This window comes from Rhinolophus hipposideros (assembly GCF_964194185.1).
Source record: "Rhinolophus hipposideros genome assembly, chromosome: 2".
NCBI lineage: Eukaryota > Metazoa > Chordata > Mammalia > Chiroptera > Rhinolophidae > Rhinolophus > Rhinolophus hipposideros.
Window position 1 is genome coordinate 99663741 of NC_138048.1, and position 144179 is coordinate 99807919.

At 40.6% G+C, this 144179-nt stretch overlaps 2 protein-coding genes and 1 pseudogene across 8 annotated transcripts; 2 read left to right on the forward strand and 1 right to left on the reverse strand.

Moving 5' to 3' along the window:
* The first annotated feature begins 3730 nt into the window (after window positions 1-3730).
* LOC308510322 (homeodomain-interacting protein kinase 2-like) lies at window positions 3731-7491 on the forward strand (annotated as a pseudogene). Its single transcript has 2 exons — window positions 3731-6123; window positions 6693-7491. The product of its transcript is annotated as a homeodomain-interacting protein kinase 2-like (transcript).
* A 9114-nt stretch (window positions 7492-16605) lies between these two features.
* On the forward strand, window positions 16606-24113 carry SOD1 (superoxide dismutase 1). Its single transcript, XM_081073943.1, has 5 exons — window positions 16606-16800; window positions 20189-20282; window positions 21705-21774; window positions 22545-22662; window positions 23909-24113. The coding sequence occupies exons 1-5, from the start codon at window positions 16729-16731 to the stop codon at window positions 24014-24016; spliced, it is 462 nt and encodes a 153-aa protein (XP_080930069.1). The 5' UTR covers window positions 16606-16728; the 3' UTR covers window positions 24017-24113.
* Window positions 24114-26512: 2399 nt separating this feature from the next.
* SCAF4 (SR-related CTD associated factor 4) lies at window positions 26513-87555 on the reverse strand. 6 transcript variants are annotated; one of them, XM_081073853.1, is made up of 20 exons: window positions 87110-87555; window positions 63210-63293; window positions 62275-62319; window positions 60616-60777; window positions 59434-59569; window positions 58942-59084; window positions 58166-58315; window positions 54057-54208; window positions 53594-53702; window positions 52076-52240; window positions 51496-51569; window positions 50394-50584; window positions 49478-49578; window positions 48663-48776; window positions 47734-47890; window positions 46391-46548; window positions 44388-44553; window positions 44214-44300; window positions 43863-43988; window positions 26513-27788 (listed from the first exon to the last, which is right to left on the reverse strand). In XM_081073853.1, the coding sequence occupies exons 1-20, from the start codon at window positions 87137-87139 to the stop codon at window positions 26872-26874; spliced, it is 3267 nt and encodes a 1088-aa protein (XP_080929979.1). In that variant the 5' UTR covers window positions 87140-87555; the 3' UTR covers window positions 26513-26871. The 6 variants fall into 6 exon arrangements, with proteins under 6 accessions (XP_080929979.1, XP_080929977.1, XP_080929978.1 ...); XM_081073851.1 differs by having other exon boundaries at window positions 43863-44054; window positions 87110-87550; XM_081073852.1 differs by having other exon boundaries at window positions 51484-51569; window positions 87110-87550.
* Between the last annotated feature and the right edge of the window lie 56624 nt (window positions 87556-144179).

The window sequence follows — 144179 nt, forward strand, 5'->3', positions numbered from 1 at the left end:
AGAAACCAACAAGGATCCTGTTAATGCTACACAGACAGGAAGTGCCCTCCTCCACTGCCACCTGACCTCTGCCAACCAGATGCCCAGAGTCCACTCTGCAACAGCAGGAAAGGGAAGAACTTAGCATTTACCAGTGAGACATAAAACTGTCCACAATCTGAGGAAGGGGGTCTGGAGAAGAACTGTGGGGCTTGGGAAAATTAGCAACCTCCTCTGGGAAGTGTCTGGCATTTATGATAACATAAGTGAGCGATCTTCTCATAAATGTTGATGAGATTAAGAGCTACTGTGGGCAGTTAGATCTACCTGCACTGTACCACTGTGAATCACCTGAATTGCTGATCATTGGCTGGTGCTGAACCAGTAACCTTTTGTTCAGCACCCGCTGAACAGCTCTTTTTCTTAACCTGACAGCTCTTTTTTTGAACCTGACGTTAGCAATTTTATCTAGTCACCTTTACCTCTATCAAAAGTTTCTACTAAAAGGGAATGTCTGAACTGGCTTTATTAGATTCCTTCCTCCTCCTGCAGCAAATTTAAAATAAAACTTTGTGTGCTCATAATGAATTCATATCTGAGAAAGTTGTTTTAACATCTAAAAGTGACTGAGTTAACCTAAGTAAAGGGTTTTCAAAGTGTGGTTCCTGGACGAGCAGCATTAGTATTACCTGCGAACTTATTAAAATCGAAGTTCTCTGGCTACACCCCAGGTCTAATGAATCAGAAACACGGGGGAAGGAAGCAGACTTCTAGCTATGGCCAAGTGAAAAGGTCAGCAAATCCTTTCCACGGAGCAACTGGACAAAACCAATAACAACAACCAATTCAGTGCTCTGGAAATTGACCAAAGGCATTCGACAATCTCAGAAGTGTTTATGCTTAAAAAACTGCTGACCTTTGGGTAAGAACAGTGGATGTGGGAGGCATTCCAGCCTGGGACTGTTTCCATCGCCTCCAGCCCAGTGGGTGTAGAGATTCTACCAGGGCAAGACAGGCCATGAGAACTGACAGATATGCTGCTGTGGTCTGAGGGGGCTCATTGATTTGCTGTAGTGGGTAATGTCCATGTCCAGGGGCACTCTCAATAAAAGCAATGACAGCCCTGCCTTTCAAAAAATACTATAGAAAGCCCTTCAGACTGAAAAGAAGTGACATCAATTTAAATGCACAGGAAGAAATGAAAAGCACTGGAAATGTGTAGGTTAATGTAAAAGACTCTCTAATTGTATTTTTCTCATTTCTTCTCTTAAATTCTTTTAAAAAGACATAAGACTTGTAAAGCAATAATTATAACACCGTATTGTTGGATTTATACCACATATAAATGTAATACATATAACAATAATAATACAAAAGAGAGGGGGAGAGAATTGAGCTATGTTGGAGCAACGTCTCTACGTCTTACTAGAATTAAATTAGTATTAATCTCAACTAGATTTTGATAAGTTAAGAAGTCATCTGTAGAAGGATGTTTCATAATGATAAGAGTCACTACAGTATCAGTAATATATAACAATTATAAAAATATATTCATCTAATACAGAGCCTCAAAAATAGGAAACCAATAGATTAAAAAGAAACATAGACAATACAACAATAATAGCTGGAGATTTCAATATCCCATAATTGATAGAAGATCTAGACAGAAAATTAGCAAGGATATAGAGAAATTTTAAAAAAAGGGGGCCAGCCTGGTGGCTCAGGCGGTTAGAGCTCCATGCTCTTAACTCCGAAGGCTGCCGGTTCGATTCCCACATGGGCCAGTGGGCTCTCAACCACAAGGTTGCTGGTTCAACTCCTCGAGTCCCCCAAGGGATTGTGGGTTCCACCCCCTGCAACTAAGATTGAACACAGGACCTTGAGCTGAGCTGCCGCTGAGCTGCCGCTGAGCTGCCGCTGAGCTCCCGGATGGCTGTTGGTTGGAGTGAGTCCTCTCAACCACAATGTTGCCATTTCCATTCCTCGACTCCCGCCAGGGATGGTGGGCTGCGCCCCCTGCAACTAGAAACAGCAACTAGGAACGGCAACTAGGAACGGCAACTGGACCTGGAGCTGAGCTGCGCCCTCCACAACTAAGACTGAAAGGACAACAACTTGAAGCTGAACGGTACCCTCCGCAACTAAGATTGAAAGGACAACTTGACTTGGAAAAAACTCCTGGAAGTACACACTGTTCCCTAATAAAGCCCCGTTCCTCTTCCCCAATAAAATATTTAAAAAAAAAAACCAGACACTAGCAACCTGTGCAACCTAGTTGACACATGTAGAATGTTTCACCAAACAACTGCAGACTACACATTCATTTCAAGTGCAGATTTCTTCAGAACAGATCAAATGCTAGACCATAAAATAAGTCTCAATACATTTAAAAGGAATGTAATCATACAAAGTGTATTCTTTTAATTTACCATGGAATTAAATTGGGAATTATAAACAGAAGAAAATTTGGGAAATCCCCAAATATTTGGAAGTTAAGCACTACACTTCAAAGTAACCCATGAGTCAAAAAAGAAATCATGAAAGAAAATAGAGAATATTTCTAACTAAATTAAAATGAGAATGCTATATATGGGTTATGGGTACAGCTAATGCAATGCTTAGAGGGAAATTTTACAGTTTTAAATATAAGGAAATACTATAAACTCTATACCAACAAATTAGACATTTTCAGTGAAAGGGACAAATTCCTTGAAAGACATAGATTACTAAACTGATTCAAGAAGAAATAAAAAATCTCAATAGACTTCTAAAAAGAAATTGAATTAGTAATTAACAATCTTTCCAGAAAGAGAAGCCAAAGTCTAGAAGTCATCACTGGTGAATTCTATCAAATTTTTAAAGACAAATAACACTCATCCTTCACAAACTTTTTCAGAAAGTAGAGGAGGAAGGAATGCTTCTCCACTCATCAATAAGACTAATATTATCCTGACGCCAAATAAAAACATCATAAGAAAATAAAATTACGGAACAATATACTCTGTTCAAATGGGATTTATCACAGGAATGCAAGGTTGGTTAAACATCTGAAACTCTATCAATGTAAGGCACTATATAAATAGAACAGAGGACAAAAAACATATGATCATCTCAATAGATGCAGAAACAGCATTTGACAAACTCTAACACCCTTTCATGTCAAAAACTCTCAACAAACTAGGAATAGAGGAATTTCCTCAATCTGGATAAAGGTTATCTATGAAATTTCTACAGCTAAGAACATACTTAATGGTAAAAGACTGAATGCTTACCCCAGCTACTGGGAACAATGCAAGGATGTCAGCTTTACCACTTATATTCAACATGGCATTGGAGATTCCAACCAGTGTTATAAGGCCAAAAAGTGGGGAAACACTTGAATAGACGTTTCATCAAAGAAGACATTTCATCAAAGAAGATACACAAAACACACAGTCATGCTGAGCTGAGCTCTGGCCGGGGGCTAGCGGCGTGCTCTGGCTCCCACCTGATAGCAGACCCAATCCAGGACCTCGGCCACTGCACCTGCTGGGCCACCCCAGAGTCCCCATGCAATGCCAGGGCCCCAGCTAGGGAACCTGGTCCACAGCCCCTTCCCCTGGCACTGGTGGTTGATGTGGGCATTGGTGGCTGTGGCTGCATGGAGTGGAGACAGAGGTTCAAGATGGCAGATTCCAGCCGAGGCCAGGGGGCCAAGCTGGTCCCCATGTTCCCTTTTCTGTTGCCATAAATTGCAGACAACTCAGCCCCAATGAGCCCTGTGTATGAAGGTATGGCTTCATATGTGCAAGTTTTCTCCCCTCACACCCTCAGTCAAATGCCTTCTGTAGTGTAAAGAAACTGAAAGGGCAGCCGAGTTCCACCTGGGACATGACTGCATATGGCCCCCACAGCAGTGTATAACCAGAGAAAGAACATGCCACCTTCTCAGCCAGCTACCACAATCATCAGCATCTCCTTTCCCATCCGAAACCCAAGCTTACCTTACATGCAGACCATCATCTACCCAGGAAGCACCGGGAACATAGTCGTAACATCAGCAAGTAGCATTTCTGACTCTGAGCAAGTCCTCCGCAGACCACATAACCTAATGAGTCGAAGCACTACGAGCTTTCTTGATACTTACCAAATATGGGGACTCGAGCGTAACAGTGAGCATATTGAGAACATAAGCGGTGTCCAGATCACCAATGAGTATCCACCTAAGAATACTGCAAGGGGGGCCAATGTAGCCACTGCCACCACAGCAACTGCCACCTCCAAAAACAGTAGTTCCTACTGCCAAGTGATTATCAGCTGGTCCAGCATGAGGGACTGTGCTCCTTGACCAACAAGTATGAAGTGCTAGAGTTCTCGGGCCGAGAGACGTTTGGGCAACTGTTCAATTGCTAGAAACGGGGCACCAATGAGATCGCGGCCATCAAGATCCTGAAGAACCACCTGTCATATGCTCAGCAAGGTCAGATTGAACCCGCCTGAGCACAAACAGTGCTGACAGCTACAACTTTGTGCAGGCCTCTGAGCGCTTCCAGCACAAAAATCACACATGCCTGGTCTTTGAGATGCTGGAGCAGAACCTCTCTGGCTTCCTGAAGCAGAACAAGTGCAGTCCCTTGCCCTTCAAGTACATTTGCCTAGTCTTCCAGCAGGTAGCCACAGCCTGATGAAGATCCAGAGCCTGGGTGTTATCCATGCTGACCTCAAACCAGAAAACATCATGGTGGTGGAACCATCTAGATAACCATACAGAGTAAAGGTCATCAGCTTTGGTTCAGCAAGCCACGTATCCAAGGCTGTGTGTTCCACCTACTTGCAGTCCAGATATTACAGGGCCCCAGAGATTACCCCCGGTTTAGCATTTTGTGAGACAATTGAAATGTGGTCCCTGGGCTGTGTCACTGCAGAGCTGTTCCTGGGCTGGCTGCTATATTCAGGCGCTTCCGAGTATGATCAGATTTGGTATATTTCACAAACGTGGGCTTTGCCAGCTAAATATTTAAGCACAGGGACAAAGACAACTAGGTTTTTCAGCCATAACACAGATTCGCTGCATCCTTGTGGATGGAGGCTGAAGACACCAGATGACCACAAAAGCAAACATGGGGACTAAGTCCAAAGAAGCAAAAGGTACATTTTCAGTTGTTTAGATGATATGGCCCAGGTGAACATGACAACAGATTTGGAAGGGAGTGACACATTGGTAGGAAAGGCAGACAGGTGAGAGTTCATTGAACCGTTAAACATGCAGACCATAGATGCCGGTAAGAGCATCACTCTGATAGAAACCGTGAACCACCCCGTTGTCACACTTACTCGATTGTCCCCATAGCACACATGTCAAATCATGTTTCTAGAACATGGAGATTTGCAAGTGCCTGGTGAATATGACACCGTGAACCCAAACAAAACCCCTTTATCACCTACATGGCCCCCAGCTAGTGCACCAACCTGATGATGACCGTCAACAACCAGCTGAACACTGTACATAACCAGCCTCCAGCGGCATCCATTGCTGCAGTGGCCCAGCGGAGCATGTGCCAGGCCTGACCCCTGGTAGCAAGCTCTTATCATGTGTGTGCCTGACTTCCCAGGATTACAGGCCTCTCCCTCTAAGCATGCTGGCTATTCTGAGCGAATGGAAAATGCAGTTCCCGTCCTCACTCAAGCCCCAGGAGCTCAGCCTCTTCAGATCCAACCAGGTCGGCTTGCCCAGCCGGCCTGCCCAAGTGGGACCCAGCAGACCCTGCTTCCCTGCTGTGTGGCAGCAGCTGACTGAAGTGGCCACTCGCAAGTCGGTGCAGCATGCAGCTGTGATTCCTGAGACCACGGCAGTCACCCAACAGTTGGCGGGCTGGAGGAACACGGATGCTCATGTCAGCCATTGCAATCCCATCGGGCAGCAGCCTGTGCTATTGACGGGTCATGTGAGCTTTCCAGACTCTCAGCACTTAAACGCGGGCGTGGCCAACCAGCACCACCTCCTCCCAGAAGAGTAAGCAGCGCCAGTCCTCTGCGAGAACCATCTCCACCTGTGAGGTGTCCTCTTCTCAGCCCTTCAGCTCCCGTCAGCGGTGCGAGCGCATCAAGGACAGCCAGACACCCACTGTACCCTGGTGCCCAGCAGCCCGGCCTACAGCTCCTACCGTGTTTCCCCCAAAATAAGACCACGCCGGACAATCAGCTCTAATGTGTCTGTGGGGACAGAGCCCCACAGAGCAGTTTCCAGGCTGTCGGCCTCATGTGGAGAGGTGCTGGCTTGGGTAGTGGATGGCCGTCAGCTGTGGCTGGTTGGCCGTCAGCTGTAACTGTTGAGCCATTGGTCACTGATGTAACTGCCGCGGCTACGGAGGGGAGTCGAGGAGAGTTGGTCGGTTGGCAGCAAAGCGGACAGCAGGTCGCAAGTCATGTAAACCCAGCCGCCAGCGAGAATATAGTGATATGACTCCCCTACCTATGGGTCCCTGGGTGTTCCTTTCTGGCCTCATCATGTCCTGCGTTCTTATGTGGGGAGCGGGAGCTGAGACCCCGCAGGCTGCCCACACGACAGTGTCTTTTGGAGCAAAAATTAATATAAGACCTGATCTTGTTTTACTATCATATAAGACCAGGTCTTATCTAACAGTATAAGACCAGGTCTTATATTAATTTTTGCTCCAAAAGACGCATTAGAGCTGATTGTCCGGCCAGGTCTTATTTTCGGGGAAACACGGTAGGTCCTGTGCGGCTGGGGCGATGTGACAGGGCCTCCAGCACCACCAAAGTGTCGCAGAGGCAGATGATGGTCATTCCCAACACCTCCGGGCCCACAGGCATCATCCTTACCACCAGCAGCAGCGATACGGACGAGCAGGAACAGAAGCCGGCCCCCACCAGCACTGTCCCGAGGGAAAACGGGACTCAGCTGTGCCCGTCCACGACTCCCCCTAGTCTGACTCCTGCGGCATCACCAGCCCCTACTCCGTGCAGCGCCATGCCGCTCACGACACCTTTGACACTAAGGTGAGCCTGGAGCGTCACTGCGCTGGGAACCCCCGAACCATCATCGTGCCGTCCCGGAAGTGTTAGTGGAACGCGACAACCTGGTCGCGGCCCACACCAGTCACCACTCTTCCTCCCACAAGTCCGAGTCCTCCAGCAACGTGACCTCCACCAGCGGTCGCTCTTCAGGGAGCTCCTGTGGAGCCGTGGCCTACTGGAGGCAGCGGCCAGAGCCACATTTGCAGAGGCCGCAGCAGCACCTCTCGGCCTCGGCCAGGCTCGGCGACACATCACGGACCCCGAAGGCGGCACACCAGGTCCCTCTCACGATGACGGCCCCCCCCCCACAACAGCCGCAGCGCCGACACTGTGCACCTCTACCTGGCCGCTGCTGCCACCCACCTTCCCAGCCAGCCCGGCCCCACCTGTACACCTACACAGGCACCCGGCCCACTTGGGGGCCTCTCAAAGCCGGTGCTCCACCCCGTACAGCACGCTGCCTGCCCAGCTAGCACCGCCCGACACGTCCTGTGAGCATGGAACCCTAGGTCCTGGCTTCGGCCACCCTCCACCCCAATCAGTATTCAGCCACCAGACCTACACGAGCACCTCTCCAGCTTCCACTGTCTATACTGGGTACCCGCTGACATGCACCCAAGTCAACCACCCTCACAGACCCTCCACTGGAGGAGAGAGAAGGGAGGAGGGGAGGAGGAGGGGCCTCCATGGGAAATGGGCTTTTTTATACTGAAGGTGCTGCACAGAAACGCTGAAATGGGGGGGGGGGGGCAGGGAGGAAACACAAATGAAACTTGAACTAGGAAGTAGGAGGACTTAGAGCACAGAAGAGAACATTTTTAAAAGGTAGGGATTCAGGAGGGGGGACTCTGTGCTTTTTATTTTTATAAAGAAAAACGAGGGGGCCAGCCCTTTGGCTCAGGCGGTTGGGGCTCCGTGCTCCTAACTCCAAAGGCTGCAGGCTGGATTCCCACATGGGCCGGTGGGCTCTCAACCACAAGGTTGCTGGTTGGATTCCTGGACTCCTGCAAGGGATGGTGGGCTCTGCCCCCCGCAACTAACAAACTAACAACGGGCAACTGGACCTGGAGCTGAACTGCGACCCCACAACTAAGACTGAAAGAACAACTTGACTTGGAAAAAGTCCTGGAAGTACACACTGTTCCCCAATAAAGTCTTGTTAAAAAAAAAAAAAAGAAAAAATGAAAAAGAAAGAGAACGCCAGTAACAAAGCACAGAGCTCAGGAACCCATTCTGCAACAAACCAGCAAGGAGAAGAAGAGAGATACCCAAAATTCCAGAAGTGGGGGTAGGGAGGGGCAGTGGCAGTTTTTTAAAAATAATTCTATCTATGATCTTTTCAAAGATTATTTTCATATGGCAGCAAGTGATATTTAAGAATTTGCTGTCAAGGGACACTTGATAGGGAACTCCAATAGATTTTTAATTATTGAACATAAGAATTGAGGATTTTTCTACAACTCTAAAGGGTCAACAGCCCTCTAGAAGTTCAGGAGGGGGCCTGAGGAGGCTACCTGGGGGTTGATCTGGGGTCAGCAAAGCCCGGTTCTAGCTCACTGGTCACAACTGACTGGGGGGCGGAGGTGGCAAGGCTGAAGGAAAACCTCTTGGGAAATGGTACATTTTATCTTTCTGAGCACTCTGGATAAATCCCTAAGTAATGTTATTCCTCAAATAGCATTAAGCATATGTGATGTGTGTTGCAAAAAAGAAAAGAAGAAGAAATACAAATAGCTAATAAACAAATGAAAAGATGCTCAAAATCATTAGTCATTAGGGAAATGCAAATTAAAACCACAATGAAATAACACTACACACTCACTAGAATTGCTATCATAAAAAATAATACCAAGTGTTGGCAAGGATAAGGAGAAAGTAGAACCTTCATATGTTGCTGATGGGACTGCAAAATGATATAGGCACTATGAATAACCATTTGGCAATTGTTTTAGAAAGTCTAAAGTTGAAGAAGTAAACCGAAGAGAAATGAAACTGCATGTCCACACAGACATGTACATCAAGGTTCTTGGCACCATTATTCATAATATTCCAAAACTGGAAATAATCCTGTCTTTGTTTGCGACAGCTACGGTATCAAAGTACTACCAAGGGGGCTAAATAACGGAAATTGATTGTCTCTCAGTTTTGGTGGCTAGAAGTCTGAGATGAAGGTGTCAGCAGGGTTAGTTCTGTTCCAGGTCTCTCTCCTAGCTTCTGGTGATTGCTGGCAATCTTTGGTGTTCCTTGGCTTATAGAAGCATCACCCTGATTTCTTCCTTCACTGTCACCATGGCTTTCTCCCTGTATGCATATCCATGTCAAAGTTCTGTTAATAAGGACACTAACCATGTTGGATTAGGGGTCCATCCTACTCCAGTATAGCCTTATCTTAATTAAGACGTAATCTTAATTACATCTACAAAACCCTATTTCCAAACGAGGTCACACTCTGCAGTACGAGGGGTTAGGACTTCAACATGTTAATTTTGGAGGAGACACAACTCAACCCATAACAAATCCAAATGTCCATCAACTTAAGAGTGGAAAAACTATTTGTAGTCTATCCATGCAATGGAATACTACTGAAATTTAAAATGGAACAAACTACTGATACCCTACAACATAGATTAAGCTCTAACACTTTATGCTAAATGAAGGAAGCCAGATGCAAAAGGCTACTATTGTATGATTCCATTTATAAGAAATGTGCAGAAAAGGCAAATGTAGAGAGACAAAAGCAGGTCAGTGGTTGCCTAGTGCTAGAGACGGGAGAAGGGATTAAGCAAAAACCAACATGAGGAAAATAGTTAGACTGACAGAAATGTTCTAAAACTGCATTTTGGTAGTGGTTGCCAACGACATAAATTTACTAAAAAGAATCACTGAAGTGTTCACTTACAACAGGTGAATTCTTTTGGGTTTTTTTTTTTTTAACTTTATTGGGGAACACTATGTACTTCCAGGACTTTTTTCCAAGTCAAGTTGTCCTTTCAGTCTTAGTTGTGGAGCATGCCATTCAGCTTCAAGTTGTTGTCCTTTCAGTCTTAGTTGCAGGAGCCTCAGACCAACACCCCTTGAGGGAGTCACCGGCACACCTGTGGTTGAGAGGATGCACTCCAACCAACTGAGCCATCCGGGAGGCAGCTCAGCTCAAGGTTCTGTGTTCAACCTTAGTTGCAGGGGGTGCTGCCCACCATCCCTTGGGGGCCTTGAGTTGTTGAACCAGCAACCTTGTGGTTGAGAGCCCACTGGCCCATGTGGGAATCGAACCGGCAGCCTTCGGAGTTAGGAGCATGGAGCTCCAACTGCCTGAGCCACCGGGCCGGCCCATAACAGGTGAATTTTTTAATGGTAAATTATATATTAGTAAAGCTGGTTTTTCTTTTTTAGAAAAAAAACTTCTGGGGGTGGGGACCAGCAATCTGTGTTTTAACAAGCCTTCCAGCTGATTCTAGTGTACACTAAAGGTGTAAATCACTCCTCTAAAGAGACTTTTTAAACCAGATGAACTTGACATGACATCATTGGCACATCTAAGTCTCACACGATTCCTACCCACCCAGAGTGGTAGAGAATTATGAAGACAATTATAATCCCCTAAAGGGAATAAAAGACTACATTTTCTTTACAAATCTGAATAGCATGTGTGTTAACTCTGATACAGAGCCCAGACTTAGAAGTGGCCCTGAGGTTCAGACCCATGTCCAAGTGGACACTCCCAGCTTGACACTTCGAGGTTCCTCAGGCACCCCAGATGCACCCTGTCCTGAATTAAGCTCTTTATCCCTCAACTTGCTTTCCTTGGTAAATGGGGCCACCAGCCACCCAGTCTCGCAAGCCCGAAACCTGGGCGCTGCCTTTGCCTCCCCACCCTCTCTCCCTGCACTCCAGTTAGTCACGGATGCTCAAGGCTCCATGTCCATTATGTCTCTCCCCCATTTTTTCCAGTAATGGCTTTAGGCCAGGACCTTATCACATCTCGCAAATGGCCTCTCTGCCTTTAGTCTCAGCCCACCCCATTCAATCCACCCACTCAAATATCCTAAGGATCATTCTTATATATGAACATAATTACGCCATTCCCTCCTCAGACCTCTTTGGTGGCTTATCATCGCTATCAGTTAGAAATTGCTTTTGATCACATGTAACAGAAACCTGGTTATGCTTGTTTAATGAAATAAGGAAGATTATTAAATACACAGCTAACTCCCAATTATAGTTTGCAAACTTCTAATCCCAGACTGTTCACTTCTGTTTACTAACAATATAATTTTTACACTTTTCCCTTTCCACCTTTCAAAATTGCCTCAGATACTTCATGATTCTGGGGTATAAATTTTTTTATAGGGTTTCTTTATTGGTAACAGCTTTCGTGATTTTTTTCTTTTGTGTGTGTGTGATTCACTAACATGAAATTACAGATAAGACTAGTTTATACAACGTTCAACTGTTTCTAATTTGTTTCCTAGTTACTAGTGTATTTGTTTCACAGCATTACAAAAACCTCTCTTTTTATACTTTGCTTCTTATGGATTTCTCCGAGTTCTGATATTTTTCTACAATTAATATAAAATACAGAGGGTGCCCAAAAATGTATACACATTTTAAGAAAGAAAAACTGTATTAAAATTGTAATAATATATACCGATAATAAAAGATGAATACAAGTCACGTTTGACTTCTGCAATTACAAGAGGTGCTCAAAGTGGTTACCATCAGCATCCAGACACTTCTGATTACAACGAACTACTGTTTGAGCAATGCTGACCAATGTGTCCACTTGTATACATTTTTTGGCAACCCTGGTATGTTTTTCATATCAAAGGCCTTGGTGATAATCCCTTTGTGATGTGTGATGTGAAGGAAATCAATATAAAACTACGTATGTTCTGAGAATGATGAAGGTGTAAAGGGGAAATCACTTGGGGTCATGGAAGAAAAAATGATTTAGGGAAAGAGAGAGATGAGATAAAGGAGAAAAGAGAAGAAGGAGTCCTAAGAAAGGAAGCAGAAAAGAATAGCAGTGCGAGACTGAATTTCTGGTCTTCCTTCTTGCTCACCTCTTACTACAGAAGTCCCCAAGCGTCCATGTTCATGGGCAGGAATGCTGAATGACAGGCTGTAAAAGCACTGTAGTCATCTGCCCAGGCCTGATCTGAGGCACCTCGCCCTCCTCCTCATTCCTGACAAAATCAGATGGTCTCTGAGTTACAGTTACCAGGCCACTCCAGGGACAGGGGACTGGTTCTCATTCTATGCTACCTTCCTACACAGAACTCAGAGAAATCCAACAATTCCAAACTTGAACTTGCTTTTCAGGTCTTTGTGAAGCTATATTTGTTAAGGTAGGATAGGTTATATTTTATTTAGCTGTATTATTTTGATTTTCATTTAAATGTTTAGCATATGGTGTGAGGGCTTCCATTTGTGTTCTTGCCCTAGTTTTGTAAAGATTAGGGAGGCCTATTCATTTAGACCTTGTGATTCTGTAATTGAAAGGTTTTGGGGCGCTCCTACCTGATAATCTACTCACAGAGTTTATGTGTTTCAAACTGGGGTGTGACCAGCGGACTCAGGTAATTTGGAAAAGATCACTGTTGTACCAAGCCAATTGCATTGAGAGTCATTATCTCCAAGAAATCAAGAGGATCCTAAAGTAGCTTAGGTTGTCTTGAGCCTGGGAATATCTCTGTCTCTCTGTCTGTCTCTCTGTCTTTTTGTCTCTCTCTCTCTCACACACAAATATTATTCAGCCATAAAAAAAAAAAAGGAAATCTTACCTGTTGTGATAACATGGATGAACTCTGAGGGCATCATGTTAAGAGAAATAAGTAAGAAAAAGACATACACCGTATGATATAACTTATATGTGGAATCTGGAAAAAAAGAGAGAGAATTTATAGTTACAGAGAAATAATTGGTGGTTGTCAGAGGTGTTGGGTAGGAGGTGGGGGAATAAGATGGGGGATGTAAAAAACAAATAAAAAAAAGAATAAATTCTGTTGACAAAAGAACGTTCAGCCTATAGGAAAAGTCTTGTAAGAGTTTATTTGAGGCAAATTTTGAGGACATGCCCGGAAGCAAAATCTCAATGGATTGAGAAAATGCTCCAGAGAAGGGCAGTTTGGCAGCTTATTTTAGACATTAAAGTGAAAAGAGAAGATGTACAGAGGGTTATAAAAAATCCATCGGTAGTAGAATAAGCAGGTAGGAGAAACACGGGGAAATCTATGGGATTGGATAAAAAGCAAAATGGAGAAACATGCTGCTTCTACATGGTGGGTACAGGATATCAATAATTAACATTAAAGCACATAGAGACGGTTTTGGGAAACAAGATAACAATGAGGGGTTCTATGATCTCGTGCTCTGGTGGCGACAGTTGTGCATTTGAGGGGTCTGGAAAAGAAAATTACTCAGACATTTCAAAGGCATGTTATGCTAGGTGCACAAAGACAGGCTCCCTTTTGGTAAAGACTGACCTTCGTCAAGGGAGCTGCCATCCTAAGATGTGACTACCCGCCACAACCCGCTCTAGTTAGGAATTTTTATGTTAAGACCATCCTGTGTTTGAGTTTGTAAGGCCTGCTGTGCACGACACCCACCCACCCAGCTTGTCAGGCTTAACATGTGCCCCCTTTTTATTCACAATTCATTAACCTTGCTCTAGAAGGATGGGTAAAGTTTTTGTCTCCACAGATTCTTTCCCCCTTGGGGGATATGACCTGAGGAGGGACAGAACAGGGCTCTCTAAATGGTGTGGCCCAGGGCCAGGGATCCCTTGCCCAGGTGTGAGGGCATTACTAGGAATAAACCTCAGGGGTCCTCTAATCCTGCATGACACAAGCCCCTCGTTGCACCCAAACAAGGGGGCTGTCTGGGTCTCACTTGAATATCCTTAAAGAGGAGCAACTTCCTGGCCCAGGGCAGCTCTTTGCATGTGGGCTGCTTCTTGGCAAGAATTCATCATAAACTGAAATCTGATTCTACCTTCCTGAAATCTAAAGAAACTTTGGCCTTGGGCAAAGGCCCTTTGGCTGGTATTTGCATATTGGTGCAACAGTCTGGCACAAGTCAGTTCTCTGGAAAACGCTAGTGAGTACAACACTAAGCAAAATCACAAATAGGTACATTTTCAAGAGGGTGATAAAAAACGTGGATTGTATATCTCTGACAGAGGATGCCTTAGATTCCAAGGGAAGGAAAAGAAGGAAAGAAGGAAGGAGAGAAAGGAATAAAGAAAGAAAAAAAAAAGAAAAGAAGAAAAAGAAAGTGTAGCCTGAACAGCAGCCTTTTGTTCTTTTTTCACTCTGGCCTTGAATTAGCTTCAGTATTTCGCCATCCGCACAGCTCAGTCCTCTCCACTGAGCATTAGAGGGAAATGTGGATTGTGTTGAAGAGTTCTCAGGGAGATGGGGAGGATTTAAATTCCACAAAGCAAGTGGAATAAATCCCTAGCAGAGAGAACTCTTCTTCCTAAGGTCTGTTCCTGTCCATGTCTACTGGTCTCCATATTTCTTTTTAGGACACTTTCCCCTTTTCCTCTTTTGAGTCAAGTAGCCCCAGCTCTTGTCCCGAACTTGCTTATTTCACTGGGTATGAAAAACACCTGCAAGTCAGAGATTCTCAAAGTGAGATCCCAGACCTGGAAACAAGTTAGGAATGCAAATTCTGAGTTCCCACCCCAAACCCACTGAGTAAGAAACATGGCAACCTGAGGCTTAATAAGCCCTCTAGGAGTGTCTGATGCATTTTCCAGATTAAATTAACCTCACTTCTGGAAACAGTTCAGCCACCTTTGTTATTTAGACACACCCTGTGGGCACAGCAGATGAAGATTCTTCTCCCCTTTCATGTTCCCTCTCCCTTCAAGGTTTATCAAACTATTCTTCCAATAAAAATGTGTGTGTGTGTGTGTGTCTGTGTGTGTATTCTCATTATAAACCATGTTGTTGCAGACAAATGCATGGTTCTCTGTAAAAAAATTCTAAGGGGAGAACATTAGTAAAAGTTTGATTCACAATTCCCCAAAGGTATCCATAGTATTCTGCATATCTTTCTAGAGATTTCTGAGCACCCAACTAAATGTATATTTTTACTTAAAAAAAAACATAAAACAAAAAACACCCATAAAGTAGTTTGTTCATTTCTTAATATGTTTTTGGAATATCTTTCTGAAAGAAGTAATGTTCTGGTGTATGGAGGTGTCAACCAGAGTAAATGAAATCAGGAGGCTTTGGCTAGAAATAAATGCTAAAGACTTTTTCAAGGGTCTTATGGTTTGCAAACGGAAAATACAACTACCGCGTTTCCCTGAAAATAAGACCTAGCTGGACCATCAGCTCTACTGCGTCTTTCGGAGCAAAAATTAATATAAGAACGGTCTTATTTTAATATAAGACCAGGGCTTATATATTATAATGTAGTATAAGACCAGATCTATAATAATATAATATAATATAAAATATAATATAAAGACCGGGTCTTACATTAATTTTTGCTCCAAAAGACACATTAGAGCTGGTGGTCCGGCTAGGTCTTATTTTCGGGGAAACACGAACGGCAGCACCCAGAGTGTTCTGAAGAAGAAAGAAACGCTGAGGGTTCTTATAGTAAAAAGTACATTCTTGAGAAGAATCAGTCCTGCATTCTCAGCCTCTGGTGCAAGATGATAATCCTATATATGACTGGTAGTCTGGATACTGGATGTCAAGTGGTCTGGATATGTGGACATTGTCTCCTTAGTCCTTCAGGGGGTAACCAGAGGGTTATCTGGAGGTCTGACATACCCACCCAAGCATTGAGCAGGACTGGAAAGTTAGCAGTTTAAGTTCCCAGGCTACTAGTTAAAAGAACAACAGAATCAAGTCCTCATGCCTCGACCTACTCGACTTTAGTAACTGAGCAGCTTCACTACAGTGACTGCGTTTTGTTTCTTCCCTCTATTCCTCGGAGGTATCATAAACTATTTACCCATCCTACCTTTCTCCTTGACGGTGGCGGCAGTAGAGTTACACAAAATGAGAGATGGGTAGAAGTCAGTCAGCTGACGTTTTGGTATTGTCACCTGTGGCCTGCCTCGTCAAACAGGAAAAGTTCGAAAAGAACACGGAGTTATGGTAACCAAATCAGTAACTCTTATGTGCTGAGAACTAAGGAAACTGCAGGGAAGAAAATGGGAGGCCGGGGATGGAGACGTATGGCTTTTACACACCCTCAGAGACCCCCACACCAAGACAATTGAAACAATAAAAACCACAAAATCGCCCAGCTCCATGCGTCTCCATTTCTGAATAACAAATCAGAAAACGTTATGACCAAAGTCAGTTATTACTAATGACATTTCCAGAGAAAGTGCCTTCCGATCTCCAAGGCGTGCCACGTCTACCTCATTTTCCCAGGGTCGCGTACAGTCATCCACGATTACAATCTTTGGAAGAAAAAGGGTGTTTTTTTTTTCCCCCCCGTTTCAGGTTTCTGGGCGTTTTACAGCCACAGGAAGGAGGGAGCCCGCGGAGCGCAGGACGAAGTTCGGGACGATGGCTGCGGCCCCGCCCCCTCCAAGCCCTCCGCCGCGGAGGACCGTGCACGCGGGCGGCGATTGGCTCTGGGCGCGGGGAGGGCGGGGCGCGGAGGTCTATAAAAATCCCGCAGCGCACTTCTCTGCGTCGGCGTTTCCTGCGGCGTCTCCGGTCGCTCCCGCATCGCAGACGACAGCGTCACCCGCGAGTCATGGCGACCAAGGCTGTGTGCGTGCTGAAGGGCGACGGCCCGGTGCAGGGCACCATCCACTTCGAGGAGAAGGCAAGGGCCGGGGCCGAGGCCGACGGCGACACCGTGCCGCGCACCTGTGCTCGGGAGCGGGTGGCGGGCCGGGCCTCGGGCCGCCCTCGCCACGCCCCCGCCGCGCCCGGCCCGCTGGTCCGCGCCGCGCGGGGCCTGTGCCCTGCGGCTGTGCTGCGCCTCCGCGCGGCTCCTCGCCGGCGGCCGCGGAGTGCTGAGTCACGGGGTGAGCCCGGCGGCGGCGCCGTGCGTGGCGAGGCTGCCGCGGGCCTGGGTGCAGGGCGGGGTGCAGGGCGGGCCGCCCCCAGGGCGCCCACAGCACGGGCCCGGGAGGGAGGGGAGGAAGCGGGGGAGCGCCGGCCGCCCTCGGGGCCTCGCCTACCGCCGCGGCGCCTGTAGGCCGGAGCGGGGAACGCACGCTTTTGGAAAGGCTTTGGCCCGTCTCTGCGGGGTCATTTTCTGCGTCCGGAGGGTCCTGCGACTCCCGCTTGCGCAGTCCAGTGCTCGGCCCGCCCTGAGCGCGGGTGGCGGTTGCGCCGGGCCGCAGGTGCTCGTCGCGTCCGTTACCCCTGTAGGGCTTAGCCCACCGGAGCTCTGGTTCGTGGGTTTGCAAACTGTGGCGCACGGGCCTCCTCCTTTCAGGACCGGAGTTTGTCCAGCCCTGGAGCTAAGAGTGTTTCTTAGGTGTTTGTTTTGAATATGTTTATGTTTAAAGGGTCGTGAGAAACAAGACTGTGCGACAGAAACCGTTTGTGGCCGTTTGCAGAACAGTTTGCCGACCCTTACTCTGGGTCACGGCCAGGCTCCAAGGGCAAAGAAGATGGCCCTAGACAAAGCTCCAAAAGCCAGAGAGCTCTAACCAAGTCCCTTGTCGCGGGGGGGTTTCCAGAGCAGCGATTTTTAACCTTGGGTGCAAAGTCGGCTCATTTGGGGAGCTTTTAAAAAATACAGATGCCAGGGCCCAGCTCCAGACCAATTATATCAGAATCTGTCAGGTTGCAATCTGAGCGTTGCAGTTTTCAAGTTTCCCAAGATGGAGAATTAACTGTTGGTGGAGGGTAGTGGATGGGGTGGGGAGTTGGAAGTTAGACCCGGAGTGTTTCTGTTGCATGGTATTTGTCACTTAATTCTGGTCTTGGAGCATGTGTTTAACCAAATTCTCTGGAAAGTGACTGAAATTGCTCTTATCAATAGGCCTGTTACTGAGATGGTAGAAAACAAACTTTGGAACAGATGTTATAAAGTATACAGAAATCCTCATTAGTGATATCCCACACGTGTTGTAAGGAAGGTGCTTGTGATGAGACTGTCCCCCAAATCTTAGTAAGGGTACCAACTGGTGGAAATTGTTTATGTTGTACTTGGTTTATTATTCGGAGAGATTATTTAATGTGTGAGTGAGATTTAGTCTCTAAAGTGGTTTACAGAAATGTGAGGACAGGAAACGTAATCTAGATAAGTGGTCCATCTATGAAGTTTTCACAAAGGAGAACTTATATTTGAGCTTCATTTTTTCCTTTAAGTGGCTTCCAAATTTTCTAGAAAAGGCCCTTTGCGTTTTATTAAATTTTATTGTTTTCATTTGCCAGACTTTGTTTTGTCCCTCTTTCCTCCGCACATAATTCACCGCTACTAGAGAATCTAAGAAGCCTCTCTGAGGTCTCTTCCTCTGGCCACTGAGACACGGCTCCTGGTGTTATATTCAGAAACCGAGCTGTGCATGTATACAGAACTGTGGTTCCCGGAGTTTTTCCATGTTCCCTGAGAAGCTTAAATGTCTCCCCCTTTTAAGTTCCAAACTTCACTTTGGTAGTGCTTGTTGTACCTGACAAAGACCCTTGAATTGTTAAGCATTACAGCTCTACAGATACGCAGATGTATTAAATTGGCAACAAACTGTATTTGTTAGGCCTATTGAGTGTTTAAAAATTTGGATGATTTTCCAGTTTTTTTAAATTAGAAATTTTCACCTGTAAGTCCAAATTCCTAGTTTCTCTTGGTAATTTTGGAGACCTGCCCATACGAAGCCTTCATTAGCCCAGGGCAACACTGTGCTGGACCAGGTTATGCCCGCTTTGCTTCCCTGACCTGTTTGACTCACCTAACAGCCTGGACCCTGTAGAGTTGTACCCAGGAAGCTTACTGTTGAACTAACAGGTGCTCTACGCATTACCGTTAAATGGAGGTGTGGAAGAACCTGCCCTGTTTGTCTCGGTGCTTTGAATAACAGCCTGTTCTGGGGGATAGATACCATTCACGTTTTGGTTTTTCCAAAATTAATGGTTGTACTCAGAAGAATCATAGTATATCTATTTTCAAAAAGAAAAGCAAAAAAAGGCAGGAGTTGCCACACTATTTGATTTTGCAGTGCTATTTCCAATGGGAAGTCAGTCTTCAAGGCTAACACCTCTTGTAACTGTGGGCTCTGACTGTTTAAAAGCACAGACAGCATTGTGTGTGTTGCTGTGTGGTGTGGACGCTTGTGTGTATTTTTAGTTCCTGAGATCCCCCTGTGCCTGTAACAGTAATTGCCTTGATTTATGTGTGTAGCCTTGCAACCAATACCGGTATCATCACCATTGCCTGTATGGTGATACTTCTGTTACGGTTACCTGCTTTTGTGTTGTCCTTTCTTTTTAGTCTCAGTAGTTAGAGCACAAAGGTTATTGAGGTTTCAAATCCCTAAGAAGACTTCAGAAAAAGTATGTCTGGTTAGATTAGAATCAGTCCCCCAGGGGCAGTGGCATAGAATATTTTCTGGCTACGTATCAAAATTACCAATGCTGGAATTATAATGTACACTGAAATATGTATGAGCTGTGTACCGTAACACACACACACACCCATAGGGATCCGAGGGTAGGCAGTTGGACGTTTCCCGGTGTGTGTGTCTGTGTCTGTCTCTCTCTCTTTCTGGCAGATCTCTCTCTGGTTTGCTGTATGGAAAAGTGTCTGCATGAAGAAAGCAAGGTGCTAAAATGTATGATGTGCTAACATCTGGGTTAAAAAGTTTGATGTGTATACATATACTCACCATGTGCAAATATAACCTATTGAAGAGTATTTACAAAATAAAGAATTGACTTACGTTCATTGTAGGTGAGTCAGACTCGACCACTGAAGTGCTGACCGCTCGCCATGCCGCTAGGTGCCTTTTGTGTGCCGTTTGATTTCATCTTGCTGCCTGGCCACAGGGCCCGAGTGTTAGAACAAGGTTACCAGCTCTAGTTAAGCAGCTGCTGAAAGTTCCCAGCTAGGAAGTGGTGGGCCTGGGATTTGGACATGGGTTTTTCGACTCCCAAGTCCGTGGTCTTTCCACTTTCCTGTGAGTGTTAAAGATAATTCAGCTGTTTTCTTTGTTCAGAGGCACTTGCTCTCTCAAACATGTTGCCCTTTTCTCTGAATGCAGGGGAACGGGCTGGTCGTGGTTTCGGGATCCATCACAGGGTTGACTGAAGGTGATCACGGGTTCCACGTCCATCAGTTTGGAGATAATACACAAGGTAGGTGTGCTGATGTGGGGACCCACCGTGCTTAACCGAGTAAGCTAAGCGCCTGAACATGAAAACCCCTCAACGTTCAAAAACTCAAGTTAATACGGATATTAAGGTTACCTTAGGGAGATCAGCCACAAAACTAAGTTTTTACTTTTAAGTGTGGAAAGGAAGGGGTGGAGGGCAGGAGTTGATGTTTTTTAATCGTGATTGTGGCTTATTATATAAGAGTCTCAGGTGTTTTTTAAGAAAAATGAAAACTTCAGCCACTTTACCTTCCCTGTGATCCCAGGTGTTTGTGAGCTGGGGTTGGGTGGGTGCTGAAAGCACAGGGTCTGCACGGAGGCGCGTTGCCCTATGTGAGGAGCGCCACACCTCCCGCTCTAGACAGAAGTAAGATACAAACTAGAGTGTAAACTATTGGTGCTTTGGATTCACTTTCATTTTCTCTAGGATTAGAAGCAATTTAACAAAAGTTTATGGGTTAAAAATGCATTTAATGATCTTTTGGCATATTTGAGTAATCTGCCCTTAGTGTTTAGACTTTTTATGGTGAGAACTTGATTCATTTCACTGGAACTTGTTTTTAATGTTGCATAATTTGGTTCCTACAAGTAGTGATTTAATGACCAGATTGGTCCATTTTCAACAGTTACAAAATTTCTCAAGTTGCTTCTTGGTTTTACTGCCTCTGCTTTGAAAGGCCATTGCTCTGTGGCTTTGACTTACTGTGCTGCTTCCTGTAACTTGCTGTCTGCTCCCGGGAGTGCTGAGGGTGGGGATGGGAGGAGGGCAGGGAGAAGGTGTACACAGTGGAAACTTTCCAACCAACCGAATGAAGGACAATGCCGTGTCTTGAAAAAACTCCGGCATTGTTGTGGTTGTGTTCTGTGGGAATGGCGGTTCTTGGAGCGCAGGAGTGCCATTGTTACAGAATACGATCTGAGTGCTGCCCCCTGGAGTTGTCCCAGGCAACAGCCTTGGCCCTTGGATGAAGGTGCTGTTTCCTTTCCTGCGCACACCAAGTAGAGGCCTTGGACGGGAGAGCTGCTTGCTGGTGTGTTGCTGGGGAGATAAGTGTTTCGTAGTTACGGTATTCTACCTTCTTACAAAGCAGGGTCATAAGCATGGGATTTTCACAGAAGAACCATTGGAGGTCAAGTCTCGGCCCTCTTATTTTACAAGGCAGTGAAGAAACCAAAGCCCAGAGAATCGCATTCACTTGGCCAGTGGCACCGTCTTTAGCACTTGTCTCTATTCCCTGCCCATTTTGTTTACACTAACGTGTCGCTTCCTGTTTTTATTAGCCTAGAAGTCATGATGTGCATCAGTACTTTCTCCATTTGAGGTTTTAGCAATGACCAGTTTCTTTTTAGAATTTATCTTAGAATTTTGATTCATAATTTAACTACCCTTTTTTTTGGTAACTAGGCTGTATCAGTGCAGGCCCTCACTTTAATCCTCTGTCCAAAACACATGGTGGGCCAAAGGACCAAGAGAGGTGAGTGACAGAATGCTTAACACTTAATGGAAATGGCTTTTGGGGGCCAATATAGGTATACTGCTTGCAAATTGTGTGCTAAAATAATTGAGTGGTCTTCCCCGTGGACCCCCCTGCCCCCAAATGCTAGAATGGCTTCCTCCCTGGGCTAAGGAATTGACAAATGGGGACACTTAAAACAATTTGGTTTTGTAGCATTTATTGAGTATAGAATACAAGTGCCAAAGGGAACTAATACAGGAAATGTCATGAATAACAGTACTGTCAACCTCTAGCAAAAAAACCATCATTGTGAAACATAGAAGCTTTGTAGGTAAAAATTTGAAAATTCGGTGAGACTCCATGTGTATGTATTTGATTTCTGAGAGCCTTTCAGGAAAATATTAAATTTAAGGAGGAGGATTATTTTTATAACAGAGGCCTAGGGGCATATTTCTTAGCCATGCCAAGAATTAACAGGCAGAACTCAGTAACTGAGAGTTGTACCCTTTAGTATTTTATCTCTGAAATTAGAGGTGCACCCCCATCCCATGACTCCTTCCAGAGTGTTACTTGTTTAGAGAGCTGTGCATCTGGACTAATTACTTTTTAAATTTGTATGTTTGCCAAATTTTGTCAGTCTGGAAAAAGTGGGTTCTGTTTGATATATACTATATCCACATCCTAGCCCATCCTGATACATCTTGACTCAGTTAATTTTTTGGTTCTCGAACTATTCTGATGTTAAATGGAAATCAGTCCTGACGCCTCTGATGCTATGTTAATGTCAGGCATGTTGGAGACCTGGGCAACGTGACCGCTGGCAAAGATGGTGTGGCCCACGTGTCCATTGAAGATTCCGTGATCGCACTCTCCGGGGCCCATTCCATCATTGGCCGCACAATGGTGGTAAGTTGCATATACTGAGGACATGCATCAGATTTCTTCTAATACGGTCGTGTATCTTTTCATGATTTCACGATTATTCATCCTGGTTTCTGAGGATCCACATAAATTGTACCTTTAGTTCAGATTAGAAAAAACAATTCTTCTATGGGGATTACAGTGAAGATGAATTAATTATCTAGGTTAGTTGACACCGTCCTAAACTGCAGTGGTAAAGCAGATTATGTAATTTGACCATATTAGATCTGCATCGCAGAAACAGAAGTAGTCATGATCTAGTTTTAGAACAGCCAGATTTTCTTGCCACGACTGGGTTTCCCTCCTGTAGTTATACGGAACATTTTGTTAAGCCTAAGTCTTGGATGGACCTCAGTATTACTGTTCCTTCAGGGCTATAGGTTATCATCAGTTGATTAACATGTGGGAAGCGATTGCCTCCAGTCACCCTTGTGAGCTGCATCTGCTTTATGCAAAACACCAAGTAGTATCAACTACCCCAGAGGACAGTTAATTCAGTAGTCACATCCTTTCAATTCACCCTTTATCCTGAGAATTTTCAGCCATAGGTAAGCAGAAAAATCATTTATAAATGTTTGATGAGCAAAATTTACAGTACTATTTTTAAATAGTTCAAGATATTTTTAGGATTACCTCTTATCTATATGCTAGTCATTAAGCATGATTTTGATAGTGTTTTTTTTTTGGGGGGGGGGAGGGTTCACTTTCCTTTTTTTTTTTCCCCTAAGTAATTTATACTGTAAAAGAATGACTACTGTGGGGCAGCTCAGTTGGTTAGAGCGTGAGCTTTTAACAACAAGGTTGCTGGCTCGATGCCCACATGGGCCAGTCAGCTGCGCCCTTCACAACTCGATTGAAACTACTCCTTGGAGCTGATGGGACCTGGAGAAACACACTTAAAAAACAAAAATGACGACTGTAACGGAGGTTACTAAAATTTCTCATAGAGGATTAAGGCCAGCATGTGGTGGACTGTAACAGTTGTTTAGTATTTCATTTAGAGATAACAACTCTTACCTAGTGTTTAAAGGTAAGTTTTATCTTTGCATCAAGGAAAAGCTTTTAGTAGTTTCTACTTTTTACTGTTAGATTAGATATTAGCATATTTCCCTACTAGGATTATTTTAACATTTTTTAATATTAAGCAGTTCTTAGAAATCTTTTGGGTATTGTTGGGAAGAGATGTTAATTACTTGATAGTTCTAAGTTATGTTCTTAAAATTTTTTCAAGGTCCATGAAAAAGCAGATGACTTGGGCAGAGGTGGAAATGATGAAAGTAAAAAGACGGGAAATGCTGGAAGTCGTTTGGCTTGTGGTGTAATTGGGATCGCCCAATAAACATTCCCTAGGACGAGGTCTGAGTCCTAGTAACTCCTGTTATCTTGCTAGTTGTAGAAGTTTAACCTGATAAACATTAAACACTGTAACCTTAAAAGTGTAATTTGTGTCTTTTTTTAAATTGCTTTAAGTACCTACAGTGAGAACTGATTTACGATCACTTGGAAGATTTGTACTTTATAAAACTCATATTCAATTAAAATGTGTTTCAATGACCTTTGTATTTTGCCAGACTTAATCTCATACAGGTATTAAACTTAGTTGTCTACATTTGTTCAGTTCTCATTTAAACCTGCAATAAACAAATACCTGCGATGGCACTGTATTTTGAACCTAGTAAAGTATCCAAATTGGAATCTAAATTAGCTGATACTCATACATAGAGTTTGAATGGAAAAGATTTAGTAATAGGTTGACAGGCATATCATAGTGTTCTCTTTTAGAAGTTTTAAATGAGATAATCAGAATGTTTAAATTTTTAGCAGCTAGTCTTTTAGCTAAGAATAACTTGAACTTTAATATTGGATATAGAGGCTATCCTTTGTGAGCTTTAGGAAAATTAAGGTGGTTTCCCTACTTAGCCACTTTGCATTTGATTCAAAAAGTACACAGGTTTCTTTTAAAATGTAGATGTTATGATTTAAATCAAGAACCCTTTGATAACTTGTAGTGAAATTGCGAATGGGCAGTTATGTGTAGTCTGTTAGCTGAGAATAATTTCCCCACCTCTCAAAATGGCACATATTCCACTTTTGTAGACCTGTGAACATTTAGTTTATAGTAAAAGTAGAAGTTGGCATAATCTACTTTCAGATAAGCCCTTTAAAGAAATACACTAGATAGCACTGTAAGCTAGAACCAACGAAATGTTTGTGGGTACTGGCTGTTTTTTAAGAATTGACCCATCCAATTAGTGAATTCAAGTCTATTTCTCTTAATGTAAGTACTTAAGTACCTATACAAAATGCTTTTAAATGAAATGTTAATCTAACTCAGGGTTGATTAACAGTTGTGGATTACAGTTGTCTATTAATTGAAAATTATAAAATATTTCTGGTAGTGAAACCAGAAATAAGCTGCAATTCTGATTGACCATAACTATGACGTACTTTATCAAACGTACATCATTTAGGAGAGGAAAAGCTAATTTGGAGGACAAATCGTGGTTTCAAAGTTCAAGGTGAGAAAACAGTATGCTCACAGTAAGTGGTTCAAACCGCTGTCAAGTAGAGAAAAACAGTAATAAGACTTCACTAATACAGAATCTTACATCTATGGGATGAAACTCAAAACAGGGACTCCCTTGGGACCTTTAAGGCAAGTGGAACTGCTACCCCTTAGTACTTCAGGGGTTTTGTCACGTGCAAACAAGGTGGTTTAATACTTTCAACTGGAAATACAGGCTGCAAATCCTTGAAATCTGAACACTAAGTAATCAGATGTTTCCTTCTTTCCAAAAGCAGTTTGTTAGGACTTTTAATCTTTTCTGTGGGCCGACAAAACTACGGACACATTTTGTCCTTCACATCTACAGATAGGAAACGGGATTTTCTCTCATTTTCTAAAGGCAGGAACACAAGAACATTGCCCTAGATACAGTCTCCCCATCGACGATCTTGCCGCAGAGTACTCTAAATATTTGAAAACCAAATAAAGCAGCTTTGCCCAAGGATGAGAGCAAAGAAAATGTTAACTGCTCAGCACACTGAAAGTAGGACAGCTGAAAAATGTAACAAGAAAAACGTTTCAACAAGGCCATGAATACTGGGATCTTATACCTGGAGGTCTTTCCTCTGCTGGGTGAGCAGTTTGACAGAACTGCTCTTCTGTACCACACCTAGGATTGACGACTTTGGATGTCTTCATGTAAACGTCCTTGGATAACTTACAACTATTTTTTCTAGTTAATTTTAAACAAAGAGATGAAGTACTTCATGGATGGCAAAAAGTCCAGTCTACTTCTGCCCAGCAGGGGAGTTTAAAAAAGCAGTCAAGAAAGGCAACAGGCAAGGCTTATAAGTAACAATAGGTTGCATTTAAGTCCTTAAACATACAAAATAAGACAAAAATGTTAATCTTGATTTCCCTCACCCTTTTGAAAAATTTAATAGGACGGTAAGAAAAACACCCAACCTTCTAAGTAATACCCAGGCAATCAGGTAATTTATAGTACAATGGGTAATGCTGGGATCCAGTTTTTCCCTCAGCAAAATTTCTCTTTACAAATTAATTAGGGCGACAATTACCACAAAGCCAATGGCTAAAAAAAACTTGATCGAATTGCAAAGCTAACATTAAAACCACTTTTACCTTATGATTGAAACGCTAAAAATCAAAAGTATTACAAAAGAAAGTGTTTGCAAACTACATAAAGAAGCCTATTTCCACCAAATAAGTCTAATTTAGACTCCAACACAGTAGTAACAGCTCAAACTTTGATGGTGAACAATCCTTTTCCACCTTAATGCAGTGTACGAAGAATAGCACACATTAAAGTTTGTTACGAAAATAGAGTTTATTAAAAACATCCCTATTGTTTTGAGGAGCTTTCACCGTTACCTTGTCTTAAATTAAAAAAAAAAAATAGAGAGCACTTCTAATTACGATTTGTAAACTTTTTAAAGTCAAAACTTTTAAAAAGTTACAGCAAAAAGGGTAATATTTATTCATATTTTCAGTATTTTTTGTTATTTTGTGGCTATTTTTAAATAGAAGGGAAGCAATCAAATTGCTTACAGTTCCCCACAAACTACCGCGGGGCTGATATAGCAGGAGCAAGTATAATACAGCATCTGTACACCTCCAGCGCTACACTCCAGGAAGTGTCACTGTCACATTTTAACAAATTCCAGTCTCTAACGAGGAGCCTCTGCTGCTGAGCCAGAATCCTTTTCGGGTTCAACGGATGAGGTAGCCTCAGCAGGCAACTCTTCAGAAGGTTTTACGGCTGCAGACTCAGACTCCCCCTTATCAAGTTCTGAAACAGTGTCTACATTTCCCACTTGGCTAATGGAAGATTCGAGGGTCTTGTTACCACCTGCCCTGTCTGTCACCTCAGGCTTTTCCTTTCCTCGGTTTTCTTCCTTCTCTCTACGAGGCTCTCTATCTCTAGAATCTCTCTCTCTGTCTCGATGCCCCCCAGAACGTCTATTTCTCTCTTCCAAGTCTCTGTGTCTGTCCCGGTCAGGACTCCTCCTTCCCCACTCTCTCCTTTCACGGTTACTATTATCTCTATCATCATTTCGGTTTCCATACCGTTCCCGGTCATTTTCCACCCGATTTCCGAAAGATCTTCTTCCAAACCTTTCTTGGTCTCGACCTGAATTGAACTGCTGCCTGTTATCATTTCTAAACAGTTGTGGTTGTTGCTGAGTTGGTGGCGGCTGCTGAGTTGGCGGCGGCTGCTGGGTTGGCGGTGGCTGCTGCTGTGGTTGCTGCTGCCTTCCGTCTCTGTCTTCAGGACCCCCGGGGCCTGGTCCCGGGCCCCCAAGCCCTGGCATTCCACCAGGCCTAACAAAGGGGCCGTGTGGTGGAAAGGGACCTTTCATTCCATGAGGGGGAGGCATTCCAAAGCCCCCTGGTCCCGGTGGTGGACCTCTGTGCATCATATGTGGGGGCATGGGACGAGGTGGCATCAGAGGAAATCGCTGTAAATGAGGTGGAGGCATTCCTGGAGGGCGCTGGAGTGGGATCAGGCCAGGTCGGGCACCAAGAAGACCAGTGGATGGTGCCTGGAGCCCAATTACAGGACCAGGTGCAACTCCTTGAGTACCTAAAAGGCAATTAAAACAAACATGTAAGTACAGTAACAAAAGATGGTATTGTATTTTCAACAGTTTTCTGTGGAGCTTAAAATGAAATTCAACCCAGAATCTTCAAAATTTTGTATTGTTTGCCAGTCTACCAGTCAAACTCAATGTGAAGACACCGTAACAAGACATGGCAGGCAGTCTTCAAGATATATATAAAATACATGTTATACTGTATACATTAGTGTCTAAGATAGGGAGAGGTCAAAATAAGCTGGAAAAGGAAATTATAATTACCAATTTTGGAAAGGGTATGTCAAAAATCTCCTAGACCCTCCATTCGTGGCTGTTTCACCACTCAAAATATGTCCAACATGAGAAACGCAAGGCGCTAAGTCCTAATGAGATAAAGGACTGAACTGATGACTATTTCAGGCGTAGTCTGAAGAAAAGTTTACACTGGAAGTCTTAATTTGACTTACTTCTAGAAAAAACTGACCAGAACATTTGGTAAAGAGGGGGTGTCTTAGATTCAGTGTCATTAAAATGCCTTAAGTAGTTCTTCTGCAGTAAGCACTACACAAGAACTAATGCTTATAAAATAAAATTCCGTGCACAGACGCTGAGTTTATTTCCACAGGTCCCTTTTCAAAGAACAGTGTGACACGTAACTTGCTAGGTTGAAATGCCTGCTGAAATAATGCTGACTGCTCAGCCATTCATTCACCTTCTGCTCACTTTTCCAAAGCTGGCAAGATTGATCAAGTTGGTGCTGCTGAAAGTCAAAACACCTTACTGGTTTTAGTTCCCACTTATATGAGGGTGTGCTCGTGCTTTAGTGTACGAATTATACAGATTCAACAATCCATCATTTATGATGATATGGGAATGAAGGAAGGGTTTCTGTTTTGATTCACCCCTTAAGTAACAGGCATTGTTGTATCTCAATTTATTTCTCTGCAAATATAACCACCACAGGGCAATACTATGACCAACAGGGGTTACTCTAATAATAGAAAATATTCAAGATATTGTTAGAATGTGCTATGTACCCACATACCACAGAAAAATCTTTGAGTAAGTTATGGGTTATGACTATCAAGGGGCAATGGTCTAAGAGAAATGCTTCTGTGACACCAATAGAAAAATGACCTGAGAGCAAACCCAGTATTTTAATAATTTTTTCCCCTCAACATCATGTTAATTTGTGTTTACATCTTGAATCACTTCCTCCCATTCACTTTAGCAAACATTTAACAAGTCTGTGTGCACCTAGATTTTCTGTATAAACAATTAACACTAATGTGATACACAAGAATTTCTGGGTCAGTTTTTGCCCCTTACAACATGTGGTCCAGTACTGTTCTGTCAGACTTAAGCACTAATTACAGTGGACCTGAAAACATTATGTATACTAGTTTATGACTCTTAACATGAACCCTCACAAGCTTTGGTATTTACTTAAAATACCTTCTAAATGCTTAAAGAGAAATATGTTTGGTGAAATACAGTCTTACATAGGCGTGACCTTGGACGTATGCCTCAGAAATGTGATAATACCTACCTTTTGTTGAGATTAAATGGCATAAAACACACAGGAGCTCAGAGCCTGGCACACACTTAAATGCTGACATTACTCCACACATCTCTGCTGACAGGTGATAAATAGTCTACCACTAAATATCTGACTGCAAAAACAAACCCAACGTTTTTCATTTCCAACCGTTCAGATCCTATCCACCCCTTGTGGTCCCCCAATACCCACCATGGTTTCAAGTCAAGCACTTTTGTAGTTGGGAAATGCTCATTACCACAGTGAAAAGTCAGAAAACATGAAATGGGTGAATGAGGAGAAGACCCTGCTCCTTCAGACTCTTCGGACTCTTTAGGAAAATTCCAGGCAATGAACATACAGAGAACCACCTCCTATACCATAGCTCATGTGGACGTAAAATTCAGAACATTCTTCAATCGCCTAGTGAATATCTGAGTGTATACCATACAGAGGGACAACAGAAGCACTTAAGACCTAAGGTATGTCCCTATTCTCCTTTTTTAAAGGAATTGCATAGTCTCAACATTTGTGGACTAATTCAAACAAGCGACATAAAATGTTATGTACCCAGCTACAGCCAAATTAACAGACGCATCACATACAGAGGCATCTAATCACACTTGACTTTCCCACCAGCTTTTATTCAAGGACTAAAAGGAACAATGTTCAGTGTTATAGAGGTCAGTGTGCCACATTTGCGTATCTGTCCACAGGATCAAGGAGCCAGTGGCAAAATTTTAGATTACACTGGGAAAATGGGGGAGGGGTTCAAAGCATCTGAATTAAGATCAGGTGAGTCTTTAAGAGGAAACAGTGACTCTTGTAGGAAAATGGGAAAAATCCTATTCCTGATTTCCCCAAGATGGCCGGCTTCCTCAACTAACAGCCTGACAGTGGCCAACTCACCCTTGTGTAGAAGAGAGAAACTGCGGGATGATTCTTTATACAATATAAACCTGTCTCTAGGAACACGTCTCTCAAGTCCTTTATAACATGGTCTGAGGGTGCATACAGATATACAGGTTGATATAACAGTTAACATTTACAGTCATCATATATTTAAACCACCTATATAAAGCACATTTTTAATAAAGAAAACATTGCTTCATTCTTTTATTCTATACATGTGGCTATTTGTATTCATAATTTGCTTAAAATGTTACAATTTCAAATCCCTTCCCTCATTTGTGAATAAGTGGACTTCCTTTTAACCCTTCATGGACCAATAAAATGTAGATTCCCAATAGAATATTCCCATAGTCCCAAATGTTGGTCTTCAGACCACAGAAATGCTGAAACCGGATGATTTTTTGTTGTTGCAGTGACCATGTATTGCTTTTCTAGTAAGTTATACTTAATTTAAAATGTATCAGGTGGCATAAGCCCTTGGTAGGCATGCTAGCTGAATTCCACTTTATTTTGATTAGGAACGCCGACATTATGCATACACCAGTGGAACAAAGAGTGAGTTACCCAGGTGTGCAGGGCATTCAAAGCAGTTACTCATTCTATCTGGAAGGATGATGTGCAATACCAGTAACAAGTTTGCTCGAGTTACAAATTCATTCACACATATACTGAGTATTTGAGCTTTACATTTGTATCAACTCATTTAAGGTGCTGGGGATATAAAGAAAACGCAGTACTTTCCCTTGAAATAGCACATAGCCCAGTAAAACGGACAAGTGTCACCTGCTGTGGGTGGCACAAGCTAGCATGGTGGCAAAGGTGGAACTGATAAAGTTGGTGTGTACCCCTCTGAGTGGGAGTTCCAGGGGATGTCTGAATTGGGTACCAAAGGGAACAATATACAAGGCCAATATGAGTAAGGAAAACATCACCGGTCAAGAGAGCAGCAGCTTTTGAAAAGGCTTGGAAGGTGAAGCAGCAAAGAGTTATTCTGAGGACTGCAACAGAATCGAATGTCTTGAGGAAAACTGAGACAGCAGAAACTACAGGACATTTATTGAAGCACCAAGAATTTGTAAATACAAATTACTTAAAAAAAAAAAAAAAGTCTTATGAGGCTGAATAGGTGGACCAGGGCATTTCAGGTCTTATGTCATGAGAAGAACTTCGATCTGACCTAAAGTAATGGGGAAACACCTGAGGACTTCTTAGCAGGGGTGATCCTATGTTCATTTTTGAAAGATCCTTTTAGCAAGTAGAATACAGGAAAGCATGGGGGAGGGATGACACTGGAGAGTAGGTAAGCTCTTATTCCTCGAATATAAGGGACCGATGACTGAACTGAAACAAAGTTGCTAGAGATGAGGAAGAGACTTAAGACATTCAGTGGGCAGAATTTAAGAGCTTGGAGGAACACAGCTCTGCTTTGAATGACTGATAGAAGCATCAATACAACGCAGGAATTTAGGAAGAAAAGCCTTTTGGGGGAAACAGACGACAAATTTCACATGGAGATACTAAGAGTTGGAGAGGTCTGGGTTACATCGGGTGGAAATGTGCTGAAGAAATTACTACATGCATACCTAGAGCTCAGAAGAGAAGAGTCATGATGCTACCCAGAATATTGGTAAAACAGAAAAGGAAAGAGTTCAGACCTGGGGAAATACCACATTCGATAGAAGACTCTAAAATTTCTAATGCTATATAGCAAGATTTTAAGGCAGACCAAAAAAGTGACAGCCTGAAATGTCTGTATTCAAATTCAAGAAGTTTAATACACTGAAGTTTAACTCAAAATAACCTAGACTTAACCGGATATTTCCTATGATGAGCCAGAAAATATTTGTTTCACAATTAAAAACTAAAAGTCAAGCTAGAAGGGGAGGTGCCATTGCTATCTACAGCAAAGATGTTCAGAATAACACAGAACAAAGAACAGGTATGTTACAGGGCTAAAGGATGGTGAGGGAGGGGACAGCTGGTAACACGGTTTGTGGCCAATGTGGACTTTGAAATCTCAGGGGAACGTAAGTAAGGGATACAAGAGGTACATAATAAATGGGATCTCTAAAGAAAACAGGATTTGCTGTGTGAATAAAGGGGAGGGGGAGATAGGAGCAGAAAGGGTGGGGGGAACACCCAAAATGAGTAGTTAGAAAAATCAAGATAGCGCTACCACTTTTCCACCAATGATCTTGTCTTCCATTCTATCACGGCCTCTAGAAGTCCCGGCCCTTCCATTACAATTGATAACTTCCAAATTTTCAAGTAGCCCATTCTCTGACCCCCTTCCCAGAACAATCTTCAAACCCACTAGGGTCACCCCGCAATGTCTTTCTTGTTTTTACTTCCCTCCTTACCTGCCTTGGAGCCCATGGTTCTCCCTCACCATAGTTGCTGGAAGAACCTCAGCATTGGTTTTACATGCAGCTCTTCTATCCGACCCGCTCTGGAACATGGCTGGGGATTGCCCCACCAACAGGCCCACTGGTCTCATTTTACATTTATAACTACAACCACAAGTGCTCCCTTACTTTTGCCCAGCAATCCTAATTTCCTAGTCCACTCACATCCTCACATCTTTAGAAACTTATTTCCCATGTTCACATTTTCCCTTAATCTTCTGTCTACTCTGAGCTGATGTTTTATTACAAGTTCAGTGAGATAAAATTCACATAGCCTATGATTCACCCATGTAAAATGCACAATTCAATGGTTTTTAAGTCCATTCAAAGTTGGGCAACCATCACCATCAACTTTAGAACACCTTCATCACCTCAACAGAAACCCTGTATCCATTTGCTGCAATATCTTCCCACCCCCAGGCAATCGCAGCTTTTCTGTCCCAATGGCTCTCCCTGTTCTGAACATTTTATAGAAATGGAATCATGTGATCCTTTGTGACTGGCTTCTTTCACTTAGCCTACCTTTCCAAGGTTCCTCCATGTTGTAGCATGTGTCAGCAACTGGCATACCTCATTTTATTGCACGTCACTTTACTGTGCTTTGAAGATACTGCATTTTTTTTTTTTTTAAAACAAATCAAAAGTTTGTGGCAACCCTGTGATCAGGTCTACTGGTGTCATTTTCCCAACAGCATTTGCTCACTTTGTCACCTTTTGGTAATTCTTGCAGTATTTTAAACTTCTTTATTGTTATGGTGATGTGTGACCTGTGATGTTGCTGTTTCAATTGTTTTGGGGCACCACGAACTACACTCATATAAGGTGAACATAATCCCATATAAGGTGAACAAATGTTGTATTCTGCTGCTCCACCAACCTGCCCTTTGCCCATCTCTCTCCCTCCCTCTCCTCGGGCCTCCCTATTCACTGAGCCACAACAATATTGAAATTCAGCCAATTAGTAACCCTACAATGACCTTTAAGTATTCAACTGAAAGGAAAAAGCCACACATCTCTCAATTTAAATAAGAAGCGAGAAATGGTTAAGCTTAGTGAGGAAAGCATGTCAAAAGCCCAGAAAGGACGAAAGGCAGGCCTCTTGAACCAGTCAGCCAAGTTGTGACTGCACAAACCTTCTCGAAGGAAATTAAAAGAGCTACTCCCGTGAACACACAAATAAGAATCTGAGCTCTTATTGCTCAGATGAAGGTTTTAGTGGTCTGGACAGAAGATCAAACCAGCCCCAATATTCCCTGAGCCAAAGCTGAATCCAGAGCAAGGCCCTAACTCCCTCCAATTCCTGACGGCTGAGAGGTGAGGAAGCTGTCGGAGTGTGAAACTAGGAGAGGCCGGTTCATGAAGTTGAAGGAAAGAAGCCATCTCCATTACATGAAAGAGCGAGGTGAAGCGGCAAAAGCTGAGGATGTAGAAGCTGCAGCAAATTATGCAGAAGACCGAGGTAATTCACGAAGGTGGTTGCACTAAACCATACATTTTCATCTAGGACTTCCATGGCGAGAGAGAAGTCAATGCCTGGCTTCAAAGCTTCAAACGACAGGCGGACTCTCCTGTTATGGCCTAACGCAGCTGGTGACTTTAAGCTGAGGCTAATGGTCCCTTACCATTAAAAAACTCCTAAGGCTCTTAAGAATTATGTTAAATCTACTTTGCCTGTGCTCTATAAATTGAACAACAAAGCCTGGAAGACAGCACATCTGTTTACAAAATAGTTTACTGAATATTTTAAGGCCACTGCTGAGACATAATGTACAGAAATATTCCTTTCAAAGTATCACTGCTCAATGACAATGCACCAATGAAATTAATGTTTTCATGGCTGTTATCACAACATCCATTCTGCAGCCCATGCATGATGGAATAATTTTAACTTTCAAATCGTATTTAAGAAATACATTTTGTAAGATGATAGCTGCCATAGATAGTGATTCCTCTAATGGATCTGGGCAAAGTAAATTGAAAACCTCTGGAAAGCACCCACCATTCTAGATGCCATTAAGAACACTCATAGTTCATGGGAAGAGGTCAAAATATCAACATTAACAGGAGTTTGGAAGAAGTTGACTCCAGCTCTTATGGACGAATTTGAGGGATTCAAGCCTTCAGTGGAGGTCACTGCAGATATGGTGGAAATAGCAAGAGAACTAGAATAAGAAGTGGAGCCTGAAGATGTGACTGAATTGCTGCAATTTCATGACAAAACATTAACAGTGAGGAGTTGCTTCTTATAAATGAGCAAATAAAGTGGTTTCTTGAGATGGAACCTATCCTGGTGGAGATACTATGAAGCTTGTTGAAATGACAACTAAAGACTTAGAATATTACTTAAACTTAGTTGATAAAGCAGCAGCAGGGTTTGAGAGGACTGACTCCTATAATGAAATAAGTTCTGCTGTGGGCAAAATGCTACCAAACAGCATCACGTGCTACAGAGAAATCGTTTGTGAAAGGAAGAGTCAACTGATGCAGCAAACTTCATTGTCTTATTTTAAGAAATTACCACAGCCACCCCAGCCTTCAGCAACCACCACCCTGATCAGCCAGCCGCCATCAACATCGAGGCAAGACCCTCCACCAGCGGAAAGATTAGGATTCGCTGAAGGCTCAGATGAGTATTAGCATTTTTTTTTAGCAATAAAGTGTTTTTCACTTATGTACATTGTTTTTTTAGACATAATGCCATTGTATCCTTAATAGAATCCAGTATAGTGTAAACATAACTTTTATATGCACTGGGAAACCAAAAAATTCGTTAGTCAATTTATTGTGATATTTGCTTTATTGCAGTGAGTGGTTTGGAACCAAACTCGCAATATCTCCAAGGTATGCCTGTACTTCATTTTTTTAATTACCAAGCAATAGTCCGTTATATGAATAAACCACATTTTGTTTATCCTATTTGACTTATCATTAAAAAAAATAAAGGCCTGTAGAAACAGACTTTCACCTACCTACCTACCAGCAAACCTACCAATTTACCTGCACCTATATCCATATTACTCCTTTCATTTGTCAAGATGTGTTCTAAGGGCTAAGCCCTTTATTTAAACACTGCATCAAAATCCCTCAAAAGGCTATCAACCTAGCAAATCTTCCTTGCACCCAAAATTTCTACTCTATTGGATTTTCTAGTAATAAAAATGCTGTAGTTTCGTCTATCTTTTAGAAATAAAAAAATAAACTCCCTTTGCATCTCCTTTCAATTATCACCCCATTTTACTATTCCCGTATGTAACAAATCTCAGAGATGTCTAAAATCATTGTATCCATTTCATCATCTTTCATTCTCTCCTGACCCCATATACTTGGGCTTTTGGACCCATCATTCCAACGAAACCACATTTTATAAGGTCATCCAGAAGGCTTCATTTCACTAAATCCAGTTGACAAGTCTCAGCACTCTTCCTTAACCCATGAAAGGCATCCGACGGTCCATCTCTCCCTCCTTCCTAGCAACTCTACGTGGCTTCCAAAACACCTCCCACTCCTTTTGTCTCTTAGCCTACTGATGGCACCTTCTAGGTTTCCTTTGCTAGATAGGACAGTATAACACAGTGGTTTAAAAGCACAGGCATTGGAGTAAGGCTACGTCAAATCCTAGCTCCGCCACTTGTAGTTGTGACCTCAGGCAGGTTACTTCATCTTTTTGCGTTTCGGTTTCCCCGTCTATAAAATGGGGATAACTGTACTTACCCCATAGGGCTGTAAGGCCTAAATGATTGATCTATACAAACCCCTTGGAAGGGTCCCAGGCATATGTAACTATGTATACCTTAGTTCTCGGTATATTTTCACCTGAAGAATGTTGAAGTATTTATTCCTGGGCTCATCTCTCTATTTCTCTATTTACATTCCCTCTTAGGTAAGCTCACAGGGTTTGCTGATGACATAAGAATTTCCAGCTCCAGACTTTTACCAGTTGTTTATTTAACATGTGCATCTAAATATCAGTTAAAACATTCAACATTGTAACTTGATATCCCCACAAACCCACTCCTCCTCAGTATGTGCTCATCTCAGGAATGGCAATTACACTGTACAACTTGCTCAGGTCAAAGAGTTAAGTCATTTTGACTCCTTTCTCACCCCCCATTTTTAAGTTATAAGGCAATTCTGAAGGCTCAATCTTCAAAATAAATGCAGAATCCAACACTTATTACACACCCCAATGCAAGCTGTTAGCTTTCATCTCGTCTACTGCAATGGCACCCAAACTGGTCTCTTCTTTCCCCAGTTCCTAGTCTATTCTCTAATTAACAGCCATAGTCGTCATTTAAAAAATGTAAACCGTATTATAATCCCGTTCAAAACCCTACAACACTTCCCATTGCACTTGACAACCTTCTCTGAACTCGTCGCCTGCACTCCCTTCCCTTACTCACCCTGCTCCGGCCACACTAGCCCACTGTGGTTCTTCAAGCAAGCCAAGTTCGTGCTCACTCCAGCCCCCTCGTTCTGCCTGCCTGAAATGTCTTTCCTGTGTTTACATGGCTCTTGTAGTATTTCTCTCCGTATCATCTCCATACCCTCTCTGGCCACCCTAATTAAAATAGCATATCCCACGTGACACTCTTCCAACCCCTTGTTCTCTGCTTTACTCTCTTCATAAAAATAGCGCCATGTAAAACTATTAATTTATTCATGTAAGTCCCTACTAGAATATGAGCTCCAGGAAGACAGGCCTTGTCTTGTTCATTCCAGTATCTCTTGTTTCCAGAAGAAGGTCTGGCACACAGTAGGTCCCGAATAAACAAACACATGCTGAACGTATGAATGAATGGTGGTGGCAGAGGTGATTACCAAACTCCTCGATGAGAAGATACCTCTCAGGGGGCAAGAGCAGAGGCCACAAGGTCCAGGCGCCCCCCTCAGGGCGGCGAGTCTCTTCCCACTGTAAATCTAAGACCTGAAATTTATTTTGAGAAAGGCTGCAATTTTCTTTCACAATCTACTTTTCTGTTCATAGCTGTTCTACCTTTTTTGATTTGATCCCAATAGAATGTCACTGTGGCATTTTGCATGAACTGAAATCAAAATTTTCTTACAAGGAAAAAGGTGTACCAACCACTCTTATGTTTCACCAATGTCCAGAGGCCCCTAGGCGTGTATACAGTCTGACAATTAAGTTAGCAAACTCATCCTAGAAAAAGTGCTACATACTGCATTGCTATCACTACGATCACCCTTGAAGTACTGCCCTTGGGAAGCTATGCACTGACGCCAGAGCCTAGTCCACCCTTCAAAGCAATTTTAGAACTCTTTTTCTGGAATAGCCATCAGAGCTGTCATCATATTACCCTTGATGTCCTGAATGTCATCAAAATGTCTTCCTTTCAGTATTTCCTTTCTCTTTGGATAAAGAAAGTCATTGGGGGCCAGATCAGGTGAGTAGGGAGGGTGTTCCAACACAGTTATTTGTTTACTGGCTAAAAACTCCCTCACAGACAGTGCCCTGAGAGCCATGAATCGGCGAAAAGTTCAGGTCGTCTAACTTTCTCATGCAGCCTTTTCAGCACTTCCAAACAGTAAACTTGGTTAACTGTTTGTCCAGTTGATACAAATTCATAATGAATAATCCCTCTGATATCAAAAAAGGTTAGCAGCATCGTTGCAACAAGTTCGTGAACTTAATTGTCAGATCTCGTGTATATATAGTCACCAAAAGTGTTTTTTAATTCCAGACCTTCAGAAAATTGAAATAACAGTAAAACCAATATAAGTACTTCTTTTGCCTAGATTCACCAATTAATAACATAGGGCATAATTATTTTGAAAACACTCCCAGGCGACTCTTTTAGTAGGCACCACATTGGGAGCAGGAGAGAATGGAAGAATAAGGAGCTAGTTTTCACAGAATGAGAGAAAGCACATTTTTAGATTACATCTTAAGATTATTTTAAAAACTGTGCTTAGAATGTGAGATTAAGACAAATTTGAATTTTCAATAACATATAATGCAGGTATACTGATATGTGTATCTATTTTTAGCATAGGTTATGTTGTTTTGATAAAATCTAATACATGAGAACCAGAATTTCAAATGAAGAGAAACCAGCGACTATTACCAGTTTAAAATGACTCGTTTTTTTTTTTTTTTGCAAAATAACGTACAATAGGTTTGGTCATTTCTCTATGGTTCATTTACAGCCACTTTTCAGAATTTCAGTTTGTATACTAATTGCTATTTTACTATAATTGGCAAAGTAAAACAGCTATGACTTAGATTTAAGTCATCCACTATCAGAATCAAGAAGTTTGAAATATACAATTAACCTATCACTGAATGAGATTATCTGTAGGGAATTTTATTTTCAATGTCAGCTGAACAAACATCTTACCTGAAATTGTTCACAGCAGTATCTGTCTACCAAAATGAACCTAGCGCCCAGTCTCTGCCCCTCCCACCTTCTTCAAGCCCCAAAAGACATCTGTCAGAGATTTAAACTTAAGAGACTCTTTAGGCTGGAGTTCTGCAGCCCAGGAAGCGCGAGCTGGAGGGCGGTGGAGACAATATGATAAGCAGCTTTAAGGTTTTTGTGCAAGACCTTCCCCATGTTTTGTTTGAAGTGCTTCTTTACCTTCAGAGAAAATATAGTGTATGCATGCATAAATTCAGGTCCAAGGCAAACATTGTTGTGGACTGTTATTAATTATCTACCGAACAACCTGTATATTAAGTTGAAGGCACTGTGATGAGCATTTGGGAACCATTTCTACTACACAACACTAGTGGAATAACAATGCAATACTTAGAGTACCAAATTCAAATATTTTAAAGCTTTCAAAAGAAGAACACTTTGATAGGATAAATAGTAAACAGGCTTTTCAGGTAGCAAATCAAATACCTGGCAGATACCTCCAGCTTATAATTTAATATAACCAAATATAGCAAAGTTCACAATAAAACAAATATATTAAAAATGAGATGCTATCATTGAAAAACTACTTTCTAGGATATTCTTCGGGTTTCCTTTGAATGTTATTCACATTAGTAGATTGGTGCTCTAATGTTCTAATTTAAATATTGTTAAAAATTACTAACTATAAAAAAAAAATCAAAATTCTGGGCAGAGAAATCCAAAGCTAAGTAAAATGACCACAGATCAAATATTAATTTTAAAGTAATTACAGAAATTGATGGTAAAATTATTCATCTTCTTGGCAGTTTTAAGGATCATAAAAGTACTGCATAAAAAGTAAGCACACCTGTTGAAGTTTAATAATTCAAACACCAATTCTGCTCACATGATTTCTTAAGGTGTCCCAATCTGGGAACATCATCTCAGATGCCCACTGAGGCCATGCAGGGATGTATGAACACCACGCCTGAAGGACATCTAGCAATTCAGGCCGCAAGCCACCAATTTGTGAATTTTGCGTTAAGTAGGAAGCAGTCTTACAAATACTCAATTCTTATTTATAAATTTCACCATCATCTATAGCAGTGTGACAAAACTGGGCAGATTTCTCTGCATATTAATAATTAAACGAAAAATAATAATTAAATGTACTTGGCAAGGAATGAGGCTTTAATTTTCCACAAAAGGAATGAATCCAACTTAGAGTAATTTTTTCTTGAAAAGATATTTTGGATATACTAGTAACACAGTAGAGATATGTAACACAAACAAACATTTTTTGTGTATTTTTTTATTGTTTGGAACACCAAAGTAACCCAAATTTCACATTTACAATGAACTTTTTAATAAAAATATGCTGTACATCAATATTAGAGATACATGTCATACAGAAGTTTTTGAAAAGTACACATATACTTACACAGTAAAGAGAATGAACTAAATTGCTGTCATCTTTAATATTCCTCTCTACATAAAGTTGTAGACTGTTACCGTTAGCTATTGTAAAACCACCACTGTTCTACTTAGCTATAATGGAATGTGAGGTACTAAGAACATACTTCTTTAAAATCAAGTGGCAATTATTGTGCATGAAGTAATCTTATAGTTTCAGATTATCAGTTACTGAAAGAATCAGAACTTCTAAAAGATGGAGATTTAGTTCTCCACAATTCTGGAAGTGTGGGCTACCTTAGCCCAACACCGGAAACGTTGTCATGATTCCCAAACTAACACCCACACTTAAGTCCGATCATCAGAAAATTATTTAAACCAAACAGTCCTTAAAGCACCCTAATCTCCTCCCACCAGTACAATCAGGCCTCACTACAGACTTCTGGGAGATCTGTCAACATTTGTTTGGCCCCTTTAAAGATATTATTGCCATATTTCAGAAATTAAGATCTGAGAACTCAGGTAAGTCTCAATGACACATTCACCTGCCACTGTAAGAAAACTATTTGAATATCATTAATGGGAAGAATAGATGTCATGTTGTGCTATCTAAATGAAACACCACTATGGCCAACACATACATTTTCTCAGTTAAGCCAACTGATGGAATTCAGTATGTGCAAACTTACGATCTGGTCTAACCTACCACGAAAAGATCTGAGGCAACTATGCCATGATACATTTCTTTCCTACAAAGTTTGCTTCCTCCGTCTGCCAAAACATGTAAGTTTAGAACAAACAGCTACAGTCTAGTTTTAGAACTGCAAAATATAAACATTCCTCTCCAGGTATTCTAAATATTGTCTGTGACATTCCTTACCTGTAATAAGCACCCACCACTCACTGAGAGCCTACCCCATGGCAGACCCCACGCGGTTGTTAATTATATACGTTAGCCCATTGAATCATCACGACACCCTGGTAGATCATTTTTATTCCCCTTTTTTACAGATGAAGAAACTGAAGTTTAGTATCATACTTAGCTTACTTCTAGGTTTAAAGTTTTCCGGTATAGCACATCATTCCCTTTTATGATCATAAAAGAAAACATTAGAGCACCAAAAGAAAACTTGCAAGCATTGCACTTCTAGGATTCCATTACTTGGTTGACAGCGACAGTACCCTTAACTTGACTACTGATCCTATTTAGGCTGTTGATTAGTACATGCCTTTATTAAAAGCATGGAATTGTGAGATGAGCCCTTTGGATAAATCTTCCATTATTTGCATACATTACATTAAAAAGTCTCATTTCTCTAAATGGTCAAAATTCATGGGATATTCTTTTCAAGATTTCTAATTGAAGAAACATGGACGGCATTCCTGTTCTCATGACTGGAACTGCATTTTAGTTAAAAGTGGTCATTTTAACAAGTTTTCATTTTTATGTTATGTCAAATGTTACCCTTTCCAGATTTGGAACAGCCTTCAATTTCTAAATTTTGTTTTAAAAGTTACAACATTCATCAGAGGTGAAGTATAAACAGTCATGCATTGAAATACCAGCCATCCATCCATTTAGCTTGTGTAACACATGCCCCTCTCTCATGAAGATTCCTTTCGGGGGGTTGTTGGAGGTGGGGGCTGAACACCCAAACAGGCATGAGAGGTAACAGTAAATGCTAGCGAATTGTCCTAGCAGTGCTTAGCCTTACTGAGTTTATTTTGCAAGCTCACCAACGTTTGATCTGTGTTTCAGTTTGTATCACACGCCAGACGTAGAGTTTAAACTATACATTTCAGTAGTGATAAGAAATCAAGAGCAGAGACTTCAAGATCTAAATGTTAAGATCTAAATGTCAGAGGCAGGCTACTGATTCTTCAAAGTTGTTTGAACGTAGTGGTTATTAAACTCTTGAAGATATGAAATCTTCTCACTTATTCAATGAATTTACTAACCCCGGAAAAAAGCACAAACGCACACAATTTTTGTAAATAGTCTCAGATAGCTTAATATCTGTGGACGCTAGACTAGAAAATTTCTTATCAACCAGAATTAATCAGGAGTGTGGGGGGAAGGAAAAGAGTTGACCAGAAATTCTATCCAAATCAGATTCTGTGATTCTTGTGCAATCACCTTATTACAAATATGAAACAAACAAACACACAAAACAAAACATAACTGAGAGCCAAAGATGTTAAAGTTTCCCGGCTGCTAGTCCAATGTTCCATCTACTATATGATTTCCATTAGGGCGCAGGCCTCTTAAGCAACCTTCTTATTAAACAAATTATATTCCATCATTATGATGACTACTGCTACATTACTTGTGACAAATTTTTTAACTCCAAATCCTCTTTTATCACAACTCAGTTTGTTAAGGGAAATACAAATCAAGTTTATTGTCAGCCTAAACTCAGTCTTGGAAAGGGCAGAAGACAGCATGCCATTTAAAAACAAATTGATTTTTATTATAAATGTAGTACATGCACAAAGTAAAACTTTCCAACAGTGCCAAAAGGTGTAGGTGAAAAAAAATAAAAGTCCTGCATCACAAACCAATGTCCCATACTCCTACATCTCACAGGTAACCAATGTGTTCTTTCCTAAAAAATCTGATTATGAAAGCAAGTGTGTACACATATACCTCTGAAAAAGACAATGGACTCACAGGACTTAATACCAAGAACGAATTAACTACACATTAGGAGAATCAAGTGTTAATTATACTTTGATAATACCACCACCAGTACAACAATTTATTAATTTAAAAGATGGTCAGTATAACAAGTATGTATTAATTTATAATTCAAGCAAGCAAGGGTAAGGCCTCTTGATTATTAAAGTTGTAAACAATCTAAATGACACTTCTCTTAATCACAGTAGTGAAGTCGTGGGTCGAGCACAACAGATAAATTCTAGCAGGAGAAAACTGAGGGGTCAGTGGGGAAGCATTACCTCAGGCTGTGCAACTGGCACTCGGATAATGAAGTCATTTTTATTGCAATGTATCGAGGATCATTTCTTTGCTAGCCCACAGAGAACGCTACCAAAGTCCAGCAGTTTTAGATGCGTAAAAATTGGTCCAGAGAGGAAAAAAACACTATGTTATCAAAGAAATGTTATCTCTTACAAAGCTGGGACGTCTGGGGTTATGTCAGTCATGGACTTTGTGCCAATTTCTTTTCACAGAGACAAATCACTTTTCCATAGCAAATTAAGATGTGCAAACCCAACTGTTATTCATTCAGGTCAAACAAACATGATTTCATCATGGAGGTTGTGTCTTGGGCTACCCTTGGTAAAAACCAAGAGCACATATTTCATTTAAGAGGGAGACCTTCCTCAAAGAAAAGTATCAGCCTCAGAACATTTGACCAAAATTAGCGTTCTTTTTTAAAAAAAAAACCTAATTTGAGCAGAGGGGAAAAAAACTAATGATAAAAAAAATTAACTTACCAAGAAGTGAAAGAGGCTGGGTTACAGGAGGGGTGGGCAGATTCGTGGGTGCAGCAGGTGGCACAGCAGAGCCATACATTTTCACACTGTCACCAGACTCGGCGTTTCCTCTAGCCCCAGACACCACTGTTGGAATGGGATTTCCAATAGGTAAGTCTTTTGTAGTGTCTTCATTTATACCAGCGATAGTAGCTAAGGGATATAATTACACCAACATGTGAAGCTGAATAATTAGTATCTCCCCGGCCAGCATTCTCTCGCCATACTATAGACTCTGTTACTACTAGTCCATTTGCCCTACTACTCCCGACTCCCAGAGGACAACTGAACACAAAGGAAAAACATGCTTACAGTTTGGGATGCTTATTGGTGGTGTGTGAGGAGGAGGAATGGATACTGGTGGAGTGATAGGAGGTGGGGGTCCAGGAGGAAGAAAACCTAGAATAACAAAAATAATGTCCACTTACACTGTATCATTTTATTGCATACTCTAAAAAGAATATCTTCTCAAACAACTTAGTGTACCTGGTGGTAAATGCATTGGGTTGAATCCTGGACGCAAAAATGGTGGAGGAGGAGGGGGGGGAGGAACACCAGGACCGAAGCCCGGCGGAGGAATTCCCAGAGGAGGCGTGAAGGCGGGCGGCTGGAGAGCACCGACGACAGGAGGCCCTGGCTGATGTGGTGGGACCTACAAAGAAGAAAAATGAAGCCACATAGCTAGTCACCCCACTACCCATATAGTGAGTAGGGATGAAGAAAGTATCTTGTTGAAAAAAATACATGTTTCTAAATTTGTGCTGATATTGTAAGTAAAATAGAAAATAGGTATATGTACCCACCCCAAATGATAGATATCAAAGTTGTGTTCTCTACTTTATGACAGCAAACTCACATTCTACTACACCAGTATCTCTTGGTGTTCTGATAGGATATCATATGTTTAAAAAAAAATGTTCCACGTTCAGTTTGAGAAATACAACTGTAAGAAAAGCTACCTGACAATTTTCACGGTGATTAAGATCACAGGTCCTAGGGTCAACCTGCCTGGCCACCCTTTCAACTGGCTTTGTGACTGTGAGCAGCAGGCTCACGCTCTCTAGACCTCAGTTTAATTCATTTATAAAATAGTTAAGTGCCAACCTCACATAATTACAGCAATTTAAGAGTTAATAGATGTTAGTGCCCGGCACTTAATAAACACCCAATAAATATTAGCTATTGTTTGGGGGGGAAAAAGTATGATCAATTTTAACATACTAGGCAGGTTTCTTTAAATGAATGCTGATATACATTGAATCTTATTTAAAACCTATACTGGGGGAGAGGGGGTGGTAGTTGAGGGTAAAGGGGAACAAATATATGGTGATGGAAGGAGAACTGACTCTGGGTGGTGAACACACAATGGGATTTATAGATGACGTAATACAGAATTGTACACCTGAAATCTACGTAACTTGACTAACAAATGTCACCCTAATAAACTTTAATTAAAAACAAAACAAAACAAAAAACCCCTACACTGGGAGGGCATATCCAAAAAGGTCAACTAAAAGTGGCAATTTAGGGAGTTCATTTATAAAATATCACAGCTAAATATGTAACAAAGCATATGATTTTCTTCTTACATTAAGAAAATCAAGTGTATATCACTTTTGTGATAGTCAGATTTATCTGATCAGATTTAATGATAGAAACTGAGGAAAGAAGGTATTGAAAGACAAGAAAAGTCTAGTAAAAAAACCAAAAGAAAGAAAATTCTAGTAGACCACATATAAAACTAAGAGTCAAGAATTTATAATTTTAACCAAAAGGCTTTCATGGTTCAGCTCTTACCATGTTAACAGGAAACCTGCTGAGTAGTTAACACACATTATTTCATTTAATCCTAAAAACAACTGTGACATAAAATACCAGAGCTAAAGCCAGGAAAGGGAATTTGCACATTTACAGACTGGAAACGAGGCTTAGAGGTTAGGTGACTTGCTCAAAGTCACACCACTGAGTATAAACAATAGCATCTGGAATTCATACCCTGCTCTGCCAGAATCTAGATTCTCTCTTCTGAAGTATTACAACAGCTAAGACTCTATATAAGAATATACCTTCATGTTAAATGGCATTTAATTTAGTCAACAGCTCTCAATCCTCCATTTAAAAAAATTCATGATAGCACCACCAAAATTAGAGCTTTAGAAACTCTGTCCTCCAAAATCACTGCACATTGGGTATAAATCCAAGCTCCCTTAGAACAAAGATCCAATAAGGAAACAAGATGAGAATAGGCAGAATAGAAGAAACTAACAGGGTTACATTTCAAGCCTGAAACATTATAACGTGAGACACTTAATAATCTAGACAGATGTAAGGCAATAAGAATATATTCTGGTTTTATTAACATTATTTAAAAATGTGTTAAAAAGTTTATAAACAATAATGCACATTTATATACTCATGTCTGTGATAAGATTTAGGCAGATCTTTCAGACACTTAAAATTTGTTTAAATAATGTTCCAAATATTCTTACCTGTGGAGGTGGTACTGTTATAGGTGCGGGAACAGGAATAGGAGGGACAGGCACAGGTAAAGGTTTAGGTATGGGTGATACTGGTTCTGTGTGTGAGGTTTCTGCCCCTCCATTTTGAGCAACTTCATTTTCATGCTTCTTGGGAATTCCTTTCCACTCTGAAAGTTAAAAAAATTTAACAATGAAAGTTCATCATTTTTAGTTTGTGACTTTAAATCTGTAAATAATTTTTAAAATATTGATTATATAAAAACCCGCAATCTGATTATTAAAGAAATGCCCATACTAAATCTTATAAATATTGGTTAAATTAACAAATAACAATAGCAAACATACAAAAAAAAAGTGCATACTGTGTGCTGGGCACAGTTCTAAACATTTTATATATACTAATTGAATTCTCATAATCACCTATAGAACTAGTCCCTATTATTAGTATTCCCATTTTATAAACATGGAAAATAAAGACAATCTGCCCAAACTCACGTACCTAGTAAGCGGCAGACATGGGACTCAACCCAGAGAGATACATCTGGCTCTAGAGTCTAAGTTAGGAACCACAAGTGTCGTTTGGACAAAAGACCCTGGGAGGGAGGAGCAGACTCCGTTTTATCATGGACCAGAGCCTTCCAGAATGCCTGGCACCCAGTGGGCCCTTAATACCTGTTTGCCTGAAGAGAGACAAGCTCTATCTGTAAGTGAAGACATCGCGCATTATGGAGGGAGGAAGCGGGACATGGCATTGTTTCACCTCCCATGGGCTCTCAAACCATCACTCCTGCTTAAAGGTTCCTTTGTTTACTCTACTTGCCATGCCACCCTGTACTCCTCCCTTGCCAGACTATTACCAATCTCAGGTCATGTCCACACATGCGGCCCTTTCCCCCACTGCAACCTGTCAATCAGGCATTTTTAATATTCATGAGCACAACTATTTGCACCTCCTCATCTTACACATTTGCTTTCGGTTGCTTCTCTGGACATTTAAACATTTTCAAAGAAATTATTATGAAGCACTAGATTAAAACACAGTATCAACACTGTGTTTAAGACTCATGTGATCTGTTAGGTTTTCACTGAAAAATCCATTTAAGATTTGCTTAATACTGCAATTAATAATTAACCCCACAATTAGTAATTATTTTATTTGCATCTCTCCCGCTTAATATAAGTTGAATAGCAAAGATCACATTTGTCTTATTCACCATATTCTCAGTTTATAATGGAGAGATTGGTAAACAGTGGGTACTTGAAAAATCTCCTCCAAATGCAAAGAACAAATATTGTTATATGCTCTATCAAGAAACTAGATGAATTTTCAAAGACATTAAATACTACTTTACCTGGATTAAGTGTATCACTGTCCAACATTCCTCCTTCACAAAAACTCTCCAATTCTTCAGGCTTGACTTTGTCCCACGGAATATAAGTAACACCAAGTTCTACATCCCAATACTGCTTATAATCTGCCTTTATTCCTTTGTTTAAGGCCCAGGCAATCTATTGCATCATTAATTAAAATATAAAAAGGAAGGGAGAATGTCGTAAGTTCTGAGAGTTCACTGCTCCCCACCATTCTAATCACGGAGACTCGGAGGCCAGGGAGCAGCCTGGCCTAGCTACCCAACCCCAGATCCTATCTGGCGCTAGGAAACTGGTTACCCTTTGTCCTAGGAAACTGACTGGCATCACATCATCTCCCTACCCACTCTTGCAACCACCCACTCAGCCAGCATAAAAGTTAGAGAAAAGGAAAAAGTTTATCAGAAAAGTGCAAACTTCCATGCACAACACAGACTAATGGGGACCACTTTCAAAAGTCTTGGGTACCTTGGAATTATTCAGCATTAGACAAAATCCTTTTGCAGCACAATCCTAGAACCAAGTGTTATGACATTGAGGAAACACTGCCTGTGGCCCCTCAGGAGAAGAACACCCATGTATCTATATCTTTTCTATCTTTGCTGAATATGTTTCACAGCTAATTCTAAGATGAGAGGACAAACTTTAAAATGTAGAAAATCCAAAAATTTTGGAATAACAAAATATTTTACTCAATGTCATTTTATTTAACGCACTAATCATTTAAATACCTTGATGAATTATTCTATCTACATTTTTGTAAACAAAGAAAATTCTACCACCAATCTAACATTTAAAATTTTACGTTAACTTTTAGCAGATAACCTCTTTTTAAAAAGATGCATATGAAATGCCTCAGTGTCCAAAATTCCAGCTTAAAAAAAATGAATTGTAAGGCATGAAAGTGTACCTTTATGGATTTCTGATTCACTTTATAGTTTCCTCGGCTCAGTTTCTGCAGGGCACGATAAGCATCTTGCCTATGAACCATAACAATATAGGCACAACCTCTGGGAGGAATCATCTGGTCAAAAATATTTTAATATTATAAAATAAGATAACAAAATCAAACAGCAACAAGATATAACACTACCGTGTTTCCCGGAAAATAAGACCAGGTCTTCTATCCTATCTCCCTAAAAGTAAGACCAGGTCTTATATTAATTTTTGCTCCAAAAGACACATTAGGGCGTATTTTCAGGGAATGTCTTATTTTTTCATGTACAACAATCTACATTTATTCAAATACAGTCATGTCATGTTCTGGAACATTGTCATAACATACTAAATGCGTCCGTCTGACTGACGATCTTAACTGGGGCTTATTTTCAGGGTAGGTCTTTTTTTCAGGGAAACACAGTAAGTAACCAGTACCAACAACCCTAAATAACCCCCTCCCCAACCAAGCCAGTGTTCCATCACCTGAGATTAAATGAATTTGTAAATTGGCAATTCAAGTTTGGTCTCAACTGCCAATTATCAATGAGCCTACAGTTCCCCAAGCTTTGTTATATAAAGACTTCTCTAGAAAAACGTTTTAAATTAAACTTGGTTATCAAAGAAACGTGGTTAAATGCAGTAAATGCTACACATGGACTCACAACACCTAAACTCTAGTCATATCTACAAACCTGGGCAAATTTTAACTTAGGTCTCAAGTCCTTAATTTTGTAAAATGACAATCACATCTGTCCACTGTCATTAAATCATTTAATGAACACTCACATTAATTGATTCAATTGGACCAAACTCTTCTAAGAGACCGGCAACATCCTGCTGAGTAGTCCTTTTGTCCAGCTGTCCCACCCAGAGTGTAGTACTACAAACTTAAAATAAAATCATCATATACATACACATTTGATAATGAACAGTACTATAACTTACATGAAAAAATTGTAGAAAATATGCCTAAGTGACATTATGATACCTCAAGTTTAAGTAGTGATTCCACATACATTTAAGAAATTACAGAAAACTGTGGTAGTACTTCCAGAAATGAAACCAGGATAGTGAATATGCATAAGAAATGGAAAAAAAAACTGGCCTTTTTGGGGCCAGATCTAACACTTGATCCCAACTCTCCTGATCACCAACCAATTCAGTGCTTTTGTTTTTTGCTCATTATATGTAGTTGTCCTTTTCCAACTGTTAAGAATATATGGTTTTTCTCTTACGTTGTGCCCTAGGTAATAAGCCTTCCAGAAGTCTCATATATGCCCTAGTCATAGAAATTAAAATTTCAATAGCTATGGACTTATAGTACACCTTATAAACTTTCTAAACACAACATGAGATTCAGGAAATAATCTCTCTAGTCTGTGTAATGTAGTCTGTAAATTGTTAATCTTTATAAAAGAGGGTATTAGTTATTATGGGGGAAAAACTCCCTTTCATTGTATACAGGAGAGCTAGTTAATGACTATATTTCACACATTAAAATTAAAACACTATTATTCAATACTGTTACTCTGTTTCACTCCTTATTGCTACTTCACATCTGGCTTAACATAGAAAAGCAATCTAAGGGTATACACCAAACAAGACGTGATAAAGCAGTAGTTTGCTTAAAGTTGTAAAACATTTTAAACCCATGACACGAAAAAAACTAATGTAGGAAGTTTGAATGTAAAGGCTAATTTACCACTCGCAGTTTCTGATTTGATTGGAGGAAGGCCCTTTTGTCGGCGTTCTCTTTCTTTTTCTCGATCCCGTCTTTCTTGGGATCGAGATCTAGGAGAGTGCCGACGTCTATCTCTGGACCGAGATCTAGAACGTCGATGACGAGACCTCCGAGATCTAGAACCAGATCGAGAGCGCCTTCTTTTTGGTGACCTAATGTTTTCATGAGGAGGGAGAATGGATAGCACATGAAAAAATTTTTTTTAAATGTAAGCATTTAAAATCAGAAAAAATACAAAGTAGGTAATTTAATGTTTGGATATGTAAGAATTTGATAGCAGGGAATTCATCCTAAAGATTCATGTGTTGAAAGTTAGAAAGCATGCACATATTTTAAATGAGATAAAGAAGATTGTCAGCTTACAAAAGTACCTCTCCTCTTCGATACCTCTGGTACTACACTAAATTACATCTTTGTAGTGTCAGATGCTAACTGTCACCATTGAGATATACTGCAACTACTGTTCTCTCTCTTCTCAGTAAAGTCTTCTGTTCTGCAGCAATTAAAAATGTAATCTGATTATAGTACTGATCATCTTTCCACTTTGTTGGCTGATAAACTTGTACAGAAATTTTGATTATTATTATAAGAATTATTAGTACTGTGTTTCCCCAAAAATAAGACCTAGCCGGACAATCAGCTCTAATGTGTCTTTTGGAGCAAAAATTAATGTAAAACCCGGTCTTTAAGACCAGGTCTTATGTGATATATGATATGATATAAGACCAGGACTTATATTAATTTTTGCTCCAAAAGATGCATTACAGCGGATTGTCTGGCTAGGTCTTATTTTTGGGGAAACACAGTATATAATTCTTATAATTTCATGTATAATGTCTACCTGTATGTAGCCATTAGAGCAACTCAAAGGGAAAAAATGTGGGTAAGATGACCTTAGAATTTTTTGAAAATTAATAGTGCCCCCAATCCACACACAGACATACCAAGTGTTATTTTACTAACACTGCATACCTGAAAACAATCCAACTTGACTTTAATCTCTATGTCTCCTAAGACATATAGGATTGGAATACCATTTTCTATAAATTACCTGGATGCTGACCTAGATCGCGACTTTCTGTTGTCAGATATATGCCGCTTAACTTCTTGAATACAAGGTTGTTCTACTTCCATTTCCTTTAAAAAACAAACAAACAACCACCAATCATTACATAAGAAAAGTGGAAATTATAAATAGTGTCAAGAGGATAAAACCTAAAACCCACTAAACTACAAATCTCTTTCCCTGAAACAGTTCTTTTGGTTACTTGAGACTGAATTACTTGTTTAATGACTGGCCTCCAGTGGGAAAAAAATTTTTTATATGGTTTACAAGATTAGAAATACTCCACTTCTGGAAATTGCTTCGTATAGGTTACCTACTGTTTTAACAAACCATCACCTAAAATGGTGAAATAAGCATTAGCTAGACATTCTATACTGCCTCGATCATCAAGAACCTTATGAAATCGACAGTATTATGTCCATTTCCCAGATGAAAAACGGGAACAGAGAGGATTAATATGTGCTCAAGGTAACTGTCTTCATTTTTCAAAAATGAAGATAACGAGCAAATAGGCAGGAATCTGCATTCAAGTCAAGGCAACCAGTACGATAATCAACCATCAAGAATGATGTTTTACCTGATGTGCCTTCTGTGTAAGTGGTTCATTTTGTGCCTGAAAAGCAGCTTGAAAAGGCTGCTGTACGGCTGGAGTTGGAGGAATCACAGACTGAGCCATGGGAGGAAAAGGAGGTGTAGGAAGAAGGCCAAATCCTGGCATCTGTCCATTAGGAGGAAGTGGAACCTTTGGTTTTTAAAGAAAAGTGTGTAAGTAGATTTTAGGTAATAGCTACCAAAAATAATTAGAAAAACTCTTACCTTATATAAAACTAAAATATTTTCAATAAATTTTGATCAGGGAAAAACTACAATGACATGCAACAATGAACAATTTCCATAGATAATCTTCACCCAAACAATTGTTAAATATCCAAGTATATATAGGTTACAAATCTTGTAACTCATTTTAAAATTATGAATACACAGGTTGGGTTTTATGATTTATAACTTCACCTATATGAAAGCTATGCAGCAGACTGAACTTAAAGTTAGAGTTATTGCAAATTGAGTCTATTGCAAATTGTCTCTCTTCAACTTTAAAAGTAATTAAGACTTTTGGGAGAAAGAGTGGCTAGAAGCATCGACTTCTAGGTTCATTTTTAAAAAATTTACTCTAAGGGGACTTTCAACTAACATATCTACTTTTAGGATTTCAAAATATAATAATGACAACAACCTAACATATTTCTGCATGTGCTATTCCAATGCCAGTATAATTAAAAGTATAATTATGTTGCGAGAGTAGTCTTTCTAAATTATTTATAAACTTTCAGTAACAGTTAAACATTTAGAAATAAGTTCATAGGTTTTCTTCATATTTTAAACCAGCTTATAAAATACCTTTCAAACTTCATCAACAAGTCACTAAAATCACAATATCAATTTCTTACTACCAAATGTACATTGAATGGACTGAAAATGATATGAAAAAGTAAATGAATATAGTTTAAACACATTTCTTAGAACCCTTTCTAAACTAAGGCTATAAAGTATTATTTCCCAAGGCTGGTGGTACAACAGAATCACTACACAATTAAAAAAATCCTCTAGATTGATTGTAGCACTGGGTTTGTATTGTTTTAAATATAACAATTAAAGGGGCCCCTTGCTGCCCCCATTAACTTAGATGCATTGTCAAGTTTAGGAAACTGGATTAGAGGATTTACTAAAATTAATCCAATGAACAAATCTCTACTAACTTCCTGCAATTTGCCTGTGTGCTATGCTCCTTTCACTACAGATTTCAAACTACACTCCCGAATGTTGAGAGCTGAAAGACTGCTAAAGCATCTAATCACACTACATTTACCAAAGGGGATCTTTGCGAGGGAAAGAGCTATAGAACTAAACAGGCCAGTTCCCTAAAATAGAGCCATAATCTCTAATATTTAGCATCCTTGTTTTAATTAAAGCAAAAAGCAACTCAAATCATTATGTATTCAACAGCTAAATAATAGTGGTCTGTGAAAAGCAACCCATATGCTCTAATGACTATCTTCAGTTACTAAAACTCAGCTGTAAGAACAATGTTCTGTACCTGGTGGTGCACTGGCTCCTGCTGTATCGCCATCATTCGAGGTTGAAACTGATCCATATTTTGATGCTGAGTATATGCTGGTTGCTGCATGCCATCTCCAGGAAATCCACTAAAGAAAGATGAGCAAGCCTTTTTACCCATTCAAAATACATGAAATTCTCAACCACACTTATACTACAGAAGCATAAAGAATGTTGTTCAGGAGTCATTAATAATCAACGTTACTGAATCATATATTTGCCTGTATAGTAACTTATATACACTCAGCATTATTCCAAAAATAAAAGGCATTTTCTTATTGTGAATCTCATGGGATCCCCTTCCAATTTGGGAGAAAACCCAAAATATCACAACTTAAAAAAACGACTCTATGAAAATGGACTTTGTCACTAAATGTTCTTTACGCTGTGCCTTACAAAGATTACCAACTCTATATCCAGGGAGGAATCAGATAGAAACTTACAAGGGCGCCTGCGGAGGAGAGGTGGCAGGGGCGACCGCAGCGGGCACAGGAGCAGCAACAGCAGTGGCAGCTGTGGTGGCAGCGGCATCTTCTTTCTTGGATTCTTCCACAGCTTCTGGCTCATCGTCATAATCAAATCTGTCAAGTAGCTTCTGGAAATGGTTTATCAATATTCCATTTTAAAATTTCGACTGTGATTCAGTGCACAAAACTTTATAAAAACAACAGATGTTCATATCATCATCTAGAATCCCACCATGCCATCATGTACAAACCTCATTTGGAAAAGACAATTTTTTTGTTCTGCTTTTCTTCCCCAATTATAAATGTAGTGTTTTCTTTCTATTTTCTATATGCTTACTTTATTATTAATTTAGCAATATAAATATTTTACTAAAATAGCCATGTGCCTAGACTAAAATCTTTTGGAAGTTTGCACACATGATAATTGATAATGTGTGTACATTTTATTGTCTTACCAATCACCATAAGTGCCTACAGAAAAATGTCCACATGCTGCTTGCTCAAGAATATACTAATAGAAAAAGGAAAAAGAGAATGGCACAGACAGGGCCATAAATAAGTCTCACTAACTGTGTATACTAGCTTCTTTCTTAAAACTTCACAGCTCACCTCAGATTACCAGAAACTTTCGTTAAAAAATAAAAAAGAATCAGGACACTTCACAAGATCATATATCTAGAAGAAGAGCCCTTTAAAAATACAACTCCATTTATTGCAAAAGGAAGAAAGGAAAGTAGCACAATGAAATCTACTACTATGTTCTGGCAGATTACATACACTAGTTCATCATCACAAGAAGCATGCAACGTAAACATATTTTCTTCTTTCTACAGACAAGAAAACTAAGGCTTAGGTCATTAAGAAATGACTGTGCAGTCACTGAATGGCAGAATTCGAATGTGGACACTGGTCTTTTCAACCTCAAAGCCATCAATCAGTCTCAGGTATCCAACAAGCAATCTCCTTTCAAGCTGTGTCCATTCTGCTCATGGATTTCAAACCTCAAATTCCTAAATGTGGTGTTCTGTGATAGTTCTGCCTAGAAATTCTGGCTCTATCTTACTGGACAGCAGATTTCTAAATTACAAAGGGAAATCCCCTTTTTGGACATTTTTGGACAATATTTGTGTTTCTTTCTATGTAATTCTAGGACATGTGTAAAAGTTATTGTAACTGAACAATCTAATATGGCCCAGGCACCTGTTTTACACACATTAGTTTATTTAACCATCACAGCAATAAAATATAGGTACTACCATCACTATTTTGCAAAGGTGTACACTGAATATTTAAGTAACTCAAGATACAGTGACAGGAGCCAAAATTAAAACTCGGGTCTAAATTATCTGCAAAAAAACAAAACCTGTGATCTTTGCAGTTTGTCTTATATGTGATGTGTCCTTTAAAGTTTTATTATTTATACCTAATGCTTTGGAAAATGACTGAATATCTAAGAATAAATGAAACAAGAAATGTACAAGACATAAAAAAAGAGATTATAATAAATGGAGATTCTGTGTAAAAAGCTACCAGTACTTCTTCAATTAACATATAAACTCATAAATTCTAAAATTTATGCTGAAGTTCATTTGGAAAAATATGCTGTGATGATTAACTTTATGTGTCAATTTGGCTAGGTTATGGTGTCCAGCTGTTTGATCAAATATAAATCTAGATGTTGCTGTGAAGACATTTAAAAAATGTGATTAACATTTAAATGAGTAGACTTTGAATAAAGAAATATCCTCCCATCATGTGAATGGGCCCCAACCAATCAGTTGAAGGTTTTAAGAGCAAGAACTTAAAAATAACAACTATCCCTTTCCTTCCTGTTTCTGTGCGAACGTGTGTGTGAGTGTGAGTGTGAGTGTGTGTGTATTTAAAATTGGTCCCGTTTATCTGGAGAACCTTAATACATAGCCAAAGAAAATTTGGGATGGGAAGAAGGACAACACCTAGAAATAAAATATGGTATATAAGCTGTAAGTACTTAAATTGTTATGTGCAGAAATCAACAAATATATTATTAGTGTCTAGAAATAGAAATAAATGGGAATTTTGTGTATGACAAAAATAGGGAGAATTGGTTATTTCCAAACACATAAAGATTTAACTATCTTGGACCATATTCTAAAGTAGGTTCCAGAAGAATTAAAGAGACAAACAAAAAACAAAAATATAAAACTACTAGAACGTAGAATTAAAAAATTCTGGGGAGGTGCGGAGGTTCCTCAAAAAATTAAGAATAGAATTACCATATGACCCAGCAATCCCTCTCCTGGGTATCTACCCAAAAAATCTGAAAACATTTATCCATAAAGACACGTGTGCTCCAATGTTCACTGCAGCTTTATTTACAGTGGCCAAGACATGGAAACAACCAAAGTGTCCTTCGATAAATGAATGGATAAAGAAGTTGTGGTATATATACACAATGGAATACTATTCAGTGGTAAGAAAAGATGATATAGGAACATTTGTGACAACATGGATGGATCTTGAGATTATAATGCTAAGCGACATAAGTCAGACAGAAAAAGTAGAGAACCATCTGATTTCACTGATGTGTAGTATATAAAACTAAAAACAACAAAAGAACAAGACAAATAAAAAAACAAAAACTCACAGACACAGACGATAGTTTAGTGGTTACCAGAGGGCGAGGGGGGCTCTAGAAGAGGGTAAATGGGGTCTAATATATGGTGATGGAAAGAGAACTAACTCTGGGTGATAAACACACAATGTGAGATATAATGTATTACAGAATTGTATGTCTGAAATCTATGTAACTTTACTAACAAATGTCACCCCAATAAGCTTTAATTAAAAAAAAGAAAAATTCTGGGGAGAGGTCTCCTAATCACAACACAAAATAGAAAACTAATAAACAAAACCACAATATGTAAGAACTTATGTTCACATGTGCATGGAAATAGGTCTGAAAAGACATACACAAATCTGTTCAAAGCAGAGTGAAATTGCTTCTTATTACTTTACAACTTTGTTATTTGTATTTTTTCCCTTATGCATGTGCTTTTTTTGTACTCCAAAATTTTATCCAACATTCCTTAATCAGCAGTCATTCATAAATCATGAAGATATGACAACCAATGTTTACAGCATGGATTCTTAATTTGGACTAGCTGCAGTAATTATCTCTTATAATTAGAATGCTGGAAAGAGTAAGAAATTGTAGAGATGATTACAACAAAAAGATATCACTTCGTTCTAGAACTTTCAAACTTTTGTGTTTTTTTGAGTGCAACCTGGAAAATGAAATACAATTTTATATAGCCATACCCAGTAACTACAAACGACATAGAACAGACAAGAGCGGAGTTGTTTGGGTTAGCATTTCAGTAAGCAGCTCTGGGCTGCGCACATGCGGCACGTCTGCATCCTCAGTGGCGGTCCCTTAGACATGCCATCGCCTCACAGAGCAGCTGGAAGACACTGAACCAACCCACACCCTCGCAGTACAAATATGTTAACTAAAGTTTAACAGCAAAAAATGAGAAGTAATTTAAATGTCTTTCATTATGGGAATGGCTAAACTGTGATGTGTCCACAAAAGGAATACGTCTAAGAAACACTCAGTAAAAACATAGATCTAAATCTATTAACCTTAACAACCACAATAACGAGATAAGAGGATTAAGATCAAAATAAACCAGAGACAGTTTGTGTGTGTGTGTATACATACATACATACATATATATGTGTGTATATATATATATATATATATATATATATGACCAAATAAAGAAAAGCATAGATCCACAGGAAATTAATTCTAAAAAGATGTACAGCAAAATGTTATAGTAGCTATCTCCAAATATGGGGGTTAATGGTGAATATTCTTGTTTACTTTTCCTTTATATTTTTTTTTACTGAAAATTTTTGCAATGAATATGTTACATTTATAACCAGAAAATAATAATCAATGTTTTGATGTTGAGGGAGGAAATCCCTCAAATCACAAAACAACAAATAAACAATGCACAGAGAGGCTAGAGCAGAGCTAACTTCCACAGCCACAGACGAGGGACATAAACAGTGTGGTGGGTTACGTGAGAGAAGCGTACCTTGTCAAATGTAGTTTTTTGTTCAGGTGGTTGTGTCGGAGCTGCCTTCAACTGAGCGGTGATAGCCTGAACCTGAGCCATCACAGCGTTATCTACGGCAGGAGACTGTGGTTTTGGAGGCTGTTGAAAAGTCTGCAGGATCTGCTGAAGCTTAAAGAATGGGAAAACTGATAAACCACATAACAAAGTACAATCATTGTTATCAAGGTATTTTACAAAAAAACAAAAAAAAACCTCAAAGGTGACTCAAAATAGCATACAGGCAGAGTAAACTAGAAATAAGAATCAACATTTTTGTAAAGGTTAAGTCTGCTGTGAATAAACATATCAGGGATACAATGTGTATCACTTAAAGTTAAAAATGTATGCTGACAACCTCAATGGTAAGAAACTAATGGTCACAAAGAAGAGCAAATACACCAAATAGTAAGTAAGGTAAACGTATGTTTTCTAGAAAAATGTGAAAAATCATCTCCAATCCAAATAATTTTGAAATCAGTTAGAAAAGCTAGAATTGTGAGCAACAAAACAGTGGCCACTTAGCTCTGAAGTTCCCTTCAAAGGGGTATTGCTAATTCTTAGTGTGTTGTTCCCTTGTTTTTCACCTGTCCACATTTTCCCGTTATCCCTATGCCATTACCTTTCTCATCAGGCTTTTCTAGTTGAAAAGTAGAACTATTTCCTCTCTTGAATGTGCTCACTAATTAGGAACAGAAAATAAGAACTGACAATAGTACCGAACTGCAAACAATTTAATCTTTGGATAAGTAGTTTACCTGTTGACCTTGAGTTGACTGAAACAGCTGGGCCACAGCAGCAAAAGCATCAGAGCTGGGCAACTGTGGTACAGTTGGTACAGAATTTGTAGTGGCTTGTGGGGGCGGTTCAGAAGAAACTTTAACTGGAGGTGGAGGTGAACCTAAAAAGAGAAAAGGTCACTAAGGCCTAAGAAACCTTTAACTTATGAATTTTCCTTTTTCAATTCCACTAAGCTTCTTTACTAAAATAACATTCCATTCCATTTAACACACAGTAAAAATATATTGTGATATTAGAGTCTATACTATAACAAGTACTGGGAGGGCATTTTTGATTAGAAATAAGAATTATGTAAAAAACAAAACAAAACACCCTACCTTCCTTCCATGATGTAAACTTAAGTTTCCTTTTTATGGAAAAATTCCAACAATATAAATAAGACTCCAAACTTTTTATGTACAAAACAATTATACCATTCTAAGCTCACAGACACACTTGACCATACATACCTTCATTATTAGTAACATTTTCTGCTACTGGGGCAGCATTACTGGTTCCTGCTGCCATGTCCAAAAGAGGCTGAATAATTTCAATTTTGAATACTCCATTTTTTTGCCAAAGGTTCAGCACACGAACTATTTTACTCTGTCATGTGTGAGAAAACATGAATACAAAACAAATATTTGTCTAAGTTATACCTCTTACAAAAGAAAACAGGAAAAAAATATCTCTCATCAGAATCACTACTTGGTTAAATTACTCTAATCAACATTTCTGCAGTAGTGTAATCTACAGTAAGAAACAGAGAAAGGAAAAAAAAGAAACATAACCTAGAGAATCAAATGTACTGTAATAATAAAGAAATGCATTTGAAGTTTTCATTATATTTGACTTATGGTTACAAAGAAATCCATCACTGACAAAAACAAACAAACAAGCTATAGAAGTGAAGAAGAATTTCTTTAGGATGATTATAATTGTTAAAATATTTAAGCAACTGGCACGTAATTGATAGATAGGTTGTTTCGTGGACCAGTAAATATGAAGGAGATCCAGGTAAGATTTGTTATTTACGTTACAACTCTTATCTCCTACTCAAGGAATGATCTTTGTCTCCTGTATGTTTTTCTCACAACACTTCTCCAACAATACAAACACAGAATCCACAACACTCAAATTTATATGCTGTTGATTGTAAATGTCTCCATTCTTCACTATTCTGAGTAGGTTTACCAGTGTATTTATCCCATTTATTGGAGTCTATGAATAGTAAAACCAGCTCTATACATGAAGAATTAAATGCTGCAGTCTGATTGATAATGAATACCACTTATGCTCTTGCATCTCTATATGCTAGGTAAAGCCATCAATTACTGGTCCCTTACTTCTGGAATAAGCAACCATATGAGATGCCTTTCTCTACTACCGAATTTCTTTATCACTCGACTTTCCCATAATGTCTTCCTTAAAGCTGGTGCTCCTTTCCTATTTCAACAGTATAACATTCCTGAAGAACTTTGTAAGATAAATACATGACTACTACAGAAAAAACTGGGTTTTGTTTCAAGTTCACAGAGATTATCTTTTCAGTAATACTTCAGGCTTCAAGTATCTACAATACATTTAAGTAGATTCAAATAAATATAAAAATAAAAACAAGAACACAAGTTTTAAAAAATTATTAGGTCTACCTTATCTTCAGATGGACAAAGATACAAATACTGGAATGTGGCGGTTATGTTTTTAGAGAATCTTGGCCCAAAAACATCTTTATCAGTTCCAAACTGATGACGAGACTGTCGCACTATTGAGTCGATTACATATAATCCCGGAACCTTGTATTCTGGTTTACACTACAAAGATAAAGATGTAAAGTCAGTACAAGAAAAGCAGAATCACAATTTGACACTCCTTAATCTCACTTTTATGAAACTCTATATACCCAGTGATTGTTTCTATTGAAAAGTTACTTCTATGTTTAGCTCTTACTGGATTCCTTGTCAAATGTCCCACAGCTCTATACAGAACTACCATTCTCTTGACATTCACACCTCCAGTATTTTTTACTTTTCCTCAATCCCTGTACCTCCCCCACTCACAATTTCCCAGAATCAATATTACTTTACCAATCCCTAAGCCACTTCCATACAAATCCACTTCTTTATAATAGTTTCTACTCCAATTTATCCTGCTCAAAAAAATAATTTTTACCTTTTAAAATTATGAAAAAGGTAATTTTAACAAGATATCAATTTTAATCCTGTTATAGAACCAGAGAAACAAAAACTAAAAGGAGAGTTCATTTTTGGCTTAAGAAATTGATAAGATAAAAAGAATAAGGAAACACATATCTACAATTTGGTGATACAACCTTTGTGAAAGATGATTTAGCAATAAAAGCAAAGACTTATTTGATCCAACAATCCTACATCTAGAAATTTATCCTAAGAAAAACAATTATGACACATCTAATTTTTTTCCATAGGCCAGCCACTGTGGAATGTCCAACAATAGGGAACTGAACTGGCTGAGTAAATGGTGGAAACAATCATGGGATGAAATACTCTGCGATGTTTATGATAAACACAGTGGAAAAGCAGGTTATCAATCCACATGTCTCCATTTTTCCTTTTATAAATGTAAATAATAAAAATGAGTAGATCCAAATGTAAATTATTTGTAGTGATGTGAAGTTGTGGCATGCAGGTAACTTAATTTTTCCATTTTACTTTAATTTCCTACTATAAAAACCTCTATGACCAGTTAGAGCTTGGTGAAGCTCTAACTCCCATCTCTCAGCGAGTCTTCCAAGCCATGGATCAGACTTCTGCACACGCACTTGTTAGTATGTACTACATGGCACAGCTCCAGACTGGCGGAGACGACAAAGATGTCTAACTCTCCGTTCTCAGTCCTCTACTGAGACAGACACGTGGCAATCACACAGCTATAACAACATATTACTACTGTAGAACTGAAAATGGTTTAATTATGATTGGTGCCGGGAAAACTTTACAAAGTGATTTCATTGGAAATACTCCAAGATGAGTTAAATGCCAACCGAGCAGACAGGGCAGAGGGCAGAAGAGGCACATCATGCTCAGGGAAGAGTCTTGCCCAGTAGATAAGAAACTGTTAAGTGCCTCTTCATAGTAAGTGCTCCATCAATAGTATTGCTATAAATTTTTGTTTCCTTAAAATAAACAAACCTCTAGAGATTAAAAAGAACTTCTAGTGACAACTTTTTTGTATAGTGGCTTTACAAGCAAGCATCCAAACTACAATTTAGAAAGTAAATTACTAAGACTGAACACAACTAAAGTGAGATAATATATAAAATGGATAGTTACCTTTTTGATGAACTTTTCTACTATTTGAACTACATGCTTATAAAGCTGAAAAAGAATTTAAAGAAAATTATTGTCCAGTTTTCATATTTCTACACTTCCTATAATATAATTAGAAACTACTTAAAACCTTGAAACTTGCACAATTTGAATAATTCTCAATACTGAATAAACCACGAGAAATAATCTATAGTCAACAACTGAAAAAGCCATAACAAATCAGAAAAATGAACTAAAACAAAAACTATAAACCCCCCTCAAATCTTTTTCTTAGATTTTTAATCAATAAACATTCATAAAGCAGTATATCAGGCAACTATATGAGAGGGAAAGGAACAATGGAACTGGAACTAAATCATGCAGTTTCTAAGTGAGTCACTTTCATTTAGGTTTGATCTTCGATAAGAAATTTAATTTCATGGAGCCGGAGTTGTTGTTTTTTCAATATAAATGAACCTAATCTTCAGCTGATTTATGACAAGGATTAAGTTAAATAAAGAAAAAAAACCTGCCACTCAACTCTCTACTTCTGGGACTTTCAAATTTTTTAGCGCTGCACACACAAAATGTAACTACGTGAATTATGGATGTGTTAATTAGCTTGATTGTAGCAATCATTTCACAATGTACACGTGTATCAAATCATGTTCTACTACATATTGTTAAATATATACAATTTTTATTTGTTAATTATGCCTCAATAAAGCTGGAAAAAATATACAGGGAAAATACTAATAACAAAAAAGGGGGGAAAACTCGTTTTTGAAATAATTACAATGCAAATGTACCATACTGTAGTATCATGTACCTTCAGCAAAAGCTGATTAGTGTTCTTTGGTTCAGGCCTGAAGTAATTCACAAGATGAATTCTCATGTTTAATAACATTTTCAAAACCTCAAAAACATTTTCAAATTAAATATATTTACTCCCATCTTACCTTAATGGCTTTAATAGCAGCTTTTGTGATGAGAATCATCTTGGCTCGAGAGATGGGAGGCTTCATATCCATAAGTGAAAAGAGCTTAAAAAACAAGCAAAAAAAAAAGCTTTTAATTAAAGGTAAAATTAGAGGTCAATTCCCCAGTTCTACAAAGATACTGTATTTCCCCGAAAATAAGACATATTAATTTGGGGTCTTATATTAATTTTTGCTCCAAAAGACGCTTTAAGGTTTATTTTCAGGGGATGTCTTATTTTTTCATGTACAACAATCTACATTTATTCATGTACACAAATCTATATTTATTCAAATACAGTCATGTCACCTTCTGGAACATTGTCATAACTCCCCAAACCCCGAATTCCAGCTTGAATTTCTTGTGACTCCATTTCCTGTAGAACCACTGGCCCCAATATCTCATGTCCAGCAACAGAGCTCTCCTTAAATGAGCACTTCTTGTCCATGGAGCCTGCCCGTAGTGCATTGGCAACACAGCTGTCAGTGATTTGATCCCATGAATTCTTCACCCAAGTCACGACTTCTTTCAGGCTAGGCTTCACAAAGTTTCCACGCTGATTTCTCTCCATTCTATTTTCAACGTAGTCATTGATTTCCATGTGCAAATAGTTGTTGGTTTGTTTATTGGAATATCAAGAGTCTGGAGATGGGCAGTCATTCCTGCGGGAATCTTTATTTGATCTATTCTCTCTGCAAGGAAGTTCTTCATGTCTTTGGCGCGGTGAGTGCTGGCTGAATCCGAGACTAGCAGACCTCTTTGGCCACCTCACAAAACAAGTGGCAGCATTAAATCGACCCACTTCCTTACAACTGCTTGTGTGCACCAGGCTTTTTTGGTTTCAAGAACATAAATGCCTGAAACATGTTCAACCTTATCTTTCCTGCCCTTAGTGATGATTAGAGGTGGGGCTTTCTTTCCATTCAGACGAATTGCCAAAATACAGGTAACACGTGCACTTTCATAACCAGTGGGGGAATGTAGATTGACGAGGCACTCCTTTGATCAATTGTTGTTTGAGATCCTTGGCCCATAAACACTGCAGTCTCATCCACAGCAATCATGTTGGAGAGCTCATATTTAGAAAAGTCGATGCCATCAACAAAGGGATTGAATGCAAGTGCACGTTTAATAACGTCAGCATCTTCCAGATTGAACAGTGTTGTCGAACTTAGATACAGTTCACATGGCTGAAGAAAGCCATCCAGCCAATGATATGATGCTTTGAATTCTTCTGGTGATATTTCTAACTGTGGTACCACTGCAAGGGCAAATGCTTGAATATCAGCCCTGCGCACAACCAAAGTCTTTGGTCTCCTGTCAGCAATCCATTCACAGATGATGTCTTCCAGCTCAGGAAATAATGGTTGTCGACCTGATCCACACTGGTGCTTCTTAGCATTTCCCTCGTCCACCTGTTGACTGAGGCATCGTACTCTGTTCACCATTTTCAAACCATTCAGAGATCCAACTTTTTCTCTTTGCAGAAAGCTGTAAGATTCTTGCCCCGGGAGTCCTTTACGATACCTTTCTTGTACTCGACGGAATAGCTCTTTCTTTCTGCACTCATCTTGTCTGGGGTCAAAATATTATTCCCTTTAAATCTCCTATTAAATCAAATGTTAACTGAAGACTTACGAGACAGGAGTGGCAACAAAAATGATGATAGGTAAGAATGATGGTCCACACAAAAGCGACGAAAAATTGCAGACACCAAAATTCAGAAAACATTTATTTCACACAAGTACATTAAGTATGTCCGTTACAACACACGACGTATTGAATTATGAAGATTCATATTAGACACAGCCATGTCCGTTCATTATCAAGTGTGCACGTTATTCATGCGTTGTGTCTGTGTTCTGAGTGGTCATTCGGCAATAAGTCTCAAGTTCATCTGTTTACATAGGCGTTTACCTCTCCTCCAAAGGTGCCCACTTGGGTATTTACAAATACTTAATTATAATTTATATTATCATTTAAGTATTGTCAATAACATTATTTATTTATATTTAATTATTTTATAATTCAATGCGTCTGTCTGGCTGACGACTTTAACTGGGGCTTATTTTTGGGGTAGGGTTTATGAGCATCCTGAAAAATCATGCTAGCACTTATTTGCTGGTTATGTCTTACTTTCGGGGAAATACAGTATTTGCAATCTATTAACTAAGAATAACAAACTTTTGGAACTAAGTTTAAAAATTTGGCTAGTAAAGGAAAATCAAGAGTTTTCCTATATACCTGCACTGCCATTTAGAAAATACAATGGGAAAAGATCATTTTAAATAAATAGCAAAAAAGAAAAAAGTAAAAACATTAAGAAATTTATAAAACCTGCAACAAAAAAATTACAAAACTTTATTGAAAAACTCAAAAATGATTCAAATGGAACAAATTTTCCTGGACTGAAAGTGGCAATAGTGTAACTTAATATTTAATGTAATTTTAATCCAAACCTCACTAAGATTTTGGAGAATTGAAATAATTCTAAGGTTTATTTGGAGAAACACGTATATTAAATCAAACAAGAAATTTAAAATGCCATTATAAAGCTGAGTTCACAATGTCTTGATTTAGTCAGGAATAAAAATAACACATTTAACAAATCACACAACAGTAAGTCCAACAATCAGGAGCTCCCGTGAGAGTTTAAATCCAACCAAGATATAATGAGAGCCCACAGAGGATTATAAGGATAAAATCCTGACATCAAGAAGCTTATGTCTAGCTTCTTAAATTCTTGTTTGTTTTGTTTAATCACAGGCACATACTCACCTGAATAAAAGGATATTTCAAAATACATTTCAGACCTTCCTGAGCATAATCAATCTTATATGAATCATATTTCTATTTCTTTCCAATTAATGTTAATATTTCAAATATGGAATCCCTAAGACATGGACCTTTACTAGATTACTACTAAGAGGCCAGCTGGATGAACAAGTCTTTCTTCCCAGAGTACAGAGTAAACAGCCCTGCCTGGAAACATATTCTAAAAATTCAGAGAATTTTCAGCTTTCTAAAACTACAGATACAACAGGACTATAGATAACAATAATTTTAGTAGTATGAAATATCAGTATGATTTTTATAATCAATATAAATGCAGAGAAAAGTAGAATTTTTCCATAAATAATATTAAGATACAGAAAATAGGAGAAACAAAGATATTAACCCAGAATTCATTTTTTAAAAAGAGACTAAATAAATAAGGTCATAATTCTTTTTCATTTACCAATGTAATAAAAATTATCCTTGAGAATAAATGGTAATTGTTGGAAAACAATTAGCAAGGAGATAGTAATCTTTGAAATTATATAAACCAATGAGAAACTATGAAACCATTTAAAATAGTTCAATTTAAATACAAATTCAAAAAATATCAACACTGCATGAAATACACAACATACATTTGTAAAGGGTGTATTCTGACCATTTTTAAGTTATAAAATTTATTGCTATTGTTCTATTTCCTTTTCTGTTCCTTAAAGCAGACAAAAGGGGTGGGGAAAAAGTTTATATAGGTATCTTAATGATGAGCAACAGTGAGAATTGATTCTCTGGCCATTAAAAGCTTAGAATATCATATTCTAATGAAGCCTAAGCCAGGGCTAATATTCATTTAATGTTCCAAAAAAGCACTTATTTCAGCAGTAAGCAACTTGCCATGTATTAAAAATACCCAGCTGAACCCTATGATCCAGTAATTCCACTCCTAGGCATCTACCCGGAGAAATCAAAAACTCCAATTCAAAAATCAGTATGCACTCCTATGTTTATTGCAGCACTTTACACAATAGCCAAGATATGGAAACAACCGAAATGCCATTCGGTAGATGACTGGATTAAGAAGCTGTGGTACATTTACACAATGGAGTATTACGCAGCCATAAAGAAGAAAGAAATCTTATCATTTGCAACAACATGGATGGATCTAGAGAATATTATGTTAAGTGAAATAAGTCAGAAAGAGAAAGACAAGTACCATATGATCTCACTTATATGCGGAACCTAAAGAAAAGAATATGTGAATGAACTAATCAGAGACAGTTTTGAGGACACAAAGAAAAAACTGAGAGTTGTTAGATGGGCGGGGGCGGGGAGGGGGGGTTGGGGATAAGGGGAAAGGTGAAGGGATTAGGAAGCAGCTGGTAACCACAAGATGGCCTCAGGGTTTTCTGAAAATTAATTTGGGGAACTTATTCAATAATGTTGTAAAGATTTTGTTGGGTATCCGATGGACATGCGTCCTATTTGGGAGACCACCTCAGAGATAATGTGGATGCCTGATCATAGCATTGTACACCAGAAGCTAAACATTAATGAATGCCAACTATAATTTTATATATATAACGTGATGACTGGGTGTGAGGTCGGAGGGATAATGGATGGGGGGAAGGGGGTTCACAGTGTGAGGGATATAAATGATGAACGTCTAAGTATTACCTTGTCTTGTACACCTGAAACTAATAAAAAAAAATCAACTGAAAAAATAAAAATAAAAAAATAAAAAAATAAAAATACCCAGCTGAGCACACATGACAGACCAGACCAGTGTACCTTTTGATGAAACACTCCAAATAGTCCATATATTTAAACTATAATTTACTTTGAAAATCAAAATAAACTATACCATATAGCAGTATAACCATCATTCAGGCAAAAGACCAGCAAGAGAACCTTCAAGTGCTATCATCTAAAACACAGAGGAAGGATGTTATTACATTACATAAAGAAAAGACGACTTTGAAAGAAAGAAGGGAACCAACATTTGAGTGCCTGCTACATGGAAGCATTGGGTTTTGGTGGTGTGTTATTCAATAACACTGACAACAAACATAGATTCTGTTACATCTGTTTTGGGTGATAACCAGGGAATGGGGTAATCTAAAATCTGTTGATCTGAAAGCTCACAATCCCTATCAGCATATTCACACTATACAATGTTGCTTACTGACTCGTACATGCAGAGACCATTGACTATAATGGAGAACACAGACAAAATATCAACCAGGCACATGTGCCTGTCTATGTATTATATTGATTCAGGGATAATAATAAAACATATTGAATTTGGGATGCCTGCTGAATATATAGGCAGAGACTTCAGGCAGAGACTAGAATATGAATCTTGAACACAGAAGAGTGATCCAGGCTAGAAACTGAAAGGTCACAGAATCAAGAAGCCATGAGGATGGTGAGAAGGAACTTCTATTAAGAAGGGAGCCAAGAACGTATACCTAGCAAGGGTATATACCAAAAATTCCAATGTGGTATAGAGTAGGGCGCTGCACAAATGAACACCAAGACCAATTCAAGAAATCAAAGGCATTTGGAAAGGTCAAATGCTCTGAGGATACAAACCAACCTTGTTCATTCAGTCTGACAATTGGGTGGCTGAATTCATGCTAGTTTTTGAAAGTGATGCCCAAGTCCAATTGGTTAAGCAATCAATGGCAGATGAGGAAGAAATGCAGTACTGGATCATTTTTCATTCATTCAACAAATATCTGAGAGCTTAGTAAGCGGCTTAGTAAGTAAGCTCAGTGTTCGGAACATAAAGAGAAGAGAGTCATCTTTCAATGCTTTACAGGTGACTATCATTAAAATATCTGTTAGCATTATAAGGCTTCCATCGCATTTAAGTTTTTTAGATGCCCTTTACTTTCCTTTACCAATGCTTCTCTTAAAACTTACATGTAAATATGCATTTGATATAATTTATGAAGAAAAACACTACAGGCAGATATTGAGGTTTCAAAACTGGGTTTAAAAAATTACCTTTTAAAAGCTCAATAAATGTTACTAATATTTCACTTATTTTTTTCAAGGCACAAATTCATGAAACAGGTCCCCTGAAATTGAGATTAATGCCTTCATTAGCTAGAGACCCAAATTATTATGCTGCAATTGGTACACTTTACAGGAACTATGTACACTACTTATTTGGATAGAAAAACTAATAGCCGTCACGGTGAGGTGATATTATAATTTCATTTTTACAGACGAGAACGCTAATGCACAGAAGTTCAAGAATCTTCTCTAAGTCATACAGCTAATTAATAGTAAACTCAACCTGTGGGCTATCATCTCCCAAAGCTCAAATCCTTTCTAATAAGTACCTAACAATAAGGAATTTAATGCTGTAATACATTAGCATAGAGGAATAGTACAGACATTAAAGATGATAAGGACAATACAGTCAAGTAAAAAACAAACATGCACGTAGACCCAAATGATGATGCTAAAATATATTTGTTATGAGGGACTGGACCCAAAGATTTCTTAAAAACAGAAAAAAAGTGGCACAGAGGTAACCTGGTATGTCCAGCCAAGCAACAAATTTAGAGAAAATGTACTGATTCCTTACCTGAATCTAGAGCAAGGTGGCAATTGAATAATTTTAAATAAAAAGAGTTCACTGTCATGGTGACCTATGTTGGCTGAGGAAATCTCCTGAAAGTACACAACCTTGTGATGATCTAAGACTTAGACTATAGTTACTGAATTTTCTAAAACAAATTTCTGTTAAGAGTAACAATTAGAACACAGGCCCAATCAATCACCTGGGAAATCCTGACTCCACCACTCGCTATGAGAAACTGTTCTTTCATCTGTAAAATGAGTGTACTAGTCCCTACTTATTTAGGGAAGTTTAAGAATTCAAAGAACACATAAAAGCACTTAATGCAGCACCTCACACAGAGTAAGTACACAACAGACATCAACTGTTACTCCTACTATTATTACACATAATTTTGTTGAAAAAAGGAAGAATCCTGGCGACAATCCTGGAGTATTTTTCAAACTGTGGGTTGAGATACATTAGATTATAAAAAAGGAGCTTAATGGGTATGACAGAACCTTTTAGTGGAATAGAGTAAAAATAATATGTAACAGTTCTGTACAGAGTAAGGGTAAGTACTATTTGGTGTAACTTCTCACTTCTGTGTTTGGTAAGTATATTCACAGCACCTGAGTCTCAATGTAAAATTTTAATTCTTACTGTGGGGGTCATGGTAAAAAAATATGCAAGGCAATAACTGAGAAAAATTCTTTTGTTTTGAAAACGAGGAAAATAAAACACAGACTAACTGCTGGTCACCTTTCAATAATGTGTAGTCCTTAAACCATTAATACATTTCTATGGACAAACTGGGGAAAAAAGCAACATTGCCAAGTCAAAAAAATTTTTTTCATATTTTTCAATGAAGTTTAAATACACATAGTAGTATATACAGAGTAGAAACAGGGGTAATGGTAATTCAGTCTCTAGTTATTTCTGACCAACACCTCAGCCAACAAACCTTAAGGAAAAAACCTACTAGCTTTATATATATAGGCTTAAAACTATAAAACATTATTCCAATAAACTACTAATGAAAAAAACAGACAATGTGGTATTCTGGAGCAAACATAGACCTGGTTTTGAAACGGGGTCCAGCCATGTAGATGATTCTGGGCAAATTAGTTTAGCTCTGTAAGCCCGTGTCTTCGTATTACTATCATCTACTGCACAGGTAACAATGAGAACTCAATTAGTTTTTGCACATGGAATGACCAGTATATCACCTGCACCAGGTGAGTGCTCAATAAACATCATTAGGTGCAGCACTCACCTTACAATTACAGCCTGTATCACAATTAATGGCATCTGTCAATGAAAACAAATGTGTCAAAGTAACACGAGAAAACCATGCAATTCTCTTATATAGAATAATAGCAGCAGTAGGCGCCAAAAGGTAAAGACCACCTTTGAAGGCATTAAGTATAGTAGTAAAAACATACTTGCCAGCAACTGATGAGTTTGACTTTGCTGTCACTAGCTGAGTGACTATGAGAAAATCTAAATATGAACACGGTCCTGCTGCATGACATATAGAGGGCGTCACACAAAGTATTCTAAAAATTATGAAGAACCATTCATCATGGATCCCTTATACCAATAAAAAGTTTCAAGAGAAGTTAAGGAATGAAAATCTTTCACATGTAACACCTGTAGAATTCAGTGCTTGGGGTTAGTCAAAGTAATATGATAGTCTGCTGTTTACTAACTGTATAAACTCTGACAAGTTTAAACTTTCTAAACTTCAATCATTTTTTAAATCTGAAAAGGAGAATTAATAGTACTCACTTCACATCACAAGGCTGTTAGGATTAAATGAGATAATGTACATAAATCTCTTAGCCCAGTATAGCTGACATGAAGTGGCTCAGTAAATGGAGCTATACAGTGCACTGGCAATCTTTACACACATACTCACGGTTTAATTTTTTTTTTTGTTATGGCTTACCATATCTTTTCTATATTACATCTACTATCCAAATGCTGCATTTAGAAATCTTCCTTATAGAGAAAATGTACGGTATCAAAGACTTGTAAAGCTGCATAGCATTTTAGTGCCGACTCTAGTACTCACACCAAATGCATCACCACTTTTACAGTACCCCTGGCAGATTCCAGAACTCCTAACGAATCCGATGCAATGATTACAGCAGTCTCCTTTGTACTGACCTCAACTCTCCCTTCTGATACCTTCCCTCTCCTATTCCAGATCTGCCTCTGGAACACAGAACAGTGATCTCTCTCATACGATAAAATATTTAAAGATAACTAAGCATGTTTCCCTCTCACTTAACACCTTCAACTATTTGCCAAACAATGTTTTCTAGATCTGACTATCCTGGCTAATTACTTTTTAGTATGATATTCCAAAATGGACAGGGTCCAGATGTATTCCTGTGTTAATGGAATCTAGTGGATTGTCTTTTGTGTTGGTGTCCTATTTCTGGAGTAACACATTACAACAAACTTACTAGCTTAAAACAACAGAAATTTATTACCTTGCCGTTTGGAGGTCAGACTCTTACTAGTCTAAAAGTCAAAGTGTTGGCAGGGTTGCATTCCTTGTGAAGGCTCTAAAACCCACTGCCTTTTTCAGCTTCTAAAGGGTGCCTACGTGCCTTTGGCTCAGGGCTTCTTCCTGTCCTCAGAGCCATAGTGTAACATCCACCTTCCTTCCTCCCTGACCTCTGTTTCTGCTGTCATCTCACCTTCTCGGACTCTCCTGCCTCTCTTAATGTAACCCTTTGGATCACACCGGGCTCGTCTGGATAATGCAGGATAATTAATCTATCTCAAGATTCTTAATCACATCTTTTCACATGGAAGGTGACAAAACATATTCACAGGTTCCAGGATTCAAAACATGGGACACAGTGGGGAAGGGAGGCGCGGTAGCATTATTTCTTATTTTAAAACAGTACTTAATTCACTGCTAATTTGCAATTTTAACGGACTGTTTTCATTGGAATATGTATCAAAAACTAGGTCTTCATGTTGACTTTATGTTGGCTTCTGACAGTCCTTTCAGTCTACTCAGGTAGTCCGAAAATCATTTTCTGCTATTTGATGCAGCAGCAGGTCCAATACGCTTGTAACTTTCACAAACCTGCTTCATACGCCTTCCACCAACTCAATGGTTTTTTGAAAATTACAAAGAACAGAATCTACTTGTAGGATGACCTTATCTGATATTCCTCGGACACTGCCAGTCAGCTAAAATTCACTTAACAGTATACTCTCATCCTGCCTATTTTTTTCTAATGTATTCATGATGAAATGACAACTATCTTTCTGAAATATTTGGTTTATAGTCCTTACTAGACAACACATATTTTACAAAAGAAAAGTTTAATTTGGTCTGTTATAAATTGTAAATGAAACTGTTCTGGCTCCTAGTGACTAGAAATTTCTAGAAACTCATAAAAGAAACTAACAGAACTGGCAGAGATAAAAGTTACTGGCATCAAGCTTACGATTTCTGGACTATACCTTTTCCTATTTTTTGAAATTAAGCTGTCAAAGCAATGAACAGAATTAGAAGAATATGTACTAAATAATTTTTTAAAGTCTTTTAAATCTCTCAAACATGATTTCCTTTCAGAACTTCTTTCAAGGGATACTTACCCCTAATCTTTTACCCTTAAAACTTTTAAAAATTTGCTTTCCTTAAATGTATTTTACAATGAATTATATTGATTATATCCAGTATTCTTAACTATTATGACCTCCAAGATTATAAATTTTGCCTTAAGCTCCTGTTATTAATATTTAATTACAAAGTTTAAAGAAAAATATGAACACTTCCAAAAAGAAATATGTACCCTCAGAGAGACAGGCTGGTACTCAAATCTCCCGATAGATGCAGATATCAAAGCATTTAATTCTAGTCTTTCCTCCTCTTTTGTTCATTTGACTCAATATATTAGACACACCGGCTTCAGTTAAATCCACATAACTTTAATGTTTATTGGTAACATATAAACACTTTGTAAAAGTACACATTAAAAATATTTTTTAAAGATTTTTATTGGGGAACAGGACTTTATTGGGGAACAGTGTGTACTTCCAGGAGTTTTTTCCAAGTCAAGTTGTTGTCCTTTCAATCTTAGTTGCGGAGGGTACTGTTCAGCTTCAAGTTGTTGTGCTTTCAGTCTTAGTTGTGGGGGGCGCAGCTCAGCTCCAGGTCATTGCCACTGCTAGTTGCAGGGGGCGAGGCCACCATCCCTTGCGGGAGTTGAACCAACAACCTTGTGGTTGAGAGGACACGCTCCAACCAACTGAGCCATCCGGGAGGCAGCTCAGCTCAAGGTGCCATGTTCAATCCTAGATGCAGGGGTCAGAGCCCACATCCCTTGCGGGACTCCAGGAATTGAACTGACAACCTTGTGGTTGAAAGCCCACTGGCCCATGTGGGAATCGAACCGCCAGCCTTCAGAGTTAGGAGCATGGAGCTCTAACCGCCTGAGCCACCGGGCCGGCCCACATTAAATTTTTTAAACAAAAGATAATTAGGAAAAAACTTCTTAAATCATTTTTTCTGCAGATACTTTGCCCATCTAATTACAACCTGAAGACAACTCCATAAAATAGTTACTGCTAGAACAATTAGGTAATCTGTATTGTCCCTTCCTACCTGGTATTTCATTTTATGTTATTTACCTAAGGTCTGTTTGAACTAATACTTTTTTTTTAAATTAAAAATGTATTGGGGTGACAACGGTTAATAACATTATGTAAGTTTCAAGTGTACAATTCTGTAATACCTCATCTGTATATTCCATTGTGTGCTTACCACCCAAAGTCTAGTCTCTTTCCATCACCATGTATTTGACCTCCTTTACCCTCTTCATCCTCCCCTTAACCCCTTTCCCCCTGTGGTAACCACCATACTGTTGTCTGTGTCTGGGTTTGTTTTGATAAAGATGTGGTACATGTATACAATGAACACTCAGCCGTAAGAAAAGATGAAATACTGCCATTTGTGACAACATGCATGGATATTGAGTATCATGCTAAACAAAGTCAGATGGAGAAGGACAAGAACCATATGATTTCACTCATATGTGGGATATAAAATGGAAAGCAACAATCAAGCTAAAGCTTTTTGAAAGCTGGAAATTTAACGTGATGAGGGATTCAGGGTGGGGGCCACAAGCCAACCACATTAAGTACCACTATGCCATTCTACCTGAAAGCATAATATTGTATGTACAAACAGTAAGAGAGACAGTGAAATTGAAAAATGTACAGGAGTAACTCAATTAACAAAGGAAACCCCAATAGCTAATTAATAAACAAAGAAGTTCAATAATCAAATAAATGCAATTAGTCAAAGAAGTACAAATTAAAGTAATGAGATCTAACTCAATTATTGAGTGTAAATTAGCAAAAAGCAAAGAGGACAAACACTCTGCTAATGAGACGTAATGGAGTTTTAATTTCAGAGGGAAATTTAAAGCTCTATAACAAGAACTAAAGAAAATGTCCAAATCTTTTAAACCAACAATTTTATTTCTAGAAATTTATTTCTAAACACAAGTGGAGGAGGCAAAAAAGACTGAAATACTCAAAAATGTTCACGTTATGTGGTGAGATATTTTCTTTATTTTCTAATTTAAATTTACCTAATTTGCATTAATTTTGAAATGAAAAAATTAAAATTCATGTATTTGAAAATAAAAAACTTTAATTTGTGTCTGAGACACAAAGATGCATTTCCCTAGCTTTGATTATAAATATAGTAAACATATAGAATCATCATTATCAGATAAGACACAACCTGTCCATGGAGTAAACCTTGTTTTTGAAGTTAACAGTTTAAATCAATGGCTTATGAATCTTTAATATGTAAAACTTTTCAAAATTGCTAAAACAAAATTTTAAAAACAAATTTAAAAATTTTCCCCTTTAAATCTTTAACGGAAGCCCTTATGGATATAAACCCCAAATCGGAGAAATTACTGTCTGAAATAAATTTTTGTTGACATCTGTGCATTATAGAAAACATCTCTTTAATTAATGATACATAATTTACTCCCATGTAAATTCTATTTACTTTCCCTAGAGTCAAATCCTTTGAAACCCAAATGTTTAACCAATTTCCACTTGGTTAGAGAGAGGGTATAGAGACAAGACATTAATATGAAATATTCCTAAGATGGAGCAAATTTACAAAGCTTCTTACAAAATACACACATAGTACAAATACAGTTAATACTAAATTGAAACCACTTTTGATTTATATTTCTATGTGCATTAAGAAAACAGAATATAGTAATACAGCAAACAGTAGTTAAAACTTCACTTGCATTATTTCTCACTTTTTAATTATATCACCAAGCCCTAGTTCTGTTACCATTTGCTGCTGGCAGAACTAATTTTCTAAGTAGTTACTTTCTGATGACTTACTTATAAAGTCTGCCCTAATTTATTCTTCATTTAAGACTAACTCTGCTACGATTTCCAAGGGTCTACTCTTCACTCAGACTTTTCACTTAGACCCAAGGCTGCCTCCCTCAGCCGAGCTTTAACGTGTTCAGTTCCAGCTTATCACAACAGGTCACTTTCTATTCCTCACCTCCATTTTGGTTCACTGAACTGCAATCAATCTTCAACTCCTTCCTTTTCACTTGCTTAAGAAATAGGCCAAATGTTGTATCCATGCCATTGCTCTACTTTACTAGCACAGATGCCAGGTTTCAAAATCACTTTTACTGTGCCTCACTAGTACACTTTGTGAATTAAACATTTTTGTGAATTAAATATTTCTTCGTATTTAAGTATTTCTTCGTAGACTTCAATGGAAGAAATAAAAATTGGTTCCAGGATATAAAATCATTTGATTAGAAGAACAAAAATTATCCCATACTTTATGTATTTTATTTATACCCCAGTTATTTCCACAAAGTTGTAATGACTGGATCTATGCACAATCATGGGACTAAAATGGAAAATGTTAGCATTTATAAAATCCCCAATAAATTAAAAAGTTTAATTGTGATTATGAATTAGTATAAGAAATATAAATGCCTAAAAGCCTATCTTAAGGTTTAAACACTGACTGTATCTACTGCATTACTGTGGATGACTTAAAAACTTACCAAACTTCCTTATTCTTAAACTTTGACAAATCTTTCCAAGTATACATTATAGCCATGTTTCAAATATACAAAAGTTGTTTAATGAAAACCCTCTCACTTCATAAAGGATCCAGCAGACAAAGAATAGCTGCTTAAAAATTTCAGAGCAGCCATATGGGGCTGTGGACTGGGCTCAGATAAATCTCAGAACCAGTGTTTCTACACTGTGTGACCTTGGACAATTCACATTACCTTTCTGGTTTCCTTATCTTTAAAATGGAAAGAACGAAAAGACATACGAGGTCAGGTTGGACAATTAGGTTTGCGAACTTTCTGCAACGATGTTGCTAACCTTTTTTGATATCAGAGGGATTATTCATTATGAATTTGTACCAGCTGGACAGTTAACCATTTGGAAGTGCTGAAAAGGCTGTGTGAAAAAGTTAAGATGACCTAAGCTTTTTGCCAAAAAAGTTAGACGACCTAAGCTTTTTGCCAACAATTCATGGCTCTTGCATCACGACAATGCACCAGCTCACACGGCACTGTCTGTGAGGGAGTTTTTAGCCAGTAAACAAATAACTGTATTGGAACACCCTTCTCTACTCACCTGATCCAGGCCCCAGTGACTTTTTCCTTTACCAGGAAGGTTGAAATATTGAAAGGAAGACATTTTGATGACATTTAGGACATCAAGGGTAATACGACGACAGCCTGATGGCCATTCCAGAAAAAAGAGTTCCAAAATTGCTTTGAGAGGTAGACTAGGCTCTGGCGTCAGTGCATAGCTTCCCAATGGCAGTACTTCGAAGGTGACCATAGTGATAGTCAGCAATGAGATATGTCGCACTTTTTCTAGGAAGAGTCTGTGAACTTAATTGTCAGACCTCGGACACCTAACCCATTAGCTGGCATCTCGTTGGTATATAAGCAAATGCAGGATTCCTTTCCTGTCCTTCCCTTGAACTGTCCCCAATGGATCTTAAAATAGCATGTAAAAACTCAAGATATCCTTTGAACAAACTTAGGATTCAGGATCAACAAAATAATTTAGTGTCACACTGAGTAGCTACTAGGTATTGTTTTAACCTGATAGAAAATAAGATCAAGCAACAAAATGAAAATGGTACGTTAAAAACTAATGGTTTTATACTTTTCTTTAAACAGCTTTGAGATATAGTTCATATATCATGAAACTCACTCCTTTAAAGTGTACAATTCAGTGGTTTTTAGTATATTGAGTTGTGTAACCACCAACATTAATGTTAGAATATTTTTATCATCTCCCAAAGAAATTCCATACCCATTAGAAGTCACGCCCCATTCTCCCCTGCCCCAACCAATCATCTACTTTCTTTCTCTATGGATTTTCCCATTTTGGACATTTCATATATATTTTTAAAAACCTAACTTTATAAAATATGCATTTACATTTATTAAACAAGGTAAAGGCCTTCATAAAAATTTGAACTCATCTCCAACTGAACCCCAAACTTCACTGTCCTATCTAAAGTGATTTATCATTCAGCATCTCTTAATTAAAGTGAACTACATGATGTATAGCCATTGAAGTTTAAAGAGTATTTTCTCTGTTTCCTAAAGGCTTAAAAGGTGTACTACTATAAATTCACATATTGTGTTTCCTTTAAGCAGGATATTATAATTCTACTCCAGCTAAAATTCAGCTGACAAAGAGGAGGAAACAAAGTGGAATACTCACGATAAAGTACATAAAGACATATTAGGGATATGTGGAGGGAGATTTACAGACTATAGGTTTGGTCAACTATTGCTCTCGAAGGTAACAGCATACTTAAAGGGGCAATGGGAGAAGCCCACCACAGGCAGGCAACAAGTGGGTGAATTGTCTCCAAAGACTCTAAAAACAACAATAAAACTGAAAATCATTTCACTACCACTAAGCACTGGTAATTCTAATAACTTCAAGGATGTAAAATACTCCTTCCCCCTAAAATAATCTGTTGACTGGGACTCTAAGTTTTAAATTACATTATTGTGATTACTGTTAAGTTTTAACAATATGTAAGTATCAAATCTATACATTTTTATTATGTATTCTTTAACAAGGACTCTATTCTAAGTTCAATTAGGAAACCCTAATGTGGTCAATGCTCCAAACACGCAGATTCACTACACCTGTTCATTTGGAGAATCACTACAAAGAAATAGTCAGCACTCTCCTCAAGCTCAGTTCGTCTCCCCAATCCTGTGGTTCGTACATACGTATGTACATACGTACAGTCCTGTGTTTAAACAGTACATTCTTTCCTGAAATATCTTTTTTTTTCCTGGTATAAATCTTGACAAATAGCCAAAATCAGCTTGGAACAAAGGTATAGTGGAAGACAAAGCTTCCAGATCCATGAACAAAAATGAAAGAGAATGCCATTACTATGCAACAAAATTTAAGGATGCGGACATTTACACACAACTTCAAAAGTGTTTACCAAGTACAACAGAAACCCATACTGAATGTGTGGGGGAAAATATTTCGGTGAATTTTTTTTGACTGAGGAGACATTTGAAAGTCACCACAATCAATGCTGGAAAAGACATGGATAGTATTGTGAATTCTACAATTTATTGTGAAGTGGGTTTTAAAACATTTCTGCCAAAAGTAACCTATGTTTAAGACTTTCCATCTATTTGTATATCTGCTGCTTCATGTACAATTTTTGTAATTAAAATTAAGTGTTCTCCAATCAATTAGGGGTGAAGGTAAGATGGATAAATCTGGTTATAACTGTCTACTGAACACAAATTATGAAGATCAACTTTGACAGTCATTGACAAACGAGAAGTTCAGGCTTGAAAAAAACTGGACTATTATTATTCATTATTGTGACAGACCAGTATGTAGATAACTTTTTCTACTTATCCCCAAAAAGTACTAATGCAATTGAAAAATATTAATCAGTTACCTTTTTTTTCCACTGTAACATTTATTTTACTTGTAACTTTAAGTTTCTTTCCTGGCTGATTTCATGATTGTTTCTGAAAATAATTTTGCTGTAGAAGGGTGTTAAAAAAAAAAAAAAAAAAGAGGGGTGGACAGGTGGCTCAGTTGCTTAGACCGTGGGCTCTTGGCAACGGGGCTGCCGGTTCCATTCCCACATGGGCCAGTGAGCTGCGCCTTCATCAACTAGAATGAAGTCAATGAGCTGCCACTCAGCTCTCAGGTGGCCAGATGACTGTTGGTTGGAGCGCGTCTTCTCAACTACAAGGTTGGCTATTGGATTCCCACAAGGGATGGTGGGCTGTGCCCCCTGCACCTAACAACAGCAACTGGACCTGGAGCTGAACTACGCCCTCCACAACTAAGACTGAAAGGACAACAACTTGACTTGGAAAAGCCCCGGAAGTACACACCGTTCCCCAGTAAAGTCCTGTTCCCCTTCCCCAATAAAATCTTAAAAAAAGAAAAAGTTCTGCTCCAGAGCACTGCTCTATGGTTTCTTCCATCTAGGATTACAGACCCACATGGATTTATACCAAAAATCACCAATTAGCCAAACACAAATTATAACTTTCAAGAGGTACTGGGATAAAAAAAAAAAAAAAAAAAAAAAAAGAGGTACTGGGATAGCCCTCCAATTTTCACTGAACCATAGAGGCCAGCTTTTATTTTTCTCCCCATCAAAACCGTGGTCTCTAATTCTTAACTCCACTCCAGAGTTACATGGATTTCTTGCTGAATTCACTGCTAATCTGTCCAATGCTTCACTGGAATATCAAGGTTTCTATATATTTATTCATGCCTTCACAAGCACCAATAAAAATCTCTATAAAGCAATGAAATAATAAATAAGCCATGCAAATACTGAACAGGATGAAGACAGCCAGGGTATATAATAAATTATAATATTGTTTGTGAAATCTTCTAGTTCTTGAAAAAATAATTGTAACAGCACACTACTATTAATTACACTTACTATTAACAGAAATGTAGACATGTCTCTTCTAATCTAAGCTCACAACAGATCTTGCTACGGCCTAATCCTAATGTAAATTTAACAACTAGCAATTCTACCTTTTCCTGTGGCTCCACAGGAACAGAATAGTATTATTAATCAACCAATGTTACCAAAAATTTGAGCTGTTAATAGGTAAGCTGCTTATTCCGTATACCTGAGAACACAGTGTAGTTTGTTTTCAGCCCATCATGAATGTTTTATGTTTTGCTCTAAAGTATGTAAAACAAAAACAAAAACAAAGGATTCGGCATATTATCTCAATAAATGTTATAATACTAAAAGTTCATCATTTATGTAACAACATTTTTCCTACCATGTTATCAAGGTGTATTCAAATTGAGATTTGAATGTATGCAGTTATCTATAGAAAAATTACCTGGAATGCTGAAGTAAATTATATTCACTTGTGCTCCATGGTAGAGGAGAACCACCTACAATTTTTACCTGGTAAAAAACAACAAAACACACACACACACACACACACACACACACACACACACACTACCATTTTGTCAACTTTCTATTAGGTAGTTTTAGCTCCTGAATTCTACAAGATTTTATAAGCCAACTTTTCCATTATTTCAATTTTTCTCTAAATCAGTTCCTTATCATGTGCCCATGTAATTTTTTCTGAAGCAAAATACTTACCAAAATGATAGGCCTGGGAGTGGGATATTTTCAATAAGAACATCAGTGACATATATACAGAAAGCTCTGAAAAGTCAGCTTTACTCCACTCATCATAAAGCCAGACCTCTACTATTGTCAGAGATAAGCAATTCTCTAAGAGTCCAGAAAGTGTAGAGGAGTAAAACTGTAACTTTTAATATCCAAAACTCCTTGTGATAACAGCTTAACATGGTCATATGAGGCAAGAGTAATCTCCAATTTTACTTCAACTGTTGCCCTGGTCTTCTACATTTCTTTCACACACAGTGTAAGAACCTTGTTTCAGTTTTGTCCATTTCTTTATAGACCTCTCAGAGAAGAAAGGAATGATTACAACAACCAAAATTAATATTACAGATTAAAAAAAATAAGGTATCCTGAGCATATGAGCTAAACTGTAGAAGACAATCACACCTAACAACCAACAGGTAAAATACACGTTAGTCCGGACAGACCCATTTCTACTGGGAATAGGCCAGCTCCCCACTGAGATGTGGAGCTCAACTCTTCCCTCAGGACATGGTGGCTCAAGACTGACAGCTCAAGTGGACGAGTGCACCAGCATCAATTCATACATCAAGTATTCACACAGCTTAACTTCTGTCTGATTTTAAAGATAAAAATGAATGTAATAGAAGTACTCATATTTTCTTCCTATGCTTCAAAGTAGCATCATATGTACACCACCTCAGCACTGTAGTTTTCAAAAAGTAATCCAAGGATCTCTGAGTTCCTTTCAGTGGTCTGTGAGGTAAAAACTGTTTTCATATTAACACCAAGACATTTCTTGCTCTTTTCATTTCTTTGCTTTCTCACAATTGTACAGCAGTTATCCAGAGGTTATCTGATGTGTGATTGCAAGAGACTGAACAAGTAGGTATGAGAATCCAAATTTTATTAAACCAAAGTTTAAATGAGATTTACAAAACGTAAAACAATGTCATTCTTGTCACTAATTTTTTTTGTTTTGAAAACATTTTTCATTACAAATATTATTTATGTTAACATATAATGGATTTACGGTTATTTTTAATACATTTCTCAGCTTAAATTTCTAATATGGTAAATATCAGTAGATGCAAAAGCTTTCTGTGGTCCTTAACTTTTAAGAGTTTAAAGGAGTCAAAATTCAAAGTTGAGAACAGCTGTCCCAGAGAAACTCTTTACATAGGGAGACATGTTTGAGAAAGTTCACTGCAGTGTTAGTCAGCAAAAAAACAATTTATATGTTTATCAACTGGTGACCCAGATTTTAAAAAATATGGTTTATTCAAATGATGGCATATTACATAGCAGTTAGAAAGAACTACATCTTATAGTATTAATGTTTGAGAGGGAAAAAAACAGTGCAGAATATGTACAATACACTACTCATGTATACCAAAACACAGATTATGTATTATTTACAGACCAGAGATCAATACTAAATCCATTATTTGGCCCTGACATGGGGCAGGGGGCGGATGGGAAGAAAGGAGGACTTTAATTTATATTTTGTTTTTAAATTAAAAACACTTAAAATAGTAACAACTGTCAATTCTTTTATATTTTCTCTGCACGATTTTTGTACTTTAAACATCTTAAAATCATAGATGCTGTAAAAAAAAAAAAAGTAGGGGGGAAGATATATTCTTTTGGATTTAGAGAAGATTAAAGGTTAAAATAGCAACCAATGGATTTTTTAAAAATCCAATCTATAACCTTTATTCATTCAACAAATTTACCAAATACCAAACTCTTCATGTTAAGGAGTGTATAAACATAGCAGAACTCAATCAAGTAGCCATAATGATCACTGATTTTTTTTCATTCATATTCTCATCTTTTACAACACTTACCACAGTGTCTTGCCATAAAAGTCCTGTTAAATGGGTGTTTTTAATATCTTCCTTTCCACATCATAGAAATTGACCTGTTTTTATCCCTGTTTCCAATCTGACTCCTTCCTCTTATCCACAATTTTGCTCTAAGTCAGGGGTGTCCAAACTTTTTTCAACGTTTTTCAGCAAGGGCCATATGCGGTAAAATACACAAACCGCTGGGCCACTCACTCACTCGAGGTGAAGTATGTATTGCCTTACCTGGTTTATTTAAGTAAACTAAATATATTTTTGGAATTTGCTGCAGGCCAATAAAAAATGGATCGCAGGCTGCAGTTGGCCCGCGGGCCGCAGTTTGGACAACCCTGCTCTAAGTTAACCAACCGCTCTTGTTGCTTTAAACTATTCTTTTCTATACTTCCCCTCCCCCAACATGCTCAAACTTCTACTCACATTTAATAGAGACCAGGGCTTGAATACCACCGACCAAGGCTAAGACCTAATATATACTATATAAACATACAAACGGCCTAGCACCAGTGCCTAGTACATTGTTAATTGCTCTTCCTTCCCTTCATCCTCAAGCAACCTTTCCCTAGAATCCCTCACAACCAAACTTCTAAAAAAGACTACATTTGCTACCTCTTATTTTATCTCCCTCATCACCACTCAACCTTAAACTTCAGATCCTATTACCCTCAAAAATTTTGGTTACCTTTTTTCTTAACCTGTGACAACTCTCCTGATATCACACAAAGTGATATCAGGCAGCAATTACAATGGAAAGATCTGAATTCAAATCACAGCTCCGCCATTAGCTAGCAACATGCCCTTGGAAGAAGTATTATTTAACTTCTTTGAAAACCAGTTTCCTCACCTATAAATGGATATCTAGGTAAGGTTGTAGGAATATTAAATTAGATATGTATATATAAACTGCCTGACATGCCATAGATGCTTATTAAATATGAATTCCTTTTCTCTCCCCCTCTCAAATTTCTTCACAGCACATCTAAGAATGACTCCTGGATGTCTCCCTCTATCTTTTGGTTGCTTCCAAGTTTGAGTCCCAGATACCCAACTGCTTGCCAAAAATTTCCACATGACTGTTTCACTCAAACTCAAACTCATGCTGTTCAAAAACCAAACATATTTTCCCCTCCACTAAATATGCTTTTGAGACTGCCTGACTTGTGTTAACGGCGTCACCACTCTCTCAGCACCTAGAATGTCAGGGCAAATGGTGCTTATAATTCTATGAGATGCCAAGGTCCATGGATGCCCCTGGCCCACATCCTTCCCTTCCTCTCCATTCCCACTACAGACATGCCAAGTTCAGATTCTACTTCTCTCTCCTTCCTCAACCCCCAACCCGCCATTCTTCCCCACATCTCTGCCTTCTACAATACATACGACAAATCAAGCAGTATTTTGATTGTATCACCCCAGGACTTAAAACCTTTAGCATATCCACAGTCTAAAAAGGGAACTCTAACACATTAGGCGCAAAACTTGTCATGCCCCAAACTACTTAACCATCCTTACTTGCCAGTAGCCTCCGGAGTCAAACTACTGTTCCCTTATTTCTCAGCACAGTTACCTTTTAATCTGTTTCCTACACGTTCTGAAATCCCAAAACTGCTACCTTCTTCCCTTCCCAAGTCTTCACTGATGCCCCATGGCCATCCCACGTTACTTTATAAGGGTCCCAATGGAAGCTGTTCTAACACATATTGAAGTTATTTGTTTAACTTGTGTCCTCTATTAGCCTAGACTCCTATGGGGCAGAGGTCCTCCGTAGTGCCACTGTATTCAGGACATGATTTTGCAGCTGAGTGGGCACTCAAAAGTTTGTAAAATGAAGAAAGATATGGGAGATTTGAGGTTAGAAAGAACTAATAAATAACATTTAACAAATGGGGAGAAATAACTGAGAAGCACTCAAATCAAGCAGGCAAAAGATGGATTCTAAAGTCAGACTGATTTCTCCAAAAGACAGTGTGCTTTAGAAGAGAGTTGCAATTAGCAACATATACCTAACATAGAGCAATTTGCAGTTCATAAAGTAAGACCAGGAACGGAAATGAAAATTGTTTGAGGAAAATGAGAAATAACAAAAAATTCTCATTTTGTACATTTAAAAAGTTTACAATACCATTTCCCCTTTTCAAGGAGTCAACATCATTCCTAATTTTTATTTTTCCAAGTAAAAACTACAATCACACTTTTCCAGAATTAACAAAAGATTCTTTACTTAATAATATGATTAATGTCAACTTCCGTAATGCCTGAATGAGAATTAAATACTTCTGATCTTAAACACACAAAATCCCTGTTCACTGAAAATTGTCATAAAAATATCCAGTTTTTATCTTTGGAAAGAAATGTACTCATAATCTTAAAAAAAATTGTTGTACTATTTGTATAAATTCGTATTCATTCAGAAAGTACTTGCCAAGCACCTGCTATGGTGGGGGAAGGAGGGAAAGAACATTAAGAATCTCTCATTTGGGCCTCATGGAGCCAACATTCCAGTTAATTCTACCTTCAGGATCCTAAAATCTTTGAAGCACTATCACAAATCCCCTGGCCATCAAAAATTAGGAAATATTATTTCGTTATTTTGAAAATCATCACTTCTGAACCCTGCAAGACACTGTCCAACACCAGTTGCAACTACTGCAGTTAAGACATTTTATGTACCCATCAATTGAAGACAAATCATTTCTAGATTACTTTGTAAGACAATAAACAGTCTTAACCACAGTTTTACTGGAGGGTCCCATTATTATGGCTCTGCAAATCGAAAGTTATTACACTACAACAACAACAAGAAAGTTATTACACTATAATTTTGTTACAAGTCTGTCAAGTGAGTCTACAAAACCTCATTGTGAGACATAGCAAGTTTTTAACTCGCATCAAGACATCTAGAACTAGTACATATTTTTTTTAAGTATTGGGTTTATTTGTAGTATTTGAAAAATGAAGATAATCCAACTCAACGCATGACAAGTTTCCACCCTGGAGCTGCATTTTAAACCATCAATGGTCAGAGCCCCCCAATCCAGTCTGATGACTAGGACGTGTGGACTCTACGCCGCACCTGGAATGACTTGGGATAAAACTAGAGAGCTGTAATGTGGCCGGCAGCTTTGTTCCCGGTTTGGGGAGGCTTTCACGTACCAATGCTCCCGAAGAGCCGAGCTGAGCGTTAACTACCGCGGAAGGCGTGAGGGCGGGGGGGCCTGGAGGCCGAAGCCGGCTTTCCAGCGGGCTAAGGCGGGGCGAACGCGCTCCTCTCCCATTCAACTTTTTAGGTGTCACGCTGGGCCTCAGAACCCAAGAGAGTGTTGTGTTCACGACCCGAAGTGATACAGAGCCGCCCCCTCCCCGTGTAGGAAGCCCACTTCCGAAGGGGGAGGGGAGGAACACCCGCGGCAACTCCTCCCCGACCCGGGATCAGAGTCCAGCCGCCGCCGCCGCGCCGCGGCCCGAGCCACAGCAGCGGAGGCCGCAGAGCCGGCAGCCCCGCGACCCGCAGACGCTCCCGCCCCCCGCCCCCAAGCCGCACGCCCGCCCGCGCTCCTTTCTTAGTCCCTTGCGGGCTCCCCGGCCAGCCGAAGCCAGTAACGGGGCTGGAAGCAGAGAGCGTGAGCGCCCGGAGCCGAAAGGGGGCAAAGTTAGGGGAACCGGCGCGGACGCGGGCCGGGGGCGGCCGGCAGGGGGCGAGGGAGGCGGGCCAGGTCGCCGCCGGGGGCGAGCGGTGGGGGAGGGGCGTGGGGTCGGCGCCCGTGGCCGCCGCGACCTCCCCGGGCCACAGGCCGCTCCGCGCAGGCCCCGTCGCTCCGGAACCGGAGCAGGAAGCGTCCCCACCCCGACCAAGGCTTTAAACCCACGGCGGCGGGAGAAACGGCGCCCGGGCTCCCAGGGCGGGCCGGGCTCCCCCCTGCCCCGAGCACCCCTCACCTCCTGGTTGAAGGCGTTGACGGCGTCCATGTTCGCGTTGCGGCGGCGGCTGCTCCGGGCCCGCCGGTCACATAGACCTCGCGCCGCGGCCGAGCGGGGCCGGGAAACCGGCAGGCGACGAGCGGCGAAGCTAGAGGTCGGGCAGAAAGAGGCTGAGACGAGGCGGCGGGGCGGGCGGCTGAGGCAGGGGCAGAGGCGCAGGGGTGGCGGGCCCCCTTTCAGTCCCGTTCGGAGGACGAGGAAAAAGAGGCGGCGGCGGCGCTGGACTCCAACATGTCCGTTCGGTGGTGGCGGCTGCGCTCTGGGTCTCGCTGACACGGCCCCCAGCGCCCTCACGCACTGGCCCACACTGGCCCGGCCGGTGAGCGGGCGGGCCTCTCTCTCTCCCTCTCGCCAGCGGGATGGCGGCAGCGGCCCGAGTCCTCGCCGCGCGGGGCACCCTGGGACGGCTCGGGCCTCCCAGCGCTTCCTGTGCCCGGCTCCCGCCCCGCCCCGCCCGCGCTGGCCCCGCCCCCGGCCCGCCCCGCGCCCCGCGCCCGGCGCGCCGAGTAGCTGGCGCTGGCGCTGGCGCGTGACGCCGGGACGCCGGGACGCCGGGCGCTTTCCCGCTCGCGGCGGCGGCGCGCGGGGGAGCAGGCCGAGCGGCGAGGCTGGGTCGGCTTAGGGCTGCCGGAGCGCGGGAGCTAGCGGGGCCGGGAGGCTGGCAGGGGGGTGGTCCGCGCGCACGCGCGCCCCTGCTGCATGCGGCGCTCCCCGGTGCGTTTTTGTGTGCCGTTCTGCCCGTGCAGGCCCTGCTCCCGACCCGGTCGGTCGGGCACGGAGCCGCGGGCTCTATGCCGCCTGGAACAAAGGGCGCAGGATGTAACCCCAGCGGGTTGTGCGAGCTTTTGCAGGCTCCCGTGCAGCCTCTGCGGGTGCAGCCTCTGCGGGTGCAGCCTCTGCGGGTGCAGCCTCTGCGGGTGCAGCCTCTGCGGGTGCAGCCTCTGCGGATGCAGCCTCGTGCCTTGTGATGGCGCGAGGTGAAGCGCCAAGAAGGACACGGGCACTGGGTCTCCGTGCAGGCCTAAAGCTCCTCCTGTTCCTTGGAACAGCCTTGATGATGGATTGCCCAAACCACCTTGTTTCCTTTTTGGTGATTAACACTGCCCTGATTCACTTCCCCTGAGTACGTACCTACCGTCTTCTGGGCGCCGTGCTGGGTTCTGGGGACATAGAAATAAAAGACACTTCCTGCCTTCAGACGACTCAGTATAGTGGGTAGGACAGGCAGATCATTAGGTGATGACTAAAGCATGACAACTAAGGACAGAGACCCCAGGGGAACAAAGAAGAAATACATCCGACTAGAAGTCCAGTCAGGCTCGGAGGGAGTGGCACCTGAGGGACATCTGGAAGGAGAAGCAGCGGTTGGCGAAGACCGTCCAGCCTCACTGAGCTTGATGACTACTGTGACATCAACTTCTCCCAAGGAGGACCAGCTGGAGCTGGGGGAGTGAGGTGGACTGAGAGAGAGTGACTGAGGCCAGGGCCTGAAGAATCTGCGCCGTTCCAAGGAGTTTGGATTTGGTCCCCACGGCAGTGGGGAGCCACTGAAAGATTGTAAGAGGAGGGTGGTGTCCTGCAATGTGCTGTTTCAGAAAAAAAAAGATGTAGAATAACAAGAGTGGGGTCAGGGAAAGAATAGCCCTAGTCCCAGGGGATGCTGAGGGCTTAAGGCACTAGAGTGGAGAAGGAGAGACAAGACCAGATATTGAAGAAGTGGAACCGACAGGCTGGGACAGCAACTGTGAGGTTAAGAAGGAGCGAGGTGTCAAGGAAGATGGTCAAGGTTCTGGCTTGATCCATGTGGATGGTTGGTTGGGTTTATAAGTCAATTTAGGAAATACATGGGGAGGAAGGAATGTGTTTGAGTGAAGGCAGAATAGTGGTTAACACTTGTAAATTGTTTACATGTGCCAGGGTCTGTCCAACATGCTATTCTGTGTTATTTAATCTCCACAACAGGCTTCTGTATGAGGTGTCTATTAGTAATACCCCTGTGTTATACTTGAGGAAGTGAGGCCCCATTCAGTTAACTAAAATGAATTAGATTATTTCCTTCTGGGGCCTATGGAGTTTGAGCTGCCCCTGGGGCAAATAAGTGAAGATGTCTATGAGGCAGTTGGATAAACACGTGGAGTCAGGAGAGATGGCTGAGAGGAGGGAGAGATCTGAGAGTCATTAGTGCACAGCTGGTGTGGGAGGAGCTGAAACAGACATGGAAGTGAGACAGATCGCAGGTATGTAGGGAATAAGAAGTTGGAGTCAGAAGAGGCAGGTAAAGGGCACGCGAGAAGCAGTCCTCCCGTCCGGTGCTGAATGTAGAAGTTAGCAAGACAAGGATTGGAGAGTTGGAAAGTACCTTGATAGTATCTAGGACCTCAGCAGAAACATTGGCAGGAGTGGCGAGGGCAGAAGCCAAACTGATTTGCACTCAGAGGGGAAGGCAACAGGAGATATTTTACAAAAACTTGGCTGTGAAGGCAAGTTGTGAAGGCACCAGGGAAGCTGCAGGACGAAGGGAGAATGTGCTTGTTTCTTTTAAGACTAGAGAAATGTATTCTTACCAAAGGAACAAACAAAATAGATACAAATATTCTTTTCAGATCTACTTCAGATGACTTCATATCACTACCTTTTTATCATGTTTTCAAAACCCATTTTGTTTCTGTAAGAGTTGTCATCCATAGTACCACCAACATTGAATTAGAAAATGCAGTTCTTAGTGGATCAATCCCTTGGCTTTTCTGTATATCCACTGTCTGCTGGATAAATACTGTCCAAGATCCCCACACCATGTTTCTGGCCTACTGCCAGGGCACAACCCACGTGTTGTCATTCCCTGGACATATCTGGGAATTGACACATGTTGGTCTTTGCTCTCAAGCAAAATTGCTCTCTGTTCCTCCATGTATGCAGTCCCATGTAGCAGCTAGCTGATGTTTAGACATCACCTCCTTTCAATTATTAATCATTTATCCAGCACCTACTTTGTGCAAGGCACTGTGCTGAAAAGCTTCCCAGCCAAACAACATTTATCAGATGCTTCCATGCATACGGTAGCATGTCTTACCTTGTGTTGCTATTATCTGACAAAAAAAGTCTGCAGTACTCCACCATGCTCTGCCCCCAGCTTCCTCCACCTCTTTCCGTGAACAGTGGCAGAACTTAAAAGTGGGTGCACAAGGCCTAATGGGATCCTTCTCCCTCAATTCATATAAGCAATCTTCTTTCCTCCTGTGAGTCAGGGAAATGGATTTGGCTAAGGAAGGTCGAAATCTTGAACTGGGATGGGAAAGAGGCTTGTGGGGAAGGTGAGTTCAGCTTTGGACAGTTTGCATTTGGGACTCAATGCGTTATAGCTGCTGGTCTCTATAATGGCTGTTGAATTGAGTGAATGATGGGCCAAAGAAGAACATTTTCTGTGCACCATCCTATTGAGATTTGAATACAAAAAACCCACAAAATTTGGCTTCTAAGACCCTTGTGTTTGAGGTAAATAGATTTTGGAGGTTCTGTTCTGGATAAAGTTGTTTGGTTTTTATTTTGATACTGTGTTTCTCTGAAAATAAGACCTAACCGGAAAATAAGCCCTAGTATGATTTTTCAGGAGGACATCCCCTAAACATAAGCCCTAATGCATCTTTTGGAGCAAAAATCGATGTAAGACCAGTCTTATTTTCAGGGAAACACACTCGTGTTTGGGAGTTCTTTTAAACAAGTTGGGGAATATGTGTTATTTTGGGGTGTTTTGGCAGCATTTTTTTTTTTTTTTACCATTTTTCTGTTCAGAACATGGCAGCACGTCTATCTGCTCTGAGACATCTGGCAGCCATTTGCATAGCGACTGCTGGACTTCCATCTCTATCACTCCAGGCAGACAAAGCAAATACTCCAAGAGGAAATTTTTAGCAAATGACATAAAGTCATGAGAACTGGCCTTTGTGAGCAGAACTTGAAGCAGCAGGAATGCGACCTGTCTAAAAGATAGCTGAAGGATCATCAGTACATGTGACTGAGAAAAATCAGCAAGACATTTTATCCACTTGCAAACTTATTTTCTCTCAAGGAACATAGATTTAAACAGATTCATGGGTTCATCATGTGGGTGTGAAAACAGTTCTGAAAAGCCATTCCAAACAAACTCGTGTGTTTATTATTTTTCCTTTTTTTAAAGATTTTTATTAAAAATATAGGTAGTATACAATATTATATTAGTTTCAGGTGTACACAATAGTTATTCAATATTTATATTCCTAAAGAAGTGATCACCATGATACATCCAGCAACCATCTAACACCGTACCATGGTATCACAATATTATTGTCTATATTCCCCATACTCTACATTACATCCCCATGACCTATTTGTTTCATACCTGAAAATTTGGACCTCTTATTCCCTTTCCCCTTCCCCCCCTTTTTAAATTTATCAATTACAGTTGGCATTCAATATTATTTTATATTAATTTCAGGTGTACAGCATATGGTTAGACATTTATATAATTTAAGTGATCCCCCTGACTAGTCTAGTACCCACCTGGCACTATACATAGCTATTACCATATCATTGACTACATTCCCTATGTTTAACGTTACATCCTCATGATTATTTTGTAACTACCAATTTGTACTTCTTAATTCCTTCACCTCTTTCACCCTGTCCCCCAACCCCCATCCCATCTATCACCCCAATAAATCTAGTACCCATCTGACATGATACGTAGTTATTACAATATTATTGACTGTAATCCTTATGCTGTATCCTACATCCCGATGATTACTTTGTAACAACCAATTTGTACTTCTTAATCCCTTCCCCCTTTTTACCCATACTCCAACCTTCATCCCATCTGGCAATCATGAAAATGTTCTCTATTTATGAGTCTATTACGATTTGTTTATTTTGTTCTTTAGATTCCACATATAAGTGAAATCACATTGCGTCTGTCTTTCATTGTCTGACATATTCCACTCAGCACAATACCCTCGAGGTCCATCCATGCCATTGCAGATGGCATGAACCCATTCCCTTTCCTGGCTGAGCAATAATCCACTGTATATACATACCATCCCTTCTTTTTCCATTCTTCCATTGACGGACAACCAGGCTGCCTCTGCATCTTGGTAGTTGTAAACAATGCTGCAGTGAACATATGGATGTACATGTCCCCTCAAAGTAGCGTTTTGGATTTCTCTGGATAAGTACCAGGAAGAGGGATTACTGGGTCCTTCTTTGTCCACTTGGTATAGCCTCTGTTTTAAAGGCTGTTTTGTCTGGTGTAAGTATTTCTCCCCCAGCTTTTTGTTTGTTTGTTTTGTTTCTATTTTCATGAAATAATTTTTTCCATCCCTTTATTTTCAGTATGTATGTGTCTTCAATCTGAAGTAAGTCTCTTATAGGCAGCATATGTAAGGGTTTTGATTTCTTATCAATTCAGCCACCCTATGTTTTTTATTGGACCATTTAATCCATGTACACTGAAAGAATTGTTGATAGATATGTAGTTATTGCCATTTTATTATTCATATTTTTTATTTTTTTATCCCCCCTGAGTTCAGCTTTGGACAGTTTGCATTTGGGACTCAATGCATTATAGAACTATCTTAAAGAAGTCCCTCTAACATTCTTTATAGTACTGGTTTGGTGATGATGAACTCTTTTAGCTTTTTCTTGTCTGGGAAGCTCTTTTCTGTCATTTGAATTTAAATGTTAGCCTTGCTGGTTCTAGATCCTTGCTTTTTATCACTTTGAATATTTTGTTCCAATCCCTTCCAGCCTGCATAGTTTCTGTTGAGAAATCAGCTGACAGTCAGTCTCATGGGAGCTCCCTTGCAGGTAACTGCTTTTTTCTTGCTGCTTTTAGGATTCTCTCTTTGTCTTTAAACTGTGGCACTTTAATTATGATGTGTCTTGGTGTTGGCCTGTTTGGGTTCATCTTTTTTGGGACTCTCTGTATTTCCTGGGCTTGTATGTTTATTTCCTTTGCCAGGTTGGAAAGTTTTCAATCATTTCTTCAAATAAATTCTCAATCCCTTACTTTCTCTCTTCTCCTCCTGGTACCCCTGTGATGCAAATGTGCAAATGTTGTTATGCTTGGTGTTGTCCAGAGGTCTCTTAAACTATCCTAAATTTTTTGGATTCTTTTTTCTTTTGTTCTGATTGAGTGTTTTTTGCTACTTCCAAATTGCTGATTTGATCCTCTACTTTATCTAGTCTTCTGGTGATTCCTTCTAGTGCATGCTTCATTTCAGTTATTATATTCTTCACTTCTGATTTTACTTTATGCTTTCTATGTCCTTTTTTTGTGCTTGCTATCTCAAATTGAAGTTCTCCCAAAGTTCCTTGAGCATCCTTATAACCATTGTTGTGAACTCTGTCTCTTGTAGGTTGCTAGCCTCCATTTTGTTTAGTTCTGTTTCTGGAATTTTCTCCTGTTCTTTTATTTGGAATGTATTTCTTTGTTTCCCCATTTTGGATGCTTCTCTGTGTTGTTTCTATGTATTAGGTAGATGTATGTATCTCCCAGTCTTGGCTGGGTGGCCTTATGTCATAGGTGCCCTGTGAGGTCCTGGCACAGTCTCCCTGGTCAGTTGCTCCAGGTGCTTCAGGAATGTCCCCTATGTGGATTTTGTGTGCCTTCCTGTTATAGTTGAGCCTTGATTGCTATTGGCATGTCAGTGGGTAGTATTAACCCTCAGGCTGACTGGCTGTGGGGTTTGGCCATGTCCACAGCTTATGGACTGCTGTGCGGGGGGCTTCCCCCCCTAGACCAGGATTTGCCCCAGGGGGCTCTGGTGCCTGTCGAGACTGCCCTTTGGGTGTGCCACTTGTGGGGCTAATTGGGTGGTGCTCTGCTGTGGTCTGAAGCCAACCTCCAAGTATGTTGGTTCTGGGGCCTCTTAGGAGGGGCTCCAGTGCAGGCCCAGGTCAACTACTGCCCACTGCCTCTGAATGGCTGGGGAGTACCTGGTAGGAGCAATTCATGGTTGGTCGTTACCTGTGCTGTATCTGGAGGCCACGCTGCAAACTGAGGTCATCTGCTACAGCACTGGGTCTGGGGTACCTCTGCAAAAAGCCAGGACACTCTGAGGCCTGCTGTCACCTGCCAGCTCCCATAAGGTTCAGCTGCTGATAAAGCCTCGTGCAGTATGCAAGTTGGGTGAGGCAGCGTCTGAGTGAGTCAGCAGGCTGGAGCAGCGGGGCTCACCAGGCCAATCAGATTCCGACTTGGTCTGTGGGGGTGGGCTCAACACAGGAAAGATGGCACCCACCTGCCAGCTGCACAGAAGGAGGGCTCCATGCAGGGAGAATGGGGACTGTCCCTCCAGTCCTTGCCATGAAGGTATACAACTCAGTCTCTCTTCATGTGTCTCCAATGCCCCCAGAGTCCACTGGAGCCCAGGATGAGTGCCTGTGCAGGCCCTTTAAGAGGATGTCTGGCTTTCCGGTAGCCTTCCGTTTCACCCAGATGGTTGTAATCCTCACTGTTTTCACAGCCAGAAGTTGTCGGGACTCCTTTTCCCGGAACCAGTACTCTGGTCAGAGATGAACCAGACCAGTCCATCTCTGCCCTCCTACCAGTCTCCATGGGGCTTCTTCTTTATATCCTTAGTTATAATACTTCTGTTCAGCTAGACTTCAGATGGTTCTCCAGGTTGATTGTTCCGTAATTTAGTTGTAATTTTGATGTGTTCGCAGGATGAGGCAAGCACAGCATTTATCTATCCCACTATCTTGGATCTCCCCAGACTCATGTTTTTAAAAAAAGTAGATGAAATAAATTTGCAGAAGAAAGAAAAGATGGCATTCAGGAAGTAATATTCTGGTTAATTCTGTGCCCCTCCCCTGTCAAATCATTCTCTTGAAAGGAATGCTGGCGACAGTCCACAGGTGGAGAGAACATAGAGAGAAAGCATCTCATTCCTGAAGAGGCCAGGAAAACATTTATAGATAAGAATTCAAGAAAAATAGGTTCTTTTTAATGTTTTATCCCATATACTTTCTGGAGCAAATATAAACTAATTATATTGTACAAGACTCCTCTTTTTTCCTTGGTCTACTTTCCTTTTCTGGCCATCCTCCTTCCCTCCCTGAGATTTTATCTGTCACATCTGTGATCCCTCTGCCTGCTCCACTTAGGGATGTGAAATCTCCTGGTATACAATTGCATTTCCAAGTGCCCACTGGAAAATTTCACATGGATGGCCCCCTCTGTCCTCAAAGGACCCACATGATTCCTTTTTGTATTAGCCTCTATCTTCCTGCCCATTATACCCTTAGTGTCAAAATAGTGGGACAGACTGTAAGGAAAACAGGAACTGGAAGAAGGAAGAGCTCAGTAGCAATTGGGGTGATAGGATTTGGGGGAATTTTCATTTTCTTTTTAATTTTTCAGCAGTTTCTAGACTCCCACAGAAGGCATGCATTACTTTTGTGATCAGAAAGAGTCAGTGTCCTTAAAAGAAGACATCATACAGATAAGTTTACAGCAAACCTAAAATACTTTGGACAGATGATTGTAGCTATAATGATAATAAGCAGATGAGCTTATGGTGAGCATATGAGTAATGTATTAGTCAAGATTCTCCACAGAAACAGAGCCATAAGAATACACACACACACCAGCAGTGCCAAAAAAATGTATACAAGTGGAAACTATGGTCAACATTGCTAAAGCAGTAGTTCGCCATAAGCATAAGTGTCTGCACATTGATGGTAACCACTTTGAGCACTTCTTGTAATTGCAGAAGTCAAATGTGACGTGCATTCATCTTTTGTTATCAGTATATATTGAGTATTACAATTTTAATACAGTTTCCCTTTCTTAAAAGGTATATACATTTTTAGCACTCTCAGTATATATAGTATATATACATATATATAATACATATATATTATGTACAGCACCATATATATGTATATATATATGAATACCACTAGTGTGTATATGTATATATATTTTCTCATATATCTGGAAATTTATATATATATATGTATATATATATATATATATATATATATATATATAGAGAGAGAGAGAGAGAGAGAGAGAGAGAGAGAGAGAGAGAGAGAGAGATTTATACATACATAAAATCCGGTATCTGTAAGCTGGCAAATCAAGACATCTGGTGCTCAGTCCCAGGCAGAAGGCCTGAAAACCAGGAAAGCTGATAGTGTAAATCCCAGCCCTAGGGCAGGAAATGATGAAATGATGTGTCCCTGCTCAACCAGTGAGGCAGGAAAAAAGTAGTTAATTCCTCCTTTTACCACCTTCTGCTTTATTCAGGTCTTGAATGGATTAGATGAAGCCCATCCTTATTGGAGAGGGAAATCCATCTTACCGATTCCATCAATTCACATGCTGATGTCATCCAGACAAACCCAGAAGTAATGTTTAATCATGGCATTCTGTGGCCCAGTCAAACTGACACATAAAGTTAATCAACACAGGTAACTAATAAAGGAAAATAATTTCTCTCAGCCGTTTCCTGACTTACTTAAAAATAGGGATCTAAGATTCTGTTTTCAAAACTGAAACTATTAAAATCAAGTGTTGACTGAAGTGACATGTCACTTTTCAGGACTGAACCACCCCAATCTAACGTTTGCTTGTTCATTCATTCATTCACAAAATAAATACGGACATCTACTAAGGACAAGCTCTCAGCTAGGTACTTAGGATATCATGGTAAGCAAAAACAGGTAGTTCTTTCCCCATGGAACTACTTCAAAGTCCAACATCTACCCTGATAAACATTTTTTCTTGTGCACATTGGCCATTTGTAGATGATCACGTCTTGTGAGAAGAAAGGCAGTTTTTTCTAGCCACTCTATATCTTTTGTTTAATTTTTTTGTCTGTATTGACTAGTACTCCAGCACAATGCTGAATGAGAGTAGTGAGACTGAATACTTTTGTGTTTCAGGGACAAACATTCTTTCACTATTTCTTAGGTTGTTAGCTGTAGGTTTTCCATAGATGTCCTATAACGGGTTAAGGAAGTTCTGCTTTATTATTTTCTTGAGAGGTTTCTTTTTTTTATTATTATTCTTTTAAATCACGGATTGGTGTTTTTTGTTTGTTTGTTTGTTTTGTTTTGTGGTTTTTTGTTTTTAAGGAGGACGCAGCTCACCGTGACCTATGAGGGGAATGAACTGGCAACCTTGGTGCTACCAGCACCATGCCCTGACCAACTGAGCTAACAGGACACCCCATGGGTGTTGAATTTTGTCAGATGCCGTTTCCTTCTTATTGAGATGTTCATATGGTTTTTCTATTTGTCCTGTTAATATGGTGAATTGCATTGGTTGGTTTTTGAATGTTAAACCCCACTGGTCATGGGGCATTACCTTTTTGTACATTGTTGGATTCAATTTGCAAAGATTCTGTTAAGAATATTTCCTCTTATGTTTATGAATGATATTGACCTGTAGTTTCCTTTTCTTGTAATGATTTGATTTCCAAGTCGTCTACCCTCATCAAATGAGTTGAGAAGTGTTTCCTTCCTTCTCTCTTTTCTGAATGAATTTGTGTAGAATTGAAATTATTTCTTCCATAAGATTTTGTTAGAATTCACCAGTGAAGTTATCTGGAGCCAAAGTTTTCTTTATGGGAAGGTTCTATATGAATAATTCAATTTAAAAAGTCTATATAGGGCTCTTCTGGTATCCTATGTCTTGAGTCAGGTTTTACAAATTTTATTTTTGAGAAATTTGTCTATTTAAAGGTTAATGATTTACTGACATAAAGTTTTTCGTAATATCTTATTATCCCTTAATGATCGTGATGATATCTCCTCATTTATTCCTGATATTGTAATTTGTATGTCCTTTTAAAATTTTTCTTGTACTACAGTGTAGTTAGAGATTCATCTGTTGATCTTTTCAATGAAACACCTTTTGGGTTCTTTGATTAGTTCTATTTTTTTGTGTTCTTTCTGGTTCATTGATTTTTCAATCTTATCTTTATTATTTCCTTTCTTCTGCTTGCTTTGTATTTAATTTGCTCTTCCTTTTCTGATTTCTTGAAGTGGGAACTTAGATCATTTATTTTACATGTTCACTGGGACTAGAAATGAGTAGACAAGCTATGGGACCTGCTGGAGTTTCATCCAGGCTCATGAGAGATTGCTTCCCTTGGAGAGAGCTTAAAGGGTGAGGAGAAACACACTGAACTAAGGTTTTTGTTTGTTATATGGTTTTGTGATATGATTCCCGCTCATTCAACATACTGGATACCATAACTACTATTTACTGAGCACACAAAGGGGCCAGACACCATGCCACGCACTTCTCATGCGTTAGAACATTTAATTCTCCCACCAGGTCTCCACTATTCAGTCAGCTTTGCAGATAGGGAACCGAGCCAGAGGAGAACTACGGTATGGTGCACAGACTGATGACTGTTAATAGTAAGTGGCAGAGGAGAGATTCAAACTCAGGCATCCTGGAGCCAGACCGAGCTCTCACTCACTCTGTCATGCTGCCTCAGCACAGCACCCCAAGAGCTGGTTCTCTAAAGGCCTGTTATTTGTTGAGAGATCTTGACTTTCCCTAGAACCCTAGGGTTGTCTATTCTGGTTCTCCAATCAGGGCCTGCCACAGACTCTATTACTTCCCAGTTGGCCAGAGACAATGCAGGCCTTATGGGATCAGCTAGATCACAAATGCTGAGTAGCAGAGTTGTTTGCATTGCAGCCTGGACCAGCTCTGGACCTTCTTATTTCCAAAGCTGAGAGTCAGTTGAATCACCCATGGAGTCAGATGGCATAACCAAATGTATTATACAGGTCAAAAATCTCAGTTAACATTCATGACCATAAATCTCAAGTGGGCCCATTTTAAAATCCAGCAATCATACTTCATTTCCTTATGTAAAGAAAGGAAGCTAGTCCAGAACCTTCTCCACACAGTTCCCCTTACCTCTTATTGACCAGAACTGAGCCAGCTCATCCCTAAATCAATGAAAAGAATGGGATTTTCTACTTTAAAGCAATCAGGATTAATTGGCTAGGATATGGGTGACTCCTTCAAACTATAATAAGATATCTTTGCCTACTAGCTGAACAAATAAATTTTATTAGCCAGGAGGAAGGGTGCTAAAGTATGCCTATTGAATAGGCAATAGAGATTGACTGCTGTGCAAACAAAGACACTCTGTGTGAGTGAGTGTGTGTTATATGATTGTATAACCACGCAGAAAATATGGACAGACATATACTCAGTTGTTGACTCCATTACAGTGGGGGAAAGGGGCCCTAATGGGGTCATATGAAGGCAGGAGGGGAGGCAAGCAAAAATGAAAAAATAGTGCCCTAAAAATATGTAGATCACATGTATGCATTTATATAAAATTTGTACATATGTGAATACGTAAGTCAATCAGAAGATTCAAAAAGGGATCCCAACCCCATCCAAACCAAAGATAATTTTCTGGGCAACATATTACGGCTGAACACCTACATTCAAACAAAAAATAAGTAAAACACATGACGAATGAGTAAATAAGTCGGTAGGCAGCCGGAAGATGTTCCACTTAATCGAACAAACAAACAAATAAGTAAAAACGAGTCTGCAAGCAGCCAAAATAGATGTCTCATTGTCCACATAGTAAGATCATAGATGCCACCCACTGGATAGTGTGTCAGCACTAATTCCTAGTATAATTATCTAGCAATTCTAACACCTTGCGTCTTTGATTTTTAAATCCAACCACATTAAAAGTAGCAAAATAGGGAAGGAAACTGCTAGATGTAGGCAAACTGACAACTACAAGAAGTAGCTGCAGACAATGCGGAAGGAAACAAAAAATCTGTAAAAGCAGACACAAGAACAAACAAAGGCAAGGCCGCCAGGGTCATTCAGTTTAAAGGAAACTAGTTCTTGTCACCTCCACAACCCTGAGTGGCATCTGTTTTACTGCAAAGCACAATAAGGCTGCTGTAATGTCAGACTTCAGTTAACATGGAAATTGAGGGTATGCACAACGTTCTTTGTTGGAAAATGCAAGGCAGGATATGATCGCATGGAGAATGATGGCTATGCCATTTTTGAGAAAGAAACTATGGCCAGTTCATCTTTGTGACTTTCAAGTTATAGCTTTCAACTTTCTTTTGGATGCCCCAGCTGGAGTATGCTGCTACCTCAAGCTGAATGCATTTGAAACTTTTCCTGCCTCGTTTTCAATTAAGATGTCAATTTGTTCTTAATTACAAAAGTGGCTGTGAGACAAATCCATGTGTGAAGATTTTCAAGGGAAATGTTTGAGAAATTCCTTCACTACTCTTAAACACCCTTCCACACTTTGAGAAGATAAAAGGGGTCAGAGTACAAAGAGAGAGGAATTGGTGTAGGGAGATTGGTAATGAGAAAGTGGGTGCCTGTCTCAGGCCACCATGCCCTCGCTATTTGGGGGATGGAGGAATGCTACCTTTAACTCAGGGTACGGCAAGCTTTTGACCTGCAGGCCAAATCTGGTCGCTTCCAGTTTTCATAAATAAAGTTTACTGGGACACAGCCATGCTGATCCATCTATGTATTCTCTGTGGCTGCTTTCAAGTTACTATGAAGAGCTGAGTAGTTACAACAAAGACTACAAAGCCTAAAATAGTTACTACCTGGCTCTCTTCAGAAAAAGTTCTAATCTTGTGCCTCACGAGGAAGATTTCAGGGGCCACTGGGAATGTGTGGAAATGTGTTTTCTGTAGGTGGGAGACAGAGGAGTGGTGTCTAAACCATGTTTAAGGCAGCTAAAGCAGCCAACTAACTGGGGTCTGACTCCTAAGAAATCCAGAGGGTGAGCGAAGGGGTGAATAACTGCTTTGGTGACAGAACCAGTGCTGTGACATTGGGATCCAGAGTAGGGGATGTGACTGAGTGTTTTCTGAAGTCTACTCAGTATTCAGTGGGAGACAGAGAACAGTGATATGGTTCATTGTGGGTCTTATTGGATTTGCCACGTGGAGGCCTCAGCAGAAAGAGGCTGGAGTTGACCAGGGATTGCATGTCCAGGGATAAAGAATGAATTGCAAGAGACCACACAGAATAGGTGCAACCTTTGTGGTCAAAGGAAGTGGGGGAGTAAAGGATCCACTAAACAACTTTTGAGGAGCCCGCCAAATTGGCATCCATGAGAGAGAGCCAGCACTAACCATCTGCTGGCCCTGTGACTCACCATGAAACCACCAGCGACATTAGAGCTGGTCTAGACCCTTCTCTCTCCCCTCCCCCACTCCTGTTTCACCCTGGTGTGACTGTATCAACTGGCCCTTTGGGGAGGACATGAGCAGGAGAGAAGAGGGACAGAGGGCTACCTGTCTTCCTCACTCAAACTTCCAGCCAAAAAGTCAGGGCAGGGAGAAATTTTAACACTGTCAAGTTTGGTGTTCTGATATTCTAACTACTAAATTGAAACCATTTGCGACTTAATGTGACATGTTCACTGGGACTAGAAATGAGTAGACAAGCTATGGGACCTGCTGGAGTTTCATCCAGGCTCATGAGAGATTGCTTCCCTTGGAGAGAGCTTAAAGGGTGAGGAGAAACACACTGAACTAAGGTTTTTGTTTGTTATATGGTTTTGTGATATGATTCCCGCTCATTCAACATACTGGATACCATAACTACTATTTACTGAGCACACAAAGGGGCCAGACACCATGCCAAGCACTTCTCATGTGTTAGAACATTTAATTCTCCCATCAGGTCTCCATTATTCAGTCAGCTTTGCAGATAGGGAACCGAGCCAGAGGAGAACTATGGTATGGTACACAGACTGATGACTGTTAATAGTAAGTGGCAGAGGAGAGATTCAAACTCAGGCATCCTGGAGCCAGACCGAGCTCTCACTCACTCTGTCATGCTGCCTCAGCACAGCACCCCAAGAAAACCCCTGGTTATATAAAGGCCTGTTATTTGTTGAGAGATCTTGACTTTCCCTAGAACCCTAGGGTTGTCTATTCTGGTTCTCCAATCAGGGCCTGCCACAGACTCTATTACTTCCCAGTTGGCCAGAGGCAATGCAGGCCTTATGGGATCAGCTAGATCACAAATGCTAAGTAGCAGAGTTGTTTGCATTGCAGCCTGGACCAGCTCTGGGCCTTCTTATTTCCAAAGCTGAGAGTCAGTTGAATCACCCATGGAGTCAGATGGCACAACCAAATGTATTATACAGGTCAAAAATCCGGTACAGTCCCCCAAACATTGCACCTGATTCCTGATGAGAGGGCATGCAAAGTATATCAACTTATTCTTCATTTGGGAGAGAGAGCCCTACATGCCCTGCATCATTGGACACTTCCCCCAACCTTTGCCCCTAATCCACTGCCCCAAATCTGGAATAGTTTTGCGAGACTTATCTTCCACCTTTTGATGTGAATTGTCATACTCAGGCATCCTGGGTGTCTGCTATTTCAGCACCCTGGATTCCGTCAGCTTGGTATCCTGAGAGACCCTGAAGGTTCCTGCAGACCAAACTGGCACAGCACCAGAGAGGTAACGTACCACCAAGGTAAGACAATAAAAGTGTACTGTTGTCCTTGCCAGGTAAAACAACTAAACAAACAAAAACCTGCTTCTGGTGGTCTTGTGTGTTGGGGTAGAGAAAAATGTGCCTTTGGCAAATCCATAGATATATACCAACTGCTAGGATCTCTTTATATTTGCTCTTGTCAACAAGCCAGCTGGACCAGCACCTGTCATTGATTAAGTCTATGATAATCCATTGTCATTCCCCAAGACCAATCTGGTTTTTTTTCACTGGTCAAACTAGAGCATAAATGTGAGAGCAGTCATCACCTCTGGATCTTTCAGGTATTTTAATCCCTGAAATTCTCCCAGGGATATGGTATCAGTTGTGATGTGCTGTTATATATATGGAGAGTTGCATGAGTTTACACTTGGCCATTCTGATCATGATTGGAACTTACTTCATGGAGTAGAGGGCCAAAGTGGGAATTTGCTGTTTGTTATGTGTATCTGTCCCACTTATACCTTCATGAGCTAAGGAAATAAATACAGACTTGGGGGCTCTTTGAACTTAGTGAAACCAAATTTAAGTCGAAACTCAATTTTTTACCTTAATCCCCATAAATCTCTCTGACTAGTGGACAACAGTGGCGTTCTGGGTCCACAGGAATTTGCATTAGAAGTAGATCCTTTTTCCAATTATCTTTGAAAGATGTAGGTACTTCCTTTTCTCTAGTACATATTTATCCTGATTACTGATAGTATCTGTTTTGGAGGAAGATCAGGCTGAGGATTTACAATATATTTGTGATCGTATTATAGTGTTCTCAGCAAGAGTTCCTGGCCTTTCCTCCATTCAAGAGGCTCTGGGCCTGTGAAGTAATTCAGGTGTTATATTTTAGAATCTCTGTTGAAGTGGCTCAGAACATGCCTCTGTTTTTCAGACGTGAATAGGCTCCTTATGATTTTGGTCCTAGAAATTCCATGGTCAATTAGCCATGGTGAAATTTCCCTGCCAGGCAGACCATTCTGATTCATTCTGGCCCTGCTTCTTTGGGTCACTTGCTCCTGATTCACTATCTGGGAGTGGTTTTGGGGTGGGTGTGTTCAGTTGGCCAAGTCTAAGTCACTTGCCTACACCCTGGCTGGGAAGTCACAAATCTGTTTTTCAGTGTCAACGATTGGAAGTAGACTCTGTTTTCCACCAGGATTTATAATTGGGAGAAATAAATCCAGATTATTCCAAATATCAGAAGGAGGTCCAGAGTTTGCTCAGCCTGAATCCATTTCACCTGATCCATTTCACCCCTTTCTTACTTAACAACTAGGAGGTTTAGAAGACTAATTCCACTTCCAAAGGGAGCTCATCCAAGCCAAGTTTAATAATGTAAATTCCCATTGTTAGTGATTTGTTCAGAAACCCAGACCTAAGGCAGATAGCACAAAGCATTCTTCTGACCTCAAAGGTTTAGGACAGGGGTGTCCAAACTTTTTTCAACGTTTTTCACCAAGGGCCATAGGCGGTAAAATACACAAACAGCCGGGCCACTCACTCTAGGTGAAGTACGTATTGCCTCACCTGGTTTATTTAAGTAAACTAAATATATTTTTGGAATTTGCTGTGGGCCAATTAAAAATGGATTGCAGGCCGCAGTTGGCCCTGGTTTAGGAGTAGGCATCTGACACATTCTGCTCTAACAAGATGCAAGATCACATGTTCTGAGGGAACTTGGGGGAAAGTTTCTCATGTTCCACAGAGTTATAGGGGAAAGATGTAACTTCTTCATGAGATGCCTGCAACTATCTTGATACCAACCTGAGAATGAAGCTGCTATGGGATGGTGAGCAGAACCAAGAGAATCCTAGAGAAACTGAACTGGATCTGCTAGATTAAACCAATCCTGAAGCCTGTACTAGTACTTCTGAACTTGGGGTTATAAAAGACAACACATTTCCTTATTGTTTAAGACAGTTTGAGTTGGGTTTTCTGTTATTGGTGATTGAAAATATCCTAATTGATTCAATATAGACTTTTCTGGATTTATAGCTCCTAATGGCAACCTCTAGAAGTGGTATTCTTTTATAACAATCACTGCTATCCTGCAAGATGGGAGTGGCTGGAATCTGGACTAAGATGGCAATATGACAAATGTGAAGAGTAATAGCAAAGGAAATAAATATTGATTGAATTAGAGAATGATTGAAATGTATAGTTTTTATAACGAAAGAGATACATGATCGTTACCAAAAATTTTAAGTATATTGACAAATCGATTCCAAGAATATAAATAAATGAGGTACTATTAAGCATTTAGAAAATACTTATTACAAGTAAAATAATAAACCTACTTATGCCTCACCATATCCTTTCCCTCCCATTGAGCTGCTTTATTATTATGAGGCCTTTGAAATAGTCCGGGGTACTGGTTTGTGATATGACCTTAGGCAGGCAAATTTGCTTTTCTGAATCTTAAATCTCTAGTCTGCAAAACAACAGCTATTAGTATCAAATTAATTCAGATATGTGAAGACTCATTGTAGAGCCCTGGGCAGTGAAGAGGCAGGTTTCAAAAGTGAATGTTTCTAAACAGATAATGTGTGTGCTGGAACATTTTCCCTCCTTCTGGCATCACGTACTATCAAAGAAATTGAGCCAGCAAATTGATGTCTTTTTTTCTTTTAATGATACTGTTTTTATATCTAAAACACACACATGGCAGGTTGGTTTCTCCTCTCACCCCCAGAACCAGGATATTGACTTAAAGACACTGTAATGTCATGACTCTGAATAAAGACTCTGGAGCCAGGCTGCCAGGGTTGAAATCCTGGCACCATTGCTTGCTAAATCTATAAACTGGGGTGGATTACTCAGCTTTATCATCTGTAAACTGGAATAACATTAATAGTGCCAACCTCGTGGGAGTTTTTATGAGGATTAAATGAGTTGACATTGGTGCTTAGAAGAGTATATGGCTCATCACAGGCGCACCTTGAGAGTTGGATATATGCCATCGCACCAAGAACGTTTGTCTTCCGTGACCTCTCTCATCCTTCAGTCTTATTCACTGTGCTGTTAACTCCTGGGGCTCTGACTTAACTTTCTCAGATGGATGGTGACCTGGCCAGTGTCAGTCACTGGTAGCAATGGGGTGTAGCGTTTTGAGTGGGGTTACCTGGCATAGAGGAAGAGCGTGATTAAGAATAAGAAAACTTAGGATCTACTCCTCCATCATTGCTTACCAGCTACATGCCTTTAGGGAAATCTAAAATTCTATGATCTTTGGGTCCCTCATCCTCAAACATGGAATGATAATCCTTCTCCTCATCCTACCTGGTCATTGTGAGGGTCACAGGAGATGGTGCTTATGGAATTTTTTGTAAACTGAAAAGTGCAAACAGATTAACCTCCCCCTAAAAGACTTGTCGATGAGTAGTATTTGTTTTTCCTAGTCTTAATGTCTTATCTAGTACCTGCTATACAATGCTGAATAGGAATCTTGCCTTATCTCTTACTTTTATGGGAGGAATTTATGATAACTGACCCAGAAAATGGTGCTTGCTTAGGTTACTAATACACTTTATCATGTTTAAGACAGTTGTTTTCCTGGTTTGCTAACATGAATGAGTGTTGAATTTTAGCAAATGTCTCTAAAACATCTGTTAGCACAATCATGTATTTTTCTATTTTCATCTCTTTAGTAGATTCTTAATAATGAAAGATTTACATTGTAAAAACTATGTTTAGTGTTAGATAGGTACTAGACTTTTTGGGGGGATCACTTAATAAATTCTATGAATCTTTAACCACTAGACTATACATCTGAAACTAGTATAAAATAATATTGAATGTCAACTCCAATTTAAAAAAATTAGTCACAGGGAGGTAGTACAGCATAGCGGAAACAGTCAATAATATTCTAATAACTACATACATTGTCAGATGGATAATAGACTTATTGGGGTTATTACTTTGTGAGGTATGTAAATGTCTAATCACTACGTTGTTTTGTACATCTGAAACTAAAAGAAAACATATTTACATTCCCATAATGTTCCTTTTGTATTATTTCTTTAATATACTGCTGGATATGGAATTTCACATCTTTGTTTTTAAGTGATACACACAATATGCCATATGCATATATACATATATGTGTATAGGTAGGTAGGTAGGTAGGTAGGTAGATAGATAGATAGATAGATAGATAGATAGATAGATAGATAGATAGACAGACAGATAGATAGACAGATAGATAGATATAGAAAGACAGACATATAGGTATCGGGTATCAGTGTTATAGTGAACCTATACAATGGGTTGAGTAGGCTTTCTGTCTTTTCCTAGACTCTGAGACAGTTTATATAGATTTATCTCTTCTCTAAATGTCTGGTAGAAGCTACCTGAAATGCCCTCTGGATGGGATGCCTATTTTAGGGGTAGATCTTTGAGTATCAATCAGTTTCTTACATATCTAAGATTCTATTCAAGTTTCTAACTTTTCCTTGAATGAATCTGTATAATGAATATTTTCCTAGGACATGACTCACTTCATCTAGTAATTTTCAAAATGCTTGCCACAAAATGCTTACAATTTTTGACTTATGATTTTGTCTTTTTTCTTTCTTTTGACAAGTATGCCAAAGGTTTGTCTTTTCATTAGGTTCTTTCAAAGAACCAATTTAATTAACCAATTCTATTGTCTTTTTGTTTTCTATTTTTATTAATTTCTACTTTTATCTTCCTTAATTCTTTCATTCAACTTTCTTTGGATTTATTTTCCCTCTCTCCCACCATACATTTCACCCCCACCCCCACCCCCAGCTTCTTGACTTGAAAGCTTGGTTGATTCATTTATTTTCAACCTTTCTGGTTTTCTACTATATGCATTTAAGGCTATATATTTTCCCTGGGAATGCTGCTTTCATAGCCTGAGGGTTTTGTTATGTATGTAGTGCTGTTACAATTCCAAATAGCTTGTAATTTCTGGTTTTATTTCCTTTCAAACCTATGACTTATTTAGCAGAGTGTTGTAAAATATCTAAGAGGATAGATTTTGGTTGCTTATCCTTCTGTTACTATTTTCTAACTTTATTCTATTATGGCAAATGAATACGTACTGCCAGAATTTTCCTTGTGGGGATTTGTTGGGATTTCCTTTGTGACCTAATACATTTGAAGAATGTCTCAGGAGCGTTTCAAAGTAATGTGTAATCTTTGTTGGGTAAAAAGTTATTTCTCTTCATATACCTATCATTTTAGAATTATTAATTTCATAAGTCAGGATTTCTCAAGGCTTATTAATTTTTGTAATATTTTTTCAGCCAATCTCTAAGAGATGTGTTTAAAGTCATCCATTATGAGAACTTGTCAGTGTCTCCATGCGTTTTTATCTTTATCAGGGTTTGCTATGTATGCATACATGTTTTGAGGCTAAGGTTTTAGGTACATAAAGATTTATGACATAGTTTGTATGTGGTAATTTTATAATTATGATATATTCCTTTTAGTGCTGTTCATTTTGAATTTTATTTTGTGCAAAATGAATATTGTTAATATGTACTTGACATGCCTTTTTCTATCTCTTTCACATCTTTATATTTGACTTTCCTGTGTTATTTTCATTGAGTGTTGTGATTACTGATATGTTTGGCTTTCTTTCTGGCTTAAGCAGAGGTGGCCAGTTGATTACCAAAAGTTCATGTTCCACCTTCTCCCTTGTGTGGAAAGTGACTTCAGTCACTTTCAGTCAAGGACAATTTTTCCAACAACCCTCCTCCCATCTGGGTACAGTCATGTGATTAGTTTTCAACAATGGAATGTGAGCAGCAGTGACAGAAATCACTAAGGACTTCATTATTTTTTCTCCTTAGATTGGGTCCTCACTTAATTGGAGATAAATTTGCAGAGAAGTGGAGGAAGGAGAGGGGAGGAAGGAGCTTCTGCTTGTTTAGTAATTCTGAACACTCAAAGAGCGAGAGGACCAGAGGTGTCTAAGTCATTTGCTATGGTCTGAGTGGTTATATCCCCCTAATATTCATATGTTGAAATCCTAACCTTCAAGGTGAGGTATTAGGAGGTAGGGCCTTCTGGAGGTGATTCGATCATGGGATTAGTACCCTTATTAAAAGAGGCCCCAGAGAGCTCTCTTACCCCTTTTGCTATCTATGAACCAGGAATCGGGTTCTCATCAGACACTGAATCTGCCAGCACCTTGATCTTGGACCTTCAAGTCTCTGGAAGTATGAGAAATAAGTGTCTGTTGTTAAAAGCCACTCAGTCTATGGTATTCTGTTACAGTAACTTGAACAGACTAACAATCATGTTGGTGGTGTAAATGACTTGCTTGATGTTTGTCTTCTCTATAATTGTAAATTCCCTGAGGCTCAGGGCTGTCCCTATCTAGTTCGCCACAGTCTCTCTAAAGCTCAGCTTATGGTGGACACTTCATTAGTATTTATTGTATGAATGAATGAAGTGCTAGTTATCTTCTCCTCCACAATTACTTTCTGGTGACATCATTGACTGATGCTTTTGAGAAGTGAATCTGTATTTAAAGCAGGACAACATCTTTCTCAATAAGAAACTAGATGAATGAATGAGGGAATGGGACCATTGGAAAAGAAATCTCCCTTCTGTGTCTTTAAGTCATGTGTTGTGCAATGAGTAGCTAGAAAGGCTGAAAAATGAGATTAAGAACAAGAAGCTGTATTTATAATAACAAAGACTTCCATTGTTTCAGGCACTGAGCTGGGTGCTTTTCATACATTCCCTCTTTTAATCCTCACAATAGCTGCCATGTAGCTGTTATTCTCAGGACTCAACGGAGGCACTCTGTGGTATGTAGCGAAGTTAGAACTCAAATCCATGTCTTCCTAACATCAAGCTTGGGTTTCCTTCTACTCTACCTTATACTAAAAAGAATAGGGTTACACGTCAAATCAGCTGCATGATTTTTGGAAGTCATTTAATTTCTCTAAGCCAGTCTTCACGTTTGTAAAATGGGGATAATCAGAGGACTGATTTTCAGTTCTTTTCAGGATTATTGTGAAGACCAAATGAGAGGATGTTTTCAGTGTTTTGCAAACTATTGAACTTTGCAAGTATCAGTTATTGTACGGTATAGTGGAGAAGCTTACATTCGACTTTGAAAGTTCTAAATTTGAGTATAAGACTTTTCACAGGCAGCCTCTCAATTATTCAGAGTAAAAATAATTTTCTCAGTTGCACACGGGACCATTTTCTTCTATTTTAAGTATTCAACTTTCTCTTCAGTGTTGATTGTAGGTGGGCAAACCTTAACCAAGTTTCTGTTCCTCAAATCAGTTTCTTAATTTGCACTAGGGGGAAGTGTTTCATAAGCTGATTTTGTTGTTGTCCATCCTTTCATAAATCTTTGCTGAGAGACCATGTGGCATTTTTGAAAGAGGCCCTGGTTGGTTGACGGGAGCCCTGAAATTCAGCAGCCATGTGACCTTGGGTGAGCTATTTTATCTCCCTGTTTCATAAGCTCCCATCTGCAGATGATGGGTGGGCTATTTCTCTAAGGGTCCCCTCACCTTACAGCTGAAAAATAATTGCAGAGTCTTAAGAAGAATTAAACAACAACTATAAATTTCTCTGCACCTCAGCAACATGGCCTGCAGTGGAATCTATATTTAGTGGTGTTTGGATAATTTTCCCTCCTCTTTTTGCTTTAGCACTTCCTGCCTCCAATTATTTGTTTATTACACTCACCCCCCTTTTTGCTCTACTGATGCGGGTAAGATGCAAATATGCCTTTTGCTGTGTGCCCTGGGCCTGAAATTGACAGATAGGAGACAGAACCATTGTAGAAGTTCATCATGGAGCTGGCAGCTTTCAGGGCAGAAAGTGTGAATTAACACACAAGAAAAATGGAGCAAATAGCTGGAAAAAAGGGAAGACGATTTGAATCTAAGAAGAGGGTTGAAAAATAGGCTAGTGGAAAGGGGTGCTGGGTCCCAATTCCAATGTGTGAAGCCTTTCCCACACCAACAAGCAATTCTAGGAAGCAAGCAGGGTGTCCAAGAATTCAACTCAATTCTGACACTATGTTCCTGGAGATCGAATCTGATCCTACAGGTAAAGGGCTCAGTCCCAAGAGACCACCCTCCACTTCAGATGCCAGTCATGAGCCCAGGTTGTTACTTAGTCTTCTGACCGACTGGCTACAGATTGGAGGTTCCAATGACTTTCTCCTTCAGTTAGATTAATTTGCCAGAATGTCTCACAGAACTCAAGAAAACACATTTGCTCACTGGATTATTGGTTTATTACAAAGGAAATTACAGGATACAAATCAACAGCCAGATGAAGAGATGCATAAGGTGAGAACCCAAGCAAAGGAGTGTCTGTCCTCAGGGAGTTGGGACCTGGCATGGTGGCACGGGGAGCTCTCCAAAGAAAAGGGCCTGCAAGCTGCCCTGCTGGTTTTTTGTGGAGTCTTCATTACAGGTCATGATCAACTAAGCCATTGGCCATTGGCAATTGCACTCAATCTCCAGCCCCTCTCTGGCCCTGGAGGTGGGGAGGAGGGGAGGAGTGAAAGGTCCAAATCTCTAATTACATTGGTTCTGCTGGCAACCAGTCCCCACCCTTGGGTGGGGTCCAAAGTCACCTCATTAACATAACAAAAGATCTTGGATCAATCTCCTTACTTAGGAAATTCCTATGGTTTGGGGAGCCATGAGTCAGGAACTGTGGATGAAGACCAGATATCTGATAGATCACCATATCTCCAGTAGTTTCAGAGATCACTAGCTCTGGGACTCCAAAGAAGACCCAGCTGACTGAGTGTGGCCTGGCCAGCACTACATTTTAAAAGAAAAATCAGATCATGTCATTTCCCTGCTTAAAACTCTTCAATGGGCTATTATCTCACACTTAAACACAAAGGAATCTGCAAGTCCTTACCTTGGCCGACAAAGGTTCCGTGGTGTAAGCTTTGCTGTTTCTTTTCATTTTCTACCACTCTTTTCCTTGCCCCTTGTGGTCTAGCAGCACTGGTTTGTTAGAATTCCTTAACAGGTCATGCCTTAGGGCCTTTTCACTTGCTGTTCCCTCTGCTTGGAACACCCTCATTCTTTTATCCAAGCCTCTGTGGCCAAGTCACTTTCTCAGAGGATTTCCCTAACCACCCAAACTGAAGGAGATAGCCCCACTCCAGGTTTCTTTGTCCTTTTGTCCAAATTTATTTTTCTTTGAAGTACTTACCACTGCTTGACCTTATATTATATATAGGGCAGTCTGATGTCTGTCTCCCCCACTGGTCTATAAGTGCCTCAAGGTCGGAAGGCATTGTTAAGTTCTCCATGATGTCCTCAGCACATAGTTTAGTGACTGGCACATTTGTGCACTGAATGAATAAATTAATGAAGAGATGGTTGAGTGAAGAGATGCCAGACTTAGCAGAACTTTAAGCTTTGGGACCTGCTGCTGGTTCCTCAGACTTCCATTCTGTCATCTTAGCCCTTGGCTTCTTATGTTCACATATTTCTAAGTTCTGCTCTATCCTCTGCTTTTTGCTTACCTACAGTCTCAGCAAGAAATGTCCCTGCAAAGGATGTACGGAACCATTGGGATGGAGATAACAGGTTCCTCTTCCTTCACAGGGCTGGGGGTAGGGTAGGAAGATTGGTCCAGAGCCCTGTCAACTGAAAAATGAAAATGGTTGGCTCCATCTTCCTGTCTCTTCTTCTCCTACCATCTTTTCTCACTATCAGGATGGACAGCAGTTAACCATAATATATTTGCTTGCCCCACCCCCTTTAAATATAAGAAATGAAGCATTGCAGATAGGATGGGAGTTCTACTGGTTCTTCCCCAGTCCCCACATCCTCTCCTTCTGCTAAAAGAATCTCTGCTACAAATTTGGTGAGTATCCTTCTGACCCATTAAAAAATATACGTATCTGAGGGAAGAGTGAAGATAGGGAATATATAAAGTGCAATCACTTTAACCAAGCTACAAAAAATATTAGTATCATGAAGGTTGAAGCATGAAGAAAGACTCCATTTTTGTTTTAACTAGCCTAGAAATGAGTTTTTTTTTAAACTTTCCGGTCCTGCATTAATGCCTGGATATACATCTGGACCTCCAGGTAGACTTCTCATTACGCCCTGAAGGACTCATATATACAGACCACTTGATTACCCCCCAGGACTCACGTATACATCCACATGACATCCATTATCCGGACTACGGGCATGTGACCAAACCTCCTGGCACCCATCTTCTGGACCACGTGGCATCCACCATCCTGACTGCCTAACATCTGAGTGATGACCATCCTGGACCAATTGTAGGGATAAGAATGCAGGACTGGTAATTCTCAAAAATGTGCTCTCTGTTATAAGAACTTTTAACTTTTCTTTTTTCTTTGGGACACTTCGAGATTTTTGCCTAGCTGTGTTTCCAGTTTGCAAATTCTAAGACCCTTGAACAAATCTCTATCATTTATTTCTAGCAAAGTCTCCAGACTCTTTGAGTTCAGTTGACATATCTTTAAGTATATGTACCTTTAAATATATTTTCCATAAACAAAATATAACGTTGTTTTATGTGTTTATGAAATCGATTCTATACTAAATGTTCATTTTGAAACTTACTTTTTTCACTCCATACTATATTTTTGAATGCTAACCACACACACACGCACACACATAGATCTAGTTAATGTCTTCCTATTTCTGTCGAATTCTATCCTATGGATAGATCACATTTTATTTATCTATTTCTTTACTGAGGTTTTGATGTTTAGATTGTTCCTGAGTGTTTTTGATATACAAACACTGATGCGGTGAACTTCCATTCAGCTCTCCTTATGCACGTGGATGAGAGGGTCCTGCGATCATATCTCTCTTGGCTTTCATTTGTACTTTGCTGTTGTTCATAAATTAAAGGCTCGCTGCCGCTCTGGAAGCACCCCAATTAGGCGGTGTCAGAACACCTATCTGCATTTGCCGTCTGTATTTGGAGCCCCAGAGATTTATAGGGCTGCTGTTTAACCCCATTTCATTTCGTAATTAGAGGGGGACATTGCAACAACTCCTTCAATCATCCACTGCTGGGAGTCATCACTTCTTTCAACGCAGTTGACCCTGGCACAAGGCAAGAGGCAGCCAAAATTTTGGTTTCATTGGTCCTCAACCAAGCAACATGTGATGGCGAATGAAGATGAGGCCATGCCTTTGTGCGAGGGCTGGGGGGACATCTCCACAGAGATGTCCTCTCAGGACATCTGCTTACCTCCCAGGGGTTGTCCTGTTTAGTTGTTCAAGAAGCCAAGGAAATCAAAGATTTGGGGAAAATCCTACTGATCCAAAACTCTCCCATTTAAAATGTAGTGGGACTCAGGCTGTAGCCTGGGAGCACCATTTGAGTCCATTGCTTTCGGTCCTGCTTCCCCTCCTGGTGTGCATAACGTGCTCTTACTTAAGAACAGCACTAAACAGTTACATCTGGTTTTCTAAGTGCCAAGGGCCCTTTGTCATTAATTAGTTGTTAGACCAGTAACAATTCTATGGGGTGGATAATGACCCCAGATTAGAGAGAGGAGAGGAGATTTGAAGATGCAAAGTAATCTTGCCTGGGGCCAGATCCTTTGAACAAAGCCTGGGGAAAAGTATTAGAATGCTCAGATGTTAACTACTCTCTTTTCTGTAAGCCATCCTAAGGGTTGAGAACTTATTGGGGGATACCAGCTCATTCACAAAAGAGATACTAGAGGGCTGCTGCTTAAAAAAAAGAAGTCTGCTCTTGGCTAAGTCCACAGGGATGTGTGTGTTGCCCTCCTCTGCTCTCTTCTCCATCCGGCCTCACAAGGAGCTTCTCCCTTTGCCCACTCCTGTCACTGCCAAACAGAACTTCCTCAAACAGCTTTCCTTTGGTCAGTCCTTCACTCAAACGTTTTGAGGGTAAGTGATGTGAAGGAAAGGAACTTGTATATAAAATTGGTGGGGGGAAGGCAGTCCATTTGTTCATTTCAGAAAAGTTTGGGAGTACCTAGAAAGCTGGAGGTATCTGCCGTCCAGAAGCTCTTGCACACATGCAGCAGGAGACACACGTAAGAGTTCCCTTGGCAGTGTTTTTATTAGAGCAAAAATAAAATAAAATAAAAATGGGAATCAACTCCAAGTTTCACTAACCAGAGAATGGATGGGTAAGTGCGGGGTTTGTTCACTCAGTGGAAGACAGCACACTAAAGAGCAGGGAAGATGGATATACAAGGGTCAGTAGGTCTCCATGGGGTAATCTCTGGAACACGAAAGAAAGTCACAGAAAAATAAGTGCAGTCTGATTCCATTTATATAATGTTCAGGAATCGGCAAAATAAACAACTTATATATGGGAACATACAAATGTAGTTAACTACTGAGTTAAACCAGGGAACAATAAGTGCCCAAATCAGACCTGTGGTTCCCTTTGATGAGGAGGGAAGGAGACAGACTGGGGAGGGCTCTATGAGGGTTCTACTGCAATGGTGATATTCAGTTTTTTAAGCTGGGATTTGTTTTATTATTCTTTTTTAAATATCGCATCTAACACACACACACACACACCTATGTGTGTGTATAGTATTTTTCATTTTGTATAACATATTTAGTTATACAAATATGTATAGTAATAGAAAAATACAAAAATAAACAACCTCTATGAGACTATCTTTTTCCATAGTAGCTACATCTCTCTAATGTAAGGGCTCTTCATAGCCTAGCCACTCTAGCCTTGTAACATTAGCCTATAATAGTATCACCTTGTGCCAGGAATTGCTCTAACTGCTTTATATTGTATCACTATATTTAATCTAACAACAACTCTACAAGACAGATGCTATCATTATCCACATTTTACATGTGAGGAAACTGAGTCCTAAACAGGTGACATTACCTGTTCAAGTTCAAGTAGCTAGTAGATGGCAGAGGTAGTACTTGAACCTATAGGGTCTGGTGTAAGAGTCTAAATATTGCTGATTTCCCCTGCAAGCTTTCCCCTCTTCTCTGGTTATGCTTATCTTCCCGCTATTTCATGTGCATTCCCACCTTTCCTACCCAGGCCTTCATGTGTCTGGTTCTCTGATTGGAATGGGCTTTCCAAGTATGTGCCACAGAACACTGGGGACCATGAGATCCTCTGTTAAAAAAAAAAAAAGAAAAGTACCCGTGTTAAACAAATGGAGCAAACATTGAAGAGTAAAACTCACTCAGATAATTACAAGTTAGTACTAGTTGTTGTCAGCTATTAGACAATCTAAACTGCCCTAGATTAAAGAAATCTGATTAACTTTGCTCAGCCCAACAATTCCCAGACTTACTTGACCATACAAACTTTTTCTCGTCTGTAGCAATTTTTGCTATTCTATTGAACCAGTGCTCCAAGGAACTCACTTTGGGAAACACTGATGAGCTTTTATCTAGTCACTTCTCATCTTTTCCAGTCCTTATATATTCCCTTCTCTCCTGAAACCCGACAATCCTTCTAGTTTGTATTGTAATTTACAACTTAGCTCTTATTTATAAATCCAGTTTGGTTTAAGGATTTCTCTTGCAGGAACTTGGGCATTCAATGCCTTATATTTAGGAGTCTCTAGATACATCCAATTTTGCAGAAAAGGCTACAGAGAACACAACAGAAGCCCATTGATCAAATTGGGACCCAGGGGTGAAGTGTGGCAATGTTCCCCAATGATGGGTTATACCTGGGTTATTCTGGGTTATACATGGTTCAATTCTGCATTGTATGGGACATTCCTGAATATTAGGATGGTTAGCTCCCCTGGTTCCCACCTACCAAATGTCAGTAACCACCCTGTCATTTTACCAATCACAAATACTCTCGTGCATTTTCAAATGTGCCCCTAGAGGGTGGTAATGCTGTCAGTTGACACTTAAATATCACCAGTGTGAGGTTTGAATGGGTCCTAGGACTAGGGGCAGCGCTGAGCTTGGCGATGTCAGCCAGTCAACCCTAGGAGTAAGAAGATGGAATGTGTAGAAATAGGCCTGAGAAGTAAAAAATATTTGCGGTTGTTGTTTTGTTGTTGATAAAAACAGAACTTATTTTTCAAGGCTTCTGTGTCATAGTTGATGACGTGGTTCTTCCATTCTCCCAACTCCGTTTCCCCACCCTCCTTCCTCTCAATTGTATTCTGTTTTCTCTTTCCCATCACTACCACCCTCGCTGAGGCCCTTGTGATTTTTTTGTGTGGATGATTGTTAAGAGCTGCCTGGATGATCATTATTTTTATCCTGTCCCTTCCTACCTCAAACTGCCCTACACCTTCTGAGGACTTCCTGAAAGTTCTGACCTGAACGTGTAATCACTGTCCAGTTAATGAGTCTTCTGGGATCCCCACCACCAGCCTAATGAAGACCAAACTTGGCTGGTGCTGAAAGATCCTCCGCCCACCCTGCTGGGGAACTCTTCCAGTATTATGTCCCAGCTCTAGACTCTAGGATTCTCTTGGTTTCAGGGTATTCCTTTGGTCTGGCATAGTGTTCTTCACCAGTTTCTGCAATGTCTATGTTGTCGAGGACCAATTCATACGCTTCCCTTTAGTTCTCTATCTCATTTTAGGACCAGTTCAAATGCCATTCTGTCCATAAGCTGGGAAAGCATACTGCTAAATGTGACAAGGCTTCTCAATATGTTTTTGAAATTACACAGTTACGCTTTCATGTGACATCCCTATACAGCAGACATTATAGAGGGTTAGATGCTTTTTACCTTCTTTTAGCCATGAAATTATCGCTTTTATTCAAGGACGGTATCTGTATTAGTCGTGGAAAAAAACGTCTCTAACGTAAAAGCACTTTTTTTTGTCTCCCTCAACATTGCTTTCTTGAAAAATAAAATGTTGAGTTTTCCAATATGCAGATATTGTTAAGTATGACAATCAAACTGTTCTAACAATTGTTTATGGTCATCATGTGGGATTTCTATCTCAAGAGCACGTTACAAAAATGAAAGAGAACTCTGAATCCTTGTATAGTGGGCAGCTGAAAAAATCTCAGTTAATGGATAAACCCAGTTTGAACAGCAGAGGGCTCTTATGTACATAACAAAAATTGTGAACTGCTTTCATAGAGTACAGGACGGGTATGCAAACCCTATGGCACATCTGTGCCCCTCCATGGCTTAGGAGTTTCGGCAGGTATAATTACTAGGCTCATGGCCACCATTGCCCGTGCTTTTCTGTTTCCCAGTGTTGTTGAGAGATGCAATCTGCGACAGAGACAGCCTGTGGGGGAGGATTGCATGTGCATCTCAATGTAGATGCACATGCAAAATATTATTATTAACCAGTAAGACTGTTGAAGTAATAACTGCCTTACTAGCTGGCTGTGAGGTTAATGGGCTAAGGTGCCCAGGAGGCTCTCCGTCAGCTGTAAGATGCCACCCACGTGCGTGCTGCCGGTTGCCTACATGCATGGGGGCGCTCAGCTCTTTCTCCCTGCCAGGCCTCACTCTACCATTTCAGGCCTGTGTCTCTCATGTCCTGCTTGGAATTCATCCCCAATGTCTAACAGGCATTTCAAAACTAAGGGTCTGAAGCAGAACTCGTGATCCACTCCCTATCCCACTTCCAAAAGAAGGATAACCAACTACTCCATCCCCATGCTCCCCACTTACATAAATGGCACCAACCAGTGTCCATCCAGCTGCTCAGGCCAAACATTAAAGGCTTGATTCTCTTCTTTTTCTTACTCCACTAATCCAAAGTAAGTCCTTTGCACTCTTCCAAGACACACTCTGACTGCTCTCTTCTCTCCGCCCTCTCTGTTCCCAGCCCAGCACAGCCACCATGATTCTGGCCTGGACTTCTGCCAAGAGCCACCTCATAGGCCCTGCTCCTTCTCTTGTCATCTTTAACGTGTTTCTCAAACACAGCTAGTGTTCTTTAAAAACAAATCACACCTTGCCACTCCCTCGCATGAGCCTCCCTCCTACCCCCTAAACACTTACTTCTCCATTGCACTTAAAGCAAAAACCGAGGTCCTTTCCTGGCCTAGAAAGTCCCACCTGGTCATGCCTTTCCTAGCTGGTAGACTCTTCTCCACCATACTCCTTCCTATACTCCTCCACACCAGCACCTTCTTTCGGTGCTAGAGACACTGCACACGTGGATTCCCCATCTTCTCATGGCCAGCACTTTTGATGTATCTGATTCTTAGCTTAAATGTCATCTCCTCAGAAAGGTGTTCCCTGATCCCCCAATTTAAAGTAGTGAGCCAGTCACTTTTTTCACTCCCTCTCTCTGACTATGAAATACTTACTGCTAGCTGGTATTACCTACAGACCATATCACGTCTTGAATAAAACATTTACATTCAAATCCTATCTATTGACATATTTCTATTAACTGTACCAGTGAGGTGGTAAACTATCCTTCTTTGAGATTACAGACTATAGAAGAAACATTTTTTTTTAAATAAAAGCATCTGTTGTTTTGTAATGGAGATGTCATCCACAACCCCTTAGCATTGTTTGTTACTCTACTCAGAAATACAATGATTTCAGAATCTGGGGGGGAAAAAATCCATGCAAAATATGGCTATGAATGAGTTATCCACAGAAACTAGTACGAGACTGGCAGTGACATCACCAATGTGAAGTCAGGCTTCTTACTTTAGAGATATTCCTGGCCTATTTCACGCATTCTCCCTGTAATCATTTATCAGCAAACATTTATTGAGCATCTATGCTAGGCTAAGTGCTGAGGAAAGCATAGTAAGTAAAACCAACCCCCAAGGGCTACTTTCCCAGCATCATTGTCCCTAACATCCCAACCGCGCCCCCTCCACCCTTTTGTTATAACATAGTACATGTGTTTTGTACTGGCTTCCGCCTATCAATAAACAATGTTGTGGCTTGACCAGCCCTTGTGGTTTTTATTATGATTTCAAGACGCCCTTCAGCAATGACCATCAGGAAACTGAAAAGATACAGGTTTATTATTATACTTACAAAACCTGGAAATTACACAGCACACCTGGGACCACACACAGTGTCACAGGTAGAGAGAGCATGGATGGGCCTCAGGTTCTGCTTTAATTGGAGTCAAGGGTCAGGGCCTAGGGTTTCCCAGGCTCACTTTTTTGATTAGTTTCATGTGTACGAAACAATGTAATAGACATTCATCATTTATATCCCTCACACAGTGACAACCCCCCCTCCATCCATCCACTATCCCTCTGACATCGCACACAGCCATGACATTTCCTCTGTCTCTATTCCTAATGCTGTACTCCGCTTCTTGTAAATATATATATAAACTTGTAGTTGACATTCATTATTGTTCAGCTTCAGCTTCAGGTGTACAGTGCAGTGATCAGGCATCTACATCATCCCTGAGGTGGTCTCCCTAATGAGACACGTGTCCATCCGATACCCTACAAAATCTTTACAACATTATTGATCACTCTTTATTGATGAATTCAAAACATAAGAGCAGGGAAGCAGCTGGTAACCACAAGATGGCCTCAGGGTTTTTCTTTTGAAAATTAATTTGGGGAAGGTATTCTATAATGTTGTAAAGATTTTGTTGGGTATCCGATGGACATGCGTCCTATTTGGGAGACCACCTCAGGGATACTGTGGATACCTGATCATGGCATTGTACATCAGAAGCTAAACATTAATGAATGCCAACTATAATTTTATATATATAATGTGATGGTTCAGTGTGGGGTCGGAGGGATGGTGGATGGGGGGAGGGGGGTTCGCAGTGTGGGGGATGTAGATGATGAACGTCTGGGTATTGCCTTGTTTTGTACACCTGAAACTAATAAATAAATTAATTATAAAAAAAAAAAAAAAAAATAAAAGCATGGGAAGAGAAAACAAACAGGTAGCCGGTGGTCAGTTATTGAAATCAACCAAGATCTTTAAAAATAAAGGTGACTCATGTGAGGGAGCAGCCTGGCTCTTTCTCTGTGTGGTTGGCCATGTGTTTATTAGAGATATCCATCTTTGAAGTGCATGCCTCTTTGAAATGGATGCTTTGGTAATCAAAGCTAAATCAGGCACCTGCATTACCAAAAGAAGAAAGGAAGGAAGAAAGAAAGAAGGAAAGAAAATGTCAGGGCTTACAGTACAACATGAATACATAAAATTTTCTAAGTCTGTTCCTCAATACATAGTTTGGCTGTTTGGGGGGCTGCTGCAATGACTAGGCAGTTGAAATGATTGTGATAATGATTTCCAATGACAACTTGAGTCAATAGATGGTCTTTGGGAGGCGCTATACCAACTTTACAGGAGGGAATCCACAGTACTCATAGGAAAATTAACCAAAGCCATACATGCCAATGGCAGTCTCTTGGAAAATTCACTAGGCAAATAAGCCTCGTGTTTGGAACTCCTGCACCTTTAGACATCTTGTTCTTGACTCAAATATGTTTGCCTTCTGGATGTCAGAGATAAGCCTCTCCAACTACAGCAACCCCTTCTCCGTAAACCCATTCTTCCTCACACGGCTTCCCCTCCAATGCCACTCCTTTCCCACCTTCAATGAAAACTCCCAAGTATTTGGAGTAATATTTGATTAAGGTACTTCACACAGGTGTGGATGACCGATAGCCTTCGCTTACCAGGTTATACTTTTCCTTTGAGAGAGAACCTTAATGAAATTCTAAGTAGGGACAAGCTATTAGGATAATTTATTTAATCTGTATTTTAGAGCAGAGTGTTAGGTGCTTTTCCGTTTCTTTATTCTTACTAACTGTGTTACCTTGAGCAAGAGACATACCCTCTCTGTGCTTCAGTTTCCTTACCTGTAAAAGAGGATCATAAAAATATCTGCCCCATTGGTTACTGTAAGGATTAAATTAATTAATGTATATAAAGTATTTGCAACAGAGCCAGGCATAGAGGAATGTTACATATGTATTAGCTGTTAACTGCCATCACCACCACCATTACCAATACCACCATGACCACCTTCATCACCACCACCACCACCATCACCACCACCACCTTCATCACCATCACCACCTTCATCACCACCACCACCTTCATCACCACCACCACCTTCATCACCATCACCACCTTCATCACCACCACCACTTTCATCACCATCACCACCTTCATCATCACCACCTTCATCACCACCACCACCACCATCACCACCACCACCTTCACCACCATCACCACCTTCATCACCACCACCACCATCATCACCACCACCACCATCATCACCATCACCACCTTCATCACCACCACCTTCATCACCACCCCCACCACCATCACCACCACCACCTTCACCACCATCACCACCTTCATCACCACCACCACCATCATCACCACCACCACCATCATCACCATCACCACCTTCATCACCACCACCACCTTCATCACCACCACCACCTTCATCACCACAGCCACCATCATCACCACCACCACCTTCACCACCATCACCACCTTCATCACCACCACTACCTTCATCACCACCACCACCATCATCACCATCACCACCTTCATCACCACCACCACCTTCATCACCACCACCACCATCATCACCATTACCACCTTCATCACCACCACCACTTTCATCACCACCACCATCATCACCACCACCACCTTCATCACCATCACCACCTTCATCACCATCACCACCTTCATCATCACCACCTTCATCACCACCACCACCATCATCACCATCACCACCTTCATCACCACCACCACCTTCATCACCACCACCACCATCATCACCATCACCACCTTCATCACCACCACCACCTTCATCACCATCACCACCTTCATCATCACCACCTTCATCACCACCACCACCATCATCACCACCACCACCACCTTCACCACCATCACCACCATCATCACCACCACCACCTTCATCACCACCACCACTTCCATCACCACCACTACCATTATCACCATCACCACCACTACCATTATCATCATCCCCATCACAATCATCATCATCATCCTCACCAATAGCCAGAACATTTTTCCTCCATCATCAGAAAGTTTTAGGGCAGCATATTGCCTCTTACCTCCTTACTTTCCTGTTTTCTCTCAGTAAATTCAATCCCAGATAAGTTTGTTGCTTATTAACATCACCAGAGGGCAGACTATGCAAGGTAAATGTGGTCAAAGTTGAATGTAAGAATTTTACTTGATTCTCGATTTTAGAACTGCCTGTGTATAAATTCCTCCAGACTGCTCCCCACACCATGCTTTATATATCTGCTAAGCAGTTCTATTTTTTTCTATTTCTTGCCACAGTGAGTTTGTCTTGTTCAGTGAAATACATATGGTTTTGAATATTTGAACCCAATGTTTTCCTCTTTGCTCTAAATTCTACAATGTTTTGCGAAACGTGGGAAAATGGAGCTTGGTATGTCAATTGCATTTTTTCCTGCCAAAAAGCTATTTTGATTTGGGGCTTCAGTCATGGGCAAAAGATGCCAGGAATCAGAAGGTTTATATTTCTGGGCCTGCATACATGTGGCACATGAGCCACCCTTCCCTCCTCTCTCACCCACGGAAGGCACTGTTGATAGACTATGACGTTCTTCTTTGCCAAGTCCAAAGGCAGTCAGTCAAAAGATGCCTTCTCAACAGAGCACTTCAGTCAACTTCGAGCAATCCATGGCACTTGAGATAAAAATATTTGGCATCCCTGAGATGTTCTCCTTCATGCTTCTTCCATCACGCCCCTTTTGAAGTCGAGTGTTTAGATCAGGGCCTTCTATTTTAAGAAGAATATTTGTCCAATGATGTTTAATCAGGACATTAATACTGGAGTGTTTTGGAAAGCTATTTTATTTTTATTTTTCTATGTTATAAACTTCTCCAGTTTTTTGTGGAGATATATATATATATATATATATATATATATATATCCACAATATATATATCTATATATCTATATCTATATCTATATCTATATCTATATCTATATCTATATCTATATCTATATCTATATATCTCTTTTGTGTGTGTGCATTCTCATATAATTTACTATTTTAACTCTTTTTAAGTGTACAGTTCAGTAGCATTAAGTACATTCACACTGTTGTGTAACCATCATCACCATTCATCTCCAGAACTTTTTTTTATCATCTCAAACTGAAGCTTTGTTAACCATTAAACATTAACTGCTCATTCTACTCCCCCACCTCTGGCAACCACTGTCTTACTTTTTATTTCTGTGAATTTGATTACTATTAGATACCTCATATAAGTGGAATCATATAAGATTTGTCATCTTGCAAATAGCTTATTTCCCTTAGCATAATTTCTTTAAGGCTCATCCATGTTGTAGCACGTATCAGAATTTCATTTCTTTTTAAGGCCGAATAATATTTCATTGTATAGATATATATTTTTGAATGATGTCTTGTTGGTCATTCAAGTAGGTAAAAGACTTGTTGATAGTATCTAATTGCAGACCTGAACTCCACTTTATATGTATGGGGGCACAGAACAATAACTTTTCTGGCACCTTTTAAGTCCTTCTAGCTGGGCTAATAGTCAAATTAGCATGAGACAGATGAACAGAAGAAAATATCCAAAATTTATTGCAGGTATACATTCAGGGGTGCCATCATATGGGACTCAAAGATGAATTGGGCAGTTGAGGTTTATGTGCCATTTTGGACAAAGGAGAAGGGGGGCAGGGGCCTGGGACTTCAAAGGGAAAGCAGGTAATTTATAGGTACATGAGAAAGAACAAATATGTGGTAAACAAATTCTTGCTGGGCAACCCAGAAACAATGGGACACAGAGGGGAATCTTGCAAACAGATTTTTATTTTGAAAATGCTAGAAGTGATTTTGTTAATTTAGACATAGATTCCCAAAATGTCATTGATGTTATGAAAAGATCCGAATACATGCCCTCAATGCGGTTTCCCTTCCCCAGTGGGCTCACGATTTACAGTGTTTGAATCGAGTCATACTTTCTTCATTGGGGGCCAGCAGTCAGTCAACCCACATTTAGTGGACACCCACAAGGTGTGGCACATTTTACTGGGTGTGGGGGTGAATTCAAAAGAAGCTGAATGCATGCCCTCAAGGAGCTTTTAATTCCTGGGCGACACAGAACACTCACACTGGACACAAATACACCAATAATGAGGAAACATTTCATGAGGGGTTTAGAAACAAGCAGTCTAACTTATTTTGTGGAGAGTGACATATTTTGTAATTAAGTGACACAAAATAATGGGTTAAGCCAGGACTTTTCCATTAGCCTCTGGACTCCCTGCCAAGTACTTTTCCCATCCGAGCACCCCACCACTGACCCCAATGAGCTCTACCAACTGCTGTGCAAAATTGTGCACTAAATGCCAGGGGAGTTGGAGCAAAGAAACCAAAATCAGATCTTGGTATCAGGAAGAACATTTCGAATGCATTTTGGAAGAGAGAAGTGACATGGATGGAGAGGAATGAAGAGCAGGGAGAGCAGTTTTATGGTCTGCTCATCCTCATGGTCTGAGTTCGCTGTGTCAGGTGGTCCAGAAAGCAAGGAGCTCCCTTCAGGCCAAGGGAGGGAGATTGGCAAGGCCTGGAGATTCTCCCGTGGGAGAGGGTGAGATCTGTGTGGCCCTTGTGAGGCCCTTGTGAGGGGGCTGCATGAGTTGCCAAATCCTGGGACCAGGGCAGGGAGGCCAATGTGAGCCTGGCAGAAGCTGGGGTTGGCAGAGCCCCCTTCGAATTCCATGGCTTGTTTCATTGTTTCGTTATTTCTTGGTACGGTTAGAAGAGATTTAAAGTTTTCTCTTGGGGACATTGAAAAGTCCATAGATATAATTCCATAAAATCCAGGGCAGCTGCGTGGATTAGTTCTTAAAGGCATGTGTATGTAGGAGTGTGAGTGAGTGTGTGTGTACGTGAGGGAGTGTGTGTGAATGGGAGAGAGTGTGTGGAGAGTGAATGTATTATATACAGTATGTGAGCACGTGAATGTGTGAGAGAGTGTGTGTTCGTGTATGTGAGTGTGTGTGACAGTTTACATGAGTGTGTGCATGTTACAGAGTGTGGGTGGGTGGAAATATGTGTGTGACCACATGAGTGTGTGAGTGTGTCAGTGTGTGTATGTGAGAGTGAGTGTATGTGTCCGCACATTAGCCCTAGATATCACTGTATCTGTTTCCTATTGTAGTTGTACCAAAAATTACCACACATGTAGTGGCTTGAAACGACACAAATGTGTTACATTTCTGAAGGTCAGAGGTCCCAAATGGGTCTCACTGGGCTAAAATCAAGGCGTCGGCAGGGCTATGCTCCCTCTAGAGACTGTAGGGGAGAATCTGTTCCCTGGCCTTTTCAGCTGTTAGGGGCCACCTGTATTCCTTGGCTTGCGACCCCTTCCTCCACCTCCAAAGCCAGCGATGGCAGGCAGAGTCCTTCTCACACTGAATACTCTGACCTCTTCTTCTGCTGCCCTCTTGTACTTGTAAGGATCGTGGTGATTACCTTGGTCCATCTGGATAATCCAGAAGAATCTCTTTATCTGACAAGTTAGCAACCCTAATTCTATCCGCAACCTCATTCCTCTTTGCCACATATGTATTCACAGATTCCGGGTGTTAGGAGGAAGACACATTCTGCCCACTGCAGTCACCATCCTAAGCACTAGAAGAGCTTTTACAAAGCAGAAATGCCTCTTTCTCTTTCTCCAAAAGTCCACGTGCTTTGGAGGGGCCATAGGCTGGAGAAGCAGGTGTACTTTGCCAAAGCATTCTGGGTGATTCTGATTCAGCTCCAGTCCCCCTGAGGAGGTGTTATCCTGAAGTGGTATTTGTTTTTCCCCAAAATAGTAATGATGGAAAGGACTTTTGTAATGACCTGTCTAACCCCTTTGTTTTTATGCACAAGGGGATGGAGAGCCAGGCTGGTGAGATTATATATCCAAGGTCCCCCAGCTGGTGGGGGCAGAGCTAGAGCTCTAAGAAGATCTTCAGAACTCTAACCACTTCCCTTCCTACCATTATGCTCATCAATTTCCTAAGATTATCCTCCTGCCATTTTTAAACAAAAAGTGATGTGGTTTTTGACCTTCAGAAGATGTGTAATTCTCTTGACTAACAAAGCACATCTGTCTGTGTGTTCATGTGTCTTAAAAGCAATTACAATAATTGGAGAAGATGCTTACATGGTTTTGCTGCATTTGCTGCCTGAGGTACGTAATGAGATGAGGAGGTGAAAGTCGACATCAATGTGCCCGGCATTCAATCCGAGTGCCGTGGTATCAAGAAGATGCAGAAAAATTGGCAGAGGTTCAGAAAAGATCAGCTAAAATGATGAAAAGAGGCAAGATTGGAGCAGCTAAGCAGGGAGAGCTTCACTAAACAGTCATTCAGCTGGAAGAAAGCAGACTTCAGGACTTCTATGAATATTTTCAAGCTACGACAAAGAGGGGACATAATTACTTCAGCATTTTGGTAGGTCTAAGAAAATGCACTCTGTGTAGATACAAAGAAAGAAAACTACTTTGTGCCAACACCAAGGGCAGCACCTCATTTTACCTTCACCTGAGGTCGAGCTCACCTTGTAGGCATATTTTCAATTTTATTTTTTCCACTTTGGCTGATGGCGAGGGTGACCAGTTGTTCTGGTTTTCCTGGGACTGAGGATTTTCCTGGAACACAGGACTGTCAGTGCTAAAGCCAGGACAGTCCCAGGCAAACCAGGACAGTTGGCCTCCCTGCTGACTGCACTGATTTTCTCATCGTATGTGAGGGTCAAAATCTATGTTTAATTTGTCTGTCCATCTGGGGACACTGGGATACCAGAAGGTTACCAGAAGTCCTGTTTGCATGAGGATTCAATTCTGCTCAAATCAGGGAGGCAAAGCCTGTCCACCTTGGCTGTGATCGAGTGGCATTCTGGGTATTTCAGGAACGTAGTGAACATGGCTTGAGGTGTCCTGGGTTGGCCGGGTGATCTTGTTCAGGTGCAGTGACCAATGTAGTTGATGTAGTACTAGATTGTGTCCCTTCATCACCTCTAGCCGAGTTAGAAAGAGTGAGGTTACCTTTCAGGGCCCTGGAAATGGATAACCACTGAGGGAGGAAAGCATCAGTGTTGAGGGTCTTGCAGTAGCAATGGGAGGAGTGTTTGGATGCTGGCACTTGTGGTAGGAGGATGGCTGGTTACTTTGCAGGAGCAAAATCTGCAGGCATAAAGCCGGGCCATCTGATACTAGGGGGGAAAAAAGGAGAAGAGTGAAAACAAAGAGAGCAAAAACATCAGATGAGAAAGAATATGCGACTCCTCCAGAAAGGGAAGACATTTGACGAAAGTTAGAAGCACAGTAATGAAACTTTGAGTCTTTGTTCAAGCCAAATACAATCTCTATTTTTACCCAAGTTGTCAGAGTCTACATGTCTGGTTCTTCCAGAATAGACAGGCCAAGGCCCTGGTGCCCTGGAGTTAGATGAGCCCCTGGAAGGATTAGGCAAAAGTTCATATCAGAGGCAGGAATCAGGATTGAGACTGGTTGCTGAGATGTGAAAACAGAAAGAAGGGAGAGAAGTTTAGTTGAAGGCAGCCTCCTGATGGATATTAGAACCAAGGCGTGGGTCAGGCTGTGGAGTGGGTATCTGTCAATCGTGCACACACTGAATTAGAATTCTTAGTTGTTCACAAGATAAAATGACTGGCTGATTTAAGCAGAAAAAGAATTTGCTACAAATCTAATAGGTTTTTCATGGAAGCTTCTGGAGAGCTGAAGAACTAGGCTTGGAGCTAGAAAGGAAGGGGGAAAAATGCCTAAGACTACACCACAGTTACAGCCTGGTCAGGAGGCCGGTGGTCCCATGTGTGACCCAAGGACTCAATGCCTCTAATCCCCACCCCTCTGCCATTTCTGCTGCTTCTGCTGCCTCCACCTCAGTCTTCCTGCCACCATCACACACACACATCCAGAGTTCTCTGCATCTGGCTTCATAGCAGTATTTACTCCTCAGCTGAAGTCCAGGTGGATGTGTCTGATGTAAGGAATCTGGGATCAAGAGGAGTGGAGAAGAAAATGCCTGCTATTTCAGCATCTATCAGGTGTAGCTGCCTGTGCATTCCTCGGAGACTCAGAGTGTGGGGGACCGAGAGGCTGGCAGTCAGCATGAATGGCAGCTGTCCTTTCCAGTGCACCCCTTTGGCGGCCAATAGCAGCATATACTTTTATTCCTATACCTATGCTTCCCATGTAACATAAGACAACCACCATTCACGCCACTGAAAATATACTCTCCCCTCCGTGTATGGGTGACTCAAAGTCCCTTTGATTCTGGATCCAGCTAGGAGTTCAGGACCTCCAGTTCTCAATCATTTCTCATCTATTCCATGATGGTTCCATCTTGATATTTCATCACCTCTGGGAAAATTTGTAAAGGTAACCACCACCACCCTAAATAAAATAGGGGGAGAAAGGGAAAAGAAAAATTAGTTAAAGTACCAACATATGTATTTTAGTGAGGAGAAAAATGATAGTGCTCATTTCTGTATTTGGTCAAGAGGATAACTTGGGTAGATCTATCTTCTCTCCTCCGCCACCATACTTCTTTTAAACTCAGCCAGCACCTAACTTGGTCAAGTTCTTCACCTGAGGAGATGATACAAACCTCATTCTCAAAAGTTCTGAGACGTTGGTGGACGTGCCTTAGAGGGCCGCTGCAGTCCTCGATTGGTCTTTACCATTGGACACATCCTGAGGGTCCATGGTTCCGTCTACCTCCAGGGTGCCCTCAGTTTGTAGCAGCAGTGCTAGTATTTCCCCTTGACAGTCAGGAGCAGTCAAACCCAACCAGCATTGCATCTCATCTTCTTTTTGTTTTCCTTCTCTGTTTGCAAAGCTATTTCTAGGTGCAAATGCATAATGAATTGCACATGCAGCAACCCATGAACTTATTTCTTTTCTGTAATGTGTGTTCCTTGGACAGAGCAACATATATGGTGATGCTGACCGAAGGATGGCAGATGCAGAAAGCAAGTCCAAATACAGAATAAGTGTCTATATCTGTGAGAGCAAATGATACTTCATGATAGAAAAGATTGAATACAATCTGTCACCATAGGCTAGTGCATCAAGGGAAGACAATATTAGGGGATAAAGGATGATTCGTGCTACTTGCAAATCGGATCACATGACTCAGACTAGCCAGATTAGCTCTGGTGAATGGAAGTTGATGTCTTTGAGTCCATCAATCGGTTCCATTCCCACCTCCATAGCCTCTTTGCTCATGAGCCTGTTGAACAATCACTGACTTGGTCACTGGTGAGGAGGCTGACTGATAGCTACAGGGGTGGGCATAGTTTCCACTGTTTTATTCAGCATCTTTCTCACTGAAGACTGATGGTCTTTTGGTGAGTATGCACTTGGGGCACTTTCCTAGAAGCCCATCCACATACCTTCCCAAACCTCCTTGTTACTAATTCTTCAATCTTGTTTCTTCCAAATTCATGACCAGCCATCTAAACATGAGCTTCAGCCCACAGCCCAAGAATCTTACAGTGTGTTACCTTAAGTCATCTTGCAAGAACATATAGGGGGTCTGACAATTAACCTCACGAACTTATTGCACCAATGTTGCTAACATTTTTTGATATCAGACAGATTATTCATCATGAATTTGTACCAACTGGACAATCAGTTACCAAGTTTACTATTTGGAAGTGCTGAAAAGGCTGCGTGAAAAATTAGACGACCTGAACTTTTCGCCAACAATTCATGGCTCTTGCATCACGACAATGCACCAGCTCACACGGCACTGTCTGTGAGGGAGTTTTTAGCCAGTAAACAAATAACTGTATTGGGACACCCTCCCTACTCACCTGATCTGGCCCCCAGTGACTTCTTTCTTTACCCGAAGATAAAGGAAATATTAAAAGGAAGACATTCTGAGGACACTCAGGACATCAAGGGTAATACGAAGGGAGCTCTGATGGCCATTCCAGAAAAAGAGTTCAAAAATTGCTTTGAAGGGTGGACTAGGCACTGGCATCGGTGCATAGTTTCCCAAGGGCAGTACTTCAAAGGTGACCATAGTGATATTCAGCAATGAGGTATGTAGCACTTTTGGTAGGATGAGTTCACAAACTTAATTGCAGACCTCGTATTTCACGAGGTCAAGGATATCATCCGTTTTATTCACCAATGACTTCACATTAATAAATGAATGCCTAAGGTTACTTTTTAAAATCCTAAACTAACATTGTAATCATTTTTTTATTATTAATACAATTTTTTCATGCCATCAGCTTGAATGGCTAGGTAATGTAATATTATGTTTCTAGTGAGCTGGGGTCTGAGAGAAAGCCTGTTGGGCTCTGAGGTGGCTCATGTCACTGCTTGCCTCTTCTGCAGCCTTTCCAAATCTATCTGAAAGTACAGTATTCTCTACTTGACTCTTGCTGAAAGTCTTGATTGTTCCAGAAACCAATGTGGTCTGAAGAAGCAAAGTTGAATTATGTACATGCAATAGATCAGGGCCCTGAACACTAATTTTTCTGTGGTAGGAGCAGAAATTAAACCAATACATTTTTCATTTGTTTGCTTTTTTGTTTTTGACACTCACTAGGTCCTGGTGACAAGCAACACAGAGATATAAATACAATAACAACATGTTAAACTCTAAATGGTTCACATGTGTTATCTAATTGAATTTTCACAATAATTCTATGAAGTGTTATTGCCCAAGTAGAGAGAAGGTGAAGAACTTGCCCGAGGTTTCACAGTGCTGGTGTAACACCAGGATCTGCACAAAGCAGTCTCTGACATCATTCTAGATGTGGTGTGAAACGATTTTATTCAAATGCGTTCTTGGCAAATAAGGACATGAATAAAGAACATCGAAAAGTGGGTTGAATATTTTGCTCTTAAAATGGTGATGAGATATCTACCCTCTGATGGGAACTGCAGCAGTTCCTAGCTATTTAGAACAAGTTGAAAGACTTGAAATGATGTCTTTGGGAGACGAGCATCTTGGCAAACCAGAAATGGGAGTTCTGCCTGATTCCTTCCTCCGACTCTTTCTCAGTCCTGAGTTGACCTAGACTCCTTATCTAATCAGGAGAGAGGAAGGTCTCATAACAAGCCTTCACCTAATTGACTCCTCCACTTAGTGGACGCTCTTCATCTCTTCCAAAACACACTAACGATGCCCACAGCAAGTTGAATCCTTTTAGCCAGTTGACCACTCTTTCACCCACCTGCTAATTTAGCTGCTGTGCTTACCGAGTCAGTTGTGTTAGCTCCCAAATATTTTTATACTAGTTGTACTATTACTGTAAGTAATTAATTTAATTTGATATTACGTGAACCATTGCTTAGAAACAAATTGAACAACTACAATATGCCAGGCTCTGTTCTTTATGCGCAAAATAAACTCAAATAAAAACTTCTCCCATTTCGGGTTTGCCAAGATGCTCTTCTCCCAAAGACATCAAGTCTTTCAACTCATTTTAAACAGCTAGGAGCTGCTGCAGTTCCCAAACAATGAGAGCACACACCTCATCGCCATTTTCAGAGCAAAATATTCACCCACTTCTTGATGTTCTTTATTCATGTCCTTCTTTGCCAAGAATGCATTAGAATAAAAACAAAGAAACAAAGATCTCTTTTGTCCTGTAACTTATATTCTATGCAAAAAGCTATAATTTACCTCATAGATTTGTGTCTATGAGAACTAAGCTGAATGCGTCCGGGAGACTCAACAAATGTGAGTTGCTGAAAACTTTTGCTTAATTTGGTGTGGTTGAGACAACTGTAAAAAGATATTTTTAAATCTTGCAAGAATCTGGAAGGATTCCACACTCAGAACACTTCAAAAGTATCTTTGGATGCTTGTTCTGTTTCAAAGAAGCCAAAACGAGAAATGTGTGGATATGATTTATACAAGAAAAACAACAAAAAACATCCAATCAGCAAACCCATACGCAAGGAAAGCTTTGCAAGTTCATCAAAAGATAGGAGAGAGCATGGACATTTACACGTTTTCAGTTAAAATGAAGTGTTTAAAATAAGTATGTATCTTTTTCTTTTTCCTTTTTTGAACTGGGTTTTCACTGTAAATGGCTTTTTTTTTTTTTTGATTGGCAACCAACAGCTAGTGGCACCTGAGTTGGATGAAAGGGTTTATACTCTATTTTTCAAGGACCAGTGGAGTCAGAATCACCAAGGGAGCTGCAGTCCTGAATCAGAAGTTCTGGGGGTGGATAGGCCTCGGGAATCTGTAGTTAAACAAACCCCTGGGGACCGACTCAGAAGGGTTGACTGATGAGAGTTCTTCTAGCAATCAGGAAAAACCCTATGTTTTTCTTTTCTTTTCTTTTTTCTTTTTAAAGATTTTATTGGGGAAGGCGAACAGGAGGACTTTATTGGGGAACAGTGTGTACTCCCAGGGCTTCTTTTTTTTCCAAGTCAAGTTGTCCTTTCAATCTTAGTTCAGCTTCAAGTTGTTGTCCCTTCAGTCTTAGTTGTGGAGGGTGGAGCCCAGCTCCAGGTCCAGTCCTGGTTGCTAGTTGCAGGGGGCGCTGCCCACCATCCCTTGTGTGATTGGAGGAATCAAATTGGCCACCTTGTGGTTGAGAGCCTATTGGCCCATGTGGGAATCGAACCAGCAGCTTTCAGAGTCAGGAGCACGGAGCTCCAACCACCTGAGCCACTATGTTTTTCTTGATCTGGGTCTTCACCCTTAGGGATCAGGGCTCAAGATACTATTTAATGGAAAGACTCCATCCTACCTTTAGAGGTGAAAACTTTTAGGGGTTTTATTTTGAATTGTGTCTTAGCAGAGACCTGGTGTTCAAAGAAATAAAGTCAACGCTCAGTTCTTGGTGCCCAAATTAGATATATCTTGGAGACTGAGAATTAGGTATACCTTGTCTTGAGTTTGTAGTGTTGAGACATCTCACTAGACAGCATACAGTATAATTAGTGTCAAAATCACATGCTATTGATCCTGTAGGTGGGTGAGAGTCTCAACTGTCCTGGTTTGTCCAGGACTAAAGGGTTTCCTGGATGTGGGACTTTCAGGGTTAAAATAGAGACAGTCCCGGGCAATCTGGTACAGTTAGTCACCGCACAGAAGGATCTATTTGCAAGGAAGCGTAGCTGGGGAAGACTTTGTAGAGGAGACAACTGAGTAGGCATTCGAGTCCAGAAGAATGTACAGCAGCCAAAAGCTGGGAGGGGAGAGGAAGAATTCTAATTCCAATGCGTGAGCGGCCTCAGAGATCCCCAGCACTACTAGTTTAAATCCAGGTATTTTAAACCCAGTGTATTTCTAGCGATTACTTGGCATGTTGCTACAAATGTGACAGAGCTAAGTGGTTCTGCAAGCTCAGAGGTAACAATTCCTAGATGCACTCACCATGGAGTGCAGGTAATTAGCTCATGTTTGCAGAAGCCTAGGAATGTATGCAGCCCACCTCGAAACCCAGATATTATTAGCCTTAAAAAAAAAAATCAGGGCATGTGAATATACTGTAAGAAGGTAGCCTTCTGCAAGCCAGGAAGAGGGCTTCACCAAGAAATAAATTTGCTGGGACCTTGATCTTATACTTCTTAGCCTCCAGAACTGTTAAAAAATAAATTTCTGTTGCTTAAGCAAAAAAAAAAAAAAAAAAAAAAAAAAAACCCACAAGCAACAAATCACATTTTTGCAGTTCCATCAGCCCTGCGTCTCCCCGATTCCTTTGAAATAGCTGGATTCCTCTCACTGGAACAAGAGAGGCCATAGGGCCTGATGTATGTGTGAACAGGATTACACACCAGCCCCAGGCCCTGTTAGTGGTCTGCTGGGGGCCGGTTCTGAGGTCTGCCATTATCTTTCTGTTACAGGGCTGTTGCATTCCTCCTTCCGGCCTCTTCTCTGCTTGGCCTGTTCACAGATATCTTTATACACCATACATGTAATGTCATAAGACCATCAGATGCTGTATCAATAGATATTACATATCTTTGAATGAAACATATGCTAATGTGACGATACAGAAAACATTGAACAACAGTCTACCCTCAACTCAGGGCGATTCCTATTGCTCCTGGGGCCCAGCTGCAGCGGGACGGCTTTCAGCACAGGCGGCTCATTCTCCCTCCAGAGTTGCTGCTGCAGGGGTGTGGGGTGAGTTGGGGCCCTACTTCTGAGTGGCTTCCTATTCACAGGCAGCTTACAGCTTAGCCAGGTAAAATAACTCTGGTGATGGCTGAACTCTCAAAAGCTTTTATGTATGTATGTGTGTGAGTGTGTATGTTGTGTGTGTAAGTGTACATATTACATGTGTATGTGTGCATATGTACATGGGGTGAGTGGGTATTTGAATGGGTGCTTATGTATGCCTCTAAGTGTGTATATGTGTGTAACTATATGTGCATGAGTTTGTATGTTGTGGGTATATGTGTGGGTGTAATTGTGCATGTTGTATGCATGTATGTATGGTCATGTATGTGTGCACATGCATGTGTGCATGCATGCACATAGCTTTCTTGAGGGGTCCCCCAGAGTTGCTGGTTATGCTCCAGTCCTCAGCTGGTGAACAAGTCTCGCCAGGCCCTGAATATGGGTGCAGAGATATTCCCCTGCTCCTTGTTCTGGGCAGAGGGTGGGTGACAGTGCAGGGTTGGGGTAGTAAGGGGAGAAGGGGGTTCAGCAGGAGCAGAGCCTAGGCTGGGCAGAGGCCTGTTTCCACACCGGGACTTGCGTCATCAGAGAGCGATCACAGGGAGAGGCGTCACAGGCGGGTTCACCACTTACAATAACCAGCCTGAGACATCCTGCCAATCTGTGATGCTGCTGGAAGCTCTTCACTTGGCTATTGTTGCTAAGCAATAGAATATGAATTCTGCCTTTGTGGCCTCATCCTTGGCTAGGGTTTCATGAGTAAGAAAACACAGATGTTGACAAGCCAGTCCTGGGTGGGGCCACACTCAGGTGAGAGGACCTGCTCACTTCCAGAGCTTCTTTGGCTAATTCTGCCCCTGGCCAGCCCACCACACAGAACAGATGGAGTGAGGATTCAGCAAAACTGATTTTCTTCAGACCTTTTACAGAGCCCAGAAGTCATGGTTACTCTTGCAGGATTGCTGTTAATGAATCTGAAAAATCAACATGGCAGCAGAATCCACACTAGCTGTTTACTACTTGACAGTGAGTGGAGGAAAGGATGGAGTCTTACTAACCAGAGTAAAGGTTTAAAAACTCATGGAAATGGGCTGGGAATCTGGAGGTTAAGACGGTGGGGATCACTCACTGTCTTGAGCCCCAGAATTTGAATACGGAAGACTCCTTGGGATTACAGCTTCTTGGGGTTTCTCTCCTGACAGGCTTAGACAAGAGCTCCTTCGTCTGTGGGTGGTTTTCTTTTTTTTCTTCAGTAGTGGCACCCACATAAGTTATTGCTCAACTGTCCAGTCATCCAGCATGGCCTTAAGGAAAGGACGCGATTGGGTTAGGAGCTGTTCAAAGATGGCATCATTCTCCTCCCTCATGTTAGGTCTTTTAAGCAGTTACATCAAATACCAGGATGGTTCACGACCCATGAACATTTAAAGCCACTTCTTCAGATAAGGAGGTACTTGCCACCTCCTGACAGGACTTCAGACAACTTGGCCTCTGGCCACTGGTTTTCTTTTTCTGTAGAGATAATAGGTTCTCTTTGAGACCCCTTAGTGCTGATAACCATCTGACTACTCTTCCTTTCTTCTCTCTGCCCTTCATGTCTTTCTTTAAGGAGTGTTCACCTATGAATGACCCTTTAAAAAAAGAATCATGTTTTACTCTCATTGCAGTCACCAAAGTCCACTTGTGGGGACAAAGCCCCAAAAAACAGTTTCCAGGCTCTCGGCCTCACATAGAAAGGTGCTGGCTCGGGTAGTAAATGGCCATCAACTGTGATCAGATGGCCGTCAGCTGTAACCCGTAAGCCATTGACCACTAATATAACGGCTGTGGCTACGCTAGCAGAGAGGAATGGGGGCTTGAAAGAGCGGATTGCAGAGAGGCGGATGCCGCCAGCGAGAATATATTGGTTTGACTCCCCTATCTATGGCTCTGTGGGTGTTCCTTTTTGGCCCTCCGTGTCCTGCGTTCTTAATGTGGGGAGCGGTAGCTGACACCCCACCGGACGCCCCTCATGACAAATGGCCCAGCGAGCAGGGTCCCCCGAACGACACCACTCCATATTTTTCCAACACTCATTTTAACAGTAGGAACTTCCCATTTTGGTCTTTCTTATAAATATTACTTACTCTATAGATTAGAACTGCCCAACAGAGCTCTCCGCAATGGTGGAAATATTCTATATCTGCACCATCCAGTACAGTAGCCATGATGTGTGGTGCTTGAGCAATTAAAATGTGATTAGTGTGACTGACGAACCACATTTTAAATATTTGTTAATTTTAATGAATTAAACTTTAACGAGCTGCATGTGGCTAGTCGCTACAGTATTGAACAGTGACTTTATAGAGCATGCCTGTATCTTCCAAACTTTCCTCCACTGCACCCTCCAAATCCCAATTCAATTGTTGTTTTTTCCTCTTAGGTGATCCAGGCACACTTTGTCACCCCTCCTAGGCTCCTTGACACCAGGGGAAGTAAGTAAACACTTAGCTCATTGCCTTCCAATTTCTGCAGTTCTCAGACTCTGTCACGCAGCTAGTGGGAGGGTGGGGTTGGGAAAGGCTTACTGAAATGTCAGTAATATGGGTGAGAAAATTTCAGTTCTTTGCCAAGCATTTTCTTTGTTGATACAACAGGTTTATCTGCTTATGTGTACAAGAGAGCTACAGCCAACCCTGAAATGAGATGCCGGAGCCCCAAGTGGGTGATATTTCTATTTCAATTTAATGTATGTTTAAACTAATATAAGTTATTAGAGTTATGTGTGCTTGAATGTACCATGTTATAAACGTTTTAGGAGGAAACCTGTGGAAATTGCAATTGCAATTACATAACTAGAGAAGAATTTGAAGCGTCCTGAGTTTGCATGAGGGGAAGCAGCTCAGGCTTTAAGCTTCCAAATGAAGGACCATCTCTCCAGGACAAAATAACCAGACTGTAATCAGGTGATATTGGCAAAGACCTGGGGGAAGGGAGATGATTGAGAAGGACAAATTTACACAAAGAGCCTGCAGGGAAGAGAAAAGGATAAGGAATTTCCAGGGTAGAAAAAATAAAATTCATACTTTTTCCAAAAGTCAAAGACAATTAAGTCTCCAAAGGAGAAAATGGCTAGAAAGAGGATACAGTGTAGACAATGCTATGTATCTGGAAGAGGTCTAAGGACCCAAGAGCGCTCACCAGTCTCAGGTTAACAGGCAGATGGGGCTGCCCAACACTGGATGTCAGACAGAGACCATGTAAAGGAACAATTTACAAAGGAACATTGTTCCATGTAAAGGAACTATTCCCAGGTGTGGGGAACAGACCTTGATTAAAATAGTAGAAAGTAGCACCTTCATTTATTCAGCCATCCAGCTCTTTTAGTTAGCTCAGGCTGCTATAACAAAATACCATAGACTAGGTGGCTTAAATAACAGACATTTATTTTTCTCACAGCTCTGGAGGCTGGATGCTGGCCAATTTGTTTGCTGGAGCTGTAATCAGATGGCCATCCACTAGGGCTGGTAGCCATCAGCTGTTACCGGTTAGCCATTAGCCACAAATATAATTGCCATGGCTATGCTAGGGGGAGGGTTTGTTGGTTGGCAGAGAAGCAGACGGTAGACTGGGCTAGCAAGTAGGGTTAGCAAGTGTGGATGGCAGATTGCAGATCATGTGGATCCTACTTCCTGTGTCTCAGCTGACCGCCAGTGAGACTGGGGTGCAGGAAGACCCCCTTCCTGCAGTTGGGGTACTGGTGGATGTTTGCTTTTGTGTCTTGACCGGCCGCTATCGAGAATATAGAGGTATGACTCCCCCGTCATTGTTCCTTTTTGGCTTCACCATGTCCTGTGTTCCTGTGCGGGGAGCGGGAGCTGAGACCCTGCGTTACAGACACTAATCCCATCAGACCAGAGCCCCACCCTCATGATCTTGTCTCACCCTAATTACCTCCCAAAGGCTCCATTTTCAAATGCCATCACATTTGGGGTTAGGGCTTCAATGTAAGAATTTGGAGGGGACACAAATATTCAGTCCATAACACAGCCATTCAATAAATATTTATTGAGCACCTAGTAAGTACTACAGTTGTATTGACGGATAAATACTGTCTCTGCCTTAAGGAACTCAGTGAGAACAATCACAACCAAAAGAGGCAAGTGCTCTAATAGAGAAAGTGCTGGGAGTGCACAGAGGATGGGGGACTAAGTCTGCCTTGGGGTGTATGGAAGACTTCATGGGAAGGTGGCATTTGAGTGAGTCTTGAAGGACAAGGGAGGCCTGGAGGGGGTGATTCCCAGGCAGAGGTGACAGTGTGCTCCAAATCAGGGAATGGTGAAGGCACAGTGTGATCAGAGATCCATGTTGATGTGTTGGGTTATGGGATTGCAGATGGTGGCATGGGGCAGGATAGATAAGCAAGAGATGACATTGGAGAGGCAGGTTGCACTTGGGAGAACCAGATACGGCATAAGAAGGATGTTGAACCCTAATACCACAGGAAATGGGGAGCGTGAGACCTATAGAAACGTTTTAAACAGCAGAATGTGCATAATTTTGTGTAGGAAGCTAATGGGCATTGTATTAGTTTGCTAGGGCTGCCATAACAAAGTGCCACAGACTAGGTGGCTAGAGCAATAGAAATGTATTTTCTCACAGTACTTGAGGCTAAAAGTTCGAGATCAAGGTGTTAGCAGGTTTGATTTCTTCTGAGGCCTCTCTACTTGGCTTGTGGGTAGCTGTATTTTCCCATTGCCTTCGCTTGGTGTTCCCTCTATGTGTATCTATGTCTTTGTCCAAATTTCCACTTTTTAAAAGGATATCAGTCATAGTGGATTAGGACCCCCCTAAATCTTCATTTTAGCTTATGGCCTCTTTAAAATACCCTATGTTCAAATATGGCTACATTCTGAAGTACTGGAGGTTAGGCCTTCAATGGATGAGTTTTGTAGGGAGGGGGTACACAATTTAGCCCATAGCATGCAGCTATGCTGAAGGTAGACTGGATAAGACAGACCACTTATAAAGCTCTTTCATACACGTCCACTTGTTGGGTGATGGTGAAGATGTGAGTGGGGGCTGTGGTAGAGACAGAGAGCAAGTGTTAGACATGGAAGGTATTATTTGGGAGTTAGATTCAATAACAATAATGGGGGAAAGAGGAGGGACATAACTCTGGGCCATTTCTAGAGTGGACCTTTTGAGAGGAGGCTGACGGCTGAAACTAAGGCAAAGAATTTAGTAGAAGGGACAAGTTTGGAGTCCTTATCTCAGAATTCTTACCTAGTGTCAATAAATATTTGACAAGCATGTGAGTATAAAACCCCGGGAGTGGAGGATGGAACAGAGACTCTCATTGCAAAGTGATATGATCTAGTCCTCAGTGTACCACCCAGGATCTGGTGCTTAGCTAGAAGTTGGACACTTTGGGGAATAATTTTTTAATCCAGAACTTCACCCTGCTTCACTCTGTTTCTCTAGGATGTTGAGCAACTGCCTTGACCAGGTCTAAACAAATGAGCCAATATGTTTCCTAATATCCCAAAGAAGTGGTTGGTGACAGAGCTGGGAACAGGGTTATCTAGAAAAATCATTGGAGAGACCTAGATGCAGGGAGAGCGATCCTTTGTTTCCTCTTGAACCTCATTATTCCCATTTTGTGCACTCTCAACATTGTAAGGCCAGTCTGTACCACATTACTTACATTCTGTACTTGTTTTTGACCCAATGCCAGAGGAAACTGGACCCGGAAGATCTTTGATTTCATTGACAAATAGCTCCCAAGCCTGAATAACTTCTAAAGCAAAACCTCTAAAGCCTCCTTTTTGAGAACTGAGCTCTCCTGCCTTTTCCTCTTCCATGCTGCTTCCTGAAGCTGGGCCATCACCACTTCTGTTTTCCTCTGAAATACTTACTAGCACCTTGAGCATGGCACCACTAAGAACCAGGTAAGAGGGGAGAAGGCAATGAAGATGAATGTGTCAGAGTTCCTGCTTCCAGAAGCATGAAGACTCCTGAGAGGATAAGGCAAGTACAGGATATTAAAATGGGACTCTTGTCTCAGTTTTGGCTGAGGCCCCAAGTCAATAGGTGGCGAGAGCAATGACATTCCAAAGTGAGGTGTGTGGTTTCCATGCAGGACTGCAAAGGAGGTGGTTGGAAACCAGCTTTGAGGCCCCCAGCTGACAACTCACTGCAGCCTATACCAAACACTGGAGAGGCTGAGAGGGGCTGGCGGTTAGAGAGAGGATTTCTTTAAAGACAAATAAGCATTGTGCAATAAGATTTATCCCTCCGTGGAGTGAGGGTGGGATGCTTCCTTCTTTCCTCAATCTGTGAGGGTGGATTAAAAGACACATTTTGGAGAGCTTGTTAGGTGTCCCCAGGAATTTAGTAACTCAGGGGACTAGAGTCTGATTTCAACAAGAGGATTCTCACAGTTAAGAGGTTGGTGAGGCCACAGAGAAGAGGGCTGTAAGCCTGCACTTCTACTAACAGCAGGCCAAAGATGCATGTTCATTGCGGTCCAGAGGTAGGCCATGGCACAGAGAGCCCTGTGGGATTATCATGGAGAATTCTAAGAGCAGAAGGAAGCTAGAGATATTGCTAGGTGACCAAAGACCAAAGGAGAGTTTTTAAGTGACCAACTAGATGGGATGTTTCTGTCTGAGTCAAGGGCATGACAAGTAAGAAATATCTCCAGTTTCAGGGAGCAGGAGGGAGGCTCAGAGAAAGAGTTAGCTTCACATATGAACCATGGCTGATGGTGTTGACTGCTAACCCCAGCCCTGATTTGAACCATGGAAAAATCAAAAGGTACAGCCAGCAAGGAGGGAGGAAGAGAGAAGAAACCATGGTGGCCAAAATTGATGTTGTGGAAGCATTATCTGAGAGTGAGCAGGAAGCCTGCCTGAGATTTCATTTGGGAGCAGGGAAAGACCCAGCTCCACAGAGCAAATTGCACAAGCCCTTTCAGGGGAAAGAAAACACTGTGTTCTGACTGTACCTAGTGAATTCCCCACATTCACACACATAGCGGTGATGTGAGGCAAAATGCCGTGCGTGTCCTTCATTCTCTCAGCACATGCCCATTCAGCCCCAGCCGTGTGCCAGGCTCTGAGCAGGTCCTGACCCTTCCCAGAGCTGATCGTCTAGTGCAGGAGACACTGGACCCCATGACACAAGCTTACACGCAATACCTTCTGAAAATTTGACAAGGGAAGAATCACAAGGGAGTGGCGTGGAAAAGAGGAAAGGCTTCATGGAAGCGAGATGACTTGGGTCCAATCCTACACAAGCCACCAGCCTGAGTGGGCAGCATGCCAGGGAGGCTCTCCAGACAGAATGACTAGTGTTCCAGTTTGTAGGGGGAGAAGTGGGGCCCAGTTTCGTGAGAGCACAGAATGTGCGAAAGGCCAAATGAGTGTGATGCCATTGACATGACATAGAATAGAATAGCAAATCTGTCGACACAGGAAGTGGATTAGTGATTTCCTAGGGTTGAGTGGGGTGCTAATAAGCCCAAGACTTTTCGTTGGGGTGATACAATTTTCTAAAATTAGATTGAGGTGATGTTTACCTTAAATATAATAAATATACCAAAACCATTGAATTGTACATTTTAAATGGGTGAATTGCATGGTGTGTGAATTTTATCTAAAAAAATGCTGCTAAAAAAGGGAATCTAGTCACAGCACAAGAAATATACAATGATACGATCTATGGATAATTCAGAATCGGGCAATCCTAAACAAAATGTCATCTAGGAATAGGTGGTAAAACTATAAAAAAATCAAGGGAACGATTCTGCAACTGTCAGGGGAGTGTTCTCTCTTGGAGACAGAAAGGAGATACATTAGTGGGGGTACACACAGAAGTCAGTGGCTATCTAACAAAAACTCCGAGTCTTATTGTGATTGGTGGTTTCACAGATATGGTCTTTATAAATGTAAGTTGTACATCTCTTAGGAACACTCTTTTGAGTGAGTGATGTGTCTCAAAGAGAAACGTGTAGGGGGAAGCCAAATGAGAAACGGATGGTAAGGTACTTGGGGACTCACAGTGCAGGGTGCAAAGCGCCAGGTGAGATATTTGCACCTAACGATGGAGACAATGGGAAGCCAACGAAGGTATCTGAGCAGGCAACTGAAGGGATGAGAGTGGTAGTTTAGGAAGGGATCCAGGTTCTGTAATCAGGATAGATGGAAGAGGGGGGCGGGCAAAAATGGGCGGGGCACAAGAACAGGGTCTTAGCGTGCGCAGTGGAGCAGTGGAGGGGCAGTGCCACCAAAAGAGTGTGCGGACTGCTGTGCAGAAACCCATCAGGACGTGAGTTGAGGATAAAAAAAATCCCTGGGAGTATGAATGTTCGTGCAGAGCTAGGGAGTCAGGGGGGTGGGACTGGAAGGAGGAGAGCTGAACAGTTTAGCTGTGGACATACAAGGAGTGTGTCCAAAATGAGGGATCGCAGGAGACTGCAACTATAATTCTTGGAAAATTGTAGGTTTCCAGATAATTATGGGGTCTTTCCAAGTTCTTTTAGTTCCTGGTTCCTTGAGGAGCCTGCTCCTTCTTTGTAGTTCTATCCCGTTCCTTATCCTGGTCTCATCTTCAGTTCTTGTTGCCACAACTTCCCTAGAGGCAGAACAAGATGAGTTCTGTTCTTTTCTGGGCGTTTAGCTTGAGGCGATGGGGTGCAGATTTGAGAGAATGCTTTCTTGCTTCCAAATACTTTCTTTGCTTTTCAAATCTGAAAATTCTCCCTGAATAAGTTCTTCTTGAATGTCCCAACTTCCTGTTGCCCTGGGAACATTAACTGGCATAGCTCGTGAAAGGAGCAGAAGTGAAGGTCCCCAGGAGGAAGAGACTCCTAAGGCTAGGTAGGGCATGAAGGATGAGTGGGCTCATCCAGTTCCCGGTGGGAGGAGCAGGTGTGCAAGTGCCCAGGTGAGAGACAGCGTGAGGGTCCCAAGATGTAGGCAAAGGCCAGATTGTTCAAGCAGTTTGGACTTGATCCTTTACACTAAGGGTAACTAAAGCTATTGCAGGTTTTGAAGTAGGGGAGTGATATGATCTACTCATGTCTAATGAGCATTTACTGTGTGTCAGGAGTCCTTCAGTCTTTTTATATATGTTATCTCATTTAATTTTTTTCAGTGGTTCTGTGGGGAGTAGGTTTCATCCATCCATCCATCCATCCATCCATCCATCCATCCATCCATCCAGTAATTCTTAAAAAATTGAAGACAACTGTGTGCTAGTCACTATATTTATGTTTTTTTAACAGATGAGAAAACTGAAGGGTTCTTACTCCCAGAAGATCAAATCAATTCCTACAAGGCTGTAATTAGAAAGGGGCCTGGCTAAGATTCAAATCCAGGAAAGCAGATTCCAGAGCCTGGGTTTTTCCACTGGGCCAGAGGCATTGCTCAACTGTCCTCTCAGGTGGGACTGCAGGGCCTGGGTCGGTCCTAAAGTCAAG

Bases quoted from the DNA above. Each gene is read 5' to 3' on its own strand.
- SOD1 (XM_081073943.1), top strand. From the start codon at position 16,729: ATGGCGACCAAGGCTGTGTGCGTGCTGAAGGGCGACGGCCCGGTGCAG. The intron at 20,283-21,704 runs GTAGGTGTGCTG...TTTGGTAACTAG, and splicing joins GTTTGGAGATAATACACAAG to GCTGTATCAGTGCAGGCCCT. The intron at 21,775-22,544 runs GTGAGTGACAGA...TGTTAATGTCAG, and splicing joins GGGCCAAAGGACCAAGAGAG to GCATGTTGGAGACCTGGGCA.
- SCAF4 (XM_081073849.1), bottom strand. From the start codon at position 87,139: ATGGACGCCGTCAACGCCTTCAACCAGGAG. The intron at 62,320-63,209 runs GTAAGATGGGAG...ATTCTTTTTCAG, and splicing joins CTGCTATTAAAGCCATTAAG to CTTTATAAGCATGTAGTTCA. The intron at 53,703-54,056 runs GTAAGTTTCTAT...ATCTTTCTTTAG, and splicing joins TCTCCTCCGCAGGCGCCCTT to TGGATTTCCTGGAGATGGCA.